We start from the raw sequence: 144,179 nt of genomic DNA on the forward strand, positions 1-144,179 counted from the left end.
GCTTCGCACCATCCTCCTATCACGAAGTGCCCCAACCCGGGTAGTGTAGTTTATAGTCCCATGCCTCCTTTCAGCTACCTGGAGCACTAAGACTGTGCTCCCTTCATTTAGTCACATGGTCAGACTGCCAGTGTATGACTTCAAGCAACTACCATTCACCTTTCATGGGAAGGGTTCTCCATTCAATTTGACCAGTTTTACCGCTCCTCCATTAGTAATCTCCTTAATAACATAAGGTCGTAACCAGTGCATCCTGAACTTCCCTGGAAAATTATCAAACTTACTATCATATAGCAAAATCAGGTCATTTACCTTAAATGAGCGTAACTTAATGTGTCGATCATGCCATGCTTTTTTCATTGCTTTTGGACCTTCTGGTGAAATCCAGCCAAAAATCTCTCTTCTTCAATCTCATCCAGTTGTGTGAGCCTCTCCTCTAGGGCTCTGTGATCCGTCATACCTGTGAGTGCTACTATGCACAGACTAGGCATGATGTATTCCATAGCCATTACTACTTCAACGCCATAAACAAGCCAGAAGGGGGTTTGTCCAGTCAGCTTTTTGCATGTTGTTCGATAAGCCCACAATACTGCAGGTATGCATAGGTCCCAATCACTTCGTTGAGCATTGCAAACCTTGGTCAATGCATTTTCAAGCACTTTGTTGGATGCTTACACTGTCCCGTTAGCCTACGAGTGATAAGGCGTGCTCTTCTAGTGGTATCCCTGAAATTCCTCCTTCAACGCACTGATCGTTTCATTCAAGAAGTGCGTACCATGATCATTCATCATGATCTCCGGACATCCAGATTGCGTCAATACATGCTCAAATAGTAATTTTGTAGCGATCGCACCTGTGCAATTCTTCACAGGCTATGCCTCCACCCAACAAGTCAAATACTCCGTCAAGTGATAATGTACCTTGCTCCTGTCTTTCCTTGTGGCTAAATAGGTCCCACAAAATCTATCACCCATTTCTCAAAGGGTAGCAATATCATCTATGGATTCAAAGGCATCTCATCCCTCTGTGATGGCCTGCCAGTCCTTTGACACACATCACACACCTTGCAATACGATTTTGAGTCCTGATGAAGGGTTGGCCACCACAACTCTACGCGGAGAATCTTCTACGCGGTTGATCTTCCTACATAATGTCCTCTTGCAGCACCTCCATGAGTGTCTACAAGGATGCTACTTCTTTTGAACTTCAGTCTCATCAGTCCCCATCTTGTACTGATGCCCGACAATGACAGAGAGATCTATCACGCGCACTACTAATCCCTTCTTTTGTTGGACAGTGTATCCTTTCGGTGCAGTACCTGTCGTTAGGAAATGTATTATATCCTCAAAATGACCATCTGCGATGTGCACTGCAAATAGTTGCATGTCAAGTAATCCTTCTTCTAGGTTAGTGAGTTCCTCCCCTGTTTCAATGCGCAATAGATGTTCTGGTCCCGCATTTAGTCGTCCAGGCTTCACAACAATTTCAAAATCATATTCCTGCAACAATAAGAGCCACCTGTGAGCATCTGTGAGCATCTTGTCTAGCTCTAAGAGGACCTTCTCCTTATATTTCAGATTGAGACGGTAAGGCCTTTTCCTAACCAGCTTTGCATCAAGCTTCAACGTAATCTTCATCATTCCTTGGTCCCCGATTATCCCCTTCAGATCTGTGAACTTGGTAGAGAATAAATCTTGGTATTCATGGAGCAATTCAGTGACCTTATCCACCATCATGTCATCCCAGTAGTCTCTAATATTCAGGAATTTGGGTTTTGCCTCCATACCAATGTTTACTTGTTTCATTTTCAACGACACGGTTATATCATGGTTCTCAATCTGTAGTCCTTTGACCTCGTGGTGACCTTCTGTTTCTGGAATGTTAATCTTCCACAGATCCTTGTCCTCCTATTCAATAGTTACATTATAAAATTCCATCATGTGACTCAGCTGAGTATCCCATTTAGGCCAAATCAGGTCTAAAGGATCCCGCGGCATCCTAAAGATTATTTCTTTCACCTCTTGTAGCGCTTCATCAATACTTTCAAACCTATCCTCAAAATTGAACGTCATCATGAATCACTTGCGTAGGATATCCCATTCACCTGTCCCATGGCGGAGCTCAGTTTCTACATACCAATTCATCGGGACAATATCCAGGGTGTGACAGAACAAGTGCACCCATTCAGGTTGGGGCTTTTCTCCATAAGCCTGGGTCCATTTGGCCAAATGTGCATACAAATCATCCTACCCATCATACTTGTCTGTCATTCGCATATTAGGCTTCCTGAATCGTGTTCTCATCATCCTCCTACATTCACGCCAATCATCAAAGATTCCCTTATGCATACCCCACCATCTTGTGGGCATAGTGTGCAGTGCCCAGTCCAATGCCTAGAAGTGCTGCTTTTCCAGTACCTTCCTTTCGAATTCATCCAAAAATATATCTACCTCATTCAGGCCATCATAAGTAGGCAGATTTCTTACCTCTGAGGACACACAGCACAACGATTGGGTCATCATGTTACAGTTCAGCGTAGTCACTTCATGTAACTGTTTCTTCCAGCGCTTTAACTCTTAATCGAAGTCCGAAGTGCAGGAACTCTTGTTATCCCATGCAATTCATCCAACCACGGTGGGATTCACCCAATCTTGGTCTCACACTGTTTTCATATAGATACAGTCCAAATAGTCACCGCTCTCATAATCACAGACTGGTTCAGTATAGAGCAATCCCTCAGTAGGATCTAGAGGTACTATTACGTGTAGAAATTTCTTCTCAAAGATCATCTTCCACTTCTTTAGATTGATTACCCCATTCATGTTAGTGGCCTAGTCAATTCCTAGGAGCGCAAGATAGGGCTTGTCGTCATCCACTATCTCTATTACTTCAAAAGAGCCAGTGCACTCGCTCCCTCAATATCCACAGTCACCCCCTGCAGTCGCCCCATGGGGATGATCTTCTGTTGATTCGCCATCCTTAGCTGAATTGGAGACCACTGTAGCATGCGTCTCCCCATGCGCTCCCAAGTATACTTTGGTAGGACGTTCGCATCTGACCCCAGGTCCAAAATAACCTGATCCATTTCATACTCTCCTATCTGCGCAGTCAATCTCATCTTCCGTCTCGTTCTTGTTTTATAATTTCCAATCTTTCATATTATGCGCAACTCACCCAGCGTGGTTCTAGCGCATCTATTGATGAGCTCTTATAACCCTTTCACGGCCTTACTATCACGCAGTAACTTCATACAGGTCTCCAGGAAACTTGTGAGCATAGAGGGGTCCATTTCTTACTCAGGATTATCCTTGCTTCCTGAGGTGGAGGCCTCAGTGAAGCTCTTCTTAGCTTCCATGAAGGTTTCACATGTGCACTACTAATAGAACTTAGCCTCTTTCGTCGGAGCTTTGGGAACCCATGTATTGTCTTTTGGTTGTTTCACCTTGTCATCTTTTGTCACGATTCCACTTCTGAGCACTACATTTACATTGGGATCCTCTTCGTGTGGCTCAGACCTCATCATCCGCAGGTTCTGAGTCATCGGAGGTGGTAGCACCCCTTTATCATGTATCCTAGATATCAGTGCAATATATTCTTCCGTTGCATGATCCAATTGCATGAAATATTTACACGAAGGACGTGTTGGGTTAGTGCAATCGTAGGCATAGTGTCTTGGTGCTCCGCAATTGTAGCAAATCAATTGTTCTAAACCTCTACCAGGTCCTCCTCCACCTCGGTCTCGTTTGCGCCCCTGAAATCATATTCACACCATCCCTGCGCTCTAGTTAGGGGGGTGTGTTTCGGCCTAAACCCTATGGGTGAGAGTTCGATCCATCATCAATTCATAACTCCTACAATTACGCTCATCATGCCCTACCAACCTACAAAAGTTGTAGAACAGCTGTTGCAGTGCCTGTACAAACTTCTGCAACAAATGGCAGTTATCTGTGGCATTTTTTTATACTACCTGACAAATAGTGCACCACAATGTAGGCCTTGCACTAGGTCCTACTTGAGCTTCTAGCCTTAAAGGCATCGGTCTTCCTCCTGCAATATAATTTGCAAAGACTAGGAAATGGTCCCTGACTCTTGCATTTCAAGCACCATAACTCCTCATGCACCTCTGGTCGAACCGTCCTGTCCTACTTTAGACTTTGCATCTCAAGGCACAAATTCTTCAACTGTGCATGGATCTGCTAAACTCCTAGATTTGGATCTTGCATCGGATTTTCATGTAGTTTCATGGCAATCTCCAAGGCCTCTACCTGAGTGGTTATCTTCTGCTGTGACAACGCAACCCTTAAGTGTGGTAGTAGCGAAGCCACAAACCACTCGCAATGTTGTCCATCTATCAAATTCATGTTGGCTTCGTGGATTGTACACTTCAACCTCTGATCTGGTTCCCAAGGCATCTCGCTTGGTTACATCGCGATTTCTTTGAATCCCACAATCGACTACGCCTTAGATTTAGGCCTACTGAATTCGCTATTTAGTGTTTTCTAGATGTTTGCCACTCCAGCATTCGTGTTATCATTATAGTACTTAATATACCAGGTTAGCATGTGATCTTGTAGAGCACTAACTAGTGTCTCCTTCTTTATATGATCATCTGTAACACCTTGAGATTCCCATACAGCCCTTACAACGAACCAGAATTGGTCTGAGTCCTAATTTCCCAAGCCTTTGAACAAAGGTAGCTTCATTGTATTTTCCATTCTCGACTGGGGTGGAGGTGGAGGTGGTATGGGTGAAGTTGGAGGCGATGGCAGTGAGGTCAGAGATGGTGTGGGTGGAGGTGGTATTCGCAGGAATCCTTGTCTTATTAACTGAATAGCACTTTGTGGAGAAACCTTCGTTATTTCTTCCTCGTCATCTTGTAGAGGTGAAATCAATGGACTATACTTCGAACCCTTTTTTCCTTCATTCCTGTAATTTTTTTTCGCTTCGTGTAGTTTCGAACATCAAGATAGCTGCATAACCCATTTTTCACACAATATCATTTCAATCCAAGTATTCAAATATTTTACGTACTTACGTCGCGTTCCTTTGAAATATCGCCACTCTACCTCATTGTAGCTAACTGAGGTGTTGACCATGAACTCATTCACAAATCCTCCTATGACGTGATTGAGCCAATGATCGACAACGCAGGCAATCTTATCCTCCAATGCTTCCAACCTTTGTACTAGTTCTGGGGTCCACGCAATAGGATCGTCAAGTTTCCACCTTCCTTGGCTATCTGCTAGCTTTGTAATCTACTCATATAGTTCAGTTGGGAAGGAGAAAAAAAATATTTTGTGGATCTCAGTATACAAGTATCTGTCCAACCATTTTTCCTTTCTTAGTCGTGGGTTTCTGTTCTCTTGTGGCGCAAATTCATGGATATTCCTATCCAACCAGTCTTCGATCTCCTTCTTAGTTGGATTCTAGTGATATGACGTCACACATCTCTTATGTAGATTCTGGTCCCAGCAACGAAACCATTTGTTGGCTTAAGGGGGCCTGACCCAGGTTCAACGTTAATTACCCAAACAAATCCCTACACTATTGGCCCTTTTGGCATCATCCCATGGAGCGCAAACTGAAGTCTCACCTGAAGTAGTATGGGGGGATGTTGGAAACAAGTTTCCACACCTTGAGATGGTTGTGATGTCATTTGATTCCCTCTATCCATGCTTTCACGTAGGTCGCTTCACTCTAGGGCTTGCAAGAAAATCCCTTTATTCTGTCCTTTAATACCTCCGCAAAAGGGTATGGTCGAACTTCGCGCATCCCTAGCCTGCTGCTCAGGTAGTTTCATGCTTCTATGGCAACGTGCCGTGGTGATTCCCCAATTACTCTAAGTGACTTGATTATCTTATCAAATAATTATATTTAACACTACATAAACAAATAATCATAATTGCGTTCAATTATTCAATGTATTTGCATTCATTCGCGCATCACATAAGCATAATAAAGGAAATTCATACATAACATATCAAGATGAAATAACATAACAAAGATGCAAGAATTTCTGAATATTTCCCTTTATTGATATATTCCAAGTGTTTACAAACTTTGTTCGCCCTGGGCACACAGTTGCATGGTTTTGCGCAGTTAGTTGTGGACTTTTACTCTAGGCCTCTGTGCACTCATCTGCAGAGCCTCTACCTACGCTATGACCCAAGACTTAGACGTCTTACTTAAGAGCTACAACTCTCTTACATTATTCATCATTGTATATCTCCAAAATTTCTTAGATCTTAGCTATTTTTATAAAATCCCATGGTCCGCCAACCATGGGTAGAACTCTTACAGCCGACTTTACTTTACAAAACTAAGGGCAGAATACCCTTTATGAAACATAACACCTTCGCACTCTGCAACCACAAAATGTGGAGACTTTACCATTTTATTACAAAATTTAACTCAAACATGGGCTTTTAGCCCCAAAACCGCCCTTGGGGGATCCCACTCCCAACAGCACCTACAGGAAATAGTCAGCATCTGCATCAAGCAGGAAGCTGATAGGTTACATAGAGATTTTCATACAAAGCTATAAGTGGGCACAAAAAGAAATAAAATCAATGGTTATCATCACTAGAACATAGCAGAGGGAGGTAGGTGCCATACCTTCTATCTTGTCCATTTAAAAAGAAAAAATCCTTAATTCGGTTAGGAATTTGTAGTGTATATAAGGATAGAAATATTGTAGTGTAGGTCACTAAAGGTTAAATTTCAAAACTTCCTCTAAATTTCAAAACTTCCTCACCTACCAAAACTCTTGAAATGTTTCCACCCAAACCTCAAGAATTACCAGGGAAATATGACAGGAGGTTTCAATAAAAGAGAACCCACCAACACAGCAAGAATCCACCAGCATCCTCCTATGGTGGAAATTTTTACAAGGAATCAATGGATGGGGTTCTTTGAGAGGATTATAGGATACAATGATGATGTGGCCAAAGAATTTCCCACGTCACTCATACCCCTCACTAGAGCCAGTGCCACTTCTATAGTGAAAGGTTTATCAGTAACAATTACCCCTGAGGTTATAAGCAGGATAACCACACTTCGCCTAGGGTTACCATGGAGAAAAGAGGACAAGACTAACAACACCCTTACAAAGAAAAGTTTCTTTTTGAAAGGAGAAGAGCCAATTGAAGACAAAAAATTGGGTTAGAAGGGAGATCATTCCATACCCTTGGAATAAATTCAATTACCACCTCATCAAATATATTTCATGCGAAGGGAGATACAGTGTAGTGTATGGATGCCACAACAGACTCCTCCAAGAACTAATATTTGGAGAGAACACACCTCCTCATAACAAACTGAGTATACCCTATTTTCTACTACAATCCATGATAAACATGAGCATCAAGGTTCAAGAGGGAAAACATTAACAACTATGACATCATGGATTGATCAAACTCATCCTTAAAGATGCTCTACAAAACTTAAGATTCCCTATTGCATGGACAACATTTGCAAACATGCAGGTAGAAGGAGAAATTCAAGCCATTGATTATGACAGAGGCCCTATTGCTAGTGAGGGAGAAGAAGAAATAGAGGCGGAAAATGAAGAAGAGAGAAAGGAGGAAAGTAAAGAAGAAACGGAGGAGGAAACAAAAGAAGAAACAAATGAGAAGAATGAAGAAACAAAGGAAGAGAAAGATGAGGAATGAGGAGACAAAGAAGAGGATAGAAAATAAAATGAAAAAGAGGATGAAGGGCAGAAGAATGAACACGGCAGAGAAGAAGAAGAATTACCAAGAGTGTCTCCAGAGCCTATAGAGAAAGAGGCAACAATTGCTCTAACTGCCCTAAGTGCACATGTCAAATCAAAGGGAAAGAGACAAAGACAAACCCCACTTTACTTCAGGAAAAGAAAGAGCACTAGGATTAGACAAGGGAGACCTCAAACCCCTAGCAAAACTCCAATTGTCATAGCGGTCTCACCAAAACAACAAGAGGAAGCAGTCCCTTCAGGGAAAAAGGAAGGATAAGGAATAACAAAACAGGCTTCTCCCAAGTCTCCAATCACCTATGTTAGGAGGCATGTCACAAGGTCAGCCTCATCAAAATAAAAAGGTCTCCTAGAAGAGACATAGTCAAACCTATAGGAAACATAAACAATCCTACATGAAACTCTGTCAAACCTACAAGAAACACAGAAAAGAGACCAAGAAGGAATTACTCAAGAAGAAACAAAGGAAGAGGGCCAAGAACTGAAGGAACCTAGCCCACATCCAAACCTCAGCTCCTACTATAGGTTCATTGAAGGAGGTAGGGTGATACCACAGAATTTTTCCATTCCTCTATTCTTTGAGCTTGAAAAAGAGAGGGAAAGGACACACAGGTGGATGCAAATTGCCAAATCAAAAGGGATAGAGGATGTAGGCCACATGGAAGAGAAATTGCAGGAGATGGGTAGAGAACTAAGTCGCATGAGAGACAGAGAAGCAATAATAAAATCTCATTTAGAAGCTGAGAACACATGGCTAAGGAAGAAGCTACAAGAAAAGGAAGGCCAATTGGCAACTATGGCCAGTTTGTCCATGGAGGAAATCCAGTGCAAGATGTCAGCAAAGTCATATGTCTTATACCTCAAGGAACAATGGCTACAATTCCAGATAAATACCCTAGAACAAAGAGGGACTATGCCCTTCCAAGACTACAGACAATTCATTGACCTCTGTGATCAAAGCACCTTGGAGGTTAGAGCAAATATATCTAAATTTTTCCTACACAATTTAGCTTTGACGGATTTAAATGTGCGGGACCCAAAACCAAAGCTAGGGGACTTTCAATTAATTTCCTTGGCATCTTAGATGAATCATGAGGAGGCAAGATCTACGGAGATGAAAAAGGTATTGGAAAAAGAAGAGGCAAAACCCCTTATGATCAAAGCAGAATAGTCTAACCCAATGGCTATCATCAGCACTCACAATCTCATTACAAATGACCCCAAGCTTGCACCAAGGTACCTTGTTGTACAAGGATAGGCAGTCACACACTTTGAAGACATGTTAAGATTTCTAGGAGATGACAGCCAGCAAGCCTACCAAGGAGAAGGAACACCTTACCTTAGAGCCTAAAAATCAGAGAATATCTTTCTCTTGACATGATGAGGGAGGCACTAAATAGAACCCAAATGTATAATCAATCATTAAAAAGATTCAACATAAATTGGATTGGCTTGAGGCTCTTTCCACCAATTCTTTTAGGAATGTTGGAAGGAATAAAAGAAGAAGAAGAAAGAAAGCAGTGGGAGGAGATAGAGAAGAATGCGTGGTTTTATTCATAGGAGGAAGAGACAACAACAGAAGCATGGAACATTAGGGAAGCCACCATAGCAATGAAGGTCATGAACATAGATTGAGTTTCTCAGAGGATGAGAAACACTTTTAGTAGGGGGTGATGATGAGGCTCATCATTGGGTAAAATATATGGACCTTAATACACCTCCAAGCTTACTAAAATCAAATCTTCTCATAATTATTTACATGTTATAATTATATTTTTCTTATTGACATGAGTAAAAGTAAGATGCCATGCCTAGTGGTCTAATGTGAATTGATTGCAGGTTTTGGGAGAAGAATGTGGCTATTTAGGGTGCAAGAACTCGAATGAGACAAGAAGGAGAAATTATAGGAGATATGATCTCTCTCATTAACTCCTCACTCACTCGAATATCCCTCAATCAAATCACACCAGCTTGGAGTTGCAGGCAGCTGAGTCATGAGGATCATTGGCAACCAAGCTAGTGATAGTTAAGAACCATTTAATCTCAAGATTAAGAGCCAAGCCTCCCTAGATTTAAGGAAGTTGTTGGCAACTTCAGTTGTATAAATAGAAATTCGTAGAGCCTCATTAGGATTCGGATTTTTTAGGCAAGATAGCTAAGCAATTTTCAAGTTGAAGGATTGTGACCAAACATTGTTATGTATTTTTTGATATGTTAATGAAAATGAGTAGCATTCCCTTGATCCATCATAGAGTTGACTCAGAGGGATGAAGCTCTTGGGTTAAGGAAAAACCCTAGCAGCAGAGGTTCCTCTTACTCTACTTGTATGCTTAAGTTATCTCATAGTTAGTTGTTAAATTGATTTTGGTGTTGTTACATTGAAATTATTGGTAGATTTGATTAGTTTTCTTCCATTTGTGAATAACTTTAATAGTAGAATTATAGAGATAATAAATTATTCGAAAAAGGCTGATAATAGGTGGATCTTACCTCATTCCTCCCTTTAGGACCATGGCTTGAGGAACAAATCCCATTCAGCCCAAAAAGATAGAATTTTGGTTTCTTATGAAATTTAGGGTTTTTATGCTAATTAGGTCATCATCTTTCAGTTTTAGAAGATAGGTTGCAGTTGTCATTTCTGATATCTTAAGTTTTGCATTAGATTTCATGTTTCTTTCATAATAGGTTTCAAGCATTCCCATGCATGAACTTGGAAAATAAATGATGCAAATTATGTTTTCTTATATTTTTGTAAACCCTTCTTGTTTTGAAATGATTTATGGATAAATGCCAACAATGATGTGTATGTTGCAAGAGTTTATATCTTGTAGGAAGGCTTCATATCATCAGCCTCAACCTAACCATATCCACCCATGATTGCCAAAATCTACTAAGTTCTCAATTCGAGTTATCATTTCACAAGGACAACTTGCCATGTTTATTGAGCAAATCCAATCATAATAAAGCTTTGGTTTGAGTTATGAGTGAGTGACTACCACTCCCTTGTCTTATTTATTCCATTCCTTACCTTCCCTAAGCTCCATACCACCTTTCAACCCACTCCCTATGTTGTCGGCTTGTTCCTGTAAGAAAATAGGGGATCGTGTAGGTGAACTAGTACATCCTGTAGGAAAACCTATAGTGGCCTATTTTGAGCCCGAATTGTGAAAAAATCATCACCAAAGCTAGGAGTAGACCCATGCTTGCCTCCCAAGCCATCTAAACCATTTCACTCACCTCCCTCCACACCTATCTCACCTGTCATGCAACAAATAAGGATTAGCATTTAGATTTTTACAAAAAGACAAAAAGAAAAAGGTTGTTATATTTATTCATGCACATAGCAATTAAGTGCTTGTTTATTTCAGATTTCATTCTTAGGTTAGTTAAGATTTCACATGTGTTAAATTAGAATTCTTTTGAAAATTAAGGTATATTAACAAATAGCTAGATGAGTTATGTGTTTTATGGGCATCTATTTCAATCTTTCATTACTACAGTAAGTATCATTTCAATTCTCTCAATTAGGGTGAAATTCTCCTCTCTCAATTGATATTCAAACATATTCTAAACCAATACAAGGCTGGTTTGAGAAGCCCTAGTGGTCTATCACCCCAACTCAATAGTGATAAAGAGTGGACCCATTACATCTATTTGTGTATAAAACACTGTCACCTCCACGTTTGTACAAACTCCAGGTTGATGAAGTAAAGTTGCTAGCCCCAGGAGTTGCATCATCCTTGCTGCAATACTGGTGCTCATCACTTTTACTTTCTTGAAATTGAAATCACACCAAACTCGCATAAATGAAAATCACACCACACTTGCATAGATGAAATTCACACCACACTTGCTGAATTGAAATCACGCCACACTTGCATAAATGAAATCGCACTTGCCCAAATTTAAATCACACTCACACCTGCTGAAATGAAATCACACTTGCTGAAAGGAAAACCACACTTGCATAAAATGAAAAAACATTTGCTAAAATTAAATGAAATAACATAACTATACTATGTTACCAATATGGACAAAGATGTGCAAACTGTGGTTGATGGGGGTGACCTCCATTCCTCAGCAAGCACATTGAACAAGTAGCACATCTTGGAGATCAAAGTAACAGTATATATTTCATAAAATGAAGTTACAAGATATTACAATAATTCTCTCTCCTCACTTTACAAATCACATCTTGGATGGAACTTGGAACCTCCAACTAACAACTCTAACAACTAACAACAACACTAACTAGTTAACAACCCTTTGTATGAAGGGTGCACTCCTATTTATACAAAAATTATGGATCAATATTCAATAAATATAGATCCTTAAATCTCTCCTAAATCCACATTTATCTCTTGTGGTTACAACCAATATCCTAAAAATGTAACATACAAATCCTCTCAAAATTCTCTCATCCATGATTCCTCTCCTTTGAATGTGCATAATTAATGATCCACATTTGCTACAATTATTCCACAAACCTTTATGAGTTTGAATTTGAAATTCGAATTTGTGGTTGGGTGGCCAAGTAGGAACCTTCTAGAATCTCCAAGTAGGCCTACAATATCACAAAACTCATAACACTTATATATACATACATACACAACATGTTAATTTCCTAATATTTAATCATAAATTCTCTCAAAATACTTAAAATCAATGACTAGGAAAATAATAATGCTAAACCCATAAAATCATGAAAATGGTTATTTAATGTAAGGTTATGGGGTTATAGAGTTACAGAATGAGGGTAAAATGATGGAAATGATGGTGAAGGTGGATGACATTCTGGAGGCCCAACATACCCCCAACTGAAGATGTTGCATGTCCTCATGCAACTATTGCATTGATTCCCTTAATCATAGGTTGATATTCTTGAAATGTTTTTCTTCTATATGAGCTTTGGATTTATATTGATTCTCTTTTAACATTTCATAATCATATCATTTGATAACTTTATTCTTTTTGCAAAGTGTACTTTCAAAGATATTTGATTGCAACATATATTTTTCTATGGTTGGTTCTTGTGTAACAACCAAAATTTTATGAGTATTGGTTCTTGTGTAACAATACTTTTGTTATTTTTGTTGCATAAAAATACTTTAAAACATTGAGAATTCCTTTTTAAGTCCCATAGTGATTTTCATCCATTTGATGTGCTCATCAATTGATCATTGCAAAACATATAAACTTTTGGAATCAAAATGCAATAATAGTTGATTGGAAAAGTATGTTGGTTAGGATGAAATGAATTGTGACATGTGGAATGAAATGTGAATATGAATTGATATCCCTTCCCCCCAAATAATTTTTTTTTTCAGTTTTTGGAAAATGAGAAAGGGACTATAATTGAAGTGAGTTATTTTCCAAAATCACAATTTTAGTATTTAAGGAATTACATGATTAAAGATTAGGAAATAAAATACCTTCGCTTACCTAAAAAGCAGACATGCTATGTATATAGAAGAGTATGGTTGTTGTGGTTGGATCATGGAATATGAAGTAAAGGAATTTGATCTTGCTTCTTCTTTCTCTTGGTTGTATGAATTGAGGATGAGATTGGAATCTTTATTGCTATGGCTGTTGGATTGAGTCCTATTGTAAACTTCTGAAATAATATAGTCTTCAATTGTTCCCACTCAGTAGCATAATTCTTATCTATGTAAATAGATGTGTCAATGTTGAACATAGAAAATAAATTGTTGGAATACTGGCCATTAATGAATGCCATTAACCAACATGAGACTACTCACCATTAATGTCAATGAAAGTTAAGATGCCTAAGTACATAATACTAGGTATGAATAGATGTGTCGTAGTCGGGTCATCTAGAATATCTGAAAAACAGGGGAAATTGATGTATTCCCACTATTTATTGGTGAGAGAGCTTTCCATTGATGCATGCAAGCCTCAAGGTACTTGAAAGATCTCTAGTTTTGATCCTAGATGATGTGTTGGAGTTGATGGGTCAAAACGTGTTAGAAGGGAGGCCTTAATGAATCCTCCATCATCTAACACGAGTATGAAATAATAATTTGAAGGACTATAGATGGAAAATTTGCATTGAAGCAAGGTTTATTTGACAGAAAGGAAAAATAAAATGGGGTGAATCAGCTTTGTAGGGTAACTGAATGACTTTATTTTTGGGTTAAGGGTGAGTGAAAATGAGGCAGGAGAGTATGAATATTGCAAAGGAAATGATTTTTTGGTAGTAGGGAGATGAAAATTTATCAATTTATATGTTTAGTATCAATGGTGTAATGGATCTGATTTGACATGGAATGATCATTCTCTTCAGAAACTTGGTCTTTAAAAGGTATGTTGGCATTATGACACATGTTTGGCTCGATGACATAAGTGTTGTCCTTGATGGAAACTCACTCAAAGTGCAGATCACAAGTTCAGGCTCTCAAAATAGTAGAAAATGAGATACCCACAGGTTCCTGTTCACAAAGTCGCGGACATACACAGGTGTGCCAAAAAAAAGCTACGGACATGTATGTAGGTTCTTTGAACAAAAAGTGCATACATGAAGTACACGCACTTTCATGCAGAGAAAAACATGCACATGGGAAGTCTTATGGTTGGTCCATGGTATTTAGTCTGACATTTTTGGTCCTATGGTTTTGGTCCGTGGTTTTGCATCTAAAGTATTGGCCCCAAGTTTTTGGGTCCCTAGTATTGGATCTCTATGGTTTTGGACCAGGGTTTGAGTAAGGCCTAGACTATAAAAAGGAAAGGAGATCATTTGGCTGGGCAACTAATGTGTTGAATATCTTGAGATGAACAAGATCTAAAATACTGGTGATCGGTTGGTGAGCGATAACTGGACCTGAATCAAGGAGAAACCTGAGCATTACAAGACGGATCTACTGATGGGTTGAGATCTCTTTGGCGCATGATCAAATCTATAAATCTAATAATCTGGGGTATAATTGAAGTCTGATAAATTATCTATACCCATAGGTTTGACACAGCACAGACGTGGATACCCGCAGGTTTGACACAGTGCAGGTGCGGATACCCGCAGGCTCGACACAGCGCAAGCACGTATACCCGCAGGCTTGACACAGCGCAGGCATAGATACTAGCAGTTTTTCCAGAGCACAGGTGCAGATACCTGCAGGTTTGACATAGCGCAGGTGCGGATGCCCGCAAGTTAAAGAAGTGAATACTGCGAATGTACACAGGTTCCTATTGGTGAAGTTACAGACTTTTTCTTGAAATATGTTTTAGCTGCTTTTGTCTATTACTGCAGTGTTTAGGGTTCTGAATTGGTGTCTGGTTACTAGTACTGTGTTCTGAGAAGTTATTGATTCAGTATTTTTACAAGGAAGTTGGTTGAGTGCAGATCTATTTGATGTTTGATTGATATTCGTGGATCCAGTTTGAAAATTTATGAAACGTGGTCCTTGGAAGAAAAGAGAAGTCTTCTGTAGGTCAGCACCTATGTACTAGTACCTCAGTTAGTACAAGAGCTAAGGGGGTTGTATCTCCCTTCCAAAATAATCTGGAGAATGAGAGAAGGTTGTATCCTTCTGCAGGTTGAAGCTTGCGTACTGGTATAAGACTGCACCAGTACAGAAACATTGTAGGAAGAAGTTTCTAATTGAAAGAAGATAGAGACATATTGCAGCAGGTGGTTTTCAGCCACTTTGTGTTTCCACCTTACATCTTGTGTTCTTTTGTGTGACTGTTTGCTCTATTTTTCTGTTCCTGCTTACTGTTATATGATTCTGACACACAGATTAATGATCAACATCTGAAGAATAAATTAAATTATAAGTCTGGGAGGTATACGCAAGTTTCATTAGTCAGATCTGCAAATCTTTGTATAAATTGAAAAAGAGTTTAATAATTTTGATTCACCCCCCGTCTCAGTATTATTTCCAACAATTGGTATCAGAGCAGGTCCTTCAAGAAAAGCTTGATCGCTTGAAGGAATATCTATCATCATGAGCAACTACGAAAAGGAAGCATCTATCAGGCCACCGATTTTTTATGGGAACAACTTCATCTATTGGAAGGTAAGAATCACTGCCTATCTTCAATCTCTTGGTACACAAGTTTGGGATATTGTGGAAATAGGATACACATTTCCATCAGCAACTCCTACAGATGCAGCTGGTAAGAAGTAGTAAGAAACAAATGCAAAAGTTGTCAATACTCTATTAGTCAGTCTATCTCAATCAGAATTCGTCAAGGTTATGCAGCTCAAAAGCGCAAAAGAAATATGGGACAAGATCGTTCTGAGCTATGAAGGAGATGAACAGTTAAAACGAGAAGATTACAAACTCTTAGAATTCAATATGAAAGTCTGAGAATGCATAATGATGAAAGTGTGCCTAGCTATTTCCTACGTATAGATGAGATCTTAAATTATATGAAAAACTTGGGTGAAGAAATAAAAGAAGTTGTTTTGGTTGAAAAATTTCTAAGATATTTTTCTCCTAAGTTTGATTCAAAAGTTTCTGCCATAGAAGAAAAGCAGAATCTATAGAGCCTTACCATGTCACAGCTGCACGGAATTCTAACTGCTTACGAAATGAGAAAAGGAGGACCATCAGACAGGAGAGAAGCTGCATTCAAGGCTTCAAGAAAAGGAGATTACTATGATTCAGGACTTATTTCAGAAGAAGAAGAAGAATCAAATTTTGTCAAGAACCTTCAACGGGGAACTAGAAGATTCAGAGGTAAGCTGCCTTTCAAATGCTTTGCTTGTGGAAGAGTTGGTCATTATGCTGCAAAATGTCCTCATAAAGATAAACTAGACAAAGGTAAGGAACCTGTTAGATGGAATAGAAAACAGAATGTAAATAAGAAGAGCTATTACACGCATGAAGACAATGATGGACTGTCAAATAGTGATGGGGATGAACAAGGTAATGATGATAGACTTTTGATGGATTTTGAAGATGATGATTTCTTGGATGCTATAAATGAATAAGGTCTTTATGAAGAAATTTCTAAACTTAAAATTTGTTTAGAGGAAAAGAATATGATTATAGATACTCTAACATTCCAACTTGCTAAAAAGGATAAACACAATGAAGAGTTAGAATGTGAAATTGTGGGACTTAGAAAAGAAATTGAGAAAACTAAAGCCCTTAATCTCAGATTTGCTAAAGGATCTGAAACTTTAGATGAGATTATCAAAGTGCAGCGTTCTCCTCTAATCAAGACTGGTCTCTGATATTCCGAAGAAGCATCTCAAGCTCAGAAGCAAGTGCAGAAGCCATCCAGCTCCAAAAGTTATCTTGATGCAGCAAGGAGAAGTGAACAAGTTGACAATCGACAACAAAAGCATAATGAAGATCACCAGGTAAATCAAGGACAATTGGCTTCAAGAATGATCAAAGATTATCAAGTAAAGCGGGGGCAATCTACATCAAGGATGAACAGAAACCTCAACCGACCACAGGTAAATCATTCTCAATTTGGCTCAAGAATGGATGGAAACTACAGTCATATGGTTGGTAGATTTGATAATCGCAGGAATTTCTTCAGTGGCCAATGTTTCTCTTGTCATAAATTTGGTCATAAAGTTGCTCAATGTGTTTCCTACAAGACCATTATGACTAGGGAAGCTCGAAAACAAAGGAGTATGACAGGAATCATGAAAAGAACCTAGAATAACTTCTCTGCTCTTGAAAATGAAATAGAATGTTCTATCTGTAACAACTTCGGTCATGAAGATTTTGAATGCAGAAGCAGGTTCCGGCAAACAACTCAGAAGGAGCAAGCTTCATTGAGTTCCAAAACATGGAAAAAGAAAGAAACGCAATCGGAAAGATGTGAGATAGCCTTATATGCGGAAGGACAGGAAAATCAATGGTACATCGACAGTGGATGCTTGAAACATATGACAGGTAATAAAGAAAAACTTCAGTCATATAGTGCCTTAGAAAAGGAAAAGAAGGTCTCATTTGGAAATGACACCCCTGCATTCATAAAAGTTAAAGGCTCTATTCATTTGAAATAAAAGGTCAAGGCTGGTAATGTTATGTATGTTGATGGCTTAAAGCATAATCTATTAAGTGTCAATCAGATGTGTGATCAAGGAACTGAGGTAATATTTCAATCAAATGGATGTATTGTTTGTGAGCTTGATACAGTAAAGACAGTGATCAGAGGCATAAGAACTCCAAATAACTTATACATACTCAAGGGAGAACAACAACAATGCTATTTAAGCAAGAATGGTGAACACTGGCTATGGCACAGAAGACTGGGGCATCTTAGCTTCTCTCAGATAAGGAAATCATGCAAATATCAGGCAGTTCGTGATCTTCCTAACATCATAATTCCAGACAATACAATATGCAAATCATGTCAATTTGGTAAGCAAACCAGAACTAATTTCCCTGAGGAGGAAGGATTAGCTAGCAAGCCACTTGAACTTGTTCACACCGATATATGTGGTCCAACTAGGAAGAGGTCACCTCGAGGAGAAGAGTATTTCATATTGTTCATTGACGACTATTCAAGGATGTGTTGGATAGGACTCATGAAGTATAAAGATGAAGCTTTCGAAAAGTTCAAGTCATTCAAAGCCTTGGTTGAAAATGAATCAGATCACAGAACCAAATGCCTCAGATCTGATCGAGGAGGGGAATTTACCTCAGATGAATTTTTCAATTTTTTTGGAGAACATGGAATAAGAAGGGAATTTTTTTTTCTGCAAGGACTCCTTAGCAAAATGGAGTAGTGGAAAGGATGAATAGAATGGTTCAACAAATGGCTCGTGCTATGCTTGATGAGTCTGGAACTCCTGCAACTTTCTGGGGTGTAGCCGCATTTGCTGCTATTACTATTCTCAACAAGACAAATGTCTGGGTAAACAGCACTCAGACTCATCATGAACTTTGGTACGGTAAGACCCCCATGGTAAAATACCTCAAAATTTTTGGAAGAAAATGCTACATTAAAAGGGCTGATGAAAATCTTGGCAAGTTTGAACCTAGAGCAGATGAAGGCATTTTACTTGGCTACTCTCCCCACAACAAAGCTTACAAATGTTACAATAAAAGACTTGGTAAAATTATTGAAAGTATTGATGTAGTGGTTGATGAAGAAGGAAACACTCCTAGGCAGGTAAAATTGGAAATCTCGAAGATGGCGAAGACTATCCGTCATCATCAAATCAGATTCATGATGAAGAAGAAACCCATGAGGTACCAAAAGAACAGATAAGGATAGAAGAAAAGACTCCATCCAGATACGTTCAGAAGAGTCATCCAGAATCTCAAATTTTGGGGAAGAAAGAGGCAGGTGTAGAAACAAGAAGAACCATTTCAGAAGCTTCAAGCTATCTAGCATTGCTCTCCTCCACTGAATGGTAGAATGTAAGAGAGGCTTGCAAAGATGAATGCTGGGTCAAGGCCATGGAATTAGAACTCGAGCAGATTGAAAAGAATAACACTTGGGAGTTGGTTCCTAGACCAAAAGATAAGAATGTCATAGGGACAAAATGGATTTTCAAAAATAAGCTGAATGAAAATGGGGATGTGGTTAGAAACAAGGCAAGACTTGTTTGTAAAGGACACGCGTAACAAGAAGGAATAGACTTGGAAGAAACTTTTGCTCCAGTTTCCAGACTTGAGGCCATAAGAATGTTCCTTGCTCTCTCTAGCTTTTAGAAGTTCAAAGTATTTCAAATGGACATAAAATATGCCTTTCTGAATGGAGACTTAAATGAAGAAGTATATATTGAACAACCAGATGGGTTTATTCTTGGAAATGATCCAAAACTTGTATGCAGATTCAAAAAGGCTCTCTATGGCCTTAAACAGGCTCCAAGGTCATGGTATTATCGGTTGGATAAGTACCTCCATCAACAAGGTTTTATAAAAGGATCAACTGATAGCAATCTATATATAAAAATTGACAATGATAAGTTGCTGATACTGGTTGTGTATGTTGATGATATCATCTTTGGTAGCAAAGAAGAAGACATGAGTCAAAAAATTTCCTTGGTGATGCAGAAAGAGTTTGAAATATCCATGCTTGGTGAGCTCACATATTTTCTTGGTTACAAGTCCAACAAAACAAAGATGCATTTTTCTATCACAAACCAAATATCTCAAGCAGATCTTGAAGAAATATGGGATGGAGGATTCGAAACTGGTATGTACCCCTATGGTGACAGGATGCAGCCTCAGCGCAAATGATGAATCGGCAGCTGTACATGAACCAACCTATAGATCCATGATTGGTAGTCTGCTCTATCTAACAGGTACCTGACCAGAAATTATGCATGTAGTGGGAATAGTTGGAAGGTTTCAGGAAAATCCAAAGGAAACTCATTTACAGGCAGTTAAGAGAAGCTTCAAGTATCTTCAAGGAACTCAAAACTATGGCTTATGGTATCCTAGAGGTACAGATCTCACACTTCATGCATACACTAATGCGGATTGGGTAGGAAGCATGGATGATAGGAAAAGCACTAGTGGTGGTGCATTCTTCATGGGTCCTAGATTAGTATCTTGGTTCAGCAAGAAACAAAGCTCTATTGCATTATCTACAGCTGACGCGGAATATGTAGCTGCTGCATCTTGTTGCACACAACTCCTTTGGATGATGCAAACATTGTAAGATCTTCAAATCACTTGTACTCCACCTATCTCCATATTCTGTGACAATACAAGTGCAATCAGTATTTCAAAGAATCTTGTCATTCATTCAAAGACTAAGCACATACCGATCAAGTATCATTTTCTTCGAGAACAAGTGCTTGAACAAAAGGTCAAATTGGAGTATGTTCCCTCTAAGGAACAAGTTGCTGATATTCTCACCAAACCACTGCCCAGGGAGACCTTTGAATACCTCAGACAAAAGCTGGGGGTAGTTGATGCATCATCCTGCTCTTGAATCTTGTCTTTTTATAAGATTATTGGATGTACGCGAGTTTCATATGGAGTATACGCACTGGTTTATGTGGGTACAGTCGACTTGAAGAAAAGCAAGGATGAGAAGAGTCCGATATAGGTCTGTCAGAGACCATCTGGCACAGGTTCAGGGGGAGCATATATTTTTCTAATAATGCATTGTTAGCATTATCATCGAATATCTTGGTTCAATTCTTCAGTTGTTTTGATTTCAGGAGGAGTAAGTGTAGAAGGAGAACATGGATACTGATCTGAATAATGATTGACAGATGTTGTTGATATTTTGTCTCTATATTTCTTTTGTCAAGGTCATGTAATGGCCTATCTTGGTTGCCCCACTATGTCTAGGATGGATAATGTAATATACTTATTCTATCATGTATCCCCACTTGGTTGGCAGTCATATGTATGGTGATAGGAAGGTCAGTTATGATGTATAAAGTCATATTTCTTTTGTAGAACATCTTCTTACAGATCTTTCCTATATGTCAGGGGGAGCTTGGACAGCACAGCGCAGCAGAGATTTCAGTGTGTACTCAGGGGGAGCATAACCCTTTGCCCTTGATGTCAAAGGGGGAGAAAATACTTTGAGTGACTTTGGGTTGCCATCAAGTCCAAAGGGGGAGATTTTTGGCATTATGACACAGGTTTGGCTCAATGACATAAGTGTTGTCCTTGATGGAAACTCACTCAAAGTGCTGATCACAAGTTCAGGCTCTAAAAATAGTAGAAAATGAGATACCCGCAGGTTCCTGTTCACAAAGCCGTGGACATACGCAAGTGTGGCGAACAAAAGTTGCAGACATGTACGCAGGTTCTCCAAACAAAAAGTGTGGATGTGAAGTACATGCACTTTCATGCAGAGAAAAGCGCGCAAGTGGGAAGTCTTATGGTTGGTCCATGGTATTTAGTCTGACATTTTTGGGTATATGGTTTTGGTTTGTGGTTTTGCATTTAAAGTATTGAACCCAGGTTTTTGGGTCCCTAGTATTGCATCTCTATGGTTTTGGACCATGGTTTGAGTAAGGCCTAGACTATAAAAAGGGAAGGAGATCATTTGGCTGGGAAACTAATGTGTTGAATATCTTGAGATGAACAAGATCTGAAATACTGGCGATCGGTTGGTGAGTTATAATTGGACCTGAATCAGGGAGAAACCTAAGAATTACAAGACAGATCTACTGATGGGTCGATATCTCTTTGGTGCATGATCCGATCTGTAGATCTAATAATCTGGGGTATAATTGAAGTCTAATAAATTATCTATACCCGCAGGTTTGACACAGCGCAGGTGCGGATACCCGTAGGTTTGACATAGTGCAGGCGCGGATACCCGCTGGCTCGACATAGCGCAGGCATGTATACCCATAGGCTTGACATTACATAAGCATGGATACCCGTATTTTTTCCAGAGCACAGGTGCGGATACCCATAGGTTCTACACAACGAAGGTGCGGATGCCCGCAAGTTAAAGAAGTGAATATTGCGGACATATGCAGGTTCCTATTGGTGAAGCTGCAGACTTTTTCTTGAAATATGTTTTAGCTACTTTTGTCTATTACTGCAGTGTTCAGGGTTCTGAATTGGTGTCTGGTTACTGGTACTGTGTTCTGAGAAGTTATTGATTCAGTATTTGTACAAGGAAGTTGGTTGATTCAGATCTATTTGATGTTTGATTGATATTCATGGATCCAGTTTGAAAATTTATGAAACGTGGTCCCTAGAAGAAAAGAGAAGTCTTTTCTAGGTCAGCACTTACGTACTAGTACCTCAGCTAGTACAAGAGCTAAGGGGGTTGTATCTCCCTTCCAGAAGAATCTAGAGAAAGAGAGAAGGTTGTAGCCTTCTACAGGTTGAAGCCTGCATACTGGTATAAGACTACACCAGTACATAATCATTGTATAAAGAAGTTTCTAATTGAAAGAAGATAGAGACATATTGCAGCAGGTAGTTTTCACCCACTTTGGGTTTCCACCTTACATCTTGTGTTCTTTTGTCTGGCTCTACTTTTTTGTTCCTACTTACTGTTATATGATTTTGACACACTGATTAATGATCAACATCTGAAGAATAAATTAAAGTATAATTTTGGGAGGTATATGCAAGTTTCATTAGTCAGATCTGTAAATCTTTGTATAAATTGAAAAAGAGTTTAATAATTTTTATTCACCCCCCCCCCTCTCAGTATTATTTCCAACAAGGTAATTGTGCATATGGTGATTTTCTTTCATCATCCTGGAACCTGCAAAAACTTAGCAATTTCTTTAATAAAATTTAAGACTATCGAGCGAGAGAGAGAGAGAGAGAGAGAGAGATGATTAGTCTCTCTTCATCTGATATATACACTTTTAGTTGTTTAGAAAGCATTACCTTCTTCATTGTGTTTCTAACTAATTTTGAGCTTGAGACCTCTTCTCGATAAACTTAATGCTTTATCAATATACCATAAAAAAAAATTTCATAAGATACTGAATTGTGTCGATTTTGTAGCTACCAAAAACACGGATCATTGCATTGTCTTGCCACTTTACAACTTGCAATTAGACTTGGATAGCGGTTTGTCAATTATCACAGATGGATTTTTTATATTTTCAAGTTTTTATGAAAGTCTAAGTCCATAACTAAGTTTTTCCTTTTTCTCTAGTGCTCCACCCTTGTTCATGGTCCTCTGAATCAAGAAAATGCTCAAAATTCAAAATTCTTATATCAGCTTGAAACTAGCATCAAAACATATATATAATTGCTCTGAATCCAATGCAGATTGTTTCACTGAAATCTGACTTCAGATGCTCTCAGAATCATGTTATGTTTGTTTTAGGAAACAGTTAAACGAAATGAATTTTAAGTTTGCAGTAATGCCTAGTCAGCAGTTTGTACGCTGACTAGGTCATGATTTAGCAAGTTGACTGGACCTTCATTGGCCAGCGAGCGATTAGCACTTGTCACTAGTTTATTGGTTGACACATGGTTGTTTTTAGTGGTTAACAGTTTTATTGTGGAGGGACAATGAGCAAGTTCCACGTGGCCTCCTCGTGGTGGACTAAAATTTTCATGCGAGGCCAAATGACTTCCACAAGAATAAAACTTGAGACCTCATACAAACCAACAAAGTGCCTGGTAAGTTTTTAAAAATACTGAGTGCCCTCCTAAGAGAGAATTGTGCATTTCCAAAAGAATCTTTTGTTTGAGTTGGGAATTATTACAAAGATATAAGTGATCTTTATACCATAATGAATCATTTTTCCAGCTAAATGTATCATATGTACTAGGATATTGCTGCAACTTTTAAATGAGTGACCACACCTCTTCATCATTCTTCCATTCATCCCTTGCTTCAGTTATCCACTCAGGTTAGATAATAGAAACGGAACAAAGTAATGCTTCCAAATCCTCATCCTTTCTTGAGAGTGAATCTACAACAAAATTTTGTTTCCCTTTTTTGTAGATGATTTCAAAGTCATAACCCAAAATCTTTTTCACCCATTTTTTTTGCTCTTCTGAAGATAATCTTTTTTCCAAAAAGTATTTAACACTATCATGATATGTTTTTACCTTGAAGTGTCTTCTCATTAGGTAAGGTCACCATTGCTTTAGTTCATGTAGTATTGCAAACATTTCCTTCTCATAAATAGGTGTTTGTAAATACTTTCTTTTGATAGGAAAAATTTCAAAAGAAATGGGTCTTCCTTCTTGCATTAAAAAGAACCAATTCCATTTTCTGAGGCATCACATTCCACAATAAAAAAAAAAAAAAATTGTGAAGTTCGACATAGCTAAGACCGATGCTTGGCACATTTCCTGTTTAAGATGTTCAAATACCTTTGTTTCTTTTGTAGTCCAATAAAATGCATCTTTCTTCATTAATGATGTTAGATTTGTTGCTATTCTCCCATAATTCTTAACAAACTTGAAATAATACCATGTCAACTCAAGAAAACCTAGAAGATTATTTATGGTTGTGTGGATTTTCCATTCCTTAATGGCTTTAATTTTCTTAGGGTCTACATTAATACCCTCATGAGTGATCCGGATTTAAACAGGAACGCAACAAATTACAGAGATAACCATAAATACAGAGATGCAATAACCATAAACACATAGATGCAGCGGAAATAATGCTTCATTTCATTAATGGAAAATACTGAAATCTGCTTACAACCAGAAATGGAAAGAAACTAGCTAGGGCGATGGTAGCTTATCTCTGAGAAGAGATGTGCGGCTACATGCCTCTGAACTGTTCCGAACTGTATTACAATGAGGCTCGAAGGCCTATTTATTGTTGAGAAACAATGGAAAACCCTTCACATCCCGAAACCTAACCCTAGAAGATGAAACGCCAAATTGTGGGCCCCGTTTGGGTAAATTGGTACATCAATTTCCCGGGGTCGTAACTTTGGCATACGATCTTCGTTTGACGCGTACAATAGCTCGTTAGAAAGATCTATCCGAGCACTACCACTTTGGGAAGGGCAACATTGGTCTATAATGTTGCCCCCAGATTCCCAAAAAAACATCGTTTAGGGCCTCAAAACGGCTCCGGAAGTTCAGGACCCGAAAAACTGCTAAAAATAGTAAGTTGTGCTACAATTAAGGAAACTGAAAATGCTGAAAGAGACAGTTGTGGGGGTCCAAATGGGTTGGTGGGTGGCCACCAACATCCACCTGGATCATTCCTCCCCCCTTAGGAAGCAATGGTCCCCATTGCGTTGAGTTCCTCCATCTGCTGAACTTGTCCTGCAATCTGTGATGTGTCCAGTGATGGTGGGAAGCATGATCGACGATGGTCCACATTGAACATTTGGTGCAAGTGAAGGAATGGAGGAATGATGTGCTCCAAAGCATTGTTCCCCATTGCCTTGGTACTCCTGTAAGGACCATGTCGGAGTGGTCTGAGCTTCTGATGGGTTCTGGTAAGGCGTTCTTTCTGTCGATGCAACCAGACTTTGTTGCCCACCTGAAGCTTGTGTGGTACCCCTGTGGGTGAGGAGAAGTTGTTCCTGTGTTCTGTCATGACCGTATCCCTTTGTTGTTGCTGCTGCGTGTAGGAACCCTTTGCAGGGGTCATGGATGTAGCAACGATTTTCCCCTTATTTTGGGAGTGAACCAGACAAATGAATTTCCTGGTCTGTGATATGAGCTTGCTGCCTTTCTTGGTAGTGATCAAGGATGTGGCAGTAGGTGGGGCTACCTCTGGTATCCTGTATAATGAATTATTCAAAGAAATAATGACAGCACGAGGCCTTGACTCATACACAGCATGTCGCCTCCATAAGTATGGCTGGCCTAATAGTACATCACAAACATCCAGAGGTGTAACATCACACAATACCTCGTCTGTGAAGGGCTTGATGCTGTAGGGAAGGCGGCACTGCTGGCGAACTTTGAGATCTCGTCCTTCGTGAAGCCACCCGATACTGTACGGCTGCGGGTGCGGTGTAGTCGGTAGGCCCAACCGCTTCACGACCTCTGCTGAAACCAGGTTCTTTTGGCTACCACTGTCGACAATGAATCGCAGAGGTGAACCCTTCACCCACATCTGTGAGTGGAAAAGACGCTCCCCCTCCTCTGGATCTTCGGGCTCATTTTTCTTGATCTTGGCGGTGGCAACAGTGGCGCTGGGATCCGCATCAATGATCTGCTTCCCTTTTCCATTCCCCTTGTCGGGTTCTGGCTCAGGATCAGAACATGCATCTGATTCGGAAGCCTTCAACTCGGCCACCAGCGACTGCTTGGTCCGACACTCACTTGTGTTATGAGTGGGACTCTTGTGGAACTCACACCACTTTCCTGTGTCCTTCTTTGGCTTCGTGGTGTTGTTCTTTTCTTGCGGCTTCGACGGGTTGTCTTGGGTCACCCCGCCTTGGCTTTGTCCTTTGGGCTTTGGATTTGCAGATCCAAAGTCTCGCTTCTTCTGTTTGAACTTTTGCTCGATTTTGACAGCGTATCGGTATGCTGTGCCAAGTGAGGAGATGTTCAAGAACACCATCTCTTCCTGGATGTATCTGTGCAGGCAGCCACGGTATTTGAGTACCAGATGCAGCTCAGAATCTTTGATACCCAACTGTGTGCGAAGGGTATGAAAAATGTTTGTGAACTCCGGCACATCTTGGTCTCGTCCCTGCCGCAGTGTGGTCCATTTGATGTATTTGTCCTCATAGCTTCCGACAGGGTAGTACTGCTCCTTGATGGCATCCCGGAAGTCATTCCAAGTGGGTGCGGCTGAAAATAGTGAGCCTGTACTTTCATCCTTCTGCTCGCAGTAGGTTTCCCACCAGTCCTTGACGTGGGGGGCTGCTTTGAGAAGAGCAAAAATAATCTTTTCCCGACTTGAAAATTCATGAACAGAAAAATACCCATCTAGCAGATTTAACCATTTATCTACGGCATCTGCGTCTATTTGACCCTCGAAGATGGGGATTTCAAAATTAACTTGTACCTTAAACGGCGTGGCGTTTCCAGAGTCGCTTTTGGAAGTCGATGCGTCGCCTCTGGGTAGCCGCTGAAGGATCTGCGCAAAGCTATCCATCATCGCGTTCCTTTGCCGCTCGAGCGCTTCTTCGAGCAAGATTTTGATGGGATCTCCTGCCCCCTCGTCTTTCTTCTCGTCCGCCATGGGAGGCCGTCGGGATTTGCGAGGCTGGTCTTGCAAAGGTTCGACCAGTTCAAGCCCTAACTCCTTATATCCCGACCTCGTTGGGGACATGCAAAGAAAAACAGAGAAAAAGCAGACCGCTCTGATACCACTGATCCGGATTTAAACAGGAACGCAACAAATTACAGAGATAACCATAAATACAGAGATGCAATAACCATAAACACATAGATGCAGCGGAAATAATGCTTCATTTCATTAATGGAAAATACTGAAATCTGCTTACAACCAGAAATGGAAAGAAACTAGCTAGGGCGATGGTAGCTTATCTCTGAGAAGAGATGTGCGGCTACATGCCTCTGAACTGTTCCGAACTGTATTACAATGAGGCTCGAAGGCCTATTTATTGTTGAGAAACAATGGAAAACCCTTCACATCCCGAAACCTAACCCTAGAAGATGAAACGCCAAATTGTGGGCCCCGTTTGGGTAAATTGGTACATCAATTTCCCGGGGTCGTAACTTTGGCATACGATCTTCGTTTGACGCGTACAATAGCTCGTTAGAAAGATCTATCCGAGCACTACCACTTTGGGAAGGGCAACATCGGTCTATAGATCCATGTTGCCCCCAGATTCCCAAAAAAACATCGTTTAGGGCCTCAAAACGGCTCCGGAAGTTCAGGACCCGAAAAACTGCTAAAAATAGTAAGTTGTGCTACAATTAAGGAAACTGAAAATGCTGAAAGAGACAGTTGTGGGGGTCCAAATGGGTTGGTGGGTGGCCACCAACATCCACCTGGATCAATGAGATACAATATGACCCAAATATTCCACCTCCTCTACTCCAAAGATATATTTGGAGGTTTTTGCATATAGTTGTTTCTCCTCCAATAGTTTGACCAACTTGTCAACATTTTGAACATGATCCTTCCAAGACTTGTATATTAGCATATCATCAAAAGATACTAACACAAGTTTTCTAAGGGTTTGAAAATGGAATTCATCAAAGCTTGAATTGTGGAAGGTACATTAGTGAGGCCAAAAGACATGAAAAAAAAATTCATAATGACCCTCATGATTTTTGAACGTTGTTTTCAGAATGTCTTGAGTCTTCATTCTAATTTGATGATATCCTAAATGAAGTTCCATCTTGGTGAATTAAATTTCTCCATGTAATTCATCCAACAATTCATCAATTATAGGAATGGGAAATTTATCTTTAATAGTGAGGTTGTTGAGCTCCCTATAATCTAAACACATACTCCATGATCCATCCTTCTTGTGCACCAATACCATTGGAGCAGAGAAAGAAATTTGACTAGGTTTAATTATACCACCCTTAGAAAATCTACAACCATACATTCAATTTCACTCTTTCGAGAATAATGATATATGTAAGGCCTGATGTTTGGAGGAACACATCCTGGAATCAAATGAATAGCATGATCATGATCACGAATAGGTGGGAGGAATTTGGGAGTCTCAAACACCTTGAAATAATTGTCCAAGACTTTTTGGAGATCTGAAGAAATAGATGATTTCGATGTTTGAACCTCTAGTGAGCATGATTTTGCAATTACACCATGTTGTTCTTTCTTCATAATATTTTTCATGCCATTAGAGTTGATTATATTTCCTTATTTCCCTGCGATATCCATTAATTCAACTTCCTTTCCTTCTGGAAAAAAAAAATAAATAAATAAATATATATATATATATATATATATATATATATATATATATATATATATATATATATATATATATATATATATATATATATATATATATATATATATATATATATATATATATATATATATATATATAATAAAATAAAAATAAAATAAAATAAAATAAAATAAAAAAATAAAAATAAATAAAAATAAAAAATAAAAAATCTTGAAAAGAAAGTTATTGTCCCCAAAGATTGTAACCATTGGACTTCGAGTATAACCTCAGCACCACCCATCAGAATGCAAAGCATTAGACTATTCATTACATATTCCCTCATTCTTATCTTGATACTATGGCACTTTCCATAGCAATTTATATTTCCTCCATTTGCAACCATCACTTGACACTCTGGTGTTGGATATAGGAAGAAATTAATTTCCTTGGCTATCTTACAATGAATAAAATTATGGGTACTACCTTAATCAATCAGAATTATTACCTTTTTCTTCTTTATATATCCTTCTATCTTTAGATTTTGAGGAGTGGTAATTTCTGCCAATGCATTACAAGATATGGTTGGATTCATTTCTTCTTTCTTTGGGGTTGGCTCCTAGTGTATATCCTCCTCTTTTGATGTTTCTTATTCCTTTTCTTCCTCCTATTCACAATCAATGTACAATAATTTCTTCTCAAAAAAATTATGACCTTTAGTATATTCCCTATCACAACTGTAACAAAGCACTTTTGCTCTTTTTTTCTCCATTTTTTGTGGTTTCAACCTTGTAGGTTGTGGAATACTAGGAGTAGCAATACTTCCATCTTTATAGTTGTGAGTGGTAGACTTTCTTGTTTCCATCATTTTTCTTTCAACTTTTCTTTCCACCATGAATGCCTTCTCCAATGAATCAGGTTCCCAAAGGCAAACCTGATGTTGGATCTTATCTTTTAAAATCCCTATGAAGACATCAATCATATGCTCCTCTAGTTTATCGGTTACTTGAATATTCAATTTTTGGAAGACTTCAATGTGCTTTGCCATTGAACCCTTTTGTTTGATATTTATCAATTGGCTAAAGAAGGTGTTGCTCTTTGTATCTTCATAATGTGTTATCATTTCCTTGATAAAAATTGACCAGGTAACAAGTGGTTTACGATAAAAAAATCCATCTATACCATACAAACTGATTGGGTTCTAAATATAAATATGTAATGCATACCTTTTGTGAGGGTTACATATCATGTATATCAAAATATTTCTCCATCTCTAGTCTCCATGTTACCAAATCCTTGCCATCAAAATTCCTCATATGTATATTTGGAATTTTTTGGTTTTTAAACCCCACATTTGAGTCTCTAAAATCATAATTCAGATTCGTTTTTACCTCATCATTATTTTCATGGATTACCTTGTCACCACTGGGAAGCCTTTATTGCAACAACTTTGTCAACCCTTCCAACTTGACATTCATCACATCCATGTCTACATTAAAAAATCCATGTTTCCTTTTATACCACCCATCTCCCATTTTAATCCATCCATGTTATATTTTATACTATTAATTTCCCTTTTCAATCCATCCATGTCATTTTTGGTTACTCTTTGTGAGAGCGAAATTTGTTGCACTACGTCCCATAACTTTGATATACCATGTTGAAATTCTTCTTCTTTGTGTGTCATAGTAGAGCTTTCTAAGGGCCCAATGGGTTTAGAATTATTATTTTTTGGGAGGCATTATAGAACCGAATACTGATATCTATGCTTCAATATGCCTTTTGAATAATTTAAAACTAATTTTTCAAACAAAATTTATGCAAAATTAAAAAATACACACATTTTCCTTTGTTTTTAGGAGCTCAATATTGAAGTGGTTGTAACCCTGTAATTTTGGATCTCTAAGGTCTGAAATTTGGTCTTGTGTTAGCCCTTTGAATCCTCTTTCCAATTCCACAAGTCAGACTAATATTGGATTCTTCAATATAGAGTTATGCCAAATATCCCACGATGACCGGATTATGGACTAGTTCAGTAGATCGAAGTTGTATGGAATGCCACATGTCATTGTTTCAACCTTCAGCCCTAAAATTGTGACATGAAAAACTATAGTCCATTTAATTTCAGTCACTTTTTACAGAATTCAAATCCTATTCCTGAAATGAAAGTTATGATGATTTTAGCTAGGTCACATGTTTGAGACTAAATTCTAAAGCATGAAAAAACCCTAACTTATTCGGACCATATCTCATAAAATATAACAAACCAAGATCCGAAATTATAGAGAAAAAGTTCACTAGATTTCAGCTCCACGTGGTCTTAATTTTGTCTTCTAAAGCTTCGTAGAAAAATAGTTATAGTGAAAATTCCACGATAGCCTTTTTGAAGTAGCAAAACCCTAGAATCCAAAGCTCTGATACCAAATGTTATGCAACCAGCTCACAAAAAGATAGTTAACGACTTAAAAAGTATCCTCTTCGAGGGGGAACCTCCTTTACATTACATAATGAACAATTATTGGATGATACAAATTATAAAGCCTCCTTTGTATATATAAGAGTGTAAGGGGTCACAATATAATCAAAGCCTACATAAAATAATAATGTAAGGCCACAATAATAAAAATAGTGGGCTTCTATGGGGCACAACAATAACAATATGGGGGATACATGGGCACAATAATAACAATAAAGGGTATACACTAAAAATAATAATAAGGGGGATACATTAGTATTATAGGGACCTAACATATTATGGTATATGATCATTTTGAGGACATTTCTACATTATTGAGTACTAGAAATGCATCAAAAGGGTATATTAGATTATTATATCATAGCAAGTTGTCTGTATAAGTTGGGTGCAAATGCGATAGTATGCAGATATGTGATGGAACATGATCAGCCTATGATACTTATCAAGGCACACTTAGACGTCACTAGAGGACATTATACGGGAAAGGCTACAATGTAGAAGATCTTTCTCATGGGATTGTGGTGTACTACCTTACATGGTGATTCGAAATAATTCTACAGAACTTGTGATGAATGTCAATAGGTAGGAAAACCATCTAGGAGAAAGGATATGCCCTTGGTACCCCATATCACCCTACAAACATTTGATAAATGGGCAATCAACTTTGTGGGCCTGATTAACCCACCAGCAAGGAGGACTAATGTGTGGTACTTCATCACCATTATTGATTACTTAATGTGTTGGGAAGATGTTAAGCTAGTCACGGACTACAACACAAAGATAACTATTTCTTTTATATTCGAGAACATAGTGACTAGATTTGGTTGTGGGAGGATCCTATTGAGTGACCAAGGCACTAATTCTCTGGAAAAGACCAATACATTGTTCATAAGGGAGTTTCAAATTTACCATTAGAAAAGCTCTCCTTATCATCCCCAATCCAATGGTATTGTGGAGGAATTTAACAAGATCTTAGAGAACACATTCACTAAGGTGTGCAATGTGTAGTGTGATGATTGGGAATCGAGAATTCCATTTGTCATATGGTAATATAGGATGACATGCAAGAAATTAATAGGTCATATGCCCTTTCAATTGGTATATGTGTAGGAAGAAGTGATGCCCATGGATTTTATGGTACCTAATCTGTGAATTACAATAGCTACGAATATAGTAGAAATTAGCATGACAGAGAAAATATTACATGAACTCCTACAGTTAGAGGAAGACCATGTAGTAGTCAAGTTTCAAGAATATGTGCAGAAAGTAAGAGAGAAATCATGGCACAACAGGAGAACTAAACAAAATATGTTCTAACTTGGTGACTTAGTGTTGTTGTATAATAACAAATTTCTGAAGCACCTAGGCAAATTTTACATGCATTAGTTGGGACCATATGTGATCAAGCAAGTGACCGAGACAAGCATTGTAGAGTTAGAGAATGTAGACAGGACCCTAAGAGAAGGATTTGTTAACGAGATTCATTTAAAATTGTATAGGGATAGCTTGGATCCCACGCACCATGTATAAAAGGATAGGAATATTTTTGTTCTTGTACATAAACAAAAAATTTATATGATTGTCTGAGTTTGAATTATAAGCAGTTATTAGAGTAATTTTGCAGTAGCTAATACTTCATTACCAGTAGTAGAAGCTTTTGTTTTGTCACAGAATAAACATGTGGCATGATGCAAAGGAATACTACACAATAGGGGAGTTATGCATGTCATGAGCGCAAGCATGTGTAGTGCATAGTGTTGGGGGAATTTCTAATCAGCAGTGGATGATAGCAAGACAGACAATGACAAGGTAGAAAAACGGTGAGAAGGAAATTTTTCCATGGACATCTCATGAGAATAGGTGCCAGAGTTAAGTGATAAGACATATCTGTCATTAACAAGGAGGGGATGAAATTATTAAGGAAACCAATGCCATTAGGGCATAATCATGATTGGGACTCGTGATATTACCACTCACCCACATTGTAAGGATAACAAGGTAAGTGGAAAATCACCTAGGATTATGTATCTACATTGAAATGATGGTCAGAGATGGAATAATTATGGGGAAAGGCTTAACAGTGGGAATCCACTTGCATAAATCTCATCTATCCAGTTGGGGAATTTTGTGAGAGGAGAACCGAGGTAAGGGTGTGAACCATAAATAACAGCCAAGGGAGTAGATATAGTACAAGTCCAAGGTTAATAAATTTGGATGTGTTGGAGCTATGAGTGGTTGTTGTAGAATAATGGAGAAGGAGAGAGGATTGCTAGATGATCATAGGCCACAAACTAAGTGACCTATGTTCTCACAGAGGGTTGAGTTCAAAGAACCATAGGAGGAGTCTACATTTCCAATAGTGGAAGAGATTGATAAGGACCCAAAGATACCAGGGCGGAACTGAGCTTCGAAATGATAGGACCATCGGTGACACCACATTTTCATGAAGTACCCCAAGATGTCCCATCGTGAAAGAGAAAAACTCCACCTATTCAAATACCCTGTGATGAAAAGTATACACTATAATTTCTTCCCTTACCACCTGGTGTTAGAGTTGAAGGGAACATAAGAGGTGACATCCATAGAATGTGATTTACATACCATGACATCTATGATGCTTCCAAATTTTCGGACCTAGAATATTATCTTTAGTGTGTGGAGACAACCGACCTAATGGTGATAAAATTGGAGCCACATAAGTGGGTTCACAAACTAGAGCAGAGCGGCATACTAAATCTATTTGTTATTCCCCACTTTGGGAGGGGAACTGAGGTTAATGTCATCATGACTTATTGTTTACATGTGTGTAAGGAGGCTACCAATGGTTGAACAGTCCAGTAGCACTGACCTTTGACCTCATCCATAGAACTACCAGCTTTCCCATTAAGAAATAATATACAAATCCATTGATCACAGATAAAGACCATGCATTAGGTAAGCAAGTGACATACCTATTTGGCATGGCTAGAGGGGGTAGAGGTTATAAATTTTCTTAGATTACTAAAAAGGCTGCCACATTTGGTACATAGGCACTAACCTACAAAGTGTTTTGGAAGTGCCAGAAGGTTAAAGTACCCACAAGAACTATCATTGAGGAAAGAAAGTGCATGAAACGAGAGTAGTTAATTTTGGAACTTTATGTATTGAATCAGTTCTTGCAAGACTGTCTGGATGTGTAGGAAAGTAGTGTAGAATTCCATTATGCCTAGCTCTTGATATTGGTTTCTTTATTAGAGTGATAAGTACTAGAAGCATTTAAGCCAATAATTAAGGGAATTTTGAGGCCTAAAATGGGTCTCCTAGGAAACTTATAAAATAATAGTAGAAATAATAAAATAAGATTACATTACATCATCAAATTTTAGAGGGAAAAAAGAAAAAAACTAATTTTTCAACTCGTATTTTCAACTTATCTCCCTATGGGTTTACTCAAATTTCGATCATGAACACTCATTGGATGCATAATTTTATTCCTCGTCCAAGGAGAACCCATGTTTTATACTTTAATGGATCCTACTACACGAAAATTGAGAAATACATGAAAAATGTGATTGCAATCACGTTTTTTCATGTATTTCTCATTTTTCGTGTAGCAGGGTCCATCGAAAGTATGCAACATGGGTACGCCTTGGATGAGGAATCAAATTGTGCATCCAATGAGTGTTCCCGATCGAAATTTGAGTAAACCCATAGGGAGATAAGTTGAAAATACGAGTTGAAAAAGCAGTTTAATTATTTTATTATTTTCTAATCTTTTTACTTCTTTACCCCAAAAATGGTGAATAATCCCCCATAGTTGACACCATCATCTTGTGTCTTATTGGTTCTTATAATCTCTATTTTGGTTGTACATTTTTCTTAGCAGGCCCAATTTAGACCTCAAATTTCTTTAATGACAGAATATGTTGTGACCCATAAAAGAAACTCATTTGTAGAATTTGTGGGCCACCAATGACCCAAATAGAAATTTGGGCAATACTATTATGTTTTAGTTGTATGGTGACATGTTGCAGAACACCATTCGAAAGACACCATGCCTTACTATAGAAGTGGTGGCACAATTTAGAGGCATTGAAACATTCAAGGTTGATGCACATTATATTTGATTCGGTTGCAAATGGATGATCATTGTCAATGGCTACGAATGAACTACACGTTGACTGCACAAAACATCCAGGACATTGTGGACAAATGGGACATAGCTTGGAACGTGCCTATGCCCATAGAGTTGGATGTAGAAGGAAAATTTAGCAGTGAGGAAAAAGAGGGATCACAATCGCACCAACCAAAGCAAGAGGTTCACTTCCCTCAAATTCCAAAGTAGGAGCAAGAAGGGGAATAGCTAGTAAAACCAGAAGAAGTGTCTCTTGGGAGAAAAGAACCTTAAGGAGTAGCATAATGAAAACACCTACAATTTAGGTTATAAAGAATCAAAATGTGATGTGCACTTCCTCAATTCAGATGGTCTTATTAGGGGACAATCTCGAGAGAATCAATGAGTGGGTGGAAGAAACCAACAAGGAAAATTTGGACAAAGTGTAGAAAACATTGGGCAAGTTGTTCCAAATGTTGGAAGCACAACGACTTCCATCAAAACCAATGGTAAAATCCACAATGAAAAGTCAACATAAAGCACTCAAGATGATGTAGGTACCTTATCATAACTAGAAAATAAGGGGACATTCCAGTTATCCATCGAGGCTATGGAATTTCTTAGCGAATAAATGCAGCATTGCACAACAACTTCCACGTAGATCAACCTGGTGATTTCTTGGTTAACTATGGACAACCTGCACTAGTTTCAACAAAGTGTCGCATAGGAGTTGAAAGTAAGGGAAGTGGAAACCATCAAATAATTGGGCCAGGTGAAAGTGACACGAGCAGTTATAGAAAGCACAAATATTAGCACTAAATAACGAGGTAAATTGTGCATGCTGCTAGAGCAATTTTAAAAGGAGTTGGTAGTTTATCCTATTGACACTATTGTACTGGAGGAGGGCTTGGTCGAAAAAATCAACAAGGCTACTCAGGGACTCAGAAACAAGTGACAGAGCTCTTGACATAGGAGAAGCCATAGATGCCACTAGAGGAGAGATAATTAAAAGAAGTGGAGCAACACACCAAAGGACAATATCACAAGCTAGCTAAGTATGATAAGAGATGTCAAGTTATGATGGAATACGAATCACAATTATGGTATTATTTATTGTAACCATAGGAGTAGTAGAAGTAATAAACAAGATACAAAAGGAAAAAGAAATAGTTTTCATATCGTGCGAAGGGAGCGATGAATCTCGCAGAAAAGCAAAATGTCGCACAGGAGAAGGCACAAATTAGCTACCATATTGATCAACTCCTAGAGGAACAAAAGTAATGGGAAGACCTCCAAAGTGAGGCAATGAAATTGACTAACAGCTATGGTGAACTATAGTATGTAGTGTAGAACGAAAGAAGAGAGGATGGTGGTATAGTTGCAGAGGATTTGACCACCAGAACAACACAAGACCTAATTAGTGTATTACAAGGAGAAAACCTACAATTTAGGCTAGAATGAATCAAAAAGTGGCATTCACTTCCTTAATTTAGATGTTTTTGTCAAACGACAATATCAAGAGAGACGGTGAACAGGTGGAATAATCCACCAAGGAAAAGTTGGAAAAATTGATACAAACATTGGATGAGTTGTGCTAGATGTTGGAAGCACAACGACTTCCACTAGAACCAATGGTACAAACCACAATGAAAATTCAACCCAACCACTCGAGATGATGTAGGTACCTTCATCACAACTAGAAAATAAGAAGACATTCTAGCTATCCACCGAGGCTATGGAATTTCTTAGCGAAGAGATGCAGCAGTGCACAACAACTTCTTTGTAGATCAACTTGGTGCTTTCTTGGTTAACGGTGGACAACCTGCACCAGTTTCAACAAAGTTTCATGTAGGAGTTGCAAGTAATGGAAGTGGAAACCATCAAAGAATAAGGACAAGTGAAAATTACACAAGAGAATCTATAGCAAGAACAAATATTATCAGCAGACATTGAGGTAAAATGGTGCACAATGATAGAGAAAGTTTACTAGGAGGTGGTACATGATCCTATTGAAATTGTTATATCGACTAAGGGGCCAGTCAAAAAAATCAGCAAGGTTATGTAGGGCCTAAAAACATAAGTGAATGATTTCTTGACATAGTAGAAGCCATTGATGCCACTATAGGGGAGAGAATGGAAATAATTGGAGCAATGCACCAAAGAACAATATCACAAGCTAGCTAAGTATGGTCAGAGATGTCAGGATATGATGGAAGATTGACCACAATTATGGTCTTCTTAAATGTAACCCTATGACTAGTAGAAATAAAAAACAAGATAAAAAAGGCAAAAGAAGAAGTTTTACATATCGTTCAAAGTATCGGTGGGATGAGTCTTGCAGAAAAGCATAATGTCACATACGATAAGGCACAAATTACCTAAAATATTGATCAACTCTAGGAGGAACAAAATTAATGGGAAGACCTCTAATGTGAGGCAGTGAAATCGACTAGTAGTTGCGGTGAACTACGATAGGTAGTGCAAAAGGAAAGAAGCAAGGATGGTGGTGTAGTTTCCAGGTATCCAACCACCAAAACAACACAAGACCTAATCAACGTAGTGGAAAGGATAAGGAATAAAGTGGAGATAGTGTACCAGGCATTGTAAAATTTAAGGGAGACAACTAAGGCTAAGGCCATTCCCATGCAAAAGAACTAAGTGGCTTGGGACAAGCCATAATTTTGTGTTGTGGCCATGTTAGAGGAAAAAAAAATTTGAAAATTTGCAATAGTATGAGAGTTGACATGCAGAGGAGGATGGTGTGAAAATATAAGAACCAACGCATAGTATAGAGGATGGTGCAATATAGGAAGGTGCAATGTAGTATAGTACCACACGTAGTTTAACATAGTTTTACCAAGGCGAGGATGTGTGCATGGTAGATCTTGGTAGTTATGATTTGAAGTCATCTAGAAATGGTGGGAAGGATTGTCGTGATGACAGCCATGGAAGATATTTGCAGGAAGAGGAAAGTTGATGAAGTGCAGTAGAGGACATTAGAAGATATTATGAGTAAGGGCCATATGTTAGTTAGAGAGGATGGAACAACTAGGGAAGGTTGTCAAAAAATATCAAAGTAGTTAAGTTGATTTGGAGACTAGCCGAACTAGATGATGATGACAGAGGAGTCACCGAGGTGCATTAAGAAGGCCCAATTTCTCCAGCTCAGGATTGGTTAGCCAATTTGAGAATCAAAAATGTTGCAACTTGTTATTGTGTTTGTTATTAGTTGATTTCCTATGTTCTATTGTTATTTTTGTATGTTAATGGATGTTCATTTAGCTCACTAGTGTGTTGGGTCTATTTGCTGAGTCTTTTTATAAGTATGTAGTGTGCGTAGTGATTGACTCTTTCTGATTTGGAAGAATGTAATATCTTGTGTTTTGCAAATACTAGGTTGGTGAGCCGATTTGAAAGACATTTTATTGTAGCATGTTGCACACTTTTCTTTAGTATGAAGTAATGAAGAACCAACAAATTGCCCCTTATATGTGTTTATGAATGTGTGTGTATTGTTTTTACTATTGTTGTCATTTTAGCTGGGTAGTGTTATCATGTAATTCTATAATAACTTACAGCGCATAGTATTTTAGTATTTCTGTTACGCATTTGTTTTATTAATGTCATGGAATCTGAATAGTAAGATAAGAAATTACCTTTGTGCATGCAACAATTCCATTTAATTGAAGAAACCTAGTTCTAGCAGTCCCCCATGGCACCTTGCGTGATATGTCATCCACTTCGTGGGTGATGCCGAAAGGGTTGGTTCTAGAGTGGGTCTATTGGTTGAAATTGTACACTAACCTAGGTCTATCTGAACCCCCCCTAAAAAATTGTGTAGACTACATAGTTTAAACTAACAATTCTAACAAATATTTGCTACATTTCAAACAAAATTCACAAAAAATTATATATAAAAGGGTCCGAAACGTAAAATAGTGAGGCTACTCGAAATGTTTTACTGATAAAAAATATTTTTTCCAAATTATTTATATAATATATACACATAAATAACTGATATTAAACCAACCTAGATCGATCTTCACTCCAGATCTTCCAAGCGCCAAGAGGGATCAGATTCCTTGAGCTAAACACCTCTTTTAGAGTGAAAAAGGATTTGATCCCTCTTGATGCTTAGTAAATCTAGATTTAATATGGATGTAGGTTGGTATTTCCCCCCTATAAATGATAATTTTGAAGACATTGCTACATTATTGACTATCGGAAAGGCACCATAAGGGTATATTGTCACACAAAAGAAGCAACTGGTAGTAAAAGTGATGGATTATCGTATCATTGTAGGTTGTTTGTATAAGTTGGTTGAAAATGAGATATTGCATAGATGTGTGATGTAACATGAGTAGCCTATGATACTTACCAATTCACATGCAGTTTTCGTTGGAGGACATTATGCGGGAAAGGATAAAATGTTGAATATCTTACACATGGGATTGTGGTGGCCTAGCTTACATGGTGATGCCAAAGAATTCTATAGAACTTGCGACATGTGTCAATAGGTAGGGAAATCATCAAGGAGACATGATATGCCCTTGGTACCATATCACCCTATAGTAATTTGATAAATGGGAAATCAACTTTGTGGGCCTTATTAACCAACTAGGAAAGAGGATTGATGTGTGGTACATCATCATTTCTACCGATTACTTAATGCATTGGGAAGAATTTGTGCCAGTCAAGGAGTACTACATAGATACAAAAGTGTGTTTTATATTCGAGAATATAGAGACTAGATTTGGTTATCAGAGAATCCTATTGAGAGACCAAGGCACTCATTTTGTGGAAAACACCATTACAATACTAGCAAAGGAGTTTCAAATTTACCCTCAGAAAAGCACTCCTTATCATCCACAATCAAATAGTACTGTGGATGAAATTAACAAGATCCTAGAGAACACAATCATTAAGATGTGTAATTTGCAACGTGATGATTGGGACTCAAGAATACCAATGGTACTATGGGAATATATGATGACATGCAAGAAATTAATAGGTCAGATTCCCTTTCAATTGGAATATGTGTAGGACGCAATTATGCCCATAGAGTTTATGGTACCTAATGTGCATTACAATAGCTACAAAGCTCATAGAACTTGGTGTAATGATGAAAATATTGCATGAACTCCTACAGCTAGAGTGTGGTGAAGTAAAATTATAAGTGCGAACACAAACAAATTTCTCTAGCCCGATAATGGGTCTAGCCACAATAGATACATTCTATGGAAGATTTCCTTAGGTTAGAACCAATTAAGAGGGCCTACCTCTTAGTACACTTATCATGATGTCCTTATTTTCTCGCTCCAGCTATCTCTCACTTCCTTCTTCAAGCACCTGAGACAAGTAAACAACAACAAAGAACAATCGTGATAACAAACAAATTGTAATTCAACCTACTTAACAAGTCAAGCAACATTAAGCCATGAATATGTGAGATGAAAAAACGTGTAGGAAATCAATCGATAGTTGCATATATATTGATATCAAGAAGAGATTACAACCATTGTCTTGACGTTGCGGTTCTCCTCTGACAAGACCAAGTTCCCACACACTTCTGCTAGAATTCCATGATGGCCTCAATCAACAATAGTTTTAAGGCTATTCCCTTTAAGCTTCACACCAAACCAATTCACACTTCTCCCTCACACAACTAGATAGCTACAACTATGAATAGCTTGTTGTTTACTCCAAACCAAAATAGCACTAGCAAACCAACATCAACACCAGCTTGTGCTTGGGAAGAAGGGAGGTTTATATAGGAAAAATGGATGGGAGATGGATCCACTCCTCATGGGAGAAGGTCTTATCCCTTGAGGTAGTTCCATCATTATAGGGTGAAGGAGCCCATACTAATATCCTTGACCCCATTCAGCTAAACCATTTACCAGACTTCTGTTACGAAGCTTCTAGAGTTGGAAGCTTTGGCTCTTAATTTAAACAACTTTCCATAACAAGACCGACGCGACTGGAACACGGTTCAGTCACTTTGGTCAATGCTAGGGATAGTGCTAATCTTTGCACATCAGCGCAGGGAAGACAAGGGCCATTAGCCCCGATCTTGTAAACTGGGCAATACAAACGTTTTAGGGGAAATGGTGTAAAAGGGAATTGATCTGCTCATGAAGAGGGACATAATGGGAGTTTCTTCATGAAGGCAAAGCATGTGAGGTTCACTGTAGAGGTCCTCTAGGATCAAGGAATGGGGAAGTACAAGGACAATGACAAAATGTTGTGTAATAGATGCCCCCTAAAGCGTGTAGTCTGAACTAGAGTGAGTGATGAAATTCTTTATGAAACAGTGTGGGGAACTTTAGTCTGGTGTCGGAAAACCTGCAAGCAAGTATAGATACATACACATAACTGAAAACCCTGTCAAATGATACATGAATCATGGCATGGATGCAACCATCTAGAGAATGATCATGTAACTAGATCTAGGTATGAGCACATCCATCCGTCAAATAGGACATAATGAAACCAAGGTATGGTCGCAACCATCCAATAATGAGAAGGATCACATATGATAACTCATGGTATGGTCGCAACCACCCATCTGAAAGGGACATGCATATCAACATAACCATGTCACATCACTTCGTAACCTAGACTTTTTTAATCTGATTCAAGGGTCTTGCGCTCCAACACGACCCGATCAAAGTAAAATTTCTAACATGTGAATAGATGTGTTGACATCGAACATGCTAGAAAGTCGCTCGATTTCTAGTCAATAATGTAAACTATTAACAAGCGTGATAGAAACCACCAATAATGATAATGGTCTTCAAGGTACTATCAGCACAAGTCACGGAATGTGAATAGAGGAACTGAAATCGAACACCCGTGAAATCACTCGATCAAAAGCCAATGATGTGAACTTGTCATCGAGTGTGAAGAACTTGCCATTAGGGCATGCAAGCTCTAAGGTACAGGAAGGGAGTCTCTTGGTCAACTTTTGGATAATGAATTGAAGTCGACAGAAAGTGACCGTGTCGAAGGAGGGCCATAATATTTCCCACATCATCGACACGAGATGAAAGGATGCAAAATGATTTTGGGTGATACAAGGAAACAACAGTAAGTGCAACTGCAGAAGGACAACTCTTGAACATATCAGCGACACGACTGGAAGTTGGGTAGCTTTTGGATCCACGGGATCGGCGGTCATGATGGCATGGCAGATATCAAATGGAAGGCAAAAATGAATGGCCCAAACCTAGGAAGGTCAACGATACAAAGGAGGATATCCCAATCCAACACAAAGCAAAAAGTGTCATGTTCAAGAGTGAGTTATCAACACAACTGATAGAGTTCATAATTTTCCCCCACCATTTCTGGCAGGAACCCCAATTATTTTTTAATTGCAAGCTTGAAGGGGATAGCATATACTTGCATTGTAAGTTCATCCTTCGGAAAAATCTGACCTAGTAAGTTTAACGAGCCCTGGGAAGGAGAAGCGCATGTTTGTCATGGTGACGAATCCGATGTTGTTTTATAGTTTAACGAGTCTGAAAAAGGTGTAACTCGGTATCTTTTTCATGTTTAGAGAGTTTGAAAAAGACACGTAAAAGAAAACTCCACATGGTCCCTTTTCGTACATTTGTTTCTCTCAAACCCGAAAAGGTAGAAAATGATACTTGAGAGAACCGCTTGACCATTTCAGTTAAGGAGTACCTTTTTCGTAAATAGTGCATCCCAACCTGAGAAAGGGGTAAACTTATATTGGGTGCACAACATTTTGCATATGTTAAAAAGTTCAAAATGACAAGAGCTCGGCTATAAGGGTCAAAAAAGAGCTTGAAAGCGGACCCCCCATTTTATTTTCTTTTACGAGTCAAAAGGGAAAACACTCGGCAATCTTTTTATATGAGCTTAACGAGTTGAGAAAAGAGTTGAAACGTGACTCATCATCATCGTCGAACATCCATCACCTGTCGCTACGCAAAAAGGTAAAGTGTATTATCTAGTTCTTAAGGCAAAATAGGTTGAAATATTTACAAAAACCTGATATTTTCATGAAAAATGAATAAAAAGGAGAAAAGTAAATATATTTTTACCATTTACCATTTTACCTTGTTGTGAAAACTTTTTACTCACTTTTTCCCTAATTGTTTTGGAGCATATTGTGGGAGATCCGGGAGATCAATCACTGAGCCACCAGTTCCAGGTAAAAGCCAAAGTCCTGAGCTCCATTTTCATGTCCTTTATTTCTATCTTTAACCATTTTTTTAGTTTTTTGAGGGGGTTTTGTAAAATCTTTTTTTCCCTCGGTCAGTATGACTTCTGGGCACGAAATCGCACTATCCAAGGGTGATTAACAAAGACAATCACACTGTCGATGAAACTATTTTTAAAATAGGCGCATCGGCGCCGTGAATAGGGAAAACCCCTATTTCCTCAAAAAATCACCGTTAAAACTCAAATTTTATGGGCCAAGCAGGATTTTTGACTTAAATTAATGGCTTTTGCAAGAAATAATTGTTGAAAATGGTGGACTGGAAAGAACGGGAACATGAGGATGTTGACACCTAGGAAATGAATGACCCAAATTTTCTGGAAGCTTTGAGGGCTTGCGAGCTCCTCAAATTATTTCTCACACTAGAGATGCGAGCCCAACTTGAGTTGCTTTGGTACTTGATTAGTCTTTGGGACATTAATCAGGAGATATTTGTCATTGGTGACCAAGAGCTAGAATTGGAAACTTCAGATATATACTTCATCATTGGACTGTCCCGATGAGGGGAACCAGTGAACTTGTATGGGTCACGACTGATTGGGGCAAGCATATCTTCATTGCTTATTGAACACTGCCATGATGCCCTAAAATCCAAAAGTGGGAAGATAGAGATTTCCAATGTTTGGGATCTAACGCTATGAGTTCTTTTGTTGACCATTAATAGAGTGGCGGGGACTCAGGTGGAACATGAGACCAACGAGTCGAAGTTCCTTTATGCTGTCGACTGTACAGCTCCTACGATCTTCAACTGGGCCGAGGCCATGAAGATCAACATAAAGTGCAAGCTATCCAAAGCTAAGTCGGGGAATCTGAAGAAATTTTTCTTTGGATCTATGCTTGTAACCTTCTTCTTGGAACGAGTACCATTTTTCCAGTATCAGCTGACTAAGGTAGATCCCCCTATGCCACGTGATCCATGAATGGCCTGCTGGAGTCGTTTGATGCCCAGGATCACTGGGGGCCAACACATGTCATACCGACTTGCATTCTTTTCATGGCTACGACGATAGAAGATCATCATGAAGGACTAGCCATATAGTGGCACTGAATTTCATGGAGATCTGGATATGCCCTTATCAAATGGAGAGGATTTTGATGATGAAGGTAAAAAATCAACTTTTGAATTTTGATATTTTTTTAATTGTTTTTGGTATATGTGTGCTTATAACATTTCTCTTGTTAATGTAGACATTAGACTAGAGCGGCCTGCTGGAATGTCCCCAATAGCCAGGCACATCCCCCGCCCTATTGATGTTGTCACTCCCTATCAGGAAGGGAGTGACAACGAGGATGAGATCACAAGGAACCTTGAGGGGTTTACTCATGGCATCCCGGAGTATGCTCGGGTAGGATACATTCCTCATCAGTACCAGAGACACGGTGGGAGTCTCAGATCGAATCCGGTTATTGCTGACTCATGTTTGTATCATGCTACCATGATCATCATGTTGATTAGTTCCTAGGTCCAACACTTACATTTTTAGGCCTGCGTGCCACGGATATATGAGTCCTGCAAGCCGTCGATGTTATTTTGGACACAAATATTATTTTTTTGGGTTCTGATGTATCAAAAATTATCACCATATGTATGTATGTTGTATTTTCTTGTCTACTATGGTACAAATGATTTGTTTTATCTTTTCACATGTTTCGTAAATGTCTATCCAACACATGATTAGCTAATGCATCTGTCAACTTATTCATGCATCTAGGAATATGATGATACGTAATGTAATCAAAATGTCTTTCCAATAGATGGATACAGAGATACATTCTCAATATTTGAGGGTTTCTGATGGAATATTTCCCACTAAGTTGAAGGACGACAAGCTGTGAATCCAAGTTGACAACCAACTCTCTAATGTTAAGAGCAATGGCTTCTAACAATAGTTCGATGACTACACTATACTCAACAATGTTGTTAGTTGTGTGACCTAGATGGATACCTTGAAGGTCAATAAACTCACCATTAGGGTCATAATTAGCCCATGCTGATAGTTTCCGGGCACTACGCCAAGCACCATCAGTGAAACCAATGTGGGAAGTCGCAGACATCTGCAAAGCAAGAAAAGCATAGTAAACAGGAAATCCACACTGTACAAAAATGAATGACACACTAATGTAAACAAGTAACCATGCAAGATGACCTAAGAATAGCACTTTTTGAGGTAAATCCCATTTCGAGGCTTATCAAGAGGATTTCCTTCATAATCAATAATCTCATAGGCTCCTTTCTGCAAAACGCGTTTCACAATGTAGGGCCCATGCCACATGGGTTTGAACTTGCTTGCCCCTAGCTTAATGTTAGTTTGGTCATATAGTAATACCAAATCACCCTCACAGAATGCGCGAGGGGAGACTGACTGGTCGAAATGGGATTTGACCTATTTCTTTTGTGTTTCGATGACCAAGGCTGCAAGACAGAGAGTCTCGTCCAGTTGTTCTAAATATAAGAGGCATTCCTCTTGAGGTGACATTTCAAGGAGGAGTTCAACAGCTAACTTGACTGAAGGAATCTCGCATTCGATTGGAAATGTTGCTTCCAGACCATAGACCAGCTGGAATGTTGTGAAACCAGTTGCATCTTTGGTTGAGGTTTGGTAAGCCCACAGAGCTAAAAAGAGCATGAGATGCTAATTTGACTTGTGCATCCCAATAGTACGTTGAAGCATTGTGACCAAGACTTTGTTGACGGCTTCAACTTGGCCATTGACCTGAGGGTAATATGGGGTCAAGCCATCGTGGCACAGGCACAATGCAGATGTCAGCTCAGTCATCATGTGATCTTTGAAATGTGAGCCATGGTTTGTGACAATGGCTTGAGGTATGCTGAACCTGGAAATAACATGGTTGAAAAGGAATTGAGTCGTCATCTTACATCTGCAAAGTATGTAAGCATCACTTTGGCCCATTTGGTGAAATAATCCACAATGACCATAATATAGCCATTCTCCCCAGCTGAATGAGGGTTACATGTCATATAATCGATGCCTCATTTGGTAAAAGGACCAACGATAATGACGGGGTGTAGGTGAGTGGGTGGGCCACACATCTTGCTTTGGTAAATTTGGCATTCGTGGCACTTGTGAACAACAAGAATCTAGTCCTTGAAGATAGACGACCAGAAATAACCAGTGCAAAGGAATTTTTGAGTTGTAGCATAACCAGACATATGACCACCACAGGCCCCAGAGTGGCAATCATTGAGAACTCTTTCAGCTTCCTCGATTGTAAGGCATAGGTGAAGAACTGAATCAACACTAGCACGGTATAAAGTATCGCTAATAATACGGTAGGGTTGGGAGTGATGCCAAATCCTTCGGTGATCATCTTTAGTCAATGCGAACCGAAACATGGACGTCTGTAGATACATGATGATATCATCGTACCATGGATCAAGGGTGCTGATCAGAAAGAGGGTCTCATCTGGAATTTGTTCATTTGCACCAGCAGGAAGAGACTTAGAGGGAAGGGAACAAATCAATTCAGCGAAAATGAGTGACTTCTTAGATTTGGCAGTAGTAAATACCAAATCAAATTCTTGCAGGATCACGATCCATTGGGAATATTTTCCCCCAGTAACTGACGAGTCAGGATATAGGTCATGGGGTTGCATTCAGAAATCACTGTAGTCGTACGCAAAAGGATATAGTGTTGAAAGTGTTGAATAACCTAGATGGTAGCCAAAGACAACTTCTTGACATGTGCATAACGTGTTTCAATGTCGAGCAGATTCAGACTAAGGTAGTAGACCAAATGTTCATTGCCTTCGTTATCATCTTGGACAAAGACCATAACAATGGTGCTAGGGGCCATGGCTAGGTAAAGGAATTAATCTCGATAATAATCTGGTGGGTGCAATAGAGGAGCAGTTACAAGGATGGCCTTGAGATCATCAACAGACTTTTCGGCCACCTCGTCCCATACAAATGGCATTCCTTGTTTTAGCAATTGGGTAAATCCTGTAGCTAGCCCAACATAATTGGGTATAAAAAAACAAAGAAATTTGGCCTTTCCTTGCAGGCTCTGGAGTTAGTGCAGTGAAGATGGAGGGGGTAAATTTACAATGGCCTCGACTTTTAGAGGATCAAGGCAAATACCATCCTTGGAAACAGTGAAGTCGAGGAGTCATCAGGATTCTGTGCGGAAAACACATTTGTGCAGGTTTAACTGAATGTTATAGTTTCTGCAGCACAGAAAAATCTGCCAAAGATGGTCTAGGTGATCTTGGTGCCTATAAGAATGAGCGATAAGGTCATCCAAGTAAGTCTAGACAATGTTTTGAATATCATAAAACGCATAGGACATTGCTAGCTGAAACATTGCTGTAACATTTTTGAGGCGGAAAGGGAGCTTTTTGTATGCAAACATACCCCACGGATAGATAAAATCTGTCTTTTCTTGATCGGTCGATGCGATGTTGATTTGGTTGTAACCAGAAAAACCATCCATAAAGGTAAAGATCTCACTCCTAACACATTCATCAATGATTTGATCAATGAAGGGAGTAGGATAGTTGTCTTTAGGACAGGCACGATTAAGATCTCGATAATCAACGCAAATTCAGATCATGCCCTGTTTTTTAGTCACCAGGACAATATTGGACACCCAATCGGTAAGGGGGTTGGGATAGATGAACCCAGCTTTGAGAATATTTTCAAATTCACCCTTAATAGTGGTAGCCTTCCTAGGGTGCACCGGGTGAAGCCGTTGGCAAACGGGCTTCGCATGCGGATAAGTTGGTATTTACTGCACAACAATGCTAGGATCGATGTTGGGCATTTCTTCATAGGACCACACAAACACATCACAGAATTCCTGAAATAGATGAGTATATGTCTTTATCTCATCCGAAGAACAAGATATCCCAATATGAACGTGTTCAACGATACCGGGTTTGATAGAAATATCAATCGGCATCGTTTGGGTAATGTTACCCAAATTTCCTTTTGACCATACTTTATGAGTGACGATCGGTGGTGGAAACTAAGAAGAGGGCTCTTTGAAAATGGTAGACATGACCGCTAGACGAGGCAGGAACAAGGAGCAGTGATGAGTATCAATACAAGGTGGTTCCTTGAGAGACATGACTTCCATGATGCCTTCATCAGCTAGGAAGGTCTCGGCTAAGGGATTAGACAATTGAAAAGTTCCAAGCCACAGAGATTGAGAGAACGTATCAAGAGAGGTCTTCAACATAAAAGAATTAGAGGATGCAGAATGTGAAGCCAAAATACTTTCCACGTAATTGACTTCAGTGGGACTAAGCAGCATAACCTCACCCTAGGTATCAAAAAGATCTGGTGAAGGTATTTCCCAAGGATCAGATTTGACCGAGATCATGTTGACAGAGGAAACATGAGGAGGTGGGAGTGGAAATATTCCTATTAAGGCAGAATCTTTGAAAAAACCCACCCCACACTCTCATAGGGAGCACCAGTGTGCTTGACATATGGAACATTGTCATCTGAGGAGGAAGAGGCAAAGAAAGACAGTTGGTCGACAGTGACAATCTTCCCTTGATGGGGAAAATGAATCACACGAAATAAAAAGGAGTCAATGACATGCATGGCATGGGTCCAGCTTTGGCCAAGTAGAAGATTATAATTGAGATTGGTGTCAATAATTTTTAACGCTACTTGCACTGTATTACCTTCCAGAGTGATGACAAGATTAGGTAAGACACCGAAGGGTCACAAATCGGCCCCATCAAAAGATACCAAAGAGTTCAGAGATTGGTTCAGAGTAGGAGAACCAAAAGCCTTCCAACATGTGGTCAACATGATACAAGTGGAAGCACCTTCATCGACGACAGTCCGATGGATAGTCTTCTCATTGATGATTACCTGAATGAGAAATGCAATTTGATTAGGGAGATGTAGAACATGGTTATCTATATCAAAACATATCAAATTGGAATCAGTGGGATAGATTCCCTCGATAGCTGACAGAAAGGATTTCTATTGTGATGGGAAGCTTTGGAGCACCTCGAGAGCCGACATGGCTAATGGTGCATGAGTTAAATCCTCAACAATATTGTAGTGATGAGCAGCTCAGGCGTTGGGATTATACAAGGATTTCCGTAGCACACCTTGAGAGGGTGGTCGTATAGCGGAATCATGGTTAGGGTGCTCAATATGCAGAGGGCTAGAACTTGGGGTAGAAGAAGAAGGTGAGGCTTATTTTTCTTTCCCAGTTGTTGAAGCAGGAGTTTGATAATATTTCGATCTAGTAGCCACATTAATAGGCGTACTCATCATGAACAGTTGAGATCCGAAGGAAGAAGATTGGGGTTGGTTTACCATTTGGGTTTGCTGAGACGGAAATGGATTTTTGAGGACAGCAGGGGTCCCTTTGAGCAAGCGACTAACTTCAGATCATTGTGAACAATCCTTAGTGTAGTGATCCTCCTCGCAAATGAGGCAAGGATACTTAGGTTTGCATTGTGAAGACTCGATAGCAGACAATTTGGGAGGACCCTATTTTGGGGCATCGTCTTTACCCTTGCCTTTGCCTTTCTTCATTCCTTTCAAGTATTTGTCCATTGCAGTAGACTGGACAGTGTGGACCTCTGAGGTTTTACCAGGGCCAAGTGGATTCTGGGACGAACTATTGGGAACAACATTTGACATCGAATTCTATTTGGAAGAAGATTTAGCAAGGGTCTGGGATACTGAACCAATAATTCCATCAACGAGAGGTACAACTTGTGACTTTGATGTTGCGGGATCGGATGATGGTTGCGGATCATTGGGTAATAACTCATACAAAGTGCTAGACTAAGAGTAAACTATATCCAAGTACTGGGCACGAACGATGTCTTACTCTTCAGTAACGCCTCCACCCGTAGCTATATCATGACCAATTGGGGCTACGAATGATTTGGTGAAACATTCAGTGAGCAGCTGATAAGCAATCTCAAATTTGATCAGGTGACGTCTACGTCTCCATTCATGGATGTGATCAGAGATGTTTATCACAGTATCTTGCTTAAGCGATGTAAGCAAATAGGTACCAGTTTCATAGCAAACCGAGCAACTGAAAATGCATGAGGAAATCCATGGCTAAAGAGTTAAATTCATGGTAAGTACTTTGAGGCAACTCGATGTACCACTTGGTTGTAGTTCCCATGAGGGTTCGTTGGAAAAGATAGAGGCGAATGGAATCGTCAACGTATGAGTTCAATGAGCACCAAAGTTGATATGTCATCACATGAGCATGAGGATATTCTTTAGCTTTCCCATCGAACTTTGGATAATCGCTCGGTATCTTGGATGGCACCTGAGGCCAGTATGGTGAATGAAGGATTGGATCATTCGTATGGTGAGATACATCTGACAACTCGAGTGTAGCCAAGAATGGAAATTAGGTGTTAAAAGGCATGGGAGGTCTATATTCGGGTCCAAATGGAGGATCCCATCCTTGCTGGTAAGTATTTTGGCCCCACAGTGGGGGATTTTGGCCATATGGCATCTGAGGCTGCCCCCATTGCAGATTACCTTGACCATTGGGAGGATTTTGACCTTGAATACCTTGGAACTATCTTGCCATAGGTTACTGATAAGCAGCATACAAGTTAAAAGGCTGTTGAGCCTATTGACCTTGGACATATGGATATTGGACCTATTGTCCTTGAACATATGGGTGATGAAGTCATTGCCCCTGAACAAAAGGATTTTGGACTTACTGTCCTTGGGCATAAGGTTGATCCACTTGTTTCTCTTAGACATAGGGATTATGTACCTGATGCCCTTGGCCATTAGGATTTTGGACCTATTGATATAGGACATTAGGATTTTGAGCCTACTGCTGTAGGACTTTACCTTGACCCTACCCTTGCAAAGGTTGACCCTGGTGATATGTATACAAGGGTTGTTGCTACCCTGGTTGGTTTTGTTGCTGCAAGGGTTGACCTTGCGGTTGAAAAATTTGTCCCTGAGGCTGCAAAGGTTGGCCCTGTGAGGAGCATATTGCATCTGCTGCTGCACGGTTTGCTGCAACTATTTTAAGGGTTGACCTTGCAGTTGTTGTAGTTGACCTTGTTGTGGGATCAGTTGCCCTTGCAGTTTCACGGAGAGCCCTTGCTGCAACAAAGGTTTCCTTTTCAGTAACAAAGGTTACCCTTGTTATTGTAGAGGTTTTCCTTGCTTTCACAAGGGTACTTGAACAGTACCCGGGAAATTTCTGAACTGAATCTGGCCAAGTCAGGCTGAATGTATTTCCCAGATTGGAGGGTATAAGGTTGATTAACCATTCCTTGAGAACCATGTGGAACGTAAGGAGTTTGGTATTGGACCTGAGCCCCATAGGGCTATTGATACTGAACATTGCTCGATCCAGATGGACCAATGGGATTTTGAACCTGTTGGTATTGGACATTGCTTGATCCAGCAGGATCAACAGGGTTATGAATAATTCCAGAAGAAGGTTGGTTCATACCAAGCATGTGAGTTTGTGAGCCTGATCCAAAATGGATTCATTTTTTCCTCCAAATCAAAGTCTTCAAATTTATATGAAAGTGGTATCATAGCAGTGAATCACAGTCGTTGGATCAATCAGATCAATGAACGAGATTGAGGGAGATAGACGACTAGGATTAAGTCGCGCAAAATAAAGTTAAGAAATGAAGAGATCACATTAAGCCACGAGTTAGAAAGACATAGGAGTAGTATTCATAAGTGGTAAGAAATATCTCGCGTGCTTATAAAATGGTAAATAATATTCCTCAATTTCACGCAATTAACCTTAGCGAGCGACACGTAGCACAAGAAAACCACTTTTCTTGAGTGCTCTCGATCTAATATCGGTCGTGTAAGAATCTGCGCGAGAATGTGCAATAGTCGTTCTATTGGATGGGTCACATCAATGGTGGAGATCATCTGGGCTATTTGGTGAGTGGACGACGCAATAATCGATGGATCACACAGGATTGATCGACAATGGAGATCGGCCAATATAGTTGGCGAACGGGTGACGTGATAGTCATTGGATCGTACGGGATGTGGTAATGGATATGATAAACTTGTATTTATTTCGGTGTCAGGATCTCCGCTGAGAAAAGACTGGACGGTCGGGGTCAACCCCACGACCAACGATCCTTTGATTTTTTGTTATTTCATTATCCCACATTCACCGCAGATTGCAACTACATATGGTATATCAATACCATATCACCAAAACAGAACCAACATGCCGATAGGTGGGACTTGGTTAACCAAGCCACCAATTTTTTAAACCATTGTAGGTGCCAAACCCGCCCTACAACCAACGCATAGTTCGAGGTGGTTTTATGTAGGGTGAGGTAGTTTTTTCCGAACAGATGGTGGTTTTGCAGGGACAGAGATGGTTTTGGACCATTGCAGGTGCTGAACCTTCCCTACCACCAGCGCGTAGTCTGAGGTGGTTTTATGTAGGCCGAGGCAGTTTTTACCAAACAAAGGCTGGTTTTGCAGGGACAGAGGTGGTTTTGGACCATTCCAGGGGGTTTGGAGGTCACAGTGGTGAAATATGGTCAATTTTATACTCGTTTGACTCAAAATCTTGAGCTGAACGCAATGGTGATGTCCATTTTCTTATTTGAGACTCTATTTTCAAGCTCATACCTGTAACAACAATTTGAAGACAAAATAAAGAGGTCAGCACTAGAAGCGAAAGGACCAGGAGACATAGCCAGAAACTCTGGTGAACTCCTTTATTAAATTTTGTTGTATTGATGTGTTTGAATGTGTTTTCATAAGTGAATTCACACATGATCTATAATACCTTTTTTCATTAACGGATCAAGTGGTATCAAAGCAGCAAGGTTTTTAAGGTTTGACAAGTTTGTGTGAATATTTGAATGCTTACTAGGTTGAGGCTTGGACGAGGTGAAGGTGAACTTGTTGAGGCAAATCTAGAGATTGGAAGGGTCTTTTCCCAAAGAAGGATGGAAGATGAAACTCCACTTGGGTTAGAATCTCAATTCTTGGATAGTTTCATGACGATACGTGCAATGGTGGAAGAGATGTATCATGAGTTTAAGAAGAAAAAAGATGAAGGCACTTCATCACCTAAAGATCAAGAAGATAAGGTAAAGGGAGGATTTCTTCCTCCACCATCTCCTCTATCATCACCAACATCGTCATCATCATCCTCTTCTTCTCATAAATCTAGTCCTTCTAAAAAGAAGAAGAAGAAATCCTATTTGATCAAATTAGATGTAAAATTTGATTTGCCAATTTATGATAGAGAACTTAACACTGAAAAGCTTGATAATTGGATAAGACAAATTGAAGTATATTGAAGGGTGTAGAAAGTAGTTTCAGAAAGAAAGAAGATCTAGCTTGCTATCCTTCGACTTGGAGGAACTGCACTTGTATGGTGGGAAGGCAAGACACAAGCAGATCTCCAAAAGCATGGTAAAATCGTTTCAACTTGGAATGAATTTTTTTCTGCTATTAAAAAGAAATTTTATCCTTTGGCTTATATGCAACAAGCAATGATGAGTTAGCAAACACTACGTCAATTAAAAGGTCAAAGTGTTCAAAGTTGTACTTAGGAATTTTGTGAGAGCTTTAACATTAGGAATATCATTGACCTCACCAGAGACATTGTTGAAATACATAGGTGGTCTTCATAGTTATTTGAGGCATACCATACTTATGTTTAATCCAACTAGCTTAGATGATGTATCGGTTCAAGCAACTCATCTAGAAGCTAGAGGCAAAAATGTAACCCAAGATGTTGGGAAATCATCCAAACCTATTGAAAGCAAGAATAAAGGAAAAAATAATCTTAAATGGAAGGAGAAGAAAACAAATATTGTGAAGAAGGATAAACCTTCATGCGCTCATTGTAAGAAGGAAGGACACGATGAGGCACATTGATGGTCATTACATCCATAATTGAAGCCCAAGAAGTTTGGGAGTAAAGAGAAAAAGAATGTTGCTGTTATTCAAAAGGAATTGGGATCAAATTCAGGTGATGAGACAATGGTTATTGCTACATGTATAAAAGGTAAAGATTCTAAAGCATCTTCAAGTACTTCTTCGCATTATGTTGATAATGATGAGAGGAAAATAAATGAGCTATTTCACATTAGAGTCATTTCCAAGCATACTAAAATTGATACATTATTTGATAGTGGGTCACAAGTTAATTTGATTTATGAAGCAATTGTAAAGAAGTTGGGTCTAGAAACAAAACCTCATAAACAGCCATATCCATTAGGTTGGGTGTGTGATAAAACTAAGCTACAAGTTACGAAAAAATGTAAACTTTGTTTTGTTATTGAGTCAAAGTTTTTAGATGAGGTTGAGTTAGACATAGTCCCATTGGACATATGTGGAATTGTGTTAGGAAGTCTATACTTGTACAATATAAATGTTATCTTATATTGAACTGAAAATAAGTATCAACTCACTAAGGATGGGACTGAATATATTGTAAGGGCTCATAAACTCAAAGATAATTTCTCTCTCATAAATTCAGGATAGATGAAAAGAATTGTAAATTCAAGTAAACAATTTTTACTTATGAATGTAAAAGCAAAGGATATTGATAAATTTGATGCATTCCAAGGCTATAATCCTAAACAGAAAGCAAATCTAGTTAAATTGTTTCCAATTATGATATTCTATTTCAAGAGCCTAAAGGGCTTCCACCCAAGCGAGAGATAGAACATGAGATTTATTTGCAGCAAGATGCTCCACTACCTAACATTAGAATGTACAGGTTATCAACTCTAGATAATGAAGAGATAAAGAAGCAGGTACAGGAGTTGCTCGATCAAGGGTTTATTCGACCAAGCACATCACCGTGTGGATCACCTATTGTGTTAGTGTGAAAGAAAGATGGTTCATGGAGAATGTGCATTTATTTTAGAGCATTAAATAAAATCACAATAAAGAATCATTATCCTCTTCCTCGTATTGATGATTTGTTAGATCTGTTAAAATATACAGTTTACTTCTCTAAATTGGACTTGCGAAGCAGCTTCCATCAGATCAGAGTTGCAGAACAGGATGTATGGAAGACTGCTTTCAAAACAAAGCAATGACTCTATGAATGGATGGTTATGCCTTTTGGCTTAACTAACACTCCCGCTACATTCATCTGAGTCATGAATGATGTATTTAGACCATTTATTGATGATTTTGTAATAGTCTATTTAGATGATATTCTTGTTTTTAGTAGAAGATGGGATGAACATGTAAGGCATGTAAAGTAGATTTTAGATGTTTTGAAAAGAGAAAATCTCTATGTAAAACTGTCAAAATGTGAATTTGGCAGAACATTTTTAATTATTTGGGTTATATTATAGGGGGCGGTGAATTAAAGATATATCCCTCTAAGGTCGAAGTCATTGTAAATTGGCTTAAGCCCAATATTGCTACAAAAGTTGGAAGTTTCTTAGGGGAAGCGCAATATTGGAGAAGTTTATTTCTAACTTTTCTTTGATTGCAGCTCCTTTACATGCTTTGACAAGTGTGAAACAGGTGTTTTAGTGGGGAGAAAAATAGAAAAAAGCCTTCGACGCATTGAAATAAAGGATCAATACAACACCATTACTAGCACTACCATATCTTTAGCATCCATTTGAGATCGAGACAGATGCAAGAGAATATGCCATGGGGGTAGTGTTGATGCAGCACAGAAAGCCTATATGCTTTCATTCTAAGACATTCACATTAGCAATAGTTAACTGTCCTACATATGATAAGGAATTATATGCATTATTTTAGAGTGTTAAAAAGTGGAAAAATTACATAATGGATAAAGAAACAATTATACATACAGATCATCAACCACTACAATACTTACAATCACAAACTAAATTGAAACAATCATGACATTATAGGTGGATGGGTTTTCTATGGCAATTTCATCTCGTTATCAAATAGAAGAAGGTCATACATAATAAGGTTGCAAACATGTTATCGAGACCAATTATAAATGCATCCACAATACTTAAGCATAATTCAGTAATTCATGAAAGTTACATTGAACAATATGCTCAAGACACAGATCTTAAGGATGTATATGCAACTTTAAGTCATGTAAAGCAGGTAGAAGAATTGGATTATTTCATAAAGTACAAACTCTTATATCATTTGGGAAAGTTATGCATTCCACAAACTGAAAGAGTTAATATAATTTGAGAAGCACATACTTCTCTCATATTAGGTCATTTTGGTGTAAGTAAAATAGTTGCACAATTACAAAGATTCTGCTATTGGCCATGAATGAATGAGACAGTTTCTAGATATATTAAAGGATGTACTATGTGTGCTACAAGCAAACCAAGTAATAGAAAATTAGGCTTGTATACTCCACTTCCAATTCCTTCTTGTCCTTGGGAAAGTGTTTCCATGGATTTTGTTGGGGGATTGCCAAAGTCTAGAAAGAGTCATGATTATTTGTATGTAGTTGTGGATAGGTTCAGTAAGATGTGTATTTTGACACCATGTAATAAACAGGTCACAACTGAACAAACTGCAAAGTTGTTCTTTCAAAATGTGTGGGTTCATTTTGGGTTACCCACTTCTATTGTATCCGATCGAGATTCTTGATTTTCAAGAAATTTTGGTCAATTATATGGGAGTTAATGGACACAAAGTTAAAGAAGAGTACGAAATTTCATCCGGAAAAAGATGGTTAGATAGAAGTGGTAAAAAAAATAGTGATACAGTTGCTTCAAGGATATTGCAGCAAGCATCCCAAACTTTGGGATGAGAATTTGCGTTATGTGCAGCATGCTTACAATCATGCAAAACATTCTTCTACTCAGAGATCGACTTTTAAGACTTATTTTTGTTTTAGACCAAAGTCTCCCTTGGATTTTGTCTTTGGTAAATACATAGCAGTTGATGGACACAGTGATGTGGACAAAGAAACCAAGTTCATTGAACAAATCCAGGAAATTCACCAGGCAGTACAGGAATAGCTGGAAAGAATCCAAATAAAGTATAAGGCATGACATGAGAAGAATCGAGTTGAGCATAGTTTTCAAGTTGGTGATCAAGTCTGGTTGTACTGGTTGTACATCAGAGAAGAAAGACTGCAAGGGGAAGGTAAAATTTGAAGCCAATTAGATATGGTCCTTTCAAAATACTTGACAAAATTGGTGAAAATGCTTTCCGCCTAGATCTACCAACTTATATGCAGATCTATTCCATCGTAAATGTTGAAAACTTACTATTGTATGAGCCTTCATTGATTGAAGATCCCAAAGAGCAAGGTCAGCTACCTTCCATTGAAGATCTTTTGCCCGAGTATCTCAATGAGCTACAAGAGGACACAGTTCTTGACAAGAGGATAAGGACTTCGAGAGGGGGAAATGTTGAGCATCTTCGAGTTGGACTCAAAGGTACAAATCCAAGTAAAGCACGATGGATAGACATTGGAAAAGTGAGGGGACTTTATCCTCACTTACTCGATAGCTAAAACCAACTTTTGGTGGACCAAAAGCTTCTAATGGGGAGGAGTGATCCAAAATGGATTCAATTTTTCCTCAGGATCAAAAAATGAAAATGCATATGAAATTGGTATCAGAGCAGCGAAGCATAGTTGTTAGATCAACAAATGAGAGTGAGGGAGATAGACAGCTAGGATTAAGTCATGCCAAATAAATTTAAGAAATGAAGAGATCAGATTAAGCCACATGTTAACAGAATAGAGGAGTAGTATTAGTAAGCGGTAAGCAGTATCTCACATGCTTATAATATGGTAAATGGTATTCCTCAATTTCACACGATTAACCTTAATAGCAAACATGTAGCATGAGAAAACCACTTTTCTCACGTGCTCTCAATCTGATATCAGTCGTGCAAGAATCTACATCAGATTGAGTGATAGTCGTTCGATTGGATGGGCCACATCAACAATGGAGATCGTCCAGGCTAGTTGGCAAGTGAACGACGCGATAGCCATTGGATCACGTGGGATTGATCGATGGTAGAGATTGGCCAAGATAGTTGGTGAATGGGTGATGCGATCACCATTGGATCGGACGATATGTGGTAATGGATATGATAAACTTGTATTTATTTTTTTGTCGGGATCTCTGCCGAAAAAAGGCCGGACAGTTGGGGTCAACCCCACGACTGACGATCCTTTGCTTTTATGTTATCACATTATCCCACATTCACCGCAGATTGCAACTACATATGGTATATCAATACCATATCACCAAAACAAAACCAACATGCTGAAGGGTTGGACTTGGTTAACCAAGCCACCAATGTTTTAAACCATTGCATGTGCTAAACCCACCCTACCACCAGTGCACAGTCCGAGGTGGTTTTATGCAAGCTGAGGTGGCTTTTGCCAAATAGAGGGTGGTTTTGTAGGGAAAGAAGTAGTTTTGGACCATTCCAGGGGGTCTGGAGGTCATAGTGGCCAAAGATGGTCAATTTTAAACTCGTTTGACTCGAATATCAAGCTAAACGCAATGGTGATGTCCATTTTCTTATCTGAGACTCTGTTTTCAAGCACATACCTGTAACAAAAATTTGAAGACAAAATTAAGAGGTCATCACTAGAAGTGGAAGGACCAGAAGACGTAGCCAGAAAGTCTGGTGAACTCCTTTATTAAATTTAGCCGTGTTGATGTGTTTGAATGTGTTTTCAAGTTGTTTATGTGTTTATGTTATTCGCAATATTTTCGATCCGTTGCACTAAGTAACATAAGCAAATTCAAACATAGTCTATAATACCTTTTTCATTAACGAATCAGAGCCACTCACATTGGTGGCACTTGACACGGTAGAAACATTCAGGTTTTGCCCCTAGGTGGTGGCATAGCCTGGCCACTTACTAGAGTGATGGAGGAACTAATAGAGACATTCTTTGAAACTGTTGGTTGTGCCTGACGGGTAACTAGGATTGACGATACAAGGGTATTTAGAATGGTGGGTTACACTAGGATTGAGGTAAACACCTCCTAGGAAGTCATGTTCGCAATGAACATACCTGACATAGGCATGTTGCCTGACACCAAAACAGGGTTATGGTAAAGTGATGAGGCACTTGGTGTACCTGAAACCAACTGCGCCAAAGACACATAGTTGGCTGGAAAATTGGTGGGAATACCCCCTGAATAGGGGAAACCCTCAGGAGGAAAATGCAGCTCTTCCCCCTCAACAGTGTGTGGAGTAGAAACTTCAAACTATTCCGGAGAGGTGACTGGAGCATAGCCTTCGGGTTCCATGTTTAGACTGTGGTGATATGACAACATGGTCAAACAGAGGATTTAGAGGATAGATAACTAGTCCAAGCTAACTGTAAGTGGTCAGTGAGTCCTCAATAGTTTGAAAGGGATAATCTGGAGATTCCGAGCCAAGATCAGTAGATGACCCAGTATTGAAAGTAGGCAGAGGATGAGATGACAAAGGTTGAATAATCAGAATAATTCTGAGTTCAACACCTTGGTCCTCAAGTGACTCTAGTAACTCACAAAATGGCTCCTCAGAGAATCTATCAGACAGAGGAGAGGAAGAGGAACTGGGTGAACCAGATGGCTCAGCCACAATGACCTTGTCTTAGTCGATAGAAAAATTAACTTCAAGGCTTTAAAATGTTCTTTAAGGGAAATTCATGATTTGGTCTCAAAAAGACTAATAGGGTGTTTTCGGATTGCGGGCAACCAATTATTAAGATGCATAAAAGACTGGCGCTATTTCATTTTTTAAGAGTCGAGAAAGAAATAAAGTTGACTCTATCGCTTTCGATTGGAAACAAGCTCGAAAGGACAAGTGCTCGAATGATATTTTAAGTTTAATGGGTCAAAAATATCAAATGACTGCTCTGGATGATCTAGGTAAATAGGATTACTATGCAACTGTCAAGTACAGAATACCTCCTAGTGAAATGAGAAGTACGAGCAGGAAATCTCCCCGAATGTTGTGCTCGGTGTATCATGTTTGCAAGGCGGCTGACTCAGCTTCCTAAGGATAAAGGATTGCAACCTAGAGGGGTCTCCCATTATATACCTGATGGTACAGGGAGCACAAATCCGTACTAGCATTGTCTAATGTCGAAGCTAATGACAACTTCTAGGTTTAAAGATGCTGGAACACGTCTTTAGCCTAGACCTTCTAGATATGATCATTAAATGTCAAATGTGCCTTAGGTTAATTGAATTCATTTTAAATTTTATTTGGAGTTATGTTTCAGTTTTCAGGTCATAACGATGCGACTCGAAAAACCTTAAATGCAACTAAATGAGACAATCCCCTTTCAATTCGATGAAATTCCTACACTAGAGAGGGTAGAAACTACTGAATCAAATGCAAATAATCAAGCAACTGAAAGAGAAATGATCTTTCACTACCTTACTTTTTTGAAAAATAAACTAATGAAAATGCATCCCAATTCCTAATTTCCTGACAAGCACATATCTAGTAGTCCTTTCAAACGCAAAAGAGTTATTTTCCTTTTCCAAATGCCAATGAAACTCTATTCTTTCAATGATGTGAGTTATCGTAACACAATGATGAAACAAACTAGAATTTCATACTTTTCATGAAACAACGAAATAAACCTTTCACATACAACCCTCTAATGAAAAAAATTTCGAGACAATAAGCTCTTCAAGTGGATGAAAACATGAAAAGATAAACTCATTCAGACTAATGAAGCACCAACTTTACCAATAAAAAGACAAGCAACGTGATCCATGCCAGAAAAGAAATGTTTAGACAAGAAAATGAAAAATTTCCAAACTTGTGTAATAGAGATCAAAGTTGTAAAAGGACAGAAAACAAAATGCAAGGAGTAAGCACACCTACAACCCAACTCACTGAGTCGACAAACAGCTGAATGGACAACTAACTAGATGCCCTAGTGTCGATGACCACCCAATGACTCAATGTTATAGACATTTTTGTGCCTTGCATCACTGAGCATGAAATGTCAATAATCAAGGGATCCAAAGTCCCTAAACATGTTGTTCCTACCCCTAAAAGAACAAGGCCAGCAAACCACATCAATTCACAGAAGTTCTCCACCTGAAAACACTCAAAAACAAGGCAATTCTGGATCATGTCAACTGCTCCACTGAGCATCTGCGCTGAATGTCAAATGCTCCACTGTCTACCTGCATTGAATGTCAACTGCAAAGAAGGCTACCTGCGCTGAGCGAGTTTGGACAAGTGGCAGAGTCATTCCTCAAGGTGTCAATGCCCAGGAAGCTTCCAAAATGACACTTGGATCAGGGAATTCGACTGGTGATGAGTAAGAGGTTCCAAATCTCCAAGTGGAAGCAAGAACCTCCAAGTGGACTCAAGAACTGAAGTGGGAGAGGACACTAGTCAGTCTTAGACCAGTCTCAAGCTGACTCATCCTCTCTCCAATATCCCTATATATAGATCTCTTCTACATGAGATGAGGGAGGCTGGAATTTAGTATTTGCAAAGAATTGCTGTTGGTTTGTGGCTAGAAATATTGGGTGTGTTATGCTTTGAAGGGAGCTGAAGAAGGAATTCCATTCTGCTGGGAAGGAGATGCTGGGTTGGAGCCCTATGGGTTGTATCTCTTCCTGAACCCTGTTACTTTCAATAAAGCTATCTTGATTCTTTCCTATATGCTGGTGTACTTTGTATGATTGCATTGGTATATTTGATTTACTTCTAATCCTGAATCATTTATGAATATGTATATTTGCTTTTGTATTGTGTTCTTCTCTTGTTGCAAGTAGATGTTCTCTTGTCACAGGTAGCTGTTCTCTTGTGATCTCGTGGGATTCATCTCTTGATCAAGTGAGGAGGCAAGTAGCTGTGGACACACAAAGAGAAGAGGATCTAGTTCGAGGGACAACCGGAAAATAATGGTAAGTCTGCCGATCTCCTCTCTTTCATATTTCATAAAGGAAGAAATCATGATAGCTGTATTCGTTTGTTGCTAAGGCGTTGTCACACCTTAGGTGGATAGGATCGTCCTAAATAGGCATTTTTCCCCACAACAAATTGGCGACTCCACTGGGGAAGAACTTGTTTATTCATTTCATTTGTGTTTCCGTCATTTGTTTACTTCATAGACTTGACAGCAACTCTTGAACTGCATCTTTCCCGGATGCAAAGTAAAAGTTGCTGCTTTGATCCAGTGTGTTGGACTTGTCTATGATTTAAACTAGATCCACAAATGATTTGATTGATCCTTGTGATAGTCTTTAGTACCCTATCAAAGCATCCCTATGTTTATACCTTGCTTGTGTTTCTGATTTGGCCTGAAACAGTTGATTTTTGAGCATTTTGTGACCCAGAAACCAAGAGAAACGAGAGTTTCTCTCTTCAGCGCAGGCACTGTGAAGGCAGTCTGCATTTCAACGCAGGTCCCGAAGGGGCTACCTGCGCTGAATGTCAAACTGACAGTGTTGGACCTGCGCTGAACCAGTGTGGCCTTGTGCAGCTGGGGTTCTTTGTCCTTTCTTGCCCTATTTTGATCTCTGTTTTTGCAGCCTTTAACCAAGTATAGGTGCTGGTCTGATAACCCTTTTCTTTACCTGAATTCCGCCCCAATTTTTGTACAAAAAGATTGTGAATGTTTTTATGTGTTTGTGGCGTCATTTACAGTCTTCCTTTGCATGAGTAAAGTAGTCTTTCTGTAGCCTTTGATTCAGATCTGATTGAAAGTGATCTTAGAAGAGAGTTCTTTGGCTGTTTGTTCAGATTGATTATACTGTTACTTTTGCTTATTGGTTTGAATTTGTTCTTTTCAAAGTATCAAAATGAGTCTTTATTTCGAGAATCGCAAAGTGATTGTAATCTCTTCTACCCTTGTTGATTTCGAAGAAAGTGAACTTGTTTATTTTGATCATTGTAAAAGCAGATTCAAAGTTGTGCAAAAAGCTTTCTTTGTAGGCATTTATACTAAGAAAGTGAAAACAAACACCTACATTGTGCATTTTGCATTTGATAAGTTTGCATGTTGGATTTAGGGAGAGTGCATTAGAGTGTGTTGATTGCTCTTTGAGAAAAGATAGTCGCTCTCTTTTCCTTTAGTAGCTAGGATTTTCAAAGTTGAAAGATTGTAAAGCTTGCTTATCATCTTAGACTGCATTTAGGAAGTTGTATCATACATCTCGTGGTGAACCTTGAAAGGCAAACTTTAAAAATATCAACCTAAAATAAACTGAATGAACCTAACAATGCTTTGTAACATAACGCACAACATAGAGGTCTAGGCTAGAGACGTGTTCCGGCGTCGTTAAACATAGTGACTGTCGATCTCGAAGAAGGTGGGTGATTCCTCCTGAGAGTCAGTGGCGCTAATACGGATTGTGCTCCCACGTACCGTCGCGTATATATTGGGAGACCCCTATAGGCATATATCTTTTATCCTTAGGAAGCCATGTCGGCCGCCCTATTGATCGCAATGCAGTGAACACAGCATTCACGAATATCGACCACCCGTACCGTAAAAAGTATTCTGTGGTTTTGCGAAAGGTTTGGCACACCCTCTGCCTAGATCTCCAAAGCAGTTTCTTTTGGCCTTTTTCAGACTCTATAACAGAAAAAGTCCATCTGAGCATTTGTCACTTCGGGCTCGTTAAAACATCGAAGGAGACTAGAGTCATCTTTAGCTTTTTCTCGACTCTTTAAAACTGAAAAAGCAAGTTGTGTCTAAAAGCGTCGTTAACAATTTATTTTAAACGGAACAATCACCCTTTAATCCTGTGTTGATCTTTAGGTTGAAAAGATGGAGCACACCAACCAAGGAGTTCCCTTGGGTGGAAATCCTAGTCCCTTCTCCTCTTGGGGAGATGTTGGTGCGCCCCACATGGCCACATTGTCGCTTCCAGGACTGACAATTGGCCTACCAATTTGGCTCTTTTTGACAAATGTCGTTCAGAATACCACCACTCCTGAACAGTCGAGTCAACAGTTAGATCAGACAAGAGTTGCCTCCTAGCCTTCCACTTCATCTTCCTCCCCTCCTTCCTCTTCGCTTGACGGAACTGGTCGATCGAAAAATCGAGTTCCTAAGGAGAAGAAGGAGAAGAAGAAGAAAGAAAAGAAGAAGAAGGAGCCTAAGGCGACTGGGGGAAAACAAATGTCATCTAACAAAAATCCACACACCGCACTTGTAAGGCCTAAATCGCCATGCATCATATGCAGGGGAGACCACCTCCATAGAGATTGTCCCTGTATCCCATGGATACTAAGAGACTGGTCCCCCCGTTTGCACAATTCGGGAGCATCGACCTCTGATAGCCATGTCGACTGCTCACCGTCAACTAGTGGGAGTGAAGCTCCAGGACAAAATGGGAAAGTTAAATTTCCCTGCAGACTGTGTGAAGGCGATCATGCCATCCACCGTTGTCCCTTCTTAGAAGAAGCAAAAAGAGTTCTGGAAGATCGCCCGATTTTACGAGTGAATCTTCCTCCTGGATATCAAAGACTCCTGCCAAGTCCCTCACTAGTTGAGAATCTGGCTGAGCCACTTAGATGGTCAGCCGAAGCACCTGTCATTGAAGAAGAACCATCTGGATCCATGCCTGATGAAAGTCAAAAGGTTGATACGGCAGTTGACCCGGTTTTGCCTTCAGAGGCTGCGTCTTCGAATGACACCATCACAGAGGAGAATACAGACGACACCGTCCAAGTTCTCTTCATCAGCACTGACTCTGATGATCAAGGGGGCAATGCCACCATTCCTTTGTCGCAGGAGGGAAGTTCATCAAAGCACTATCCGGCCGTATATTCGGTCCCACCACCAAGCAACCTGGTTGTGTCTTTTGATTGGAACCAACTAGGAAGACCCCGGTTGCCAGCCAGTGTGCCATTCAGAATTATTTGTCAAATATACAGAATGGTAATGGCTGGCACTATCATTGATGAGGGGGCATCTGTGAGTATCCTTTCCTCTATTGCTTGGAGAGCGCTTGGTTCGCCAGCACTCTTACCTGAGATGAGAAATCTATCAGGTTTTGATAAAGGAACCAGTCGACCTTTAGGGATCCTCCCCAATGTGCCTATAACATTGAAAGGGAAGACCGTTCAAATGAACGTGATGGTCGTTCAAGGACCCTTGGATTATAACCTACTCCTTGGACGAGACTATATATATTGCATGGGAGCTGTAGTCTCCTCACTCTTTAGAGTAATGTGTTTTCCGCATGAAGGAAGAATGGTCAAGCTCGTGGACCAACTTTCGTTTCCCGGATCACACATCGCAAATAGTCAGGTGCCATCCCTAAATGGTCTATTCATGCAAGAAGTGTCTCAACCCACGGTCCGTCCTCCTGATGAGCGCGAGTAATCCGGGAGGATATGACTGGAACCCAGGGGGCATGCATCCTGGCCTGCTTCGGCAGGGAAACTTTGGGTATAGGATAGGTTTCCGCGGGAGAATATGACTAGTCCGTACCCCGTCCGTGGATGGAAGAGGGGTTGTTCTAGAATAAGATTCTTTTATCAAAGTTACGTGTTTGACAATGGTCATTCACCCTTGTCTATTTCGGTAGACATTGCCGAGGAAGTGTCTTGTTTGAAAGAGTAACGAGACAATCTTTGGGTAACCTGAAAGAGGTAAGCCTCTCTCGATTAAAACAAATGTTTTGGCAGAGGGTAAGTAGAGGTAACCTTGAAACTCTGTTTTATACCTGGGGGCATGCAAACCTTTTGGAATGCAAGCAAGGGGCGACTATTTATTTTTTAAATTTTTAGGTCCTCCCTTTAAACCTGTAGGTCTAACCCTTTAAACTCGTAGGATTAGCCGTTTCCGAACTTGCATAAAGAAAGGAGAGTGAGCATAGCTTTGGTAAGGCGCAAGCTCTATAAAAAATGGGATCTTTCATGAGACACTCTTATCTTATGACTGGGTAATCGAGCAGTTTTAGCATAAAGTTCATGCTCGTTAAAAAATAAACGAAAGATCCGAGCAGTTTTAACGCGGTCTTCATGCTCGTTAAAAAATAAATATAAGCAGCGAGCAATGTTTCCTCCAGAGTTTAAGCTCATTTTTAACTAAAAAATGAACCTATCCAGGTAAATAACCGCTGTGATCATAAATTTATCAGCCATAAAAGCCTTGGTCGTGTTTGCACCTGCCACCTCCACTTTCATTTGGCCGATCGTTCACCTCCATATGATTGTTTACCCATTTTGAGGAACAGCTGCGAAGAGTGATTTCACCTAGCCATCCTTGTGACACTACCGTGATTGGAAAATTCCAACCTGTACCTGGAATCAGTTTCTATCCCTGTTTATCACTCGTTCCTCAAAAGACGAGTCTTCTTTAAGCTCTTTTCAACTGACTCGTAAAATATGAAAAGATTGCCGAGTTTTGGCCTTTCAACTCGTTAAAGGACAGGAAAAGCTATCCCTCCTCTAGATTTTAATCTTTTTGGACTTGAGGGATTATTGCACAAAAAGGTCGAGCGCTTGTTTTATTCGGCTCGTTAAAGTTATCGAAAACTCATCCCTTCTGTATTGTTTTATACTTTTTCGGACTTAAGAGATTAGATGACGAAAAAGGAATTTTGGAGTTAACTTTATGTACCTTTTCAGACTCTCTAAAAATGAAAAGGACCGAGTTATCCTTGTCGTTAGACTCGTTAAAATTATTAAATAGCGACAAACTTGTCTTTAGACGAGAACGAGTTTCACTATCGCTAGGCTTGTTAAAACATAGCAATGGGCTTGCCCGAAGGGCAGGTTATAGAACAAGCATATGTTATCCTCCTCAAGCTTGACAAAAATAAAGAGGTACTGGTCAGCAATGACTGGGGAAAAATTGGGAAAGATCAAGAAAACTTTGATGGTAGCAGGTCGCTCTTGAACATGACACTTTTCCTCCGTATCAAATTCGGGTTGGGTTGTTTCATTCACCGGTCACATCACCATGGTCTTTCCATACCATCCATATTTGGGGTAATGCTACCGATCCATCGCATCAGTGTCGCCATATGTTCAAGAGAAGTCGTTCAGAAAGAGTCAACCGGGTCCCATCCACTGCCATATATTATCCTTCATCCATTCATGACCGCCACCCTGAATCATATGTCACAGATTGTTTTCACCTCCATTAAAATCATTAGCTCCGTTCTGTGTCACTGATGTGGGATTCATTAAGGCCCTCCTTTGATGGATCGCTCCTTGTCGACATCAGCTCATTATCCAAGGAGTTGATCTAGGAACAACCCCTTCAGTACTTTGAAGCTTGCATGCCTCAATGGCAAGTTTCTCACTTCCGGCGACAGGTATACATCAATGACCTTCGACCAGAAGATTTCGCGTGGTGTTCGACGCCAAGTCCTTTATTCACACCACGTGAATTGTACTGCAGTACCTTGAGGGTCATTATCATTATCGGTGATTCCTCTCGCGCTTGTTAATGGTTTACATCATTGACCGGTAATCAAGCGATGTCTTTCCATGTTCGACTTCAGCGCAATTCTCACATGGATCGACTTGTACTTAGAGTGAAGATCGAACGAGTTTGAAGACCCCGGATCTAGTTTCATCCATCCGGGCTGCGATATATATTCAGGAAAAATAAAGACATTTGACATGTACATCATTGCAACAGATGATCATCCTACTCAAAGGATGATAATTTCACTAACATTATCAGTCTACCATCAGACTATCGTCTGTTCTATGTACCAAAATGAATTATAAAGCTGAGCATGGGAATGCCCACCTCAGCCAGATCATGAAAGCAGTATGAATCATAATGTATTGTATTGTATTTTATTACAAGTCTCCTCCCAGCAGATGGATGAACTTCGGACCCTCCTGGATAAAGCATTTCACCCGATAAACGGCCTCATACTTTAGGGGGCAACTGTTATAGACATTTTTGTGCCTTGCATCACTAAGCATTAAATGTCAATAATCAAGGGATCCAAAGTCCCTAAACATGTTGTTCCTACCCCTAAAAGAACAAGGCCAGCAAACCACAGCAATTCACAGAAGTTCTCCACCTGAAAACACTCAAAAACAAGGCAATTCTGGATCATGTCAACTGCTCCACTGAGCATCTGCGCTGAATGTCAACTGCACCACTGTCTACCTGCATTGAATGTCAACTGCAAAGAAGGCTACCTGCGCTGAGCGAGTTTGGACAAGTGGCAGAGTCATTCCTCAAGGTGTCAATGCCCAGGAAGCTTCCAAAATGACACTTGGATCAGGGAATTCGACTGGTGATGAGTAAGAGGTTCCAAATCTCCAAGTGGAAGCAAGAACCTCCAAGTGGACTCAAGAACTAAAGTGGGAGAGGACACTAGTCAGTCTTAGACCAGTCTCAAGCTGACTCATCCTCTCTCCAATATCTCTATATATAGATCTCTTCTACATGAGATGAGGGAGGCTGGAATTTAGTATTTGCAAAGAATTGTTGTTGGTTTGTGGCTAGAAATATTGGGTGTGTTATGCTTTGAAGGGAGCTGAAGAAGGAATTCCATTCTACTGGGAAGGAGATGCTGGGTTGGAGCCCTATGGGTTGTATCTCTTCCTGAACCCTATTACTTTCAATAAAGCTATCTTGATTCTTTCCTATATGCTGGTGTACTTTGTATGATTGCATTGGTATATTTGATTTACTTCTAATCCTGAATCATTTATGAATATGTATATTTGCTTTTGTATTGTGTTCTTCTCTTGTTGCAAGTAGTTGTTCTCTTGTCACAGGTAGCTGTTCTCTTGTGATCTCGTGGGATTCATCTCTTGATCAAGCGAGGAGGCAAGTAGCTGTGGACACACAAAGAGAAGAGGATCTAGTTCGAGGGACAACCGGAAAATAACGGTAAGTCTGCCGATCTCCTCTCTTTCATATTTCATAAAGGAAGAAATCATGATAGCTGTATTCGTTTGTTGCTAAGGCGCTGTCACACCTTAGGTGGATAGGATCGTCCTAAATAGGCATTTTTCCCCACAACACTCAAGCAATCAAGTAGAAAGATGATAAGCCAACAAGAAAACAAAATCATATGAAAAGCAGCTTTCTAGTTAGGGAGAAAATGGTCCAAAAGGCTTATGGGGTCAAATTCATAAGAGCAGAACACACTGGCCAAGATTGGGGTCAAACCCTAATCTTCACTTACTGGCATCGGCGCAACTGCCTAACTAACAACAAGTGCCAAAGGCTGGTCGGTGCGATTGTTCCTTAGCATATCGCGTTGATCGACGTGATTGTCAGCGGATTAAGTGCGTGTATCGAGGAAGCTAAGAAAAAAATAAAAAATAAAAATTGAAACAGAGGCCAGAGCTACTACTATAAATTTCAAACTCGGGCCAGTAAGTAGGAGAAAAGAAACAGAACCAAAGGGAAAATGTGGAACTAGAAAATTTCTCACGAAATCATGAAATCCAAGACAAACAAAAATATTGGTTCTCCAATGGAGTCGCCAATTTTTGGTGAAGTAAAATTATATGTGCAGACTCAAAAAAATTCCTCTAGCCTGATAATGGGTCTAGCCACAACAAATACATTCTATGGAAGATTTCCTTAGGTTAGAACCAATTAAGAAGGCCTACCTCTTAGTATGCTTATCCCGTTTGATGATTTCTTTGCTTGCTCGCTCCAGCTATCTCTCGCTTCCTTCTTCAAGCACCTGAAACAAGTAAACAACAGCAAACAAAAACCGTGAAAAATAGAAAAATTGTAATTCAACCTACTTAAAAAGTCAAGAAACATTAAGCCATGAATATGTGAGATGAAAAAACATGTAGGAAATAAATTGATAGCTACATATATATTGATATCAAGAAGAGATTACAACCATTGTCTTGATGTTGCGATTCTCCTTTGACAAGACCAAGTTCCCACACACTTTTACTAGAATTCTATGATGGCCTCAATAAACAATATTTTTATGGATCTTCCCTATACGCTTCACTCCAAACCAAATTACACTTATCCATCACACAACTAAATAGAAAAAGCTATGAATAGCTGGTTTTTTACTCTGAACCAAAATAGCACTAGCACACCAACATCAACACCTGCTTGTGCTTGGGAAGAAGGGAGGTTTATATAGGAAAAATGGATGGGAGATGTATCCACTCCTCATGGGAGAAGGTCTTATTCCTTGAGGTAATTCCATCATTATAGGGGAAAGGAGACCAAACTAACATCCTCAACCCCATCCGGCCAAACCAATTACCAGACTTCTGTTACGAAGCTTCTAAAGTTGGAAGCTTTAGCTCTTAATTTAAAAAACTTTTGATAACAGGACCAGTGGGACTAGAACACAGCTCAGTAGCTCTGGTTGGTGCTAGGGACAATGCTAATCTCTACATATAGGCGCAGGGAAGACAAGGGCCATTAGCACCAGTCTTGTAAACTGGGAAAAATAGAAGTTTCAGGGGAAATGGTGCAAAAGGGAATTGATCTGCTCATGAAGAGGGACATAATGGGAGTTTCTTCATGAAGGCAAAGCACGTGGGGTTCACTTTAGAGGTCCTCCAGGATCAAGGAATGGGGAGTACAGGGACAGTGACAAAATAATGTGTAACGTAGAGGAATACCACGTAGTAGTCAGGTTTCATCAAGATGTGTATAAAGCAAGAGAGAAATCATGGCATGATAGGAAAACTTAACAAAATATGTTCCAACCTATTAACTTAGTGTTACTATATGAAAACAAATTTTTGAAGCACCTAGGAAAATTTTAGATGCAATTATTGGGACCATATGTGATAAAGCAAGTGACTGAGGTAGGAATGGTATAGCTAGAGAACGTGGATGGTACCCTAAGAGAAGGATTGGTCAATGAGAGTTGCTTGAATTTTTATCGGGATAGCCTAGATCCCACTCACCATGTATAAAAGAACAAGAAAAAATTGATCCTTTTACATAAATAAAGTATTTTACATGATTTTCGGAGTTTGAGTTATAAGTGATTATTAGAGTAATTTTGTAGCAGCTAAAAGTTCATTACCAATAGTGGAAGCTTTTTTTTGTCGCATAATAAAAATGTTGCATGATGTAGAGTAATATTGCAACCATGAGAGTTTTGCACAACATGAGCGTAGGGGCGTGCAGCACACATTGTTGGGGGCATTTCCAATCAGCAGTGAATGATAGATGGATAGATAGTGATAAGGTCAAAAAATTGTGAGAAGGAAAATTTTTAGTGGACAACTCATGAGAATAGGTTCCATAGTTAAGTGACAAGAAATATCTATCATTACCAAGGATGGGATGTAATTATTAAGGAAATTTTCACCATTAGGGCATAATCATGATCGAGACTCATGCTCTCACCACTCACCCACATTGCAAGGATAACGAGGTAAGTGGAAAATAACCTAGGATTGTGCATCCGCACTGAAATGATGGTTAGAGATGGATTATTTATGGGGAAAGGCTTAAGAGTGGGAAGCCAATTGCATGAAGCTCATCTATCCACTTAGGGAATTTTGTGAGCAAAGAGCCAAGTTAAGGGTGTGAACCATAAATAACAACCAAGGAAGTAGATATAGTATAGGGCCAAGGTTCATAAATTTGGGTGTGTTGAAGCTAGGAGCATTAGTTGTAGAATAATGAGGAAGGAAAGAGGATCGCTAGACGAGAAGAGGCCACAAACCAAGTGACCTTTATTCTCGTAGATAGATGAGGTCAAAGAACCATAGGAGGGGCCTATATCACCAATAGTGTGGGAGACTGGGACTGACCCAAAGATACCAATGTGAAACTGAGCTTTGAAATGACAGGACTGTCATTGACACTGGGTCATTATGAATAATCCCAAAATGTTATGTCGTGAAAGAAAACAACTCCACATGTTCAAATACCCCCTGATTCAAAGTATATGTCGGAGTATCCACTCATACCACCTATTGTTTGAATTGAAGGGAACATGAGAGGTCACATAGATATAATGTGATTTATAGACCATGATATCTATGATTCCGCCAAGTTTCTAGAGCTATAGGATTATCTTCAGTGTGTGGAGACAATCATCTAGATTCTGATCAAAGTGGAGCCACATAAGAGGGTTCACAAACTAAATCAGGTCGAAATACTAAATCTATTTGTTATTCCCCAATTTGGGAGGGGAACAAAGGTTAATTTTGTCATGAAGTTATTGAAAGCATGTGTGAATGGAGACTACCTATGGTTAGAAAATCTAGTAACATTGACCTCTGACCTCATCCATAAAATTATCAGCTTTACCATTAAGGGAGAATATCTAAATCGATTGATTGCAAACAAAGACCACACATTAGGTAAGAAAGTGACAGGCCTATTTGGCATGGTTAGAGGGGATAGAGATTATAAAGTTTCCCAAATAGTAGATAAGGCTACCAAAATTGGTACATAGGTACTATCTTACAAAGTGTTGTGGAAGTACTGGAAGGCTGAAGTACCTGGACAAACTATTGTTGCAGCAAGAAAGTCCACAAAAGGAGAGTATTTGAGTTGGTAAACTTATCTACTAAATCAGTTCTGGAAAGACTATCTATATGTATAAAAAAGCAGAGAAAATTTCCATTATGTATAGCTCTTGATATTAATTTCTCTAATAAAATGGGAAGTCCTGAAAGCATTTTAGAAAATAGAGAATTTTTCACAACCCATAGAAGCAACTCATTTGTATAATTCTTGGGCCACCAATGACCCAGACATAAAGTTGGATTATATTATATGTTTTACTTGTATGGTGACATGTTGTAGAACACCACTTGAAAGACACCAACCTTACTATATAATTAGTGGCATAATTTAGAGGCATTGGAGCATTCGAAGTCAATGCACATTATATTTGGATTCAGCTACATAGGGATGATCATTGTCAATGGATACAAATGAACTATACGTTGACTACACAAAATATTCAGTACATTGTGGACAAATGGGACACATCATGGAAGGTTCCTATAGACATAGAGCTAGAAGTAGAAGAAAATTTGAGCAACTAGGAAAAAGAGGCATCATAGCCAGACCAACCATAGTAAGAGGCTCACTCCACTCTCATTCCAAAGTAGGATCATGAAGGGGAATACTCAGTAAAACCATAAGAAGTATCATTTGGTAGAAAAATAACCTTAAGGAGTAGTGCAAGGAGAACACCTACAATTCAGTATAGAACGAAGCAAAAGGTGACACACTCTTACTCAATTTATATTTTTTTATCAAAGGAAAATCTCGAGAGAATTAGTGAACAGGTGGAAGAAGCCCCCAAGGAAAAGTTGGAAAAATTGAAACAAACATTGGGTAAGTTGTGCCAAATGTTGGAAGCACAATTATTTTTGTCATAACAAATGGTACAGGACACAACAAAATCCAACCCCAACCACTCGAGACGATGCAGGTACCTTCATCACAACTGCAAAAGAAGTAGACATTCTAGCTATCCACCTGTTAGAGTCGGTCTTTTCAGTACTCCGGCAGAGATCAAACATGCTCTTGCAAAGTGATTTTAAGGTGTCAAGGTCAAATTTTATCATTTCAGTGAGTCTTCAAGCAAAATTTGGTCACTAGGTACTAGGTCTAGGGTTTGCTTTTACTCCTGTAAAAGTTGTCCAAATGTCAGTCCATGTCACCATTCAGCTGAGGGTGCCATCATTCAGAGGGTTTTCATCATCAGGTCAAGGTCTAATGGGTCATTTTATACCTTGTTCATGCTTCAGTTGTGCCTAGGCAAGGTTCATTTCCCTCTCCTAGGGTTTTGAAGCTAATTTCTCTTGGATGGTCAAATCATTAGCAAAACTTGTATCCTGATGTTCATACCCCTTCCCCTATCCTTAATGTGCCTTATTAAACACTTCCCATAACTAAGATCCCTCAAATTCCTCATGTTTTCACAAACCCTAGTTTCTTGCTACAACTTGACAATTTTCAAGGCTAGGCCTGTGTTTTTCCCTTTTTCACTCCTTCCCCTCACCCAATTTCTAAGATTACACTTTTCCCTACTTCCTAACATCCCTCCCTACTTCCAAAAATTTCCTCAATAATTTAGAAGCTCCCTATTCCTTTCATTTCACTTCATTTCGACAAATCTCTTGTTCCACACATTGGGGTAGGTTTCACTCAAATGATGTTTATGAGCAAGGAAAGGTGAATTTGGAAAAACTGAGAGAATTTTTTGTCCAAAACAGGCCAAGGAAGAAAAACCTCCACTTTTTACACAGGTGTCATGGCTCTAGAGAAATGTCAAAAATACAATCGCCTCGGGAGAATTGATGCACCTCTAAAGTGACCTTGGGAAAATCATTTTTTCTCCTAGCTTGGTTGACCAAATGACTTTATTGATGATTCAAATGATACCTAGACACAATTATCTTTCCAAAGAGCTATCATGAGCTCAATTTGGAGTTGAGGAAGGCATTCAAACGTTGACTGCAACAGCACCCTGCCTTTAGGCAGCCTCATTTGGTACATTTTGACCAGTCTTTGGAGATTTGCGTTTTGACAGGGCAAAGGAACTCCAAATTGACAAATTCTAGTTGGGTTGGAAATTAGACTCAAAGACATTTCCAAAGAGATATCCTGTGCCCAATTTGGACACCGATAAGGCCTCCAAAAGGCTCCTGAAAAAAGGAATGACGCACTGGGTGAAATTTTCCAGTGTAAATTTAAACTGGCGCAGCACACTGGGAAGGCACGGTGCACTTGGCTAAAAAGGCCCGAAATTCTTTCAAATATTCCTCAAAATAGAAAATTCTTCATTCCACAAGTATAGATTCAAGCATGGAGGAGTTGAACTGAAGCACAAAAGGGGATCTTCATCAAGCATGTCGTAATAAGTGCTATGGCTATGATAATATCAAAGATGTCAAGCTGAGGCCAGCAAGCATAAGTAGAAGCTGACAATGTTGTGGAGTAGTTGGTTCATTTGGCATGGTTGTTGCTTTTATTAGGGAGAAGAATGTTTTGATTGACTATTAAAATTCCCTTGCGATTGCTTACAAAGCTATTGCTCATCAATGGTTGGCAGCTAGTTTGGGCGTTGGGTCCTTACCTTTTATTTTGTTCTCCACCTTTGCATTGACTCTTTGGTATGGATAATGGTTAATCATTCATGAAGGATATTTTGGAGCCAAGTGCGATTAATTTCATCATTGCAGTTTTGAATGGAGGCGTCACCATGGTTAAATGCCTTTGGAGCTGGACAAGCTGTAGCTTACAAAATGTTTGAGACAATTTATAGAAAGCTAGAGATTGATGTAAATGATACAAATGGATTGGTACTTGAGGATATTCAGGGTGATATTGAGCTTAAAGATGTACACTTAGGTTACCCAGTGCAGCCTAATGTTCACATATTTTCAGGGTTCTCACTAGAAATAGCCATAGGTACCGTTGCAACTATAGAGGTACCACTACAACTATAGTTGGAGAGAGTGGAAGTGGGAAGTCCACAAGTATAAGTCTTATAGATAGATTCTATGATCCACAAGTTGGTGAAGTGCATATAGATAGTGTCAATATCAATCAATTTAATGTATAAGGCAAAATATTGGACTTGTAAGCTAGGAACCTACTCTCTCTGCAACCACTATTAAGGAGAATATTGCATATGGTAAAGATGGGGCAACACAGAGGAAATACAGGCTGCTAGAGAGCTTGCTAATGCGGCAAAATTTATTAGTAACATGCCTCAGTCATGGTTGCTCTTTTCAAGGATTTGATACCCAATTCAAAGAGAATGGTACCCAATTATCTAGAGCTCGAAAGCAAAGGATTGTGATTGTGATTGCGTGGCCCATCATTACATGGCACGAAATATGAGTTCCAAGGCACGAATAAGGAATCTGAAGGCAAAATTGAGGAAGGCATCAAAGAGACAAAAGAGGCAAAAAGAGCAAGATCGGCTCCGAATCTTGGCCGAGGCCTCTTTGGCCCAGCATGACATGTGATGGAGGAGGTACAGTCCAAATTTCAAGAAATTTGGGGCACATTTTTGCATTTTTAAATTTTGTGCACAAGAAACAGGTTTTTTCTCCCTGTGCGCCGCGCCACCTGGCGCGCGCTTTCGCTAGGGAGCTCCAAATGACAAAAGGTTTATATTTTTGGATTTTCCATGGAAAATTATGGCTGTTGGTGCATGGCCAAGAACTTTGGGCCAATTTTGAGTCCTCAGGAGGTCAAAAACACCCAAAAAATGACCTCTCTGCCCCTATTTTGACACACGGGAAGCAATCTTGGGAGATTGCAGTTTTGGAGGGGAAAATGGCATCCAAATTCAGAAATTCCACTTGGGTTGGAAAGTAGATAGGTAGGGATTTCAAAAAAGCACACTTGGGCTCAATTTGAACTTCAGGAAGTGCCTCAAAACCAGCTCCAACGTGGTGTGACGCATACAGTTTTTAGCGCGGCGCACAGAGACCCAAAGGCCAAAATCACTTCCGCACCGCGAAATTTCGATTCACAATTTTCTCCAAGTGGGCCCACTCATTTACAATACATTTTTCCTGGCATCAAAGGAAAATTTAAAAAAAACATTTTTGGCTTCTATCCAAGTGGCCAAATGAAGGCGAACAACCACCCAAAAAATCTACGCTCATGTTTGCTTTTTTCTAATTGGTCCTCATAGAAAATTAAATGTAATTGTTTATGGTTGGCTCTTCATTTCCTGGGTTGATCAATTTTCTCATGGAAAAACTTATTTATTGTATTGAGAGTCATTTTGTAAAGGGTTGGAATTTCTGAGAAACTGTGGGAGAGAAACTCAGTTACTCACTGTACATTTTGACAGAGAATTAATGAAAAGTTGCAGCTCTGGTTCATGAGATTCCTGTGGCATGAGTTTAGAAAATGTATTTCCTTTCTGTTTCATATGTATTTCATTATTTTTCACAGTTTCATTCATATTTCATTTCCAGTGAAAGTTTTTAAGAAAGAAAAGGTAGAATTCAGTTCGCTTCTCTGCTTTGGGAAAGTTTTCACGTTCTATGTTTTCTTCTGTTGAAAAGGATTCATGTATTTATGCCCTTTTCACCCCCTTAAACAATCTTTCCACTTCATATTATTTCAAATCTAATTGCTAGACTTGTTGCTTGTCTTGCCTCACAAAATAATCTGTGCCTTTGAGTTAAATTCTCTGCTCGTGCTGTTACTTGGTCCCATACATCCTAGAAAACTTGGTCATTCATCAAAATACTTCTTTCTTATTTATTTACCTAGCCTAAAATCAGTATCCATTTAAGTCATTCTTAGACCCTATTCGTTTATTTTTCACTGAGCGCGACCCGGAGATAGCCCTCTCCTGTCCTCATAGGGCTAGCTACGAGGTTGAGCATGGTTTTTGGTTACCCTGAATTTTGCCTTCCTTCAGCCTAAGGCATATTTAGGCTCTAACACCACCGTTGCTATGGAATTTCTTAGTGAAGAGATGAAGCAGCGCACAACAACTTCCATGTAGATCAACTTGGTGCTTTCTTAGTTAACTGTGGACAGTCTGCACTAGTTGCAACAAAGTGTCACGTAGGATTTGTAAGTAAGGGAAGTGGAAACCATCAAAGCCTTATGAAAGACTTATGAAAGCCACCAGCAGCATCATGATCTGTACCATAAGCATCAGCCTGCAATACCATTCCTAAACAGCAAGATGTATCATTTAGCTTCATAGACTTTATCAACAACTTCTAACCATAATGCCAACAATGAATTATTTGAAGAATCTGCTCCCCCTGAGTGTGAGCCAACCATGTCTGAACCATTTCCTGAGTCTGTTCTGCTCCCCCTGAGCCTGAGCCAACCATGACTGAACCTGGGTCTGTTCTGCTGCCCTTTCTCCATATACGCGACTTTGCAGCCTGTAACTCGCGTATATACGCGGCTTTCCTTCATGAAACTTGCGTATGAGAATTAGAACACTGAAGTTTTACACCTTCAGCTCCCCCTGAGTTTGTTATGTCTGTGCTGTGCTGAGTACCCTGTGCTGTGCCATATTTTTCTTACTGAACTTCCTTTTTCTTCCATATCTTCAAGCATGTTGATGATTTCTTCTTATCATGAGCTTTGTTCCTGCAATCTCTTGCTTTATGTCCAAACTTGTTACATGCATAGCATCTTACATGTTTCATATTCCTCCTGTAGCAATCAGCAGCTTTGTGGCCAAGCATATTGCAAGAAAAACAATATCCATTAAAGTACCTCGAATGTGATGATCTTTCTGCATGATGGTCTTGAAACCTTCTTCTTCTACATATGGCTGCAACATGTCCAAGATTATGACATACATAACATTCAACATTATTCAGTGGAGGAAATAATCGTCTATCACGTCCATAGTTAGGAGTAAAGAATCTTCCTTGAGGAATTTCTTTCCTTGGTTGTTCCTTGTTGGGCATTTCAGATTTCTCATTAGAGTTTCTTGCCTCACCTTGTGAACTAGATTCACCTTCAACATATCCACGAAAACCAAGACCAGTCTTGATAGCAGGAGATCTTTGACTATGAAGAATATCATCCAAGACTTTAGTACTATCTTGAAATCGTAAAAGCTTATCCTTTTCTTCTATTTTACCTTTCAGGATATTTACCTCAACTTGATGTTGTTCTTCCTTTTCAAGACATTGCTTCTCCAAGGTCTCTTCAGCTTTCCTTCCTTCATCCAACTGATGCCTTAGTTTGAGGATCTCGTTTTCTTGCTCTTTATTCAGTGCTAGCAGCATTTCTCGAATTCTGGAGGCACATTCTAACTGATCTTCTAATTTGATGATTTCTTCTTTGAGGGCATTCTCCTTTTTGCTAGGTAGATCTTGCTGATCTATGGTTTGATCTGATGCTTCATTTGTTTGTCCATCTTCATTCTGAGGTGATTCAGGATCTGAATTCAACGGCAGGTTGTCATTGTTCCTTTGAGCTGCCTTCTTCTTTTGACGTGCTTTCTTCCCCATTGTTCTACGAATCTCCTTCAAGCGATCAAGCTTCTCTGAAGGACCTGCTCCGATACCAATTGTTGGAAATAATACTGAGAGGGGGGGTGAATCAGTATTATCAGATCAATCAAACTTTTTCTATTTCATACTCAGAAACATATACGCTACTTCAATTAAGTGAACCCGCGTGTACACGCCACTCGCGTATATCCAGAGATATTATAATTCAGTTATCTTAATCTTCAGTAAATGCATCAGATCATTATTAAGCATATTAACAGTAAACAGGTGCAGAATAACAGAACAGAACATCACACAAGAGCCACACACATGAACACCATTTGGCCTAGTGATCTTCTCCTTATATAGCCTTAGGCCTTGCTCAATACCAAGAGCCAAAACCATAGTAACATAATACCATCAACCTCGAAACTAGGGATCGACACGTCCGTCGAGACACCATGGTCCAAAACCATAGGCACAACTTCCAAGGACTAACTGCCACTGACCAAAGGTACTTTTCCACATACACGCGCTTTTTCTGAAGCCAACTTGCGTGTACACGTGACTTGGTCTTAACAAACCTGCGTGTATGAACTTCCTTGGCAAGCTGTACTAGGATCTGTCTTCTGATTAAGTTGCCATCTCCTGTACCAACTTCTGAGCATCTGTACCAACCTCTGAGTGAGTTGCCATCAAGGACAACACTTGAATCATAATGCCAACAATCTCCCCCTTTGGACTTGATGGCAACCACCACACCAAGTCACTCTCCCCCTTTGACATCAAGGGCAAAGGGTGGACCAAGATATTCTCTTCTTTGGTATACCTTCTGCTGTCCATACTGTTGTCCATACTCCCCCTGAGTACATGCTGAAATCTCCAAATGTGCTCCCCCTTTGTGTATGCCAAAGTGTACCAATCTATCCATCCTGCTCTTGCTGAATTGTGCTGTTCATGCTCCCCTTGACTGTAGGCAAGATCTGCAAAAGATGTTCTTCAAGAAGAACAAAGACTTATACATTATAGAAGACCTTCCTATCACCAAAGACTCAATACATACATTCATCACCCAACCTAGTGGGGATATACCAATATTGACTCATCCACCTAACCATGTGGAGATACATTAAGAGTTTACTCATGACAATACATAAACATTTCATCATTCATCCCAGGCATAGTGGGGAAACCAACATAGGCCGTTACATGACCTTGACATCATAAAAGAGATATCACAAAGAGATACATGACATAGTGATGAAATATCTAGACCAAGACTTATGAAAGCCACCAGCAGCATCATGATCTGTACCATAAGCATCAGCCTGCAATACCATTCCTAAACAGCAAGATGTATCATTTAGCTTCATAGACTTTATCAACAACTTCTAACCATAATGCCAACAATGAATTATTTGAAGAATCTGCTCCCCCTGAGTGTGAGCCAACCATGTCTGAACCATTTCCTGAGTCTGTTCTGCTCCCCCTGAGCCTGAGCCAACCATGACTGAACCTGGGTCTGTTCTGCTGCCCTTTCTCCATATACGCGACTTTGCAGCCTGTAACTCGCGTATATACGCGGCTTTCCTTCATGAAACTTGCGTATGAGAATTAGAACACTGAAGTTTTACACCTTCAGCTCCCCCTGAGTTTGTTATGTCTGTGCTGTGCTGAGTACCCTGTGCTGTGCCATATTTTTCTTACTGAACTTCCTTTTTCTTCCATATCTTCAAGCATGTTGATGATTTCTTCTTATCATGAGCTTTGTTCCTGCAATCTCTTGCTTTATGTCCAAACGTGTTACATGCATAGCATCTTACATGTTTCATATTCCTCCTGTACCAATCAGCAGCTTTGTGGCCAAGCATATTGCAAGAAAAACAATATCCATTAAAGTACCTCGAATGTGATGATCTTTCTGCATGATGGTCTTGAAACCTTCTTCTTCTACATATGGCTGCAACATGTCCAAGATTATGACATACATAACATTCAACATTATTCAGTGGAGGAAATAATCGTCTATCACGTCCATAGTTAGGAGTAAAGAATCTTCCTTGAGGAATTTCTTTCCTTGGTTGTTCCTTGTTGGGCATTTCAGATTTCTCATTAGAGTTTCTTGCCTCACCTTGTGAACTAGATTCACCTTCAACATATCCACGAAAACCAAGACCAGTCTTGATAGCAGGAGATCTTTGACTATGAAGAATATCATCCAAGACTTTAGTACTATCTTGAAATCGTAAAAGCTTATCCTTTTCTTCTATTTTACCTTTCAGGATATTTACCTCGACTTGATGTTGTTCTTCCTTTTCAAGACATTGCTTCTCCAAGGTCTCTTCAGCTTTCCTTCCTTCATCCAACTGATGCCTTAGTTTGAGGATCTCGTTTTCTTGCTCTTTATTCAGTGCTAGCAGCATTTCTCGAATTCTGGAGGCACATTCTAACTGATCTTCTAATTTGATGATTTCTTCTTTGAGGGCATTCTCCTTTTTGCTAGGTAGATCTTGCTGATCTATGGTTTGATCTGATGCTTCATTTGTTTGTCCATCTTCATTCTGAGGTGATTCAGGATCTGAATTCAACGGCAGGTTGTCATTGTTCCTTTGAGCTGCCTTCTTCTTCTGACGTGCTTTCTTCCCCATTGTTCTACGAATCTCCTTCAAGCGATCAAGCTTCTCTGAAGGACCTGCTCCGATACCAATTGTTGGAAATAATACTGAGAGGGGGGGTGAATCAGTATTATCAGATCAATCAAACTTTTTCTATTTCATACTCAGAAACATATACGCTACTTCAATTAAGTGAACCCGCGTGTACACGCCACTCGCGTATATCCAGAGATCTTATAATTCAGTTATCTTAATCTTCAGTAAATGCATCAGATCATTATTAAGCATATTAACAGTAAACAGGTGCAGAATAACAGAACAGAACATCACACAAGAGCCACACACATGAACACCATTTGGCCTAGTGATCTTCTCCTTATATAGCCTTAGGCCTTGCTCAATACCAAGAGCCAAAACCATAGTAACATAATACCATCAACCTCGAAACTAGGGATCGACACGTCCGTCGAGACACCATGGTCCAAAACCATAGGCACAACTTCCAAGGACTAACTGCCACTGACCAAAGGTACTTTTCCACATACACGCGCTTTTTCTGAAGCCAACTTGCGTGTACACGCGACTTGGTCTTAACAAACCTGCGTGTATGAACTTCCTTGGCAAGCTGTACTAGGATCTGTCTTCTGATTAAGTTGCCATCTCCTGTACCAACTTCTGAGCATCTGTACCAACCTCTGAGTGAGTTGCCATCAAGGACAACACTTGAATCATAATGCCAACAATCTCCCCCTTTGGACTTGATGGCAACCACCACACCAAGTCACTCTCCCCCTTTGACATCAAGGGCAAAGGGTGGACCAAGATATTCTCTTCTTTGGTATACCTTCTGCTGTCCATACTGCTGTCCATACTCCCCCTGAGTACATGCTGAAATCTCCAAATGTGCTCCCCCTTTGTGTATGCCAAAGTGTACCAATCTATCCATCCTGCTCTTGCTGAATTGTGCTGTTCATGCTCCCCTTGACTGTAGGCAAGATCTGCAAAAGATGTTCTTCAAGAAGAACAAAGACTTATACATTATAGAAGACCTTCCTATCACCAAAGACTCAATACATACATTCATCACCCAACCTAGTGGGGATATACCAATATTGACTCATCCACCTAACCATGTGGAGATACATTAAGAGTTTACTCATGACAATACATAAACATTTCATCATTCATCCCAGGCATAGTGGGGAAACCAACATAGGCCGTTACATGACCTTGACATCATAAAAGAGATATCACAAAGAGATACATGACATAGTGATGAAATATCTAGACCAAGACTTATGAAAGCCACCAGCAGCATCATGATCTGTACCATAAGCATCAGCCTGCAATACCATTCCTAAACAGCAAGATGTATCATTTAGCTTCATAGACTTTATCAACAACTTCTAACCATAATGCCAACAATGAATTATTTGAAGAATCTGCTCCCCCTGAGTGTGAGCCAACCATGTCTGAACCATTTCCTGAGTCTGTTCTGCTCCCCCTGAGCCTGAGCCAACCATGACTGAACCTGGGTCTGTTCTGCTGCCCTTTCTCCATATACGCGACTTTGCAGCCTGTAACTCGCGTATATATGCGGCTTTCCTTCATGAAACTTGCGTATGAGAATTAGAACACTGAAGTTTTACACCTTCAGCTCCCCCTGAGTTTGTTATGTCTGTGCTGTGCTGAGTACCCTGTGCTGTGCCATATTTTTCTGACTGAACTTCCTTTTTCTTCCATATCTTCAAGCATGTTGATGATTTCTTCTTATCATGAGCTTTGTTCCTGCAATCTCTTGCTTTATGTCCAAACTTGTTACATGCATAGCATCTTACATGTTTCATATTCCTCCTGTAGCAATCAGCAGCTTTGTGGCCAAGCATATTGCAAGAAAAACAATATCCATTAAAGTACCTCGAATGTGATGATCTTTCTGCATGATGGTCTTGAAACCTTCTTCTTCTACATATGGCTGCAACATGTCCAAGATTATGACATACATAACATTCAACATTATTCAGTGGAGGAAATAATCGTCTATCACGTCCATAGTTAGGAGTAAAGAATCTTCCTTGAGGAATTTCTTTCCTTGGTTGTTCCTTGTTGGGCATTTCAGATTTCTCATTAGAGTTTCTTGCCTCACCTTGTGAACTAGATTCACCTTCAACATATCCACGAAAACCAAGACCAGTCTTGATAGCAGGAGATCTTTGACTATGAAGAATATCATCCAAGACTTTAGTACTATCTTGAAATCGTAAAAGCTTATCCTTTTCTTCTATTTTACCTTTCAGGATATTTACCTCAACTTGATGTTGTTCTTCCTTTTCAAGACATTGCTTCTCCAAGGTCTCTTCAGCTTTCCTTCCTTCATCCAACTGATGCCTTAGTTTGAGGATCTCGTTTTCTTGCTCTTTATTCAATGCTAGCAGCATTTCTCGAATTCTGGAGGCACATTCTAACTGATCTTCTAATTTGATGATTTCTTCTTTGAGGGCATTCTCCTTTTTGCTAGGTAGATCTTGCTGATCTATGGTTTGATCTGATGCTTCATTTGTTTGTCCATCTTCATTCTGAGGTGATTCAGGATCTGAATTCAACGGCAGGTTGTCATTGTTCCTTTGAGCTGCCTTCTTCTTCTGACGTGCTTTCTTCCCCATTGTTCTACGAATCTCCTTCAAGCGATCAAGCTTCTCTGAAGGACCTGCTCCGATACCAATTGTTGGAAATAATACTGAGAGGGGGGGTGAATCAGTATTATCAGATCAATCAAACTTTTTCTATTTCATACTCAGAAACATATACGCTACTTCAATTAAGTGAACCCGCGTGTACACGCCACTCGCGTATATCCAGAGATCTTATAATTCAGTTATCTTAATCTTCAGTAAATGCATCAGATCATTATTAAGCATATTAACAGTAAACAGGTGCAGAATAACAGAACAGAACATCACACAAGAGCCACACACATGAACACCATTTGGCCTAGTGATCTTCTCCTTATATAGCCTTAGGCCTTGCTCAATACCAAGAGCCAAAACCATAGTAACATAATACCATCAACCTCGAAACTAGGGATCGACACGTCCATCGAGACACCATGGTCCAAAACCATAGGCACAACTTCCAAGGACTAACTGCCACTGACCAAAGGTACTTTTCCACATACACGCGCTTTTTCTGAAGCCAACTTGCGTGTACACGCGACTTGGTCTTAACAAACCTGCGTGTATGAACTTCCTTGGCAAGCTGTACTAGGATCTGTCTTCTGATTAAGTTGCCATCTCCTGTACCAACTTCTGAGCATCTGTACCAACCTCTGAGTGAGTTGCCATCAAGGACAACACTTGAATCATAATGCCAACAATCTCCCCCTTTGGACTTGATGGCAACCACCACACCAAGTCACTCTCCCCCTTTGACATCAAGGGCAAAGGGTGGACCAAGATATTCTCTTCTTTGGTATACCTTCTGCTGTCCATACTGCTGTCCATACTCCCCCTGAGTACATGCTGAAATCTCCAAATGTGCTCCCCCTTTGTGTATGCCAAAGTGTACCAATCTATCCATCCTGCTCTTGCTGAATTGTGCTGTTCATGCTCCCCTTGACTGTAGGCAAGATCTGCAAAAGATGTTCTTCAAGAAGAACAAAGACTTATACATTATAGAAGACCTTCCTATCACCAAAGACTCAATACATACATTCATCACCCAACCTAGTGGGGATATACCAATATTGACTCATCCACCTAACCATGTGGAGATACATTAAGAGTTTACTCATGACAATACATAAACATTTCATCATTCATCCCAGGCATAGTGGGGAAACCAACATAGGCTGTTACATGACCTTGACATCATAAAAGAGATATCACAAAGAGATACATGACATAGTGATGAAATATCTAGACCAAGACTTATGAAAGCCACCAGCAGCATCATGATCTGTACCATAAGCATCAGCCTGCAATACCATTCCTAAACAGCAAGATGTATCATTTAGCTTCATAGACTTTATCAACAACTTCTAACCATAATGCCAACAATGAATTATTTGAAGAATCTGCTCCCCCTGAGTGTGAGCCAACCATGTCTGAACCATTTCCTGAGTCTGTTCTGCTCCCCCTGAGCCTGAGCCAACCATGACTGAACCTGGGTCTGTTCTGCTGCCCTTTCTCCAGATACGCGACTTTGCAGCCTGTAACTCGCGTATATACGCGGCTTTCCTTCATGAAACTTGCGTATGAGAATTAGAACACTGAAGTTTTACACCTTCAGCTCCCCCTGAGTTTGTTATGTCTGTGTTGTGCTGAGTACCCTGTGCTGTGCCATATTTTTCTGACTGAACTTCCTTTTTCTTCCATATCTTCAAGCATGTTGATGATTTCTTCTTATCATGAGCTTTGTTCCTGCAATCTCTTGCTTTATGTCCAAACTTTTTACATGCATAGCATCTTACATGTTTCATATTCCTCCTGTAGCAATCAGCAGCTTTGTGGCCAAGCATATTGCAAGAAAAACAATATCCATTAAAGTACCTCGAATGTGATGATCTTTCTGCATGATGGTCTTGAAACCTTCTTCTTCTACATATGGCTGCAACATGTCCAAGATTATGACATACATAACATTCAACATTATTCAGTGGAGGAAATAATCGTCTATCACGTCCATAGTTAGGAGTAAAGAATCTTCCTTGAGGAATTTCTTTCCTTGGTTGTTCCTTGTTGGGCATTTCAGATTTCTCATTAGAGTTTCTTGCCTCACCTTGTGAACTAGATTCACCTTCAACATATCCACGAAAACCAAGACCAGTCTTGATAGCAGGAGATCTTTGACTATGAAGAATATCATCCAAGACTTTAGTACTATCTTGAAATCGTAAAAGCTTATCCTTTTCTTCTATTTTACCTTTCAGGATATTTACCTCAACTTGATGTTGTTCTTCCTTTCAAGACATTGCTTCTCCAAGGTCTCTTCAGCTTTCCTTCCTTCATCCAACTGATGCCTTAGTTTGAGGATCTCGTTTTCTTGCTCTTTATTCAGTGCTAGCAGCATTTCTCGAATTCTGGAGGCACATTCTAACTGATCTTCTAATTTGATGATTTCTTCTTTGAGGGCATTCTCCTTTTTGCTAGGTAGATCTTGCTGATCTATGGTTTGATCTGATGCTTCATTTGTTTGTCCATCTTCATTCTGAGGTGATTCAGGATCTGAATTCAACGGCAGGTTGTCATTGTTCCTTTGAGCTGCCTTCTTCTTCTGACGTGCTTTCTTCCCCATTGTTCTACGAATCTCCTTCAAGCGATCAAGCTTCTCTGAAGGACCTGCTCCGATACCAATTGTTGGAAATAATACTGAGAGGGGGGGTGAATCAGTATTATCAGATCAATCAAACTTTTTCTATTTCATACTCAGAAACATATACGCTACTTCAATTAAGTGAACCCGCGTGTACACGCCACTCGCGTATATCCAGAGATCTTATAATTCAGTTATCTTAATCTTCAGTAAATGCATCAGATCATTATTAAGCATATTAACAGTAAACAGGTGCAGAATAACAGAACAAAACATCACACAAGAGCCACACACATGAACACCATTTGGCCTAGTGATCTTCTCCTTATATAGCCTTAGGCCTTGCTCAATACCAAGAGCCAAAACCATAGTAACATAATACCATCAACCTCGAAACTAGGGATCGACATGTCCGTCGAGACACCATGGTCCAAAACCATAGGCACAACTTCCAAGGACTAACTGCCACTGACCAAAGGTACTTTTCCACATACACGCGCTTTTTCTGAAGCCAACTTGCGTGTACACGCGACTTGGTCTTAACAAACCTGCGTGTATGAACTTCCTTGGCAAGCTGTACTAGGATCTGTCTTCTGATTAAGTTGCCATCTCCTGTACCAACTTCTGAGCATCTGTACCAACCTCTGAGTGAGTTGCCATCAAGGACAACACTTGAATCATAATGCCAACAATCTCCCCCTTTGGACTTGATGGCAACCACCACACCAAGTCACTCTCCCCCTTTGACATCAAGGGCAAAGGGTGGACCAAGATATTCTCTTCTTTGGTATACCTTCTACTGTCCATACTGCTGTCCATACTCCCCCTGAGTACATGCTGAAATCTCCAAATGTGCTCCCCCTTTGTGTATGCCAAAGTGTACCAATCTATCCATCCTACTCTTGCTGAATTGTGCTGTTCATGCTCCCCTTGACTGTAGGCAAGATCTGCAAAAGATGTTCTTCAAGAAGAACAAAGACTTATACATTATAGAAGACCTTCCTATCACCAAAGACTCAATACATACATTCATCACCCAACCTAGTGGGGATATACCAATATTGACTCATCCACCTAACCATGTGGAGATACATTAAGAGTTTACTCATGACAATACATAAACATTTCATCATTCATCCCAGGCATAGTGGGGAAACCAACATAGGCCGTTACATGACCTTGACATCATAAAAGAGATATCACAAAGAGATACATGACATAGTGATGAAATATCTAGACCAAGACTTATGAAAGCCACCAGCAGCATCATGATTTGTACCATAAGCATCAGCCTGCAATACCATTCCTAAACAGCAAGATGTATCATTTAGCTTCATAGACTTTATCAACAACTTCTAACCATAATGCCAACAATGAATTATTTGAAGAATCTGCTCCCCCTGAGTGTGAGCCAACCATGTCTGAACCATTTCCTGAGTCTGTTCTGCTCCCCCTGAGCCTGAGCCAACCATGACTGAACCTGGGTCTGTTCTGCTGCCCTTTCTCCATATACGCGACTTTGCAGCCTGTAACTCGCGTATATACGCGGCTTTCCTTCATGAAACTTGCGTATGAGAATTAGAACACTGAAGTTTTACACCTTCAGCTCCCCCTGAGTTTGTTATGTCTGTGCTGTGCTGAGTACCCTGTGCTGTGCCATATTTTTCTTACTGAACTTCCTTTTTCTTCCATATCTTCAAGCATGTTGATGATTTCTTCTTATCATGAGCTTTGTTCCTGCAATCTCTTGCTTTATGTCCAAACTTGTTACATGCATAGCATCTTACATGTTTCATATTCCTCCTGTACCAATCAGCAGCTTTGTGGCCAAGCATATTGCAAGAAAAACAATATCCATTAAAGTACCTCGAATGTGATGATCTTTCTGCATGATGGTTTTGAAACCTTCTTCTTCTACATATGGCTGCAACATGTCCAAGATTATGACATACATAACATTCAACATTATTCAGTGGAGGAAATAATCGTCTATCACGTCCATAGTTAGGAGTAAAGAATCTTCCTTGAGGAATTTCTTTCCTTGGTTGTTCCTTGTTGGGCATTTCAGATTTCTCATTAGAGTTTCTTGCCTCACCTTGTGAACTAGATTCACCTTCAACATATCCACGAAAACCAAGACCAGTCTTGATAGCAGGAGATCTTTGACTATGAAGAATATCATCCAAGACTTTAGTACTATCTTGAAATCGTAAAAGCTTATCCTTTTCTTCTATTTTACCTTTCAGGATATTTACCTCAACTTGATGTTGTTCTTCCTTTTCAAGACATTGCTTCTCCAAGGTCTCTTCAGCTTTCCTTCCTTCATCCAACTGATGCCTTAGTTTGAGGATCTCGTTTTCTTGCTCTTTATTCAGTGCTAGCAGCATTTCTCGAATTCTGGAGGCACATTCTAACTGATCTTCTAATTTGATGATTTCTTCTTTGAGGGCATTCTCCTTTTTGCTAGGTAGATCTTGCTGATCTATGGTTTGATCTGATGCTTCATTTGTTTGTCCATCTTCATTCTGAGGTGATTCAGGATCTGAATTCAACGGCAGGTTGTCATTGTTCCTTTGAGCTGCCTTCTTCTTCTGACGTGCTTTCTTCCCCATTGTTCTACGAATCTCCTTCAAGCGATCAAGCTTCTCTGAAGGACCTGCTCCGATACCAATTGTTGGAAATAATACTGAGAGGGGGGGTGAATCAGTATTATCAGATCAATCAAACTTTTTCTATTTCATACTCAGAAACATATACGCTACTTCAATTAAGTGAACCCGCGTGTACACGCCACTCGCGTATATCCAGAGATCTTATAATTCAGTTATCTTAATCTTCAGTAAATGCATCAGATCATTATTAAGCATATTAACAGTAAACAGGTGCAGAATAACAGAACAGAACATCACACAAGAGCCACACACATGAACACCATTTGGCCTAGTGATCTTCTCCTTATATAGCCTTAGGCCTTGCTCAATACCAAGAGCCAAAACCATAGTAACATAATACCATCAACCTCGAAACTAGGGATCGACACGTCCGTCGAGACACCATGGTCCAAAACCATAGGCACAACTTCCAAGGACTAACTGCCACTGACCAAAGGTACTTTTCCACATACACGCGCTTTTTCTGAAGCCAACTTGCGTGTACACGCGACTTGGTCTTAACAAACCTGCGTGTATGAACTTCCTTGGCAAGCTGTACTAGGATCTGTCTTCTGATTAAGTTGCCATCTCCTGTACCAACTTCTGAGCATCTGTACCAACCTCTGAGTGAGTTGCCATCAAGGACAACACTTGAATCATAATGCCAACAGGTGGTGTAGTTGTAGGGTATCTAGCCACCAGAATAACACAATACCTAATTAGCATAGTCGAAAGGATAAGGAATAAAGTGGAGAAAGTGCACCGAGAACTATAAACTTTGAATGATTCAGCTAAGGCTAAGGATTTGTCCATGCAGGAGGACTAAGTGGCTTGGTAAAATCCATAGTTTTGCATTAGGGACCTATTAGAAGAAGAAAAAAAATTGCAGTAGTATGAGAGATAACATACAGAGGAGGATGTCATGAAACTAAAGTAACCAACATGCAGTAGAGAGGATGGTGCAGGATATGAAGGTGCAATGTAGTTGAGCATCATGCACAGTTTAACACAACTCTAGCTAGGTGAGGATGTGTGCAAGGCATATCTTGGTATTTATGATATGAAGGAATCTAGAAAAGGTGGGAAGGATTGTTGTGATGAGAGCCATGGAAGATATTTACCGGAAGAGGCAAGTTGATGAAGTGGAGGAGAGGCCATTAGCAGATATTATGAATAAGGGCTAGTTGTTAGTTAGAGAGTGTGGGACAAATGGGGAAGGTTGTCAGAAAATATCAAGGTAGTCAAGATAATGTGGATATTGAGCAAACTAGAGGATTATGACAAAGGAATCACCGAGGGGCATAAGAAGGCCCAATTTCTCCAGCTCTTGGTTGGTTAGACAATCTGAGAATCAACAATGTTGTAACTCGGTAGTTTGTTTGTTGTTAGCTAATTTCCTGTGGTCTATTGTTAGTTTTGTATGTTAATGGATTTCCATTTAGCTCACTAATGGGTTGGGTCTATTTTTTGAGTCTTTTTGTAAGTGTGTAGTATGCGTGGAGTTGTTGACTCTCTGTGGAAGAATATAATATCTTGTGTTTTACAAATACTAGGTTGTTGAGTCGATTTGAAATACATTGTGTTGTAGCATGTTGCACACTTTTCTTCTATGAAGTAATGGAGAATGGAAAGATTTCCCCCTATATGTGCTTATGAATGTGTGTGTGTTGTTTTTACTATTGTTGTCATTTTAGTTGGGTAGTGTTATCATGGAATTCTATAATAACTTGCCCAACTTAGCAGTTTAGTATGTTTTTTAAGCCTTTGTTTTATTAATTTCATGGAATCTTAATATTAAGATAAGAAATTACCATTGTGCATGCAGCAATTCCATTTGCTTGTAGAAACCTAGTTCTAGTAGTCCCCTATAGCACCTTGGGTGAGATGTCATCCACTTCTTGGGTGATGCTGAAAGGGTCGGTGCTAGAGTGGGTTTGTTGGCTGGCACTGTACACCAACCTGGGTCTATATGAACCCCCCTCCAACAATTGTGTAGACTACTTGAATAATTTTAATGATAAAAAATAATTTTTCCAATTTATTTATATAATATATACGCAGATATAGTTGATATTAAACCAACCTAGATCCATCTTAACTCTAGATCTACCAAGCACCAAGAGGGATCAAACCCCTTGAGGTGCAAATGTATTTTAGAGTGAAAATAGATTTGATCCCTCTCGGTGCTTGGTAGATCCATATTTAAGATGGATCTAGGTTGGTCTTTCCCATTTAGATGATCATTGTAAAGACATTACTACATAATTGAGTACCAAAAAGGAACCAAAAGGGTATATTTTTGCACAAAACAAGCAACAGGTGGCAAAAGTGATGGATTATCATATCATTGCAAGTTGTCTATATAAGTTGGGTGCAAATAGGTACTTCGTAGATGTTTGATGGAACATGGGCAACCTATGATACTTACGGAGGCACACGTATATGTCGTTGGTGGACATTATATGGGAAAGGATACAATGTAGAAGATATTGCGCATGGGATTGTGGTGGCCTACATTACATGGAAATTACAAATAATTCTACAGAACTTGTGACGTATGTAACCATGTAGGGAAACCATCTAGGAGAGACATGTTGGGGCGGGGTCCCCGGGGTCAATTTTTGTAAAATTTTATTAAATATTGTAAAGTCTCCACGTTTTGAGGAGAAGAGTGCGAGTAGCATAGGTCAATAAGATTCAAAGGGGCTTTTAGAATGTCAAATCCCCTTAATTTGTTAAGACTCAAGTTGTTTTGAGACCTGACCATGGTTTGAGGACCATGGTATTGTAATGGAGAAGAATATAAAGGAAGTCATCCAGGAGTCATAGGCAGCTAAGGATAGAAGAAAAGTATGTTGAGTCTGTTTTTGTCTATTTTGTACTTGGGCAAAGGGGAAGGCTCCTATAGTTGTGTGTGCGGAGACCTTGGTAAGTCCAAATTTTAGTGTGCAAACCCCTGCAGCTGTGTGTGAAGGGTTGGAAAGAAGTTAATATAATATATAAAGCATAATAAAGACACAATGAGTAGCATATAAGCACAATCTCAGCACAAGGGTGCAAATAGCCAAAGACCAACCATTTGGGAATGGGAGAGGATGAATATATAGGTAGGGAAAGGGAGTTAGGATCTCTCCAAATATAAGAGAAGGTCCTCATCTCGAGGAGGTAGGTGATAGGGATAAGACCCAAAGGCCAAGTTGAGAGAACTCGACCTCATCCACATCGAACAACCTCCAGCTCATCGCTCTGGAAGCTTCTAGATCATGAAGCTTCTCATCATCTTTAGGAAAATTATGTTTTAGGGATCATTGCAGGTATACAAGCAAACATAGCGATGGAACCGTAGGGCTATTATAGTGCAACAAGCAACCATTGCGGTTTTCAATATGATAAGAGCGATGATTCTAAAATTAGGGTTTCAGAGCCATTTCCTTCAAGGGAAGCTCAAGGCATTTTCCAATCAGTTTTTTATGGAGGATTTGAGCTGCATATTTGAATGAGTACACTGCATGATGGTCATGTTTCAAGAAGTTTGGCATATGTCACATGGAAATGTGGAAGGTGTGAAAAAATATTGTCTAACAGATGCCCCCTAAAGCATGAAGGAAAACCAGGTAATGATGGCTGAGACGCGTTACGACCTTTTGCAAGGACGAGAAAAAACATTGTTAGGAGACCTACAAATCAAGGATGCATATGCATATACATGTTTGATATAAAAATATAAATCCATGGTATGGACGCAGCCCTCCAGATAATAAGGACTATTAAAAATATCTGCAGTATGGGCACAACCATATGAATGAGAAGGAGCATCTGTAAATTTAAGATCCAAGGTATGGACACAGCCACCGAATATAAAAGGATCATCATAAATGTAAAGTCCCATAGTATGGTCACAGCCATCTGTATAGCAAAAACATGTGTACAATCATGAATATTACATAACTCCACATATCCTGAGTCATATCAAACAAGACTCTGGGTCTTGTGCTCCAGCCCAGCCCCGATAAAAGTACAAATTCTAATATGTGAATGAATGTGTCGAAGTCGAACATGTTATAAAACCACCTGATTACTGGCCAATGATGTGGATAGTTAACAGGTACAAGAGAAACCACCAATAATGAAAAAGGCTCTCAAGGTATGACAATGCAATCCATGAATGTGGAAAAATAAGCTGAAGTTGAACACTCATGGAATCACCCGATCGAAGGCCAATGGTGAAAACTTGTCATCGTATCCAAAGAACTTTCCATTAAGGCATGCAAGCTCTAAGGTACTGAAAGGGATTTTCTAAGTCATCTTCCTGGATAATGGGCTGAAATCGACAAGAGGTGACCCATCGAGGGAGGGCCATGATGAGTCCCCCATCATCGACACGAAACGAGGAATAAAGTGGAATGAAATGAATAAGATCCAAGACTGTAACAAAGGGTCAGACAATGTATAGGTAATAGACTGTAGATAGGACTTCTCTTCAACATTGGTGCCATGACTCCAGAGTGTGGTAGCATTTGACTTAACATAGGACTAAAGGTCATGATGACGAAGTGGAATATTCAGATGAGAGGAAAAAATTGATCACCCAAACCTGAGAGGACAAGTGACTGAGTGAGGATATCCCAAAACCGACATGAGAAATAGATGTGTCATGTTCAAGAGTGAAATGCTGCCTATACAAGAGATGTTTCACTTTCATTTTTTCCCCACTATTTCTAGTGAATACCTCTTTATTTTTACAAAAGGGGATACCATATGCTTGTCGTATAATTTCATTCTTCGAATGAATCCATCCTAGTAAGTTTTACGAGTCCTAGGAAGGAGAAACTTGGTCTCATCATGGTGACGAGTATTTCATCGTAAAATTATTAACGAGTCTGATGGAAGAATAAATCGATATATTTTTCATATTTAGAGAGTTTCAAAAAGAGATGAAAAAGAAAACTCCATCAGGTCCCTTTTCGTAATTTGTCCCTCGAACCCCAAAATGTAGAAAACAATATTCGAGAGAACCTCTTCAACATGTCGATCAAGGTGTACCTTTTTGTAAATAGTCAATCTCAGCCCGAAAAAGGGGTAAACATATATTGAGACAACTTAAATTCATTTAATTTAATGAGTTCAAAAAGACAAGTACTCGGTGATATTTTCATGTTTTGAGAGCCAAAAAAGAGCTTAAAGATGACTCCACCTAGAGAAATGAGTGGTTAAAAAGGATAGCAATTGGTTCTATTCATGATGGAACTACTCAAAACATGTAAAGGTCAAGAGGTTAGCTAATAATACCAGTCATCGCAGATGTTCCCTGGGCAAGGGAAAAACAACCAATTGAAAGCATATGATCGGCCAAAGAGATGGTGAAAATGGAATGAAAAAAAAAACAAGGCTCATCTGGAAAAAGTTGGCTAAAAAAAGCAGCAATCATGAGATGTAAAGTGGGAATGGTTTCATTTTTACACAAGCTTGAAATGGAAACAAATTGTGCTTGAGAATACTTGAAGATGGTTTCATTTTTTCACAAGGTTGAAACACAAGAAAAAACTATGATTGAATTTGGTTTCATTTTTACATGTAGGTTTTAACCCTGTACAGAAATTACCTGCATACGAATTCTAGAAACACAGAAAATAAACAATGCGAGATCATAACACATAAAACACATATACACAGAGATTTTCCCCTGGATCCCAAAACCGGGACTACCAACTTGATTTTTTTATTATGTTCCTTTCAATGTGACAATACATATTTAGACATGTCGAAGCATCCAATACCATGGACCGAAAACCATCACACCCAATACCATGGACCAAAAACCATCGCGTCTAATACCATGGACCAAAAACCATCGCATCCAAAAAACATGTGCAAAAATCATGCACAAAACCATAGGTGGGTCCGCCCAACCTAACATAGGGTCCAAAACCAAAATTTTCTGGGGCGTTGCCCCAGACCTCATAAAGTGGGGTTACCCGTGCCCTTCAAACCCCCTATTAACTACGTGGAAAGAATATAACACAACCCAACATTCTCCCACTTGTCATTTTCCCAGCCCTGAAATGCCCATTGTCTCTCCACACCAAGAGAAATTCTCAGAGCTCATAGATTTTGTCAATGCATCTGCAGTATTCTTCAAAGTGTCCACCTTTACCAGCAACACCTTTTTTTCTTCTATCATATCCCTCACAAAGTGATACTGAACATCAATGTGCTTTGTCTTTGAATGATATGCAGGGTTCTTTGCCAAGAAAATTGCGCTTTGGTTGTCACAGTCTATCCTTATAGCTTCCTGTACTAACCCCATACTTGAACACAATCTCTGCAACCAAACTGCTTCCTTGCTTGCATGAGTCACTGCCATGTATTCTGCCTCTGTAGTTGATAGTGCCACTACAAATTGTTTCTTACTCATCCAACTGACTGCACCTCCAAATAGGTTAAACACATACCCACTTGTAGATCTTCTTCGATCCAGATCTCCAGCCAGTCTGCTTCAACGAAGCCATGAATATCCAACACTCTTTCCAATCCTATTCTTCCTTGGTAGCAAAGACCATAATCACTAGTGCCACGCAAATACCTGAAAACCCACTTCACTGCTGTCCAATGCTCCTTTCCTAGTTTTGACATAAACCTGCTCAATACTCCCACTGCATGTGCAATGTCTGGTCTAGTATAGACCATTGCATACATCAGGCTACTGATTGCCCTTGCATATGGAACACGGGACATGTCCTCCTCCTCTTCTTGTGTCTTGGGAAATTGTTCAGCAGATAACTTCACACCTACAGGAATGGGAACCTTCACCAATTTACTATCCAGCATATTAAACCTCTGTAGTATTATCTCGACATACTTCCTCTAGTTTAACCAGAGCTTCCTCTTTGCCCGATCTCTTTTACTTTCCATGCCCAAAATATAGTTTGCAGCACCAAGATCTTTCATGTCAAATTTGGAGGACAATTGGGTCTTTAAATCCTAGATAATTTCTTTATCATTTCCAACCAACAACATATCATCCACATACAAGACCAGATAAATAACACGGTCACCAATTAATTTAAAATAAACACAGTGAGCTGCTTTGCTTCTGGTGAAGCCAAGTCCCCGTATAAATGTATTAAATTTCTGATACCACATCTTTGGTGACTGTTTTAACCCATATAGAGACTTCTTTAACTTGCATACCAGTTCTTTCTTACCCTTCGCTGCAAAGCCTTCAGGTTGCTTCATGTAGATTTCCTCTTCTAAATCCCCGTGAAGAAATGTTATCTTCAAATACATCTGTTCTACCTCAAAATCAAAAGTAGCAACAACAGATAAAAGTAATATAATAGAAGTTACCTTGCCAACAGGAGAAAAAATATCACCAAAATCAATTCCTGACACCTGGGAATAACCTTTTGCTACCAACTGAGCTTTGTATTTCTCCACTTTTCTTTTTGCATTTGTCTTCTTTTTTAACACCCATTTGCTACCAATTTGTTTCCTTCCAACTAGCAACTCCACCAGATCCCAAGCCTGATTTTTGTGCAAATATGTCATTTCATTGACCATGGCCTCTTTCCATAGTTTTCCATCCTATGAATCTACTGCTTCCTTCACTGTTTTGGGATCATCGTTAGTAATAGATAAAGAAAAATTTGAACAGAAAGTAGATGGACTATACCTTTCAAGCTGCCTTCTTTCTCAAACTGATCTTCTCACAGCCAGAGTTTGTGGCCCTTCATCTTCTGATTCCTCCTCTACTGTAGAGTCTGATTCTTCCTCCTTTAGCTCAAACTCTATCTTCTCAGGTTCCTTTCGTTGGACTTCATGTTTAATAACATCTTTCACCTCTCTGAACACAACCTCTTTTATCTTGGCTGCAAACAACCTTCCGTGTGACTGGGTTCCAAAGCTTATAACCCTTTAAACCATCCCTATACCCAATAAAGATGCACTTTTCATATTTACTATCCAACTTGGTTTGTTTCTCCTTTGGAACATGTACATATGCATCACATCCAAATACCCTCAGATGTGAAAGAGAGGGTTTCATACCAGTCCATACCTCTTGTGGAGTCTTATCCTCCAACGCTGATGAAGGTGACCTGTTGACCAGGTAACATGTAGTATCCACTGCCTCTACCCAGAATTCCTGTCTTAACCCGACACCACTGAGCATGCTTCTTGCCCTTTCCATCAACGTCTTATTCATTCTTTCTGCAACTCCATTTTGCTAAGGTGTATATGGAGTAGTCTTTTGCCGTGCTATACCACACTTCTTACAAAATTCTTCAAATTCCTTATTGCAAAACTCTCCACTATTATCTGTCCTCGACACCTTTATCTTCTTCTCTATCTGGTTTTCCACCAGAGCCTTAAATTCTTTAAACCTCTTAACGACTTCAAATTTCTTCTTAAGGAAATATATCCATGTATTCCTTGAGAAGTCATCTATAAATTATACATAGTACATGGACTTATCCAGTGATGGAACCTTCACAGGTCCAAACACATCACTGTGCACAAGTTCTAATATATGTTTCGCCCTCTTACTACCAGAGGGGAAACTCACCTGATTCTACTTCCCATATACACAATTTTCACAATAATCAAAATCCAGAGAGCTATTACTCATACCTTCTACCATACCTTTACCATGAAGTATCTAAAGGCCCTTTTCTCAAATATGTCCAAGCCTTTGATGCCACAACATGGTCTTCTCTCCAGAGACCACTAGATTTTCTTCTCCACTTTCAGGAACCACATAACTATTGCACCCATCAATAACAGTGCTACCTTGCAGCTTGTACAGATTTCCAATCCGAACTCCCTGCATCAATACTAGTGCTCCCCGAACCATCTTGCAGGTATCCTTCTCGAACACTGTTTTTACACCTGCATCATCCAGCTTGCTAACAGAGATTAGATTTCTAGCTAATGCAGGAATATGTAGAACACCTGGAAGCGTTCTAACCCTTCCACCTTGCAACTTCAATTTTACTTTTCTGCGACCAACGATTCGAGCCTTCCTGTCATCCCCCAAGAAGACATCACCACCATAATATTTCTCATACTCACAGAACCACTCTCTATGGGGAGTGAAGTGAAAGGATGCACCTGAGCCAATCAACCATGCCTCATGATCTACATGTGTACTTGAAGAAGCCAAGTACACATCCCCACCTTCATCTGAGGTGGTTTTTGCCTCTCCAGAAGGAGCCTCATCAGAGCCCTTTCCTTTGTAAGGAGTTTTAGATTTATAGTCCCTTTTGTAGTGCCCTTTCTTTCCACATTTCCAGCAAACCACCTTTACATGTTTTCTTGGAGATTTAGATCTCCCATTCAATGACTTATTTTTATTTCTATTCCAGGTCTACCCTCGTACACACAAGGCATCACCATTTTGTCTCTCCATATTTTTCCATCTCATCTCCTCTGTCAACAAGGATGAGACTATTTCATCAAAATGCAAGGCAGTTGCATTGCTACCTATTGTAATAATCGGACTATCCCACGAATCTGGTAGAGAAAACAACAAAATGATGCACTTATCTTCATCTAAAATTTTAATATCAACAGATGCTAACTGACTTACCATAGTATTAAATGCATTCAGATGCTCCTTCACCAAGTCTCCATCTTTCATCCTTAGGTTATACAACTTTTTCCGCAGGAACAATTTATCCACCAGAAACTTAGATTGGTATAAAGTCCCTAACTTATCCCACAAAGCCTTCATCGTAGCTTCCCCTGATACATTCAACAATACTAAATCTGAGACACACAATCATATTGTTCTCATTGCCTTCCAATCCAGCTTCTTCCATTCTTCATCGGACACTCCCGTTGGTTTAGTACCCAGATCTACCGCGATCCACTGGTATTTATCCACCAAGAGATCCTCCATCTTGAGTTTCCACAACTCAAAACTCTGACCATTAAATTTCTCGATCTCTATATTTCCACTACTCGCCATCTTCTTTCACCACCAAAATCAATCTCGCAGATCTCCCATTGAACAGGGTCTACCACAAGCCCATGTGAAACCCCTCAGCAACAAAGGCGTCCCCTTGAAGCCAAAACAACATTGATACCAAAAGTAGGTTTTAACCCCGTACGGAAATTACCTACATACGAATTCTAAAAACGCAGAAAATAAATAATGTGAGATCATAACACATAAAACACATATACACAGATATTTCCCCCTGGATCCAAAAACCGAGACTACCAGCTTGATTTTTTCATTATGTTCCTTTCAATGTTACAATACATATTTATACATGCCGAAACATCCAATACCATGGACCAAAAACCATCGCATCCAATACCATGGACCGAAAACCATCATGTCCAAAAAACATGTGCGAAAATCATGCACAAAACCATAGGTGGGTTCGCCCAACCTAACATAAGGTCCAAAACCAAAATTTTCTGGGGCACTACCTCAGACCCCATAAAGTGGGGTTACGGGTGCCCTTCAAACCCCCTGTTAACTATGTGGAAAGAATATAACACAACCCAACACTACACAAGCTCAAAACAAAGATAAACTATGCTTGAGATCAGTTTTCATGCCTCTGTCATAATGACTCAATTCGAGGTACATTCCCCCAAGCTTCATTGCATTCACCTAAGTGCATGGAATGAAGGTTCACGTACGAGATCAAGTACAAGACTCAACTGGGATTCTATGAGATCTAATCAAGGACTCGAAGTGGAAGGGGGTGTGTTTCATTTTTTAACGAGCTTGACACAGGAAAAGAACCATGCTCATAGGGACCTATTTCATTTTTTAACGAGGTTGACATAGTAAAAGAACTATCCTCATGGGAACCTATTTCATTTTTTAATGAGGTTGACATAGTAAAAGAACTATCCTCATGGCCCTTGTTTCATTTTTTAATGAGCTTGACATAAGACAAGGAACTATGCTCCATGACACCTTGTTTCATTTTTTAATGAGCCTGACACAAGTTAAGGAACTCTTCTCATGGAGACTTATTTCATTTTTTTAATAAGGTTGACATAGTAAAAGAACTATACTCATAGAACCTATTTCATTTTTTAATAAGGTTGACATAGTAAAAGAACTATCCTCATATCCCTTGTTCATTTTTTAAGGAACTTGACACATGACAAGGAACTCTGCTCCAAGGTCCTAGTTTAATTTTTTAACGAGCTTGACACAAGAAAAGGAACTCTACTCCAAGGTCCTTGTTCACAACTCAAAAGAGGCCATGGCTTCCAAGAGGTTCTCATCATATGGGAGAATAAAACTCTGGAAGGAATACATGTCCAGGGATCCATATGAAAAATCAGGCTCCAATGCCCCCAGTACATTATGTACTACATCGCCTACTATATCATCAGTAGATATGGGCATGGAATAGGTGGCCACATAATTAACCTATGGCGTGGATGATACTGCTTGCACATAAGAACCATTTAGGGATGATGGTTGAGTGGGTTTTGATTCAGGACCGATGAATATAAGTTGATCAATGATCACAATGTTTCCTTCATGTGGGAAACACATCACTCGAAAGAGGGAAGATATAAGAGCTCCCATGACATAAAAATAGTCATGGCCAAGAAGTAGATTAAAATCTAAGGGGCCTTGAAAACCATCATATCTATATAGACAGTCTTTCCTCCAAAGCAATAGGAAACTTAGGAAGGATCCCCAACGGTTGACTGGTTCCTCTGTTAAAAGCTAACATATTCTGGGTGACGGGGACAAGCTGAGGAGAACCTAAATCTTCTCAAGCAGTTGAGGATAGAATGCTAACATATTCACCCTCGTCTATGACTATGCTAGGTACGATCATATGGTAATCATGTACCGTAATCTGGAAAGGCACATAAGACGAAAGACAATATCCTTTCAGTCGGCTCCAATCAAAAGAAGTGACTAAACTACTTGGAGGGGGTGTCGTAGGAATAGGAGAGCTACTCTCTTGCTCTATAGGAACAAGAGAACTACACTCATGCACCTCAGGAATGGGAGGATTTCCCTATAGTTCATTCAAAGCTGAAGAAACTAGAAGAACTTGAGCAATATTAGTTTCACTCTCTACCAGAAAGGTACGATTAACTAAATGTGGAGATAGTTCTATGGTTTGCTCAACCAATGGTTGGTCGAGAACTGACTTACAAGACTCACTTTTAGAGAGAGAAGGGTTGACCAAAGATGGTTTTTGATCAATCGCTAGATCAAGCAGTGAAGGATTAGGGGAAATCTTTCGATACCCGACCAGAAGATGAGGTTGACAAGTTGTAAGGTTTTCCAACTCTTTTGAAGCTTCATCCATAAGAGGGAAAAAGTGAATGGGATGACTACCTTCACACAACTTACAGGGAAATTGGACTTTTCCCTTTTTCCCATGAGCTTTACTAGTTGAAGATTTATCACCAAAATGATCTCCAAAGGTTGAGGAATACCAAGACAATTCCTAAGAAGGTGGTCACCCTTACATAACATGCAAGGGAAATTTACTTTCCAGGGCTGGTTGGAAGATTTTTCTTCATTATTTACATCAGTAGCAATAGTTGTTTCGTTGTCACCTTGATTATTTTTCTTCTTCTTATTCATCCTCTTCTTCTCCTTCTTAGCTTCCTAGTTATTAGAACCCATACTTTCACCAGGCGAAGAGGAATAACCGGGTGAAGAAATAGGCGAAGAAGGAAAGGGGTCAACTTTAACATCAACATGAGGTTGATGTTGTTCAAGTGGAGGAGAAATTGGTTGAAAATAATTTTGGACACTTGGAATCACCGAAGTCAAAAATAACCAAACTAGTAGATCAATGGTCAATCCAAGAAGGGCCAACGTTGCCATATAAGGAGCACCAATGTTTCCAAAAGAAGGAAAAGGACTAGGATTCCTGTCAGAGGGGTTTCCTTGATTAATAGACTCAGGGAATGTGCCATTGGTATCAACCTAAGATCTACTAAGGAGTATTTCCACAGGAAGGATGTTGTTCTGTGGTCAATTAATTGATTTTAGAACATTAACAAAAATAAATCAAAAAGGGGTAATCTAGGCAAAAGGGTTTACCAAGTATCCGTGAACTACAATATACACCCCAGCAAAAACCAAGGACTTAACGTATGGTGGCCAATCTCCCTAAATGTTGTTTTCAGTGTATCACGTTTACAAGGTGGCTGACTTGGTTACCTGTGGCTAAAATATAGCAACCTAATGGGGTCTCCCAATATATATGCATCGATACAGGGAGCACAAGTCCGTGTTAGCATTGTCTAATGAAAAACCATTTGATGAGAGCATCCCTATATACTTATCATACTAAAGTGCCTCCTATATACCCGAAAGTACTAGAGAACCTTCTATATACTTCCATACTGGGATAGGATTTCACCCCCAAGATACACTGCATGTAGTTAACGACAGTTGCTATGTTTAGAGACGCTGAAACACATCTCTAGCCTAGACCTCTAGATATTTGTGTTAAGTTCCAAATGATCCATAGGTTAATTGAGGTAAATTTTAAGTTTATCTTCAATTAAGTTTCAGTTTTAAGGCTCAAAGTGATGTCGCCTGAACACCTAAGATGAAACTATATGAGAAAAGGAAAACTTTTCATTCAATGAAGGCTAAACTAATGAAGGAAGAAATTTCAATCAATAATGCATCAAATGAAATGCATCATACAAAATTCCTTCCACTAACTTTCACTTCAAGCTTCCAAAAGCAATTCCAAAAGTAAAAATAAAATAAAAAATTGGCTTTTCACTATCCTCAATGCAACTTTTCGAAAGCAAAATGATTTTAACTTTACAAACATGCACATATATGAATTATGCTTTTCTTTTTTTTTTGAATGATTTAATGCACCTAATATAGTTTTTAGCTTTCAATCACTGAAAAACGTGATCTATTTTCAATGCAACTAATCTAATGCATTTTCATGAAAGGTAAATTTCAAAATACAATCTAAAACAAATGCAAAATGATATTTTCAATGATTTACACATAAAACAACACTCAATCAATCAACAAAACAAACATCTCAATGACATCAACAAGTAGAAAGCAATGACCAATTGGCCAGAAACCCTAGAACTCAGTAAGATTTCATTTCGAAGCCAATGAGACAATTTTTGAAAATTTATCAAGACAATCAATCAAAGAACTGACAAATTGAAGCATATAGGATGGGAAAATATCTTAGGGGCCAAGACACGCTATATTCTAAGGAAGTAACCATAAAAATCCTCACATTCAAGGATCATTGCTACTTTAGATACCAAAACCCGTGATGATTGGGTTATCATGACTACTTTGCATAGCTAAACCCGTGATGGTCGGGGTCATCATCTCTACTTTGTATAGCAAAAGTAGCGATGATTTTCAATGCAACCAACTAGTGGAGAAAAAAATTTATCACGACTGTAAAGGTAAAAATCACGATGTCATCGTGACTGTTAAGGCTAAACCTGCAATGGGCAAGGAATATGGGAAAAAACAAAAATATTCAAAGAAACAATAAAGACTTAGCACTCTAAGGTAGTAATCAGTGATGGTATAAACCTAAACTAATGCAGACAAGCTGAGAAATTGACAGTTGGTCTAACTAGTCATAGGATCTGATTAAAGGAATGGATGGAAAGGGTTACCGCTTCCCCAATGGAGTCACCATTTTTTTGTCTAGGAAATCCTCTCTATGGACAGAGATGATCCATCTAGCCCAATGAGTGGGACTAGAAACCTACATGCCAATCTACTAGACAATTTCCTAAGTTACAATTGAAATAAGAGATGAAGAAGATGGCCTACCTCGTTCTGATGCTATCACATCCTCCTTTGTTGAATACCTTGAATCACTTGTGTCACAGGCTCGGTCCTGCTACTCACATTGTTTACACCTGCATAAGAGATCAATATACAATAAGGCATGCAAATACAAATATCATAATCAAAAGTAACCTACTTAATAGATCAAGGAGCATTAAGATAAATGATACATAAGAATATGCATTTATGGAAAATGAACCAACAGTTGTATATTAATAGAATAAAAGAGGAAGCATACAACCAATCCTTGATGTCAATAGGCTCTCCTTGAATTAATGTCCAAGTCCAAGCTTAAGCTCTCCAAGCACTCCTTCTCTAAGCCAAATGAGTAGCATGTAGGCACAATCTTAGCATAAGGGTGCAAATATCCAAAGACCAACCATTTGGGAATGGGAGAGGATGAATATATAGGTAGGGAAAGGGAGTTAGGATCTATCCAAATATGGGAGAAGGCCCTCATCTCAAGGAGGTAGCTCATAGGTATAAGACCAAAAGGCCAAGTTGAGTGAACTCGACCTCATCCATGTCGAACAACCTCCATCTCATCGTTCTGGAAGCCTCTAGATCACGAAGCTCCTTGTCCTCTTTGGGAAAATTTCCTTTTAGGGACCATTGCTAGTATCCAAACCAAAAGCATAATGGCATCATGGGGCTAGTATAATGAAACTAGCAACCATCGTGGTTTTCTGTGTCAGGGGGCGATCATGCCAAAATTAGGGTTTTAGAGCCATTTCCTTCAAGGGAAGCTCAACGCATTTTTCAATCATTGTTTTAAGGAGGATATGAGCTACATATTTAGGTGAGTACACTACATGATCATCATGTTTCGGGCACTTCGGGGTATGTCATGGGGAATTGTAGGAGGTATAAAAAATTACTGTGTAACAGATGCCCCCTAAAGCATGAAGGTAGAACAGAGAGTGATGACTGAGATGTTTTACAATCTTTTGCAAGGACGAGAACAAACACTGTCAAGAGACCTGCAAATCAAGGATGCATATACATATACATATCTGATATCAAAACATGAATCCACAGTATGGATGTAGCCATCGAGATAATAAGGACCACATGAAAGGATCCATGGTATGGGCGTAACCATCCAACTGAAAAGGATCATCTATAAATCTAAGATACAAGGTATGGACACAGACATCTAAGATAGAAGGATCATCATAAATGTAAAGTTCCACGCTATGATCACAGCCATCTATATAGTAGAAACATGTGTACAATGATGAATAGTACATAACTACACAGCTTAAGTCATATCAGACAAGACTTGAGGTCTTGCACTCCATCCCAACCTAATCAAAGTACAAATTCTAACATGCAAATGAATGTGTCCAAGTCGAACATGCTAGAAACCCACCTGATTATTGACCAATGATGTGGACCATTAACAGGCATGAGAGAAACCACCAATAATGGCAATGGCTCCTAAGGTACCAGAGTACAATCTATGAATGTGAAAAATGAAGTTCAAGTTGAACACTCCTTGTTGGCTTGTATGGGCCTGACCCAGGTTCGGAAGATCCAAAAAAATCCCGCAACTACTGACCCTTTCGGTAATAGCTCGCGGAGCGCGGATTGAAGTCTCACTCGAGGTAGCAGGGGAGGGTGCTGGAAAGAAGTTTCCGCACCCTTGGGATGTCTAGATGTGGTATGGAGGCTTCGTGCACTGTTCTACAGCCTTGTGCTACTCTGTATTCACATGGATCCAGAATATCTCTTGCTCTTTATTAGCACGTTGTTTACAGATCTACTTTTTTGAATGAAGTGTCATAACTCAGATCTAATTAGTTAGGTCTTTAAGCAAACATTTAATAGATTTAACCAGACCACGCACTTAGAATGAACCCAGATTTAGTTACATTCACAACATATATATAGATTAAACAGATATAATAACCATAAAGTTAGATCCGTGAAAACTCAGATTTAACACAGAATCATAAAAATAACTTATCTTATGTACTTTCTTCACCAATACATCCAGATCTACCCTGCGCACTCAGCTGCAGGGGTCTGCGCACACAGCTGTGAACTCTTCCAGGCAGATGCACACACAGCTGCAGAGCCTCTATCCTCTACCCCCAACCCTTGACTCAGACTTACAGACACTTTCAGAGAAAACCCATTACATTTCAAATCCCTAAATATACATCAAAGAAACTACGTTTCCTTCATAGAGCCATGCTCTATTTATACCTTCATATTGTCCACGGACCGACTTACTTCTTATTATTTTACATTATTTCTTGAGCAGACAACCCTTTGACTTGACCCTTTACACTTCGCACTCTACATACTTCGAATTTTTTACAATAATTTAATCCTAATTTCTAGGCTTTCTGCCCCAAAACAATTATGCGGGATCTCTGCTACCCAACAATCCCCCAACACAATCATCGTGACTTATCCCAAGTCACTTTCCGGTGCAGCTATACGCTCTGCTTCGCAGTTCACCTCCCTTTGAGTGACGCTCATCGTCCTGCGGCTCCTTCGTTGTTTCCTGCAACTCTTTGTCCAGTTCCTACTTTGTTTCTACTACCTTTCACAACTGATAATGCTCATTCTTCTCTACTCGGTTAACATAGAACACCCCCTCATAAGATTTTAGCTCGAGCAAGGGAGCTCCATACTGGGCCTCCTAGTACCACCGCAGCCCTTTCTGACCTTCGTATCTTCTCTTCGCACTGTCTTCTGTGGTTTGTGTTGCAATTTTGCAAGACCCTTGCTGATTTCCACAAGATCCCAAACCTTACGAGACATTCAAGACAACTTGTTAACTACATATCTACCCTGTTCTCCATCTATCCATCCTTTCCTATTCTAGTGTAGTGCACCGATGTGCCCCTGGACGAGGCAATGGCATCCAGACCAATTCTTCTTCATGGTTGCCTTTTTCTGATATATCCCCTACGGTTAATGCTGCAACTGGTGGGACGCCCATAGTTGTTAACCCCATGCTCCTTAGAGAGTCCCGCTTCTTTATCGGCCATCTCATAACCCTCGGGCTTAATCCTTGTCCAAATATAATGAATATCTCCATAGAGATACTCAACCTAGATTTTTCAGAAGTTTAGGTCACTCGGTGGATGCCTCTCGACATTTTATAAGCGATTCGAATTTCAAATTTACTAATTCCCGCCTATCTTAACAGCCTCATGTAAAATCTATCGCAGCTTATTCCATATTTGGCTTGTACTTCTGCTCTTAATTGCTCGCCACCCGCTCCCTTTTGCCATATTGCAAACATCTTGTTGTGAATAGTGACATCAATCGTCATCGTTCCTCTTATCAGTGCATTCACATGATTCTGCATGCGCACTCATGACCCTCGTGGTCGGGTCAACGTACGCACATCCTGATACTCGTGCATCTATCCCCCAGACTGCTTTATCATCCCACACTCTTTCAACCGGCTGGAGCAGTGAGACTATCCTCAGAACGGTTAGTCAGGCAGTCGACCCTCCCATGTAGAGCTTCAGGTGACTGCCATTCACTCTCCCCAGGAAGGGGTCTCCATTGAGTTTAACCAACTGAACCGTGCCCCCATCGATAAATTCTTTGATGACATAGGGTCCCAACCAATGCATATAGAGTTTACCAGGGAACTTTTCGAATTTATTGTCGTATAGAAATACTAAATCATTCTCCTTGAAGGCGCACACCTTGATATGGCGATCATGCCATGATTTCTCACACTATTTCTGTACTTGCTGATGAAATCCAGCCAAAAATCTTTCCTCCTCCATTTCTTTTAGCTGCGGGAACCTTTCCTCCAATGCCCCATGGTCGGCCATACCTGTGATTGTCGTGATCCGCAAACTCGGCACAATATATTCCATAGGCATAATGACCTCCTTGCCATAGACTAACTAAAAAGGTGTCTGGCCTATCAACTTCTTGCATGTGATTCAATATGCCCATAGCACAATAGGGATGCACAAGTCCCAGTCATTTCGTCATGCATTACAGACCTTAGTTAACACGGTCTCCAAAATTTTGTTGAATACCTCAACGGTCCCATTTGCTTGTAGGTGATATGGCATACTCTGTTGGTGATATATATAGAATTCCTCGGTGAGTGTGCTAATTGTTTTATTTAGAAACTGCATTCCCCTATCACTCATGAGAATTTCGGAACATCCAAACCTAGTCAGTATGTTCTCGAACAAGAACTTCGCGGCCATTGCCGCTGTGTAATCTTTGACCAGCTGTGCCTCTACCCATTGGGTCAAATATTTCGTCGTGGTGATGATATAACACATGCCCGTCTTTCCTTGTGATTCAATCGACCCGACGAAGTCAATTTCCCATTTCTCAAATGGTTGTAGCATCATCTGTGGCTAAAGTGGCATTTCATCCCTCTGCACTGGTTTTCCCATTCATTGACATACATCGCAGGCACGACAATATGATTTTGAATCTTGGTTTAGAGTGGGGCACCATAATCCTGTGCGAATAATCTTCTAGGCTGTGGCACGACCCATATAGTGTCCACCAGCAACCCCGCCATGTGCTTTGGCAAGGATCTATCTGCGTTCGAACTCTGGTACATATCTACGTAATATTTCGTCGTTGCCCATCTTGTAGAGGTGGCCAACAATCACAGTGAAATCTGTAGCGCATTGTTATCGAGAAATCTAGTGTCTGTGTAGAGCTGCTAGTCCCACTAAGACTGGTAGCTATCTTAGAAACAAACAAACTAAAACTACTTTCGTTTTCCTTTATGAGAAGTAGATAAGAGGGGAACAAAGGAGACTAACCTCTGTCTTGCGCTTGGTTCCTTGCTTGATTCCTCTCCCTTCTGATAGATCTTTGCCACTCACTTCCTCGTCTACCCAGCTTCAAAGAGCACCTGTGGAATCAAAGCATCATAACACTATCCAAGAACATAGATCTACTATCACAAGCAATATAGGGTCAGATATATATTGGCCACACAAATGCATATATCATCAATCATACAAGAATGTGGAGGAAAACTTGAATATCTTTATTAATATCAAGAATAGCAAAGAGGATTACAACCAATTGTTCTGACCCAGCGTCATCCTCTCAGCAAGAAATCCCTTATTCACCTCATGAAAAGCTTAGATCACCCAACACTATGATGTTACACCAAGAAACCAGTAGCACTTCCTTACAAGATAGAAAATTCCAGCCTCTAGATCTCTGGGATGAGGGATCCATATATAGATGATTGCAGGGAGGTGAGTTAACTTCTGAGATTTGATTACTGTCCTCTCTCTAATAGTTCTTGATTCCACTTGGAGATTGATGATCTCTTACTCATCCCTGGGCGAATTCAGAGAGGCAAGTGTCATAGGAGAAGTTTCTCGAAGATTCCATGTCGAACCACCTTGCAAACTGTCTCTGCCATTTGTCCACTCTCGCTCATCGCACCCTGCAGAAGAGCTATACAGTATGCATTTCACCTTTTACTCTCGGCAGGCAGGATGCATCGCACCTTCTGCATTGGGCAGTCTGTATGGTCCAGATTTGACCAGTTCTCAGCAGTTTTCGATGGAGAACTTCTGGGAGATGATGTAATCAACTGACCTTGTTCCTTTAGGGTGTGAAACAACACTTTTAGGGACTTAGGAGCCCTTGGTTTATGGACATATATGATTGGGGTTGCAGTGCCCAAAAATGTCTATAACACACATATCACAAATTTCTTCTTTTGCTAAACAGAATACCCCTATGGCGCAGTTCCTGTTAGCTCTTGAAATTTCACCTCAGGCTGAAAAAGGTAAACTCCAAGGCAACATCAAACCACTTAGCCTCGTAGCTAGCCCTACGGGGCAGGAGAGGGCTCTCTCCGGTCTATCTCGATAAAGATCTTCAAAGGGCGAGATAACCAATAAGGAAACACTCATTTTAGGCTAGTAAACTGATAAAAGGTTTGAATTGGGAAGTTTTAAGATTTTTGGTGGAAAATCGGGGAAAGGCAATTTTGGGTGCGGGGATTGGACACAGTTTTTGCAGGGGGTTCTTTGGGGCAAGGTAGGAGACTGTATTGATGCCTTTGAATTAAGTGAATGGATAGGAATGACCAGTGAGTGGCTAAAGAGAGCAAGAAACCTTCAAGAGTTCTCTTTAGACAAATGAAAACATAGATATTAAGCAAACTTAAAAGCAGAGCATGGCAATCATGAATTCTACTTTAACACTTCATTTGCCTAATTTGCAGAAGGAAAAGTAAGAAGATGAATCACATAACAAACTTACAAGTACAAATAGAAACACACCATCAATACATGTAACCACAGGAATCCCAAAAAGACTGCAAAACCCTGGTCTTTCTTCCTTTGCCAAAATTGCAGAGATACAATGAGTAATACAATAGAGCTTCTCCCTCAAGAGTCCAACCCTCCAACCTCTATAAATGACTAAGAAAATACATAATATAGGCAATCTAACATCTTTCCTTGCCTCTAGGGGTCGAGCTCATCCTTCTAGGAGTTGTTTCAACCAATTCTAAACTGAGTACTAAAATCTAGGCAGTCAAAACAACTTGCCTCTATAAGCTAGGAAACCAATTCATTCATTAAATGTTTGCTATTTCATGAATGAATCTTCTAGAATAGGTAAATAAGTGTCATGTCAACATGAAAATACATTAATTACATCAAAGAGGGTGAAAAATCCCATCACAAGTCAAAACTGGTCAAAGCTGGGCGAATTCCTGAGCTGTAGATGAATTCCTGTGAAAACTGCCCAACGGGTCGCGCCCTCTTCCTGAACGGGTCGCGCTACTTTGGAGCTGATTTTGAGGTACTTACAGGTGTCCAAATGAGGAAAAAGTTGTCTTGTTGGAAAGGTCTGGATGTCTACTTTCCAACCCAAGTGGAATTTCTGAATTTGGTGGTCATTTGCCCCTCCAAAATTGCAATCTCCTGAGACTGCATCCTATGTGTTAAAAAGGTGGCATAAAGTCATTTTTTGCTTGTTTTTTGACTTTTTAGAGGCCCAAAACTTGGTGAAATTTCTTGTAAATGGCTGAGAAAGTGTATATTTGCATGAAAAATCCAAAAATGCTGAGTTTTCCCAAAAAGGAGTTGCCCAATGAAAGGGTCGCACGCGGCGCGCGACCCGTTGGTGGAGAAAACCTGTGTTTGGCACAAAAAATTCACAATTGACAAAATTTTCTCCAAATTTCTTGAAATTTGGGCTGGGAGTCCCCAATAAAGTACCATGCTCATTCAAAGAGGCTTTGGCCAAAATTTGGAGTGGATCGGGCCTTTTCCGTCGTTTTAGTGCCTTGGCCAACCTCCTTGGATCTAGCGATTGAAATTTTGACATTTCTCTAAACCCATGACACCTGTGAAAAAAGTGAAGGAGGTTTTTCTTCTTTGGAATGTTATGGACAAAAACCTCTCTCATTTTTCCAAAATTCATCTTTTATTGATCTAGAACATCATTTGAGTGCGACTTGTCCCGATGTGTGAAACAAGGAATTTTGTCGAAATGGAGCGAAATGAAGGGGATAGGGGGATTCTAAATTCTTGGGGAAATTTTTGGGAGTGGGGAGGGATGTTAGGAAGTAGGGGAAAGTGGAATATCAGATATTGAGTGAGGGGAATGGGTCCAAAAGGGAAAAACACAAGCCAAACCTAGAAAATTGCCAAGTTGTGGAAAGAAATTAGGGTTTGTGCAAAAATAAGGATTTTGGGGGACCTCAGTGATGGGAAGCATTTGATAAGGTACTTTAAGGATAGGGGAAGGTGTATGAACATCAGGATACAAGTTTCGCTAATGATTTGACCGTCTAAGAGAAATTGCCTTCAAAACCCTAGGAGAGGGAAATGACCTTACCTAGGCGCAACTGAAGCATGAACAAGGTGTAAAATGACTCATTAGACATTGACATGATAGTGACAACCCTATGAATGATGATAGACTCAGCTGAATAGTAACATATATTGGCGTTTGGGCAATTTTGAAAGGAGTGAAAGCAAACCCTAGACCTAATGCCTAGTGACCAAATTTTGCTTGAAAACTCTTTGAAATGACAAAATTTGACCTTGACACTCTGAGACCACTTTGTAAGAGCATATTTGATCACTGGAGGAAGGCTGGAAAGACTGACACTAACATTGGCTCCAATGGTGATGGTAGCTCCTTGGAGGTGCCAAGAACCGCAGATCTTTGGGAGAGTAGACCAGTGCCTTATCCATTGGGCTATGGAGTCATTATTTTGGAAAATGACACAAGACTTTGACTCATTTATTGAATGAAAACTTGACTGAAAACTGACTGAAACTTAACTGAAACTTGACTCAAACCGACTCGATGGAAAACTGAAATAACTTGAAAAACTCACTCAACAGACCAAACACAAATGACTCATGACTGACTTAAAACAAGACTTTTCAAAGCTTTTTGAAGGGCAGCAGTCCATCAAGATTTGAAATCATGATGACAACCACCTGTGTTTCTTACAAGACAATATACCATCAAACTATATCAAAATGCCAATGCAACCAATCAAGCAGATGCCTTCTTGATTGATTCTCCTGATCAGATCTTCTGGTCAACAGTACAAACCTATCACTGGGCATCCAAAAACATAGTTGACCATGGCTGCAACAAAACACTGTAAAAAACACTTTCACTGCTGGTTGCAACAAACTTGCTAGAGGATCGTAAAAAACATGAAGATTCGCCATTGCCACCTCCTGCTGAAAGATCAAGGTGTCCTTTGTTTCAATTTCTGATTTGCCTTCCTCATGTGCTTCGGTGAAAGTATGCTCATGGGCTTCAAAAAACTCTGAACAAATGGATGAGCAGATCTCTTCTTGGAAAAGCATTTCAGCACATGAAACATATGAAGAGGAATCTGAATGGAAATCCTGAATGTTTTGTTCTTCTATGGTGTGAATGTGTTGTAGGTCATCTTCATATGATATCACAACCAAATTATCAAGTTCCTTATTACATTCTTCAATATTATCAAGCACAGTATTATCATTTAGATCGTTTGCCACAAATTCACTCAAAGAAACTTTTTCACTTGCTTGAGCAAAGATCTCACCTTGCTGTTCATGAGCTGACTGAATGACCTCCTCATGAAGACTCGGTTCTAATGACAGACTGGCAGCACGACTGAGAACATTTGAATCCATACTGTTGTCTATGATCTCAACAACAAAATTCTCCTTTTCAGGATTCAGCACAAGGTATTCTTGGTCATCATGATCTGAATGTTGATCTGAAATAGCTGACTTGACTGCATCACATTCTAAAATTGAATCTTGACCACCCTGCACGCTGTCTTCTTCTGTGGGCAGATCTGAAATAGAACCCTCTCTTTCATCATTTTCAGCCATATGGCCATCTTCAACCTGCTGATATTGATTCTGCTGCAAAATGTCCTGATCATATTGATGGGAATTCTCTAAGTTTTCTTTATGCTGCTGAAACGGATTCTCATACAGAGCCTCCATAATCTCAACGTCCATAAAATTATCATCTTCATAATATTTCTCAAGGCTTTCAATAAAACTATAAGCATGCTTGCAACAGTCTTGAACTAAATTTAATGATGGATAAGAGTCCTTATATCGTTCAATGAACATAGCATGAAAATCCTGTAAACAGTAAATACAAGCAGGTGGCAAACTTTCATACCATGATTGGGCTTTACCTTCCAGAGTGGCCAAGAATATCTTCATCAAGCAATCTTCAGGAAAATCCACCTTCAACTTGTGAATATGCATATGAAATCTAACTAGATGTAAAGCAGCATCCTTCTTACCATCATCATTAAATATAGGAAGATTCCTTGACCAATCTACCTTTGGAATTTTATTTGGAAAACCAGGGATGTGATCTCGGCTCAAGGGAGCATATCTTCTTGTGATTCGGTCCATCTTGAAAATCTCAAAGCTACTGATCTCTCTGCAGTGAAGTCACCATGAAGCATTGATCTCTGGAGTTTTCAGTGAAGGAGTCGCCAGTGAATGATTTCAGCCTTGTCAGTGTCTGATCGTTGTCCACTATCAACAATCAGATCTGAACTTGATACATGTACTGGGGTAAAATGCAAATGAAGTGACGTATTCACAAGCTCACGGAGATTGACTGAAGCAGCGTTTATCTACTTGCGCTTATGCAAAGCAAAAGCGTTTCGAAGGCTACCTGGCATAACTTCAGGCTCCGTCTAAGACTTATGAAACACACACATCAATCAACAGACAAGTTTGTTCTCCCCAGTATGGTCGCCAATATGTTAGCGCTTGAAATTTCACCTCAGGCTGAAAAAGGTAAACTCCAAGGCAACATCAAACCACTTAGCCTCGTAGCTAGCCCTACGGGGCAGGAGAGGGCTCTCTCCGGTCTATCTCGATAAAGATCTTCAAAGGGCAAGATAACCAATAAGGAAACACTGATTTTAGGCTAGTAAACTGATAAAAGGTTTGAATTGGGAAGTTTTAAGATTTTTGGTGGAAAATCGGGGAAAGGCAATTTTGGGTGCGGGGATTGGACACAGTTTTTGCAGGGGGTTCTTTGGGGCAAGGTAGGAGACTATATTGATGCCTTTGAATTAAGTGAATGGATATGAATGACCGGTGAGGGGCTAAAGAGAGCAAGAAACCTTCAAGAGTTCTCTTTAGACAGATGAAAACATAGATATTAAGCAAACTTAAAAGCAGAGCATGGCAATCATGAATTCTACTTTAACATTTCATTTGCCTAATTTGCAGAAGGAAAAGTAAGAAGATGAATCACATAACAAACTTAAAAGTACAAATAGAAACACACCATCAATACATGTAACCACAGGAATCCCAAAAATACTGCAAAACCCTGGCCTTTCTTCCTTTGCCAAAATTGCAGAGATACAATGAGTAATACAATAGAGCTTCTCCCTCAAGAGTCCAACCCTCCAACCTCTGAAAATGACTAAGAAAATACATAATATAGGCAAGCTAACATCTTTCCTTGCCTCTAGGGGTCGAGCTCATCCTTCTAGGAGTTGTTTCAACCAATTCTAAACTGAGCACTAAAATCTAGGCAGTCAAAACAACTTGCCTCTATAAGCTAGGAAACCAATTCATTCATTAAATGTTTGTTATTTCATGAATGAATCTTCTAGAATAGGTAAATAAGTGTCATTTCAACATGAAAATACATTAATTACATCAAAGAGGGTGAAAAATCCCATCACAAGTCAAAACTGGTCAAAGCTGGGCGAATTCCTGAGCTGTAGATGAATTCCTGTGAAAACTGCCCAACGGGTCGCGCCCTCTTCCTGAACAGGTCGCGCTACTTTGGAGCTGATTTTGAGGTACTTACAGGTTTCCAAATGGGGCAAAAGTGGGCTTGTTGGAAAGGTATGGATGTCTACTTTCCAACCCAAGTGGAATTTCTGAATTTGGTGGTCATTTGCCCCTCAAAAATTTCAATCGCCCAAGACTGCTTCCTGTGTGTCAAAAAGGTGGCAGAAAGTCATTTTTTGCTTGTTTTTTGACTTTCTGGAGGCCCAAAACTTGGTGAAATTTCTTGGAAATGGCTGAGCAAGTGTATATTTGCATGAAAAATCCAAAAATGCTGATTTTTCCCAAAAGGAGTTGCCCAATGAAAGGGTCGCGCGCAGCGCGCGACCCGTTGGTGGAGAAAACCTGTGTTTGGCACAAAAAATTCACAATTGACAAAATTTTCTCCAAATTTCTTGAAATTTGGGCTAGGAGTCCCCAATAAAGTACCATGCTCAGTCAAAGAGGCTTTGGCAAAAATTTGGAGTGGATCGGGCCTTTTCCGTCGTTTTAGTGCCTTGGCCAACCTCCTTGGATCTAGCGATTGCAATTTTGACATTTCTCTAAAACCATGACACCTGTGAAAAAAGTGAAGGATGTTTTTCTTCTTTGGCATGATATGGACAAAAACCCCTCTCAGGTTTCCAAAATTCATCTTTTATTTCTCTCGAACATCATTTGAGTGCGACTTGTCCCGATGTGTGAAACAAGGAATTTTGTCGAAATGGAGCGAAATGAAGGGGATAGGGGGCTTCTAAATTCTTGGGGAAATTTTTGGGAGTGGGGAGGGATGTTAGGAAGTAGGGGAAAGTGGAATCTCAGAGATTGAGTGAGGGGAATGGGTCCAAAAGGGCAAAACACAGGCCAAACCTAGAAAATTTCCAAGTTGTGGCAAGAAATTAGGGTTTGTGCAAAAATGAGGATTTTGGGGGACCTCAATTATGGGAAACATTTGATAAGGTACTTTGAGGATAGGGGAAGGTGTATGAACATCAGGATACAAGTTTCGCTATTTATTTGACCATCTAAGAGAAATTGCCTTCAAAACCCTAGGAGAGGGAAATGACCTTACCTAGGCGCAACTGAAGCATGAACAAGGTGTAAAATGACTCATTAGACATTGACATGATAGTGACAACCCTATGAATGATGATAGACTCAGCTAAATAGTAACATATATTGGCGTTTGGGAAATTTTGAAAGGAGTGAAAGCAAACCCTAGACCTAATGCCTAGTGACCAAATTTTGCTTGAAAACTCTTTGAAATGACAAAATTTGACCTTGACACTCTGAGACCACTTTGTAAGAGCATATTTGATCACTGGAGGAAGGCTGGAAAGACTGACACTAACAGTTCCGGTAGTTAAAAAGTGGACTATATCCTCAAAGTGGCCATCCGCAACGTGCACTGCATACAACTGGGCATCCGAGAGTCCGTCCTCTAAATTCATTGGTTCTTCACCCGCCTCAATTCGAGACAGGTGATCCAGTCCTACGTTTAGACGTCCTGGCTTGACAACGAATTCAAAGTCATATTCTTGGAATAGTAGCAACCATCTACAGATACACCCCCCCAACACATGCTTATTCACCAGGTATTTTAGTGTGGAGTGATCAGTATAAATCTTAAAATGTCCTCCAAGCAGATAGTGATGGTATTTTTGGAGTGCATATACCATCAATAATCCTTCTCGCTCAGTACTGGAGTAATTCTTCTCAGCTTTTGACAACTGGTGGCTTGCAAATGCAATCGGGTGTTCAATCCCCTCCATGCCTGGCTGAGTAATTATGGCCCACAACATGATACACGATGCATCGACATGCACATGGAATTCTACATCCCATTTCGGAAAGATCAATATAGGAGCGGATGCCATCTTTTCCTTGAGCATTTATAGACTCCTCTTGCACTCCTTATTCCAACAATAAGTAGCATCCTTCTTCAGCAAATGTTCCGTTGGAGTCGTGATCTAGGCATAGCTTTTTATGAACTTCTGATAGTAGCCTGTGTGTCCCAATGTAGCGTGTAGTTGTTTGACACTCTGCAGCGCTTGCAGATTTAGTATAACAACGATCTTTTCCGGATCCACCATCAGACCCTACTTACAAACCACATGGCCAAGAAGATTCCTGAATGGGATGAGGAAAGTACACTTCTTCATATTTAACACAATCTGGTGCCGGCAGCAAGTATCCAGCATTAACCTTAGGCTCGCGATATGTTTCTTAACTAGGCCAAATATAGTCCAGTCATCCAGATAGACCTCTAAGAACTTATGTATAAATTCCTTAAATGCAGCTACCACAATGCGGGAAAATATCATCAGCGCATTCTTTAGCCCAAATGGCATCACCGTATACTGAAAACAACCCCATTCAGTAGCGAACATTGTTTTGCTCCTGTCTTCTAGCACGATCTTGATCTGGTGATACCCAGAGAATCTGTCTGTGAAGGAGTATGCTTCTTGCCCTCCCACATTTTCCAATACCTCATCCGTAAGGGTGTTGGGGACGGCTTGTTAACATAGGCATCATTGAGCTTCCGGAGATCCACACAAATGCGAGTCTCACCCTTCTGCTCCTTTTCCTGCATCACCATAGGAGTTACCCAATCAGATTCCTCAACTGGTTCAATAATTCTTGCTTCCAGCATCTTGTCCAACTCTTTGCGGACCTTGGCTTTGTATTTTGGATTCAATTGGTAGGGTCGCTGGTTAACTGGCTTCGCATCTGGCTTCAATTTTATCTTCATTACTCATAGGTCTTCTAGAATTCCTTTCAGCTCTGTAACATTTGTTGGGAATAAATCTCAGTATTCGTGGAGTTAGGAATATTGATGTTGTTGGAGTCATCCTCATCATCTTCTACTTGTACATTGTAGCATTCTAAGGCCTGGCTCAATTGTCGTGACCAAAATGGTTGCATGACTTCTTCTGGTTCAAGTGGCGTTCGAAAAATGGCGGCCTTACTAGTTGTATCGCGTCATCAACGGTATCCATCCTTTGGTATTCAAAGAGAAATTTCGAAAAAACCTTTCCCGCAACATATCCCACTCGCTTGTGCCATGTCGAAGCTCTGTTTCAGTATACCAGTTCCTTGGGATGACATCCAGGGAATGATAAAACAAGTGCACCCACTCCGATTGAGGCTCCTTGCCATAAGCTTTGGTCCATTTGGTTAGGTGCATGTGCAGATCATCTTGGCCATCATATTTCTCCATTATTCATAGCTCTAGCTTCCCAAATCTCATTTGCATCATTCGTCAGCAGCTGTGCCAATCTTAAAAAGTACCTTCATGTGTACCCCACCATCACGTAGGTGTCACGCACAAAGTCCATTTTAAGGCATCAAACTATTGGTACTCTGGTACCGCACTTTTGAACTTGATCAGGAATTCTTCTACTATTGTCAGCCCATCATACATCGGCAGCTTGCGGTCCTGTGCTCGGACGCAATATAGTGATTTTGTCATCATATTGCAGTGTAATGTGGTTACCCCGTTCACCTTGTTTCACCACCATTCATCTTCTTCATCTGAATTGTCAATGCACGATTCTGCGTAGCCCCGTGAGATTCTCCTTTCCTCCATTGTCTTATCCCTAATTGGCTTGTGTGCAACAATGTTGTAGATACAATCCAATGCATTGTCTCTTTCTACATCATGCACAGATTTTGTGTAGCGCGGCCCTTCGGTTGGATCAAGTAGAACGACTACATGGAGCGACTTCTTTTCAAATATCATCTTCCACTATTTGAGATTAATAACCCCATTCATGTCGGTTTCCCAGTCTATCCCTAACAATGCAGGGTATGGGCTATTTTTGTCCACTATTTCAATAACTTCAAAGTCTGTTTGGGTACTCACGCCCTCAATATCTATTGTAACTCCTTGGAGCCTTCCCATGGGTAGGATCTTCTACTGATATGCCATCCGCAATTGGATAGGAGACCATTGTAGTGTAGGCTTACCCATGCACTCCCAAGTCTGTTTAGGTAATACGTTTGCATCTAAGCCTAGGTCCAGAATGACCTGATCCATCTCGTAATCGCCTATCTGCGCTGTTAACCGCATTTCCTTCCCTATCCACGTGGCATGTTTCCCCAACTTGCGATTGACACGAGGTTCACTCCATCCTGCGCATCTATTTATCAACTCCTGTAAACCTTTGACTGCCCTGTTGTCACGAAGCAACTTTATACATGTCTCTAAAACGGTAGTTATCATCGAGGGATCCTTGTCTGGCTCAGGCTGATCCCTACTACCTGGGGTAGAGACCTCCACGAAGCTTTCCCGAGCTTCCAGAGATATCTGCTTACCAACCCCTACATCTTCCTGAGTTAGGGTTCTTTTATCCTCTCCTGTGGTTGTGCCATTCCTCATTACCATGTTTACTTTGGGATCTTCGTCGCGAGGTTCGGACCTCATCATCTACACATTTTGCGTTGTCGTAGGTGGTGCTGCCCTTTTTTCACGAATCTGTGCTATCAGTATGGGGTAGTCTATCAGTTCATGATCAAATTGCTTAGAGTAAGTGCATGATATCCTTGTCGATTTGGTGCAATCCCTCGCGTAATGTCCTGGTCCTCCACAGTTGTAATAGATTAGTTGTCTGTGACCCCTTCCAGGTCCTATTCCGCCTCGTCCTCAACCGCGTCCTTGGAACCCACCGCACGCAATCACCACGGTTGGATCCTGACCTCGCGCCTCAGTCTACATTTTGTAGGCAGGTGACTAGTCCATCAACATCTGATAGCTATGACAATCCCTTTCTTCGTGGCCCACCGACCTGCAAAAATTGCAAAATAGCTGCTGGGGGGTCTGGTTGAATTTTGGTAGTAGATGATAGTTATCTGTGTTATGCTTTCCTCCTACTTGGCAGATTGCGCACCAGAGCAAAGTCATCACACTAGCTTGTGCCTCCGGCCACAATGGTGTTGGTCCCCCCATTGCCACAAAATTCACTGAGACCAGGCAGTGATCTTTATCATGTCCTTGGCTCATGCATTTTATACACCATACTTTCTCCCAGACATCTGGTCATGGTGCCTATTCTTGTTTTAACTTCTTCATTTCTAAACACAAATTTTGGATCTGCGCTTGGATTTGCTGAACTCCCAACCCTAGGTCTTATAACGGAGTTTCGTGCAACCTCATTGTTGTCTCCAGTGCTTTTGCCTAGGTTGAGATATTTTGTTGTGATAATGTTGTCTTCATATATGGTGTTAATGATGCTACAAACCAAGCGCAGTGCTACGCATCTGACAAGGTCATGTTTGCTTCGCGGATGGTAATTTTCAGCCTTTGATCCAGATCCCACATTGTTTCACCAGGCATCATCACGATCTCCTTAAACCCTATGACCAATTATGTTTCTGACTTTGGCCTACTAAATTCTTTCTTTAATTTGGTCCGGATGTCTATTGTTCCGCAGTCAGATGATCGCTTGAGTATCTTATGTACCAATTTAGTGCTCGGTCCTGCAGCGCACTTACCAAGGTTGCCTTTTTGATATTATCATCCGTAATTCTATGTGCATCGCATACTGACATGACCACGAACCAAAATTTTTCTGGATCTTCACTTCCTGTTCCTTTGAACACTTGCAGCTGGATTGCGCATGTCATTTTCGAAGAATCTACTACCTCTAATCCCTTCGATCCTCAACTCCTTTTTTTATAGAGTTCCAGCATTAGACACCCCTTAGGCAAATCACGATCCCAGCAATGGAACCATTTATTGGCTTGTATGGGCCTGATCCAGGTTCAGAAGAATTATTTAGCCAAACAAATCCCGCAGCTACCGCCCTTTTGACAACATCCCGTGGAACACGGACTGAAGTCTCACCTAAGGTAGCAGGGGAGGGTGCTGGAACCAAGTTTGTACAGCCTTGGGATGTCTAGATTTGGTATGGAGGCTTCGTGCACTATTCTACAGCCTCGCATTGCTCCATATTCGCGTGGATCCATAATATCTCTTGCTCTTTATTAGCACGTTGTTTATAGATCTACTTTATTGAATGAAACATCTTAACATAGATCTAATTAGTTAGGTCTTTAAGAAAGCATTTAATAGATTTAACCAGTCTGTGCACTTAGAATGAACTGAGATTTACTTACATTCACAACATATATATAGATCAAACAGATATAATAACCATAAAGTTAGATCCGTAAAAACTCATATTTAACATAGAATCATAAAAATAACTTATCTTATGTACTTTCTTCACCAATACATCCAAATCTACCCTGTGCACTCAGTTGTAGGGGTCCACGTACATAGCTATGGACTCTTCCAGGCCTCTGCGCACACTGCTGCAGAGCCTCTATCCTCTACCCCCAACCCTTGACTAAGACTTACAGACGCTTTCAGAGAAAACCCATTACATTTCAGATCCCCAAATATACATCAAAGTAACTATCTTTCCTTCATAGGGTCGCGCTCTATTTATACCTTCCTATGGTTCACGGACCGACTTACTTCCTATTATTTTACATTATTTCTTGTGCAGAAAACCCTTTGACTCGACCCTTTAGACTTGCGCTCCACAAACTTCAGAGGTTTTACAATAATATAATCCTAATTTCTAGGCTTTCTACCCCAAAACCATTACGCGGGACCTCTGCTACCCAACAGTCCCCCACAAAATCATCGTGACTTGTCCCGAGTCACTTGCCGGTGCGGCTATACGCTCTGCATTGTGGTTCACCTCCCTTTGAGTGATGCTCATCATCCTGTGGCTCCTTCGTTGTTTCTTGCAACTCTTTTTCTGGAATCTACTTTGTTGCTACTACCTTTCGCAACTGATAATTCTCATTTTGCTATGCTTGGTTACCACAGAACACCCCCTCATAGGATTTTAGCTTGAGTAGGGGAGCCACATACGGGGCCTCCTGGTACCACCGCAGCCCCTTCTAACCTTCGTATCTTCTCTTCGCACTGTATGTTGTGGTTTGTGTTGCAATTTTGCAAGACCCTTGTTGTTGTCTGCAAGATCCCAATCCTTACGGGACATCCGAGATGACTTGTTAACTGTATATCTACCCGTGGTCTCTATCTGTCCATCCTTTTCCTTTTCTAGTGTAGTGTGCTGGCGTGCCCGTGGATGAGGCAATGGCATGTGGAACAATTCTGCTTCGTGGCTCCCTTTTTCCAGTATATCCCCTATGGTTGATACTGCAGCTAGCAGGATGCCTGCAGCTGTCAACCCGATGCTCCTTAGAGAGTCCCACTTCTTTATCGGCCATCTCACGACCCTCGGGCTTACTCCTTGTGAAAAGATAATGAACAACTCCATATCAATACTCAGCCTAGATTTTTCTGAAGTGTAGGTCACCCGGTGGAGACCCCTCGATATTTTATAAGCGATTCGAATTTCAAATTTACTGATTCCCACTTGTCCTAACAGCCTCGTGTAAAATCTGTCGCAGCTCATTCCATATCTAGCTCATACTGCTGCTCTTAATTGCTTACCGCCTGCTCCCTTTTACCATAATGAAAACATCTTTTCATGAATAGTGAGATCAACGGTCATTGTTCCTCTTATCAGCGCATCTGCGTGATTCTGTGTGCACACTCACGACCCTCATGGTCGAGTCAACATACGCACATCCTAATACTCACGCATCTGTCCCCCAGACTACTTTATCATCCCGCGCTCTCTTTCAACTTGTTGGAGTGGTGAGACTATCCTGGAAATGGTTAGTCAGGTGGTCGGCCCACCCATGTAGTGCTTTAGGAGACTACCATTCACTCTCCCCGAGAAGGGGTCTCCATTGAGTTTAGCGAACTGAACTGTGCCCCCATTGGTAACTTCTTTGACGACATAAGGTCCCAACCAATGCATGCGGAGTTTACCCAGGAACTTTTTGAATTTACTATCGTATAGAAATACTAGATCATTTGCCTTGAAGGCCCGCACCTTGATATGGTGATCATGCCACGCTTTCTCACGCTATTTTTGTACTTTCTAATGAAATCTAGCCAAAAACTGTTCCTCTTCCATTTATTCTAGCTGCGCGAGCCTTTTCTCCAATGCCCCACAGTCAACCATACCTCTGATTGCCTCGATCTGCAGACTCAGTACAATATATTCCATAGGCATAACGGCCTCCTTGCCATAGACTAACCATAAAGGTGTCTGTCCTGTCAACTTCTTGCACGTGGTTCGATATGCCCATAGCATAGTAGGGATGCACAATTCCCAATCATTTCGTCGCGCATTACAAACCTTACTTAACGCGGTCTCCAAAATTTTGTTGAATGCCTCAACGGCCACATTTGCTTGTGGGTGATATGGCGTACTCTATTGGTGATATATCTGGAACTCCTCAGTGAGTGCACTGATTGTTTCATTTAGAAAATGTGTTCCCCTATCACTCATGAGAATTTTGGAACATCTTAACCTAGTCAGTATGTTCTCAAAAAGTACTTCGCGGCTGTCGCAGCCGTGAAATATTTGACCAGTTGTGCCTTTGCCCATCGGGTCAAATATTCCGTCGTGATGATGATAGAAAGCGTGCTTGTCTTTCCTCGTGGTTCAATCGGCCCGACGAAGTCAATTGCCCATTTCTCAAATGGTTGTAGCGTCATCTGTGGCTGAAGTGGCAATTCATCCCTCCGCGATGGTTTTCTCCTTCGTTGACTTACATCACAGGCATGGTAGTATGCTTTTGAATCTTGGTGCAGAGTGGGCCACCATAATCCTACGTGAAGAATCTTCTAAGTTGTGGCACGGCCCACATAGTGTATGCCAGCAACCCCACCATGTGCTTCGGCTAGGATCTATCTGTGTTCGAACTCCTGTACATATCTGCGTAATATTTCGTCGTTGCCCGTCTTGTAGAGGTGGTCGACAATCACAGTGAAATCTGCAACGCGTATCACCAATTCCTTCTTTTGCTGAACAGAATACCCCTGTGGAGTAGTTGGATATAGTCCACTTTTTAACTACTGGAACTGCGCCACAGGGGTATTATGTTCAGCAAAAGAAGGAATTGGTGATACGCACCACAGATTTCACTATGATTTCCAGCCACCTCTACAAGATGAGCAATGATGAAATATTACATAGATATGTATCGAAGTTCGAACGCGGACAGATCCTAGCTGAAGCACATGGCGGTGTTGCTGGCGGACACTATGTGGGTCGTGCCACAGCCCAGAAGATTCGTCACGCAGGATTATGGTGGCCCACTCTGTACCAAGGTTCAAAAGCATATTGTCGTGCCTGCGATGTATGTCAACAAATGGGCAAACCATCACGGAGGGATGAAAGGCCACTTCAGCCACAGATGGTGCTATAGCCTTTTGAGAAACGGGCAATTAACTTTGTCAAGCCGATTGAACCTCGAGGAAAGACAGGCACGCGTTATATCATCACCGTGATAGAATATTTGACTCGATGGGTAGAGGACAACCGGTCAAAGATTTCACGGCTACGACGGCCATGAAGTTCTTGTTTGAGAACGTACTGACTAGGTTTGGATGTCCCAAAATTCTCATGAGTGATAGGGGAACACATTTTCTAAATGAAACAATCAATGCACTCACTGAGGAATTCTAGAAATATCACCAACAGAGTACGCCATATCACCCGCAAGAAAATGGGATCGTTGAGACATTCAACAAAATTTTGGAGACTGTATTAACTAAGGTCTGTAATGCGCGATGAAATGACTGGCACTTGCGCATCCTTACTATGCTATGGACATACTAAACCACGTGCAAGAAGTTGGTAGGCCAGACACCTTTTCGGTTAGTCTATGGCGAGGAGGCTGTTATGCCTATGGAATATATTGTGCCGATTCTGTGGATCGCAGCAATCATAGGTCTGGCCGACTGCGAGGCATTGGAGGAAAGGCTCGTGTAGCTAGAAGAAATGGAGGAGGAACAATTTTTGGCTAGATTTCATCAGCAAGTACAGAAACAGCGGGAGAAAGCATGGCATGATCACCATATGAAGGTGCGCGCCTTCAAGGAGAATGATCTAGTATTGCTATACGACAGTAAATTCGAAAATTTCCTGGGTAAACTCTGCATGCATTGGTTAGGACCCTATGTCATCAAAGAAGTTACCAATGGGGGCACGGTTCAGTTGACTAAACTCAATGGAGTCCCCTTCCTGGGGAGAGTGAATGGCACTCACATAAAGCTCTATACGGGTGGGCTGACCACCTGACTAACCGTTCTGAGGATAGTCTCACCGCTCCAGCCAGTTGAAAGAAAGCGCAGGACAATAAAGCAGTCTGGGGGACAAATGTGAAAGTATCAATATGCATGTACGTTGACCCAACCACGAGGGTCGCGAGTGTGCATGCAGAATCACGCAGATGCACTGATAAGAGGAATGATGACCGTTGATGTCACTATTCATGACAAGACGTTTGCATTATGGCAAAAGGGAGCGAGCGGTGGAAAATTAAGGGCAGCAGTACGAGCCAGATATGGAATGAGCTGTGATAGATTTTACATGAGACTGTTAGGACTGGCGGGAATTAGTAAATTTGAAATTTAAATCGCTTATAAAATATCAAGGGGCCTCCACTGGGGGACCTACACTTCTGAAAAATATAGGTTGAGTATCGCTATGGATTTTTTCATTATCTTTGCACAAGGAGTAAGACTGAGGGTCGTGAGATGGCCGATAATGAAGCGGGACTCTCTAAGGAGCATGGGGTTGACAGCTGCAGGCGTCCCCCTGGTTACAACATCAACCGTAGGGGATATACCGGAAAAGGGGAGCCACGAAGCAGAATTGGTCTAGATGTCGTCGCCTCGTCCAGGGGCACGTCAGCGCACTACACCAAAAAATGAAAAGGATGGACAGACGGAGACCATGGGAAGGTATGCAGTTAACAAGTTGTCTCGAATCTCTTGTAAGGATTGGGATCTTGAGACCGCAGGAAGGGTCTTACAAAATTGCAACACATACCACAACAAACGGTGCGAAGAGAAGATACGAAGGTCAGAAGGGGCTGCGATGGTACCAGGAGGCCCATATGTGGCTCCCCCACTCAAGCTAAAATCCTACGAGGGGATGTTCTATGGTAACCAAGCAGAGTAGAATGAGAATTATCGGTTGCAAAAGGTAGTAGCAACAAAGGAGGAACCGAACAAAGAGTTGCAGGAAACAACGAAGGAGCCGCAGGATGACGAGCGTCACTCAAAGGGAGGTGAACCGCGAAGCAGAGTGTATAGTCGCACTAGCAAGTGACTCAGGATGAGTCACAATGATTGTGTTGGGGGACTGCTAGGTAGCGGAGGTCCCACGTAATGGTTTCAGGGCAAAAAGCCTAGAAATTAGGATTAAATTATTGTAAAAACTTCGAAGTATGCGAAGCGCGAAGTGTAAAGGGTCGATTCAAAGGGTTTCCCACCCAAGAAATAATGTAAAATAATAGGAATTAAGTCGGTCCACAGACCATAGGAAGGTATAAATAGAGCGTGGCTCTATGAAGGAAAGGCAGATCCTTTGATGTATATTTGGGGATCTGAAATGTAATGGGTTTTCTCTAAAAGCATCTGTATGTCAGAGTCAAGGGTTGGGGGTAGAGGATAGAGGTTCTGTAGCTGTGTGCGCAGAGGCCTGGAAGAGTTCGCAGCTATGTGCACGAACCCCTACAGTTGAGTGCGTAGGGTAAATTTGGATGTATTGGTGAAGAAAGTACATAAGATAAGTTATTTTTATGATTATGTGTTAAATCTAAGTTTTCGCGAATCTGACTTTATGGTTATTATATATGTTTGATATTATATATATATATATATATATATATATATATATATATATATATATATATATATATATATATATATATATATATATATGTTGTGAATGTAAGTAAATATGGGTTCATTCTAAGTGTGCGGACTGGTTAAATCTGTTAAATATTTGCTTAAAGACCTAATAATTAGATCTGAGTTACGACAGTTCATTCAATAAAGTAGATCTATAAACAATGCTCTAATAAAGAGTAAGAGATATTTTGGATCCACACAAATACGGAGCAGCACGAGGCTGTATAACAATGCACGAAGCCTCCATACCACATCTAGACATCCCAAGGGTGCAGAAACCTGGTTCCAAAACCCTCCCCTGCTACCTCGGATGAAACTTCAATCTGCGCTCCACGGTCTCTTGTCGAAAGGGCCAGTAGCTACAGGATTTGTTTGGCTAAATAATTCTTCCGAACCTAGATCAGGCCCATACAAGCCAACACTTGTGGAATCATCTGATCGAAGGCCAATGATGAAAACTTGTATCAAATGTGAAGAACTTTCCATTAAGGCATGCAAGCTCTAAGGTACTGAAAGGGAGTCTCTAAGTCATCTTCCTGGATAATGAGCTAAAGTCGACAGGAAGTGACTTTTCAAAGGAGGGCCATGATGAGTCCCCCATCATTGACAAAAAATGAGGAATAAAGTGGGATGAAATAAATAAGATCCAAGACTATAACAAAGGGTTAGACAAGGTATAGGTAATAGACTATAAATAGGACTTCTCTTGAACATTGGCGACATGACTCTGGAGTGTGGCAGCATTTGACTCAACATAGGACTAAAGGTCATGATGAAAAAGTGGAATAGTTAGATGAGAGGCAAAAAAATGATCACCCAAATCTGGTAGGACAAGTGACTGAGTGAGGATATCCAAACCCTGACACGAGAAGCAGAAGAGTGTCATGTTCAAGAGCGACATGTTGTCTATACAAAGATGTTTCATTTTCATTTTTACCCACTATTTCTATCGAGTACCCCAATTATTTTTTATCACATTCTTGAAGGGGATATCATATGCTTTTCATATAAGTTCATTCTTCAAATGAATCCATCCTCGTATGTTTTATGAGTCCTGGGAAGGAGAAACTCGGTCTCATCATGGCGACGAGTCTTTCATCGTAAAAAAAATTTAACAAGTCTGACAGAAGAATAACTTGATATATTTTTCATATTTAGAGAGTTTGAAAAAGAGACAAAAAAGAAAAATCCATCATGTCCCTTTTCGTAATTTATCTCTCGAACCCTAAAAGGTAGAAAACAATATTTGAGGGAACTTCTTAACCATGTCGATCAAGGTGTACCTTTTTCGTAAATATTCAATCTCAGCCCGAAAAAAGAGGTAAAGTTATAATGAGATGACGTCAATTCATTTTATTTAACAAGTTTTAAAATACAAGTACTCAGCAATATTTTCATTTTTTGAGAGTCAGAAAAGAGCTCAAAGATGACTCCTCCTCGAGAAACAAGTGGTATAAAAGGATAGCAACTAGTTTTGGTAATGATGGAACTACTCAAAACATGTAAAGGTCAAGAGGCTGGCTAATAAGACCACTCATCACAGATGTTCCTTAGGCAAGGGTAAAGAAACCAGGTGAAAGCATATGATCGGCCAAAGAGATGGTGATGATGGAATGAAAAAACAAAGGCTCATCTAGCAAAAGAGGCTAATAAAAATGACAATCACGAGACGCAAAGAGGGAAATGGCTTCATTTTTTTCACAAGATTGAAACATGGGAAACTATGCTAACGTATACTTGAATATGGTTTCATTTTTCGCAAGCTTGAAACAAAAACAAACTATGCTTGGGTTTGGTTTCAATTTTACACAAGCTTGAAAGAAATATAAACTATGCTTGAGATAAGTTTTCATGCCCCAACATAATGACTCGATTTGAGGTACATGCCCCCGAAGCTTCATTTCATTCACCTAAGCAGACTATTGGTACTAACAAGTGGATGGAATGAATATTTACTTACGAGATCAGGTGGATGAAGCAACCTGGTTTTAACATCCCCTAATACTGCCTTGGGTGATACTGCAGCCTGCACTACACAGGTTTTTTCCGAAAGGGCTGGTAGTGTAGGGTTTTGTTGGTTAGCTCAGCTAACTCTAAACCTAGTTCCAAGCCCCCTCAAGCCAGCAAATGGTTATGTTTCCATAACCAGGATCTATTTAATGAATTTGTGATTTGGCATAAGTAGATACGAATTAAGAAGGAGATTGAAAAGTGGGTAGATCAGAAGTTGCATGAGTTTACAGCCTAAGAAAGAAATGAATCTGTGCCTATCAAAAGAAAAGTGGTTGCAGAGATACATGTATACAAAGGAACATGAAGTTTTCTTCTGCTCTTTTCCGTGTGAATTATACGAATGTTTGGCTAAACTGGCAGATGGTCAACCTACCTAGAAGATGGATAACCCTATTGTGTGGACTCTAGAGTTAGTGAATTGCATGGAAGGTTTGGAAAACAAGGTTGCAAAGGATGTCAATTATTGGATCAATAGTATTTTGGGCAGAATACTTACTGAGTTCGTGATTAATGCGTCTGCCAGTTGTAGCGAAGCTAAATGCCAATTTTTCAAAGGACCGAGAGGTAAGCATCTAAAGTCTCTGAAAACCTATATTAAAATGATATTTTGTGATAAATGGGTTATGCCACTAAATTTATGTTTAGACGAGACTAGATAGGAGCTATGCAAAGTGGGAAACCATGCAGAAGGGATCTAGATACAAGTGTTGACTATAGTACTTTATTGGGAGCATATAATATAAAATGAAGAAAGTAATAGACTTAAGACGCCTCAAGGTGTGTCATAGATGATATATTATGGTATTGCGGGAAAACCACATCCATCCACTCCACCTCTGCCATCACCTCCACCTCACACACCTATTCCTCCATCTTCACCTCCACCTCTACTATTCAGTATGGAGAACACTATGAATATGCCTATATTCAAGGGTTTGGGGATAGAAGAACCTGATCAATTTTGTTTTGTAGTAGATGTTGTGTGAGTCAGAGCAGATAACAGATGATGATTTGAAGAAAGCGCAGTTTTTCACAGCATTTCAAGATAGGGCACTAAGTTGGTATATTAAGTACAATGCGACTCATCCAGCTGCATCATTAAAAGACACAAAAGATGCGATGAATAATGAATTCAAAAAGCCTAAGTCTCAAGCTCATTTTGTGATTGAGGTCAAAGAAATTAAGAAAAAGGTGAATGAATTTGGGTCGAATTTTGATCAAATATTGAAATGTCTTCTACAACAGGCTAATCTATAAATCGAGGAGGAGCAACATAAAGATTGGTATATTTCTTCGATGTTACATCATTTAAAATTACCATTGTCATAGCAGAAGGTTGGATTGTAGACTGAAGCACCAGAAATTGCTATGAATTTGGAGGCTTCGCCTATTCATGATACGAATCTAGGAGTGCATTAGATTAAGTCGCAGATCGCTAACCTACATATGGAGTTGTAGGATGTTAAAAGGGGGAAAGAGGTCTGAAATGAGAGCTGTTCTGAAGTATAGTGCTTAAAGTGAAAAGGGAATGGTCATCACAAGGATCATTGCCCGATATATCAGAACTATATAATTGGGGAGACCCTATAACAATGAAGCTAGAAAATACGCTGGATTGAGTAACGGTGTAGTGCCATGGTGCGCTATCTTCCAAATGATAGGAAAGCACTTGACAAACAATTGCCATTTGTTGCATAAGTTTGTACATTCTCCCCAGCAGCTATTTTTAAATTTTTGTAAGTTTGTAGGCCATGATGAGCAACATTTTCAAAGCTATGAGTTAATGATGGACAGAACTCTAACATATAGAGTCCAGGCTGAGACATTCCCTCAGCAGGATTAAGGCGCACCTACAGCATGCGGAGGATGCCAGGGATGAGGAAGGGGACGAGGGGGAGGAACTGGAAGAGGTCGCGTATATATTATTTGTTAGAATTATGGGGAACCAGGACACTTTGCGTGCAATTGCCAGAACCTGACACACCCCTCTTGTCAATGTTGCCGACAGTTTGACCATGTTATAGAATATTGTCCCATACTCATTGCAAAGATGCAAGAGAAGAAGAACCAACAGCCCACTCAGAACATCCATATGATGACCTCAAACAAACGCAAACATGGGCCCAGCGTTAATATAGTTACGCGAAGCGGTATAGCTACCGTGGAAGATAAATCTGCAGGGTAACAACCAAAAGTAAATATATGAGTACGCAAGGCTCTTAACAAGGGTGTTGAATTTGATTTTCATAAGGCAAAGGAAAATTTTATGGAGGTGAAAAATTTGAATTCAAGAGCTTCCACATCAAAGACTAAGAGTACATGAACAAAGAAGCCTGAAGAAGTCATTACTACGCAGGAAATAGATCCTTCAGTTTTGACATCCTTTTTGCAAACTTGGATGAAGCTCCTAAGGGACCAGAAAGCACTGGAGGGATTGCAAGAGTTAATATGAAACTTGTATGAACATCAGGATACAAGTTTCGCTAATGATTTGACCGTCTAAGAGAAATTGCCTTCAAAACCCTAGGAGAGGGAAATGACCTTACCTAGGCGCAACTGAAGCATGAACAAGGTGTAAAATGACTCATTAGACATTGACATGATAGTGACAACCCTATGAATGATGATAGACTCAGCTGAATAGTAACATATATTGGCGTTTGGGCAATTTTGAAAGGAGTGAAAGCAAACCCTAGACCTAATGCCTAGTGACCAAATTTTGCTTGAAAACTCTTTGAAATGACAAAATTTGACCTTGACACTCTGAGACCACTTTGTAAGAGCATATTTGATCACTGGAGGAAGGCTGGAAAGACTGACACTAACATTGGCTCCGATGGGGATGGTAGCTCCTTGGAGGTGCCAAGAACCGCAGATCTTTGGGAGAGCAGACCAGCGCCTTATCCATTGGGCTATGGAGTCATTATTTTGGAAAATGACACAAGACTTTGACTCATTTATTGAATGAAAACTTGACTGAAAACTGACTGAAACTTAACTGAAACTTGACTCAAACCGACTCGATGGAAAACTGAAATAACTTGAAAAACTCACTCAACAGACCAAACACAAATGACTCATGACTGACTTAAAACAAGACTTTTCAAAGCTTTTTGAAGGGCAGCAGTCCATCAAGATTTGAAATCATGATGACAACCACCTGTGTTTCTTACAAGACAATATACCATCAAACTATATCAAAATGCCAATGCAACCAATCAAGCAGATGCCTTCTTGATTGATTCTCCTGATCAGATCTTATGGTCAACAGTACAAACCTATCACTGGGCATCCAAAAACATAGTTGACCATGGCTGCAACCAAACACTGTAAAAAACACTTTCACTGCTGGTTGCAACAAACTTGCTAGAGGATCGTAAAAAACATGAAGATTCGCCATTGCCACCTCCTGCTGAAATATCAAGGTGTCCTTTGTTTCAATTTCTGATTTGCCTTCCTCATGTGCTTCGGTGAAAGTATGCTCATGGGCTTCAAAAAACTCTGAACAAATGGATGAGCAGATCTCTTTTGGAAAAGCATTTCAGCACATGAAACATATGAAGAGGAATCTGAATGGAAATCCTGAATGTTTTGTTCTTCTATGGTGTGAATGTGATGTAGGTCATCTTCATATGATATCACAACCAAATTATCAAGTTCCTTATTACATTCTTCAATATTATCAAGCACAGTATTATCATTTAGATCGTTTGCCACAAATTCACTCAAAGAAACTTTTTCACTTGCTTGAGCAAAGATCTCACCTTGCTATTCATGAGCTGACTGAATGACCTCCTCATGAAGACTCGGTTCTAATGACAGACTGGCAGCACGACTGAGAACATTTGAATCCATACTGTTGTCTATGATCTCAACAACAAAATTCTCCTTTTCAGGATTCAGCACAAGGTATTCTTGGTCATCATGATCTGAATGTTGATCTGAAATAGCTGACTTGACTGCATCACATTCTAAAATTGAATCTTGACCACCCTGCACGCTGTCTTTTTCTGTGGGCAGATCTGAAATAGAACCCTCTCTTTCATAATTTTCAGCCATATGGCCATCTTCAACCTGCTGATATTGATTCTGCTGCAAAATGTCCTGATCATATTGATGGGAATTCTCTAAGTTTTCTTTATGCTGCTGAAACGGATTCTCATACAGAGCCTCCATAATCTCAACGTCCATAAAATTATCATCTTCATAATATTTCTCAAGGCTTTCAATAAAACTATAAGCATGCTTGCAACAGTCTTGAACTAAATTTAATGATGGATAAGAGTCCTTATATCGTTCAATGAACATAGCATGAAAATCCTGTAAACAGTAAATACAAGCAGGTGGCAAACTTCCATACCATGATTGGGCTTTACCTTCCAGAGTGGCCAAGAATATCTTCATCAAGCAATCTTCAGGAAAATCCACCTTCAACTTGTGAATATGCATATGAAATCTAACTAGATGTAAAGCAGCATCCTTCTTACCATCATCATTAAATATAGGAAGATTCCTTGACCAATCTACCTTTGGAATTTTATTTGGAAAACCAGGGATGTGATCTCGGCTCAAGGGAGCATATCTTCTTGTGATTCGGTCCATCTTGAAAATCTCAAAGCTACTGATCTCTCTGCAGTGAAGTCACCATGAAGCATTGATCTCTGGAGTTTTCAGTGAAGGAGTCGCCAGTGAATGATTTCAGCCTTGTCAGTGTCTGATCGTTGTCCACTATCAACAATCAGATCTGAACTTGATACATGTACTGGGGTAAAATGCAAATGAAGTGCTGTATTCACAAGCTCACGGAGATTGACTGAAGCAGCGTTTATCTACTTGCGCTTATGCAAAGCAAAAGCGTTTCGAAGGCTACCTGGCATAACTTCAGGCTCCGTCTAAGACTTATGAAACACACACATCAATCAACAGACAAGTTTGTTCTCCCCAGTATGGTCGCCAATATGTTAGCGCTTGAAATTTCACCTCAGGCTGAAAAAGGTAAACTCCAAGGCAACATCAAACCACTTAGCCTCGTAGCTAGCCCTACGGGGCAGGAGAGGGCTCTCTCCGGTCTATCTCGATAAAGATCTTCAAAGGGCAAGATAACCAATAAGGAAACACTGATTTTAGGCTAGTAAACTGATAAAAGGTTTGAATTGGGAAGTTTTAAGATTTTTGGTGGAAAATCGGGGAAAGGCAATTTTGGGTGCGGGGATTGGACACAGTTTTTGCAGGGGGTTCTTTGGGGCAAGGTAGGAGACTATATTGATGCCTTTGAATTAAGTGAATGGATAGGAATGACCGGTGAGGGGCTAAAGAGAGCAAGAAACCTTCAAGAGTTCTCTTTAGACAGATGAAAACATAGATATTAAGCAAACTTAAAAGCAGAGCATGGCAATCATGAATTCTACTTTAACATTTCATTTTCCTAATTTGCAGAAGGAAAAGTAAGAAGATGAATCACATAAAAAACTTACAAGTACAAATAGAAACACACCATCAATACATGTAACCACAGGAATCCCAAAAATACTGCAAAACCCTGGCCTTTCTTCCTTTGCCAAAATTGCAGAGATACAATGAGTAATACAATAGAGCTTCTCCCTCAAGAGTCCAACCCTCCAACCTCTGAAAATGACTAAGAAAATACATAATATAGGCAAGCTAACATCTTTCCTTGCCTCTAGGGGTCGAGCTCATCCTTCTAGGAGTTGTTTCAACCAATTCTAAACTGAGCACTAAAATCTAGGCAGTCAAAACAACTTGCCTCTATAAGCTAGGAAACCAATTCATTCATTAAATGTTTGTTATTTCATGAATGAATCTTCTAGAATAGGTAAATAAGTGTCATTTCAACATGAAAATACATTAATTACATCAAAGAGGGTGAAAAATCCCATCACAAGTCAAAAATGGTCAAAGCTGGGCGAATTCCTGAGCTGTAGATGAATTCCTGTGAAAACTGCCCAACGGGTCGCGCCCTCTTCCTGAACGGGTCGCGCTACTTTGGAGCTGATTTTGAGGTACTTACAGGTGTCCAAATGGGGAAAAAGTGGGCTTGTTGGAAAGGTATGGATGTCTAATTTCCAACCCAAGTGGAATTTCGGAATTTGGTGGTCATTTGCCCCTCCAAAATTTCAATCGCCCAAGACTGCTTCCTGTGTGTCAAAAAGGTGGCAGAAAGTCATTTTTTGCTTGTTTTTTGACTTTCTGGAGGCCCAAAACTTGGTGAAATTTCTTGGAAATGGCTGAGCAAGTGTATCTTTGCATGAAAAATCCAAAAATGCTCATTTTTCCCAGAAAGGAGTTGCCCAATGAAAGGGTCGCGCGCGGCGCGCGACCCGTTGGTGGAGAAAACCTGTGTTTGGCACAAAAAATTCACAATTGACAAAATTTTCTCCAAATTTCTTGAAATTTGGGCTGGGAGTACCCAATAAAGTACCATGCTCAGTCAAAGAGGCTTTGGCCAAAATTTGGATTGGATCGGGCCTTTTCCGTCGTTTTAGTGCCTTGGCCAACCTCCTTGGATCTAGCGATTGCAATTTTGACATTTCTCTAAAACCATGACACCTGTGAAAAAAGTGAAGGATGTTTTTCTTCTTTGGCATGATATGGACAAAAACCCCTCTCAGGTTTCCAAAATTCATCTTTTATTTCTCTCGAACATCATTTGAGTGCGACTTGTCCCGATGTGTGAAACAAGGAATTTTGTCGAAATGGAGCGAAATGAAGGGGATAGGGGGCTTCTAAATTCTTGGGGAAATTTTTGGGAGTGGGGAGGGATGTTAGGAAGTAGGGGAAAGTGGAATCTCAGAGATTGAGTGAGGGGAATGGGTCCAAAAGGGCAAAACACAGGCCAAACCTAGAAAATTTCCAAGTTGTGGCAAGAAATTAGGGTTTGTGCAAAAATGAGGATTTTGGGGGACCTCAATGATGGGAAACATTTGATAAGGTACTTTAAGGATAGGGGAAGGTGTATGAATATCAGGATACAAGTTTCGCTATTGATTTGACCATCTAAGAGAAATTGCCTTCAAAACCCTAGGAGAGGGAAATGACCTTACCTAGGCGCAACTGAAGCATGAACAAGGTGTAAAATGACTCATTAGACATTGACATGATAGTGACAACCCTATGAATGATGATAGACTCAGCTGAATAGTAACATATATTGGCGTTTGGGAAATTTTGAAAGGAGTGAAAGCAAACCCCTGACCTAATGCCTAGTGACCAAATTTTGCTTGAAAACTCTTTGAAATGACAAAATTTGACCTTGACACTCTGAGACCACTTTGTAAGAGCATATTTGATCACTGGAGGAAGGCTAGAAAGACTGACACTAACAGTTCCGGTAGTTAAAAAGTGGACTATATCCTCAAAGTGGCCATCCGCAACGTGCACTGCATACAACTGGGCATCCGAGAGTCCGTCCTCTAAATTCATTGGTTCTTCACCCGCCTCAATTCGGGACAGGTGATCCAGTCCTACGTTTAGACGTCCTGGCTTGACAACGAATTCAAAGTCATATTCTTGGAATAGTAGCAACCATCTACAGATACACCCCCCCAACACAGGCTTATTCACCAGGTATTTTAGTGTGGAGTGATCAGTATAAATCTTAAAATGTCCTCCAAGCAGATAGTGATGGTATTTTTGGAGTGCATATACCATCAATAATCCTTCTCGCTCAGTACTGGAGTAATTCTTCTCAGCTTTTGACAACTGGTGGCTTGCAAATGCAATCGGGTGTTCAATCCCCTCCATGCCTGGCTGAGTAATTATGGCCCACAACATGATACACGATGCATCGACATGCACATGGAATTCTACATCCCATTTTGGAAAGATCAATATAGGAGCGGATGCCATCTTTTCCTTAAGCATTTATAGACTCCTCTTGCACTCCTTATTCCAACAATAAGTAGCATCCTTCTTCAGCAACTATTCCGTTGGAGTCGTGATCTAGGCATAGCTTTTTATGAACTTCTGATAGTAGCCTGTGTGTCCCAATGTAGCGTGTAGTTGTTTGACACTCTGCAGCGCTTGCATATTTAGTATAACAACGATCTTTTCCGGATCCACCATCAGACCCTACTTACAAACCACATGGCCAAGAAGATTCCTGAATGGGATGAGGAAAGTACACTTCTTCATATTTAACACAATCTGGTGCCAGCAGCAAGTCTCCAGCATCAACCTTAGGCTCGTGATATGTTTCTTAACTAGGTCAAATATAGTCCAGTCATCCAGATATACCTCTAAGAACGTATGTATAAATTCTTTAAATGCAGCTACCACAATTCGGGAAAATATCATCAGCACATTCTTTAGCCCAAATGGCATCATCGTATACTGAAAACAACCCCTTTCAGTAGCGAACATTGTTTTGCCCCTGTCTTCTAACACGATCTTGATCTGGTGATACCCATAGAATCTGTCTGTGAAGGAGTATGCTTCTTGCCCTCCCACATTTTCCAATACCTCATCCGTAAGGGTGTTGGGGACGGCTTGTTAACATAGGCATCATTGAGCTTCCGGAGATCCACACAAATGCGAGTCTCACCCTTCTGCTCCTTTTCCTGCATCACCATAGGAGTTACCCAATCAAATTCCTCAACTGGTTCAATAATTCTTGCTTCCAGCATCTTGTCCAACTCTTTGCGGACCTTGGCTTTGTATTTTGGATTCAATTGGTAGGGTCACTGGTTAACTGGCTTCGCATCTGGCTTCAATTTTATCTTCATTACTCATAGGTCTTCTAGAATTCCTTTCAGCTCTGTAACATTTGTTGGGAATAAATCTCAGTATTCGTGGAGTTAGGAATATTGATGTTGTTGGAGTCATCCTCATCATCTTCTACTTGTACATTGTAGCATTCTAAGGCCTGGCTCAATTGTCGTGACCAAAATGGTTGCATGACTTCTTCTGGTTCAAGTGGCGTTCGAAAAATGGCGGCCTTACTAGTTGTATCGCGTCATCAACGGTATCCATCCTTTGGTATTCAAAGAGAAATTTCGAAAAAAACCTTTCCCGCAACATATCCCACTCGCTTGTGCCATGTCGAAGCTCTGTTTCAGTATACCAGTTCCTTGGGATGACATCCAGGGAATGATAAAACAAGTGCACCCACTCCGATTGAGGCTCCTTGCCATAAGCTTTGGTCCATTTGGTTAGGTGCATGTGCAGATCATCTTGGCCATCATATTTCTCCATTATTCATAGCTCTAGCTTCCCAAATCTCATTTGCATCATTCGTCAGCAGCTGTGCCAATCTTCGAAAGTACCTTCATGTGTACCCCACCATCACGTAGGTGTCACGCACAAAGCCAATTTTAAGGCATCAAACTATTGGTACTCTGGTACATCACTTTTGAACTTGATCAGGAATTCTTCTACTATTGTCAGCCCATCATACATCGGCAGCTTGCGGTCCTGTGCTCGGACGCAATATAGTGATTTTGTCATCATATTGCAGTGTAATGTGGTTACCCCGTTCACCTTGTTTCACCACCATTCATCTTCTTCATCTGAATTGTCAATGCACGATTCTGCGTAGCCCCGTGAGATTCTCCTTTCCTCCATTGTCTTATCCCTAATTGGCCTGTGTGCAACAATGTTGTAGATACAATCCAATGCATCGTCTCTTTCTACATCATGCACAGATTTTGTGTAGCGCGGCCCTTCGGTTGGATCAAGCGGAACGACTACGTGGAGCGACTTCTTTTCAAATATCATCTTCCACTATTTGAGATTAATAACCCCATTCATGTCGGTTTCCCAGTCTATCCCTAACAATGCAGGGTATGGGCTATTTTTGTCCACTATTTCAATAACTTCGAAGTCTGTTCGGGTACTCACGCCATCAATATCTATTGTAACTCCTTGCAGCCTTCCCATGGGTAGGATCTTCTGCTGATTTGCCATCCGCAATTGGATAGGAGACCATTGTAGTGTAGGCTTACCCATGCACTCCCAAGTCTGTTTAGGTAATACGTTTGCATCTAAGCCTAGATCCAGAATGACCTGATCCATCTCGTAATCGCCTATCTGCGCTGTTAACCGCATTTCCTTCCCTATCCTCGTGGCATGTTTCCCCAACTTGCGATTGACATGAGGTTCACACCATCCTGCGCATCTATTTATCAACTCTTGTAAACCTTTGACTGCCTTGTTGTCGCGAAGCAACTTTACACATGTCTATAAAAGGGTAGTTATCATCAAGGGATCCTTGTCTGGCTCAGGCTGATCCTTACTACCTGGGGTAGAGACTTCCTCGAAGCTTTCCCGAGCTTCCAGAGATATCTGCTTACCAACCCCTGCATCTTCCTGTGTTAGATTTCTTTTATCCTCTCCTGTGGTTGTGCCATTCCTCATTACCATGTTTACTTTGGGATCTTCGTCGCAAGGTTCGGACCTCATCATCTACACATTTTACGTTGTCGTAGGTGGTGCTGCCATTTTTTCACGAATCTGTGCTATCAGTATGGGGTAGTCTATCAGTTCATGATCAAATTGCTTAGAGTAAGTGCATGATATCCTTGTCGATTTGGTGCAATCCCTCGTGTAATGTCCTGGTCCTCCACAGTTGTAATAGATTAGTTGTCTGTGACCCCTTCCAGGTCCTATTCCGCCTCGTCCTCAACCGTGTCCTTGGAACCCACCGCACGCAATCACCATGGTTGGATCCTGACCTCGCGCCTCAGTCTACATTTTGTAGGCAGGTGACTAGTCCATCAACATCTGATAGCTATGACAATCCCTTTCTTCGTGGCCCACCGACCTGAAAAAATTGCAAAATAGCTGCTGGGGGGTCTGGTTGAATTTTGGTAGTAGATGATAGTTATCTGTGTTATGCTTTCCTCCTACTTGGCAGATTGCGCACCAGAGCAAAGTCATCACACTAGCTTGTGCCTCCGGCCACAATGGTGTTGGTCCCCCCATTGCCACAAAATTCACTGAGACCAGGCATTGATCTTTATCATGTCCTTGGCTCATGCATTTTATACACCATACTTTCTCCCATACATCTGGTCATGGTGCCTATTCTTGTTTTAACTTCTTCATTTCTAAACACAAATTTTGGATCTGCGCTTGGATTTGCTGAACTCCCAACCCTAGGTCTTATAACGGAGTTTCGTGCAACCTCATTGTTGTCTCCAGTGCTTTTGCCTAGGTTGAGATATTTTGTTGTGATAATGTTGTCTTCATATATGGTGTTAATGATGCTACAAACCAAGCGCAGTGCTACGCATCTGACAAGGTCATGTTTGCTTCGCGGATGGTACTTTTCAGCCTTTGATCCAGATCCCACAGTGTTTCACCAGGCATCATCACGATCTCCTTAAACCCTATGACCAATTATGTTTCTGACTTCGGCCTACTAAATTCTTTCTTTAATTTGGTCCGGATGTCTATTGTTCCGCAGTCAGATGATCGCTTGAGTATCTTATGTACCAATTTAGTGCTCGGTCCTGCAGCGCACTTACCAAGGTTGCCTTTTTGATATTATCATTCGTAATTCTATGTGCATCGCATACTGACATGACCACGAACCAAAATTTTTCTGGATCTTCACTTCCTGTTCCTTTGAACACTTGCAGCTGGATTGCGCATGTCATTTTCGAAGAATCTACTACCTCTAATCCCTTCGATCCTCAACTCCTTTTTTTATAGAGTTCCAGCATTAGACACCCCTTAGGCAAATCACGATCCCAGTAATGGAACCATTTATTGGCTTGTATGGGCCTGATCCAGGTTCAGAAGAATTATTTAGCCAAACAAATCCCGCAGCTACCGCCCTTTCGACAACATCCCGTGGAACACGGACTGAAGTCTCACCTAAGGTAGCAGGGGAGGGTGCTGGAACCAAGTTTGTACAGCCTTGGGATGTCTAGATTTGGTATGGAGGCTTCGTGCACTATTCTACAGCCTCGCATTGCTCCATATTCGCGTGGATCCATAATATCTCTTGCTCTTTATTAGCACGTTGTTTATAGATCTACTTTATTGAATGAAACATCTTAACATAGATCTAATTAGTTAGGTCTTTAAGAAAGCATTTAATAGATTTAACCAGTCTGTGCACTTAGAATGAACTGAGATTTACTTACATTCACAACATATATATAGATCAAACAGATATAATAACCATAAAGTTAGATCCGTAAAAACTCATATTTAACACAGAATCATAAAAATAACTTATCTTATGTACTTTCTTCACCAATACATCCAAATCTACCATGTGCACTCAGTTGTAGGGGTCCACGTACATAGCTATGGACTCTTCCAGGCCTCTGCACACACTGCTGCAGAGCCTCTATCCTCTACCCCCAACCCTTGACTAAGACTTACAGACGCTTTCAGAGAAAACCCATTACATTTCAGATCCCCAAATATACATCAAAGTAACTATCTTTCCTTCATAGGGTCGCGCTCTATTTATACCTTCCTATGGTTCACGGACCGACTTACTTCCTATTATTTTACATTATTTCTTGTGCAGAAAACCCTTTGACTCGACCCTTTAGACTTGCGCTCCACAAACTTCAGAGGTTTTACAATAATATAATCCTAATTTCTAGGCTTTCTACCCCAAAACCATTACGCGGGACCTCTGCTACCCAACAGTCCCCCACAAAATCATCGTGACTTGTCCCGAGTCACTTGCCGGTGCGGCTATACGCTCTGCATTGTGGTTCACCTCCCTTTGAGTGATGCTCATCATCCTGTGGCTCCTTCGTTGTTTCTTGCAACTCTTTTTCTGGAATCTACTTTGTTGCTACTACCTTTCGCAACTGATAATTCTCATTTTGCTATGCTCGGTTACCACAGAACACCCCCTCATAGGATTTTAGCTTGAGTAGGGGAGCCACATACGGGGCCTCCTGGTACCACCGCAGCCCCTTCTAACCTTCGTATCTTCTCTTCGCACTGTATGTTGTGGTTTGTGTTGCAATTTTGCAAGACCCTTGTTGTTGTCTGCAAGATCCCAATCCTTACGGGACATCCGAGATGACTTGTTAACTGTATATCTACCCGTGGTCTCTGTCTGTCCATCCTTTTCCTTTTCTAGTGTAGTGTGCTGGCGTGCCCGTGGATGAGGCAATGGCATGTGGAACAATTCTGCTTCGTGGCTCCCTTTTTCCAGTATATCCCCTATGGTTGATACTGCAGCTAGCAGGATGCCTGCAGTTGTCAACCCGATGCTCCTTAGAGAGTCCCACTTCTTTATCGGCCATCTCACGACCCTCAGGCTTACTCCTTGTGAAAAGATAATGAACAACTCCATATCAATACTCAGCCTAGATTTTTCTGAAGTGTAGGTCACCCGGTGGAGACCCCTCGATATTTTATAAGCGATTCGAATTTCAAATTTACTGATTCCCACTTGTCCTAACAGCCTCGTGTAAAATCTGTCGCAGCTCATTCCATATCTAGCTCATACTGCTGCTCTTAATTGCTTACCGCCTGCTCCCTTTTACCATAATGAAAACATCTTTTCATGAATAGTGAGATCAACGGTCATTGTTCCTCTTATCAGCGCATCTGCGTGATTCTGTGTGCACACTCACGACCCTCATGGTCGAGTCAACATACGCACATCCTAATACTCACGCATCTGTCCCCCAGACTACTTTATCATCCCGCGCTCCCTTTCAACTTGTTGGAGTGGTGAGACTATCCTGGAAATGGTTATTCAGGTAGTCGGCCCACCCATGTAGTGCTTTAGGAGACTACCATTCACTCTCCCCGGGAAGGGGTCTCCATTGAGTTTAGCGAACTGAACTGTGCCCCCATCGATAACTTCTTTGACGACATAAGGTCCCAACCAATGCATGCGAAGTTTACCCAGGAACTTTTTGAATTTACTATCGTATAGAAATACTAGATCATTTGCCTTGAAGGCCCGCACCTTGATATGGTGATCATGCCACGCTTTCTCACGCTATTTTTGTACTTTCTAATGAAATCTAGCCAAAAACTGTTCCTCTTCCATTTATTCTAGCTGCGCGAGCCTTTTCTCCAATGCCCCACAGTCAACCATACCTCTGATTGCCTCGATCTGCAGACTCAATACAATATATTCCATAGGCATAACGGCCTCCTTGCCATAGACTAACCATAAAGGTGTCTGTCCTGTCAACTTCTTGCACGTGGTTCGATATGCCCATAGCATAGTAGGGATGCACAATTCCCAATCATTTCGTCGCGCATTACAAACCTTACTTAACGCGGTCTCCAAAATTTTG

The sequence above is a fragment of the Pinus tabuliformis genome, chromosome 9, assembly GCF_031772625.1.
Source record: "Pinus tabuliformis cultivar Carrire ecotype Pingquan chromosome 9, CPIR1, whole genome shotgun sequence".
NCBI classification, from domain to species: Eukaryota; Viridiplantae; Streptophyta; class Pinopsida; order Pinales; family Pinaceae; genus Pinus; species Pinus tabuliformis.